Genomic DNA, 144,179 nt, shown 5'->3' with positions numbered 1-144,179 from the left:
TCAGAAAACGGTAAGGTGCACGAATAGCCTGCTTGTGTTTTCTGGAGTGGAGCTCCGGCCAGGCACTGAGCACCGAAATGCCGTGGTAGGGCCGGGGGGCGTGCTTGCGCTTTAGTGAAACGTGCGTGCGACTTGGACATAAGGAGGGTGTGAAACGAGGGGCTGTGTGCTGCACGTATTTGAATGCACTTTATGTCTGCACTCGTCTGTGATCTGCACTTTATGTCTGTGTATTTTTATGTGGCGGCCTTTACTTCCAAGATAAAATTCCCTCGAGACAAATAACGTAATCTTGAATGTTAAAAAGCATGTGTGATTTACTAAAACGCACGCGCGCTTTATAAAAGACATTACGTCCATGTCTATCCAAAAATGAGAACATTCACAGACATGTTACGTCCATGTCATGCCACGAGGAAATAAAAAGCAGTCACAGATTTACTAGATTGCTCCATTTCACTTCTTTCTGCATTATCTCACGTCAAAACTTACTGCTGTCCATGAAATACTGGGCTGGAAACCAGGGGCCTCATGTAGCCAGCGTTATATACTACGGCTAAGTGTGTGCGTACACACCCGTGGGATTTTTTAGCCCTGAAGTTTGGCTCAGAGATCATTATAGAAATAGAACCTGGGTAACCCCTGAATTTAGACACTGATTGGCTAACACTGATGTCTTTGCGGGCCTGGATGATTGCTCGTTAAAAGAGGTAGACAATAGATGTTGGGAGGAAGGAATTACAAATAACCATCATGCTTTGCTGCTGCTGTTAGACAAACTTGAGGGCTAAAAAAAAATTCCATGGGTGTGTATGCACAACTTTGCTCATAGGAACGATTGATACATGAGGCCCCCCAGTTCTCTACCAAACGCTTGAAAACTGGTAGGTCTTGGTCTTCACATTTCAATCGTTTGAATTTTAATCAACTGTTAGATTTGTGTTTTTATGTATGTACACACACTCTCATTGTCCTTTTCTCTGTCCTTTTCTGTTCTCATCTGTTCGCACTATTTCCGTGTACATGATAACGAAAAGGTGTTCCTCAGAGGAGCTCAAGTTACCTTTAACTAATGTGCATATATCAGCAGGGAAATGTTATATTATTGCCCAAAGGGTGATTTCTGCATAAACCTAAGGCCAATATTTAGGAGTTTTCATGGACAGTCGGGGAATTTGATCTCTCTGGTATTAGCTGTTCCCCTCAGCAAATCTAACAAGGCAAGCCCTTGAGAGAGAGGGAGTGAGAGAGAGAGAGAGAGAGAGAGAGAGAGAGAGAGAGAGAGAGAGAGAGAGAGAGAGAGAGAGAGAGAGAGAGAGAGAGAGAGAGAGAGAGAGAGAGAGAGAGAGAGAGAGAGAGAGAGAGAAAGAGAGAGAGAGAGATATGACGGAAAATTGAGTAAGAGAGAAAGTCAGCTCTGTTTTTGTTGTGTCTCTCTGGGACTTGATGATGTGGTCATCTCAAAAGCATATGTTGTAATGTCGGGAGAATGGGACGGGACTATTTGAGGGCAAGCAGTGCAATCGGTGTTGGAAGTATCGAATGTCTTTTTTTTAAATTTCGCCCTGACACGTGAGATAATAGTGAAACACCTTGTGACAGCTCTTTGCTGCATCCTTCATACACTCACAGACACCACACGTGCACACAAGAGAGAGTGGAGGAGAAGCATCACATCAGACACAGGCGGCTTTGTGTTTTGCATTATTAAATTAAGCATCAAAAGAGAGTTTTTTCCTGTTGACCATGACAACAGACAGCATGTTTGGTTCTGCATGACAATGACAATCAGCACATCTGTCTGGAGGCTAATAAAGTAATAATGTTTTGGAGCCAGAAGTGCTTAGCATATTATGTGTGTGTGTGTGTGTGTGTGTGTGTGTGTGTGTGTGTGTGTGTGTGTGTGTGTGTGTGTGTGTGTGTGTGTGTGTGTGTGTGTGTGTGATAAGTGAATAAGAAACACATGGAGCAATCAAATAAGAGTTAGGTTTTATTGTCATTCTTATTAGCTTTGGCCCTATTTCATTTTTACCGATATGTGATAGGATAGATGTTATTAAAAAACGTCGGGGATAGTGCAGATGTTGGAAAATATTCAGCACTACTTTCAAAAGGCCTTACCTTGACAATGCGTCCAGCGAGTAAAACTAATAACCCCCTGAGATAATATTTTCACTGTTCAACATTCAAAGACAGTAATAACAGCATACCATGTCAGTGCACAGCCAGTGTGCAGGCAGGCTGTGTTTTTACAGCCTCTCTTGAAGATAAAAGCGAAGGTTTGGGCCACATCTTCAGCTGTTGCAATATAAGATGTTGAACATACAGATGAGTTGCAAATTAAAGGGAAAAATCAACATAAAGTGTCTTAGTAAGGTATTGGGCCACCGAGAGCTTCCACAAGAGCTTCAGTGCTCCTTGTCATAGATTCTACAAGTCACTGAACTCCTCTGGAGAGATGGATCTCCATTCCCTAATTTGGTGTTTTGATGAGGGTGGTGGAGAGCTCTGTCTAACACGTCGGTCCAAAATCTCTCATTGGTGTTCAACTGGGTTGAGATCTGGTGACTGTGAAGGCCATAGCATATGATTTACATCATTTTCATTCATCAAACCATTCAATGACCCCTCATGCCCTGTGGATGGGGGCATCATCATCCTGGAAGAGACCACTATCATCAAGATAGAAATGTTTCATCTTTGGATGAAGGTGATCACTCAGAATAACTTTGTGTTGATTTGCAGTGACCCTTCTCTCCAAGGAGACAAGTCGGACCCAAACCATGCCAGGAAAATGCCCCCCACAGCATAACAGAGCCCCCAGATACCCTCACTGTAGGAGTCAAGCATTCAGGTTTTTCCTTTGTCACCCATCTCTACATCTAACGTGAAAATATTAGTTGCCTATGTAGTATACTTGATCAGCATGATGGAAAAGAGTTGCTGTAATGAACGACTCAAGACCGCATCCATGGAACGTTTCCAACCAGTGATGTTCACAGGCGAATTTAAAGGCAGCAAGGTGGTGTATCAGAAACCATCCTTCAATGGGAGAACCCAGTTTTAACATCTGTGTCATAAAGCACCTATACTGCTGAAGTGTCCATAGATAAGACAATGAAACCCTGCACTCTGACCACAATGTGGAGGGATGCAAGCAAAAGAAAAAAGAAAAAAGGAGGGGGGTCCGCGGTGGTGTAGCGGTCTAAGCATCGGCTTTGTGTCGATGCAGTTGCCCACTCGTCAGATCCGACTATGGCCGGACTCGACGAAGCAGCAACAATTGGCACCGTCTTCGGGAGGAGGGCGGGACCGGCTTGTGTTCGTCACATGAACGCGTCTCTGTGTGTGTCGGAAAAAGCACTGGCTCGGCCTGGATTCGCCTTGTCACGAAAGTGGCGAGGCGTCTCCTTCGAGACTGCCGGCCGGAGAGATACAGTTGGCGAACGCGTGCAGTACGAGGGTGGGTGTTTGAGCTAAAAAAAAAAAGGGATCGATTGGCCACTAAATTGGGAGAAAAAAGGGAAAAATCAGAAATAAATTTCGGGGGAAAAAGAAGTCACGTGCCGTGGTCGACGAGAATGGAGTGCGTGAGGAAGAGCTGTGTCCCACCCTGCAAATCATTAGCTTTGAAAACTGACAAAGAGCCAATTTTCTTTGACTTATTGAGCAAAAAGTTGGCAATATAGTGCAACGAGGCCAAACGCTACGAGAAATTCCGCGAATCCCTCAAGAACCGGCCCCTGAGGGGTGAAGGCTAACGAAGCGGCTAACGCTACCCAAGCTAACCAGAGGGCATCGCCACCTCGCAACACATCAAACACCGATGCACCCGTTGCTAGCGCCATCTCCGGTGAAGTGGCCAAAGAGTTTGCTAAACTCACTGCATTAATCTTGGAAAAGTCTGATGCCCACGACAAGAAGCTAGAGGCTATATGGGTGTCAACAAGAGCTACAGATAGCAAACTGGCTGAAATTACCAACCGCATTTCTCAAGTCGAGAGCCGACTATGCTTCCTGGAGGATGCTAACGAAAGGCAGCAAGCTAACCCCACAGCCACAGAAGTTGGAGGCTCTCCGACAAAAGCTGGACGACATTTGAGAACCGGGAGCGAAGGAATAATTTACGTTTCATCGGATTTCCAGAGGGCAACGAGGAAGGCGATGCCCTGTCATCCCTAGGCAAAATTGTGCCTGAGATTTTGAGCATCGACTTCCCAAGGGGACTGGAATTTGACAGAGCACACAGGATTGGGGCATTACGCAAAAGCCCATTTCCTAATCAACCCTCGCCAGCGAGACCCATCATCGCCAGGTTCCTGGGATTCCAGGATCGGAACCGCATCGCAGAGGCTGCACGCAAGTTGGGTGATGTTATCTGGAAGCACCGCATCATGGTCTTTGCCGACTACTCCAAGTTGGTTAATGAGGGGCGCATAAAGTTCAACGAGTGCAAGAAGATGCTCCATGAAAAAGACATGAGATTTTCTCCCGACTATCCAGCAGTACTCACCGTGGGATCAGCGCAGGGTCCTCGCCGATTTGATGACCATAAAAAGGCCCTGGCCTATGTTCGCTCCCTTGGATAACCTGGGGGTTCCTTTGCTTTGGGTTAACGGCGTTTTGCGCCTCACCGCTCCAGAAATGTGGACATTTTTTAAATTACCTGCTTTTCATGGACGTTGATTTTGCTTTCAGTACAGAGAAACCACGGTGAGGTCAGTAAAACCTTTATTGAATGACGTAAAACGCTACTGATTCCTATTATGTAATGTTAGATTTTGAAGGTGAACTAAGTTTTATCTATACAAATCTATCTTTATCTATACAAAGTATGTAAGTATACAAAGTATGTTAGTTCCTACTACTGGCGTCTTGGGTTAACGGTTTATTTTATTCATTCATTTATTTATTTTTTAGTATAGACTAGTTCGGTCTAATATTTAAATAACTGCCGAAGCTCAAAATGTCACGCTCTTTGTTACTAAGGCGGATGTATTACCCGCGCTCCCGGATGTCGGACAAGAGTGCAGAGGCGGGGCGGGCAGGGCGCTTTACGACCAAACTGACTGTAGTTAAGGCGTCTGGCTTTGCAGACGCATTTTCGTAGCTTTTATTATATGTATGTTTAGAGTTTCTTTGTTTTTTTTGTCTCTTATTTTTTGTGATGTCATGCATAAATAGGTCATTATGGAAGTTACAGCAAAACTTGTATAACACTTATTTTACATTCAATCAATCAATCAAATCTTACTTTATTCAGACACAAAGGTAGGTCCATGTTAAAGATAACAACAAAGAAATACAACACAAGACAAGAACACAAAAATACAGCAAAAAACAGCAGCTCACAAGTCCACAATGATTAAAAGCTATACAGACATTTGTTCCAATGTTTCCAGAAACAAGAGTACCTGGTGTCACTTTGTGTAGGCTCCGTTAACGGCATTATGATTACATTCTTAGAATCAATTAATTGACACATAAATTTGTACATAAAATTCCTCAACACAGCATGAAAAGTGGGAACATTACTAGTCACAATCATATGACTTACACTTGTCCATCTTGGAAGCTTGAGCAAGATTCTAAACGCATCATTATATGCTACCTGCAGCTTTTTCATTTTTGCTTGGCTATAATTGCACCACAAGTGGGCTGTATAGAGTGGAGTACAGTAGGCCCTAAAAAGAGCAGTTTTAACCTCATCTGTACACATATGAAATTTGCGTGCCAACATATTGGCTTGTGCATACAGTTTGGAGCACTGGCGCTGCACATCATTGTCATCCCATAGATCATCCCTGATGATGTGACCAAGATATCTTACATTGTTCACCACATTTAGTGCTTGGTCTGCCAAGAAGAATGAGGGAAAATTTTGCTTCTTAGACTCCTTGGTTTTACCAATCATGACAACACTCTTGTTAGAGTTAAATTTAATGTCATGCTGCACACCATAATTTGAGCAGACTCTGAGCAGTTGCCGTAAGCCAACAGTATAAGAGGACAGTATGACTAAGTCATCAGCGTACATCAGATGGTTAATAAGACAATCCCCCACCATGCAGCCAGTCTTACACTCTTAACTTTTTGGAGAGATCATCCATATACAAATCCCAATTCCAATGAAGTTGGGACGTTGTGTAAAACGTAAATAAAAACAGAATACAATGATTTGCAAATCCTTTTCGGCCTGTATTCAAGTGAATACGCTACAAAGACAAGATATTTAATGTTCAAACTGATAAACTCTGTTTTTTTGCAAATATTCACTCATTTTGAATTTGATGCCTGCAACATGTTCCAAAAAAGCTGGGACAGGGGCATATTTACCACTGTGTTACATCACCTTTCCATTTAACAACACTCAATAAGCGTTTGGGAACCGAGGACACTAATTGATGAAGCTTTGTAGGTGGAATTCTTTCCCATTCTTGCTTGATGTATGACTTCAGTTGCTCAACAGTCCGGGGTCTCCGTTGTCATATTTTGTGCTTCATAATGCACCACACATTTTCAATGGGAGACAGGTCTGGACTGCAGGCAGGCCAGTCTAGTACCCGCACTCTTTTACTACGAAGCCACGCTGTTGTAACATGTGCAGAATGTGGCTTGGCATTGTCTTGCTGAAATAAGCAGGGACGTCCCTGAAAAAGACGTCGCTTGGATGGCAGCATATGTTGCTCCAAAACCTGTATGTACCTTTCAGCATTAATGGTGCCTTCACAGATGTGCAAGTTACCCATGCCATGGGCACTAACACATCCCCATACCATCACAGATGCTGGCTTTTGAACTTTGCGCTGATAACAATCTGGATGGTCCTTTTCCTCTTTAGCCCAGAGGACACAACATCCATGATTTCCAAAAACAATTTGAAATGTGGACTCGTCAGACCACCGCACACTTTTCCACTTGGCGTCAGTCCATCTCAGATGAGCTCGGGCCCAGAGAAGCCGGCGGCATTTCTGGGTGTTGTTGATATATGGCTTTCGCTTTGCATGGTAGAGTTTTAACTTGCACTTGTAAATGTAGCGACGAACTGTGTTAACTGACGATGTGTCTGTGAATGTTCTCATTCATCCAGGTCATGGTTATCCAAAGGAGTTGAATCATTGTCGGGTTATAAGCGAAACTTTACCCTCGTTAGTTGACGATGGCCTGGTGCTTCATGCCAATTACCCTATTTTCCAAGCTGTCCCGGTCGCTGCTCTATCCCCTCTGCAGATCCGGGGAGGGCTGCAGACTACCACATGCTTGCTGTGATACACGTGGAGTCACCAGCCGCTTCTTTTTACCTGACAGTGAGGAGTTTTGTGAGGGAGACATAGCGCGTGGGAGGATCACGCTATTCCCGCCAGTTCCCCCCCCCCCGAGAAGGCACCCCGACCAACCAGAGGAGGCGCTAGTGCAGTGATCAGGACGCATACCCACATCCGGCTTCCCACCCGCAGACACGGTCACTTTTGTCTGCAGGGACGCCCGACCAAGCCGGAGGTAACACAGGGATTCGAACCTGCGATCCCCGTGTTGGTAGGCAATGGAATACACCGCTAAGCCACCCCGACGCTTACACTACTTTTTTGAGCTGAAAATATGTTTCCCTATGGTGGTGATTGCCCTGATGATAAACTCAGCAAAAAGTGGGACAACGTCACACGACCACTTTGAGGGAGAAGCCTCTTTTATTTCTTGCAGGATAACATGCATATTAACCCCACTAATTTGCCAGTGTCATTTGACGGCATCAAAGACACTGACACCTCTGACACGTATGGTGTCCAGCATGTTAGACCAATAAACTATGACCCCACTAGAAAGGCGACCTGATGGTGTTAGCCAACTTAACTCTTCCGAGAACCTTTGGTGTGGCAATCTACAACATCACTGCCACCTTCAGCACTCATCCACCCCGCCATCGCCAAAACCATCCTAACTTCCACCACCCTTTTTTTTTAGCCTTTTTAAAAAATTTAAGTGGGTGGAGACAAGTGTTTGACTCTTTACTGATAATAGCAATGGCATGTGCCAAAGGAAAATCTAAATTAAAGTGCATGCATATACCAACTTTCAAGGCTGGAGCTGCAACGTGACGAAGTTGTGCTTGTTTAAAGGTAGAATGAGTGGGATTTCCTAAAAATCACTGTAGACTCATACAAAAAGAATCCCTCTCAATCATCACTCATGACCCACTAGACATATGTGGCGTTGTCTGTATCTGCAGAGACCCTGTTCTCTGCCTGTGTTTTCTTAGTTTGCTGTGTACGGGACGTTTCTGAGCGTTAACCCTTGGGCAGCGGCACTCTAAAAATGTAGGGACCAGGTACCGGATCGTGATCGTAAGCATGCATCCAAGAAGAAGCTGCAACAATGGTGGACATAGCGCCGGAAAAAAAAAACAAACGCAAATCCAGCGAGGCAAAACACCAAGCGGAAAAAGCTCTATCCAAAACGAGTCAGTCTGGGGTTGGCATTTACCCGCTGGAGAGCACTGAAGGAAAGGATGGGAATGAAAAGCGTTGAGGTGCTAACACTGTGATGTGTAGTAACAGTGCTTAGCCACTAGGGACGCTGCTAATTTACTTAACTGCTGAACAACCTGTAACGTGGCAGAACAAGAATCACTCAGTAAAGAGTCAACATGTAAAGAGCTCTCCATCTCAGTTTGTATGCACTCATTAAGTAATTTATGACAAACCTGTACACAAGGATGTGTTCTAGCAACTACAGCCAGGGGGCGCGCACTTCTGGTGTTGTTGAACTGGGGAGGAGGGGCTAACTTTGAATGTTGTGTTTACAAACCGTAACCGACAAATCCTACTCATTGTACCTTTTAAAGTTGAATATCTTTCTGGCATGCATTGAGTGCCATGCTGGACCATCCATTGTTACTTTGTAAATGCCAGATTAGTGTCAGCACGCTTCATTCCCTTAAGTTTCAGCAAAATACGACTGGTGTTGTCTGAGAGATTGTGCATCCTTCTCATGCACATTGTCTCACAGGGAAGGAGAGAGACCAAGACAGACCATCTGGTGTTGAATGGTGTTGGTCTGGAGCAATCGATGAAACTTTCTGGAACAGTAAATGATTCATACTTTCAATTGCAGAAAAACACTTTGGTGGGTGGATTCTCTGAAGACGTAAATACTGATCCTAAAAAAATGCATTAAAACATACCAAGTGAAATAATGAGTATGGAATCTCATCTTACTTAACTCAAACTCGTTGAAAACTTAAAAACCATGCATAGGCTGGGCTGAAGCACTGGTAAATGTCAAACACAGACTTACACACAGACACATAAAATTGGCATTAAAACATGCATGGGCACACATACACACACACACATACACATCAGCAGCTGTGCTTTATAATGACTACATTTCAATGTGTTTTAACAAAAACATTCATCAAGCTTGATGTTCTAGTTGCAAACACACTAGTGATATAAATCATCAAATATTGCCTCCACCTCACCAGGGATTTATGCTATTTCATGTATGGTGAATAACAATTAAATACATGTTGCAATTCTACAAAAGCTAACTCATTTTTAAGGGTATCTGACAGCAAACCTTAAAGAAATAACATGTTTTGAAGTACTATTGGATTTTGGAAAAGCTTTAATATATTTGGCTCAAGTTTTGAAGTTTTGTCGTGATTGTTGTTCAAATGCTTTGTAGGATTTTTGTATGGTGTCGCACCACTGTCAAACTCAAATCCCAAATACATTTGTGTAATTTCAAACATCAAAGGTCATTCATCCATCGCATTCACTTCTTCCAGGAAAACGTCGACTCATTAATTCTCACTCATACACAGCTATGGCTGGCTTACCAGTTCATCTGTATGCCTTTGGATGGAGGGAAGTAACAGGAGGGGCAGTTTACCCAGAAGAAACCGACATTAAACCAGGGTGAATAAGCAAACTCCAAACAAAGGGTTATCAGGCTATTTTGTTTTTGTTGCTGATGCCATTTCGTTGTTTATTATCGAACTGTGTTGTAGCTCTTCATCATGTCAGATCTACCATATTGGATTAGGTTAAAACTGAGTATTTTGAATATAAATGAAATTCAAGATGGTCTTATATTTATTTTGCAAGTGGGAAACTTGTATTAACCATTTATAAAAGTTCAACAAATAAGTTAAAACTAACCTAAGATGTTAAGTCATATGTGTACAACTATGTTATCACAGTAAAGGAGGCCTGATGAAAATGTCTTGCTGCTGATTTCTCATGGGAGTCTGGCAGTAGATTAACAATGAAATGGCCGATCATGCTCTTCTAATTAGAAGAATTAAAGTTCCCCCAAACACAGATGTGGGTCAGTGGGTTGGATTTCTTAAAAGAAAGACTCACTTGTTTTGCTCTTACCCTGTTCCTCTTACTCCCTCTCCTCTTCCATTACTTATACCCCCTCTACCTTCTTCCAACCAACCAGGCCGGTTTCACGGAAGGAGAAATGTCATAATGGGACCTGAGACAAAGCATTACTTCTGCAGGCATTTCAAAGTAATAAGGTTCTGCTAATTAAGTTACATGATTAAATTTGAGATCATCCTGAGATAGTAGACATAGTCAAGCAGAGGTCAGAGGAGAATGGTGGGACGAAGACCACAATCCCATATCTCTGTGCTGGAGGAAGACTCCAACAGGACCATACTTGTTTGATGAAACCCTAGTTGGGTTACATGGTTCTTCCGCTTCCGCTGTGGGAAGATGGGGGCGCGAATTCACGTTTGCAGCAGCCTCACCCAGTACTGTCCATGCAGTGTCTTTGTCCATGTCTGCATTTAAGTTTTTGTCTTCATTTGATGGCTGGGAGAGCTGGCGCTGGATTGGCTGGGAGAGCTTGGTCTGCTGTGGGCCCAGGGTCCACAGCCCTGCCTGGAGCTTCACCCGGAGAGGAAACATCAAGGGTGGTCTGACAGGATGTAGAAATAGGGCAGGCTAAGCTAACTGCTAGCCCGTGCAGACCGGCAATTCCAATAACACCAAGGGCGGTCTGGCGGTGGCCTCACCTAGCATTGACTGTATTTTTGGTGTCATCGTGTGGAGTACGGGGAGGTGTGTCGAAGGTTTTGGCTGGGAGAGCTGCCATTGGATCGGCTGGGGGAGCCTGGTCTGCTGCGGGCCCAGGGACCACGGCCCTGCCTGGAGCTGCAACCATGGAGGAGACACCAAGGGTGGTCTGACAGGACGCGGAAGCGGGGCAGGCTAAACTAACTGCTAGCCCATGCAGACCAGCAGTTCTGACAGTCATCCTGGCATTTGTTCTCCTGTGGAGTACGGGGAGGTGTGTCGAAGGTTTTGGCTGGGAGAGCTGCCATTGGATCGGCTGGGGGAGCCTGGTCTGCTGCATCCAGTGGGCCCAGGGACCACGGCCCTGCCTGGAGCTACAACCATGGAGGAGACACCAAGGGTGGTCTGACAGGACGCGGAAGCGGGGCAGGCTAAACTAACTGCTAGCCCATGCAGACCAGCAGTTCTGACAGTCATCCTGGCATTTGTTCTCCTGGACAGTGATTTTTTTTTTTGTAGTTTGATATATATGCTCTTGTAGTTTTTAGGTATGTCTTTTTGTCTTTGTGTTGCACTGCTGTGGGCTGGGGGAAATTATATTTCATTTTATTTCATGTACGCAATTACATGAAATGACAAAGTGTTCCTGATTTCCTGATGATATTGGGGAGGGCAACTGCTAAATCACTCACATTACAGGAAAAAGCAACAAATCAAACAACCTAAGATGAAGGTTTGAGGATGGCCCCACAAGCACGATTGAGGAACATTTGAAAAAGATACCAACATGGGACTGGAGGGTATGCTGTTAATTATTGGGGCATCACACTGCTCAGCCTCCCTGGGAAAGTCTACTCTAGGGTGCTGGAAAGGAGGCTCCGACCGATCAGATCCAGGAGGAACAATGCAGATTCTGTCCTGGCCGTGGAACAACAGACCAACTCTTTAATCTTGCGGAAGTGCTGAGGAAGGCATGGGAGTTTGACCAGCCAGTGTTCATGTGTTTTGTGGACTTGGGGAAGGCTTACAACCGTGTACTGCGGGAGTATGGGGTACCGGGGCAGTTTCTACAAGCCATTTTGGTCCTTGTATAACCAAAGTGAGAGCTGTGTCTGCACTCTCCGCACAAAACACCTTTTTGGTGGGTGTCAGACTCCGCCAAGGTTGTCCCTTGACTCTGATTCTGTTTGTGATATTCATGGACAGGATTTCAAAGTGCAGCCAAGGCGAGGGTTGTGTCCATTTTGGGAACCTCAGAATTGCATCTCTGCTGTTTACAGATGATGTGGTTTTGTTGGCTTCATCAGAACGCGACCTCCAGCATGGACTGGGGCAGTTTGCAACTGAGTGTGAAATGGCAGGGATGAGAGTTAGCACCTCCAAGTCTGAGGCCATGGTTTTCTACCAGAAAATGGTGGATTGCTCCCTCTGGGTTGGGGATGAGCTGTTGCCTCAAGTGAAGGAGTTCAGGTATCTCGGGGTCTTGTTCACGAGTTAGAGAAGGATGGAGTGGAAGACTGACAGGTGGATTGGTGCAGCATCAGCAGTAATGCTGACGTTGTACCGGACCGTTGTGGTGAAGAGGGAGCTGAGCTGGAAGGCAAAGCTTTCAATTTACCAGTCAATCTTGGTTCAAACCTTCACCTATGGTCATGAGCTTTGGGTATTGACCGAAAGGGTGAAGTCGCGGATACAAGCGGCTGAAATATGTTTCCTCCGTAGGGTACCTGGGCTCAGCCTTAAAGATAGGGTGAGGAGCTCGGACATCCAGAGGGAACTCGGAGTATAGCCGCTGCTCCTTTGCGTCGAAAGGAGCCAGTTGAGGTGGTTCGGACATCTGATTAGGATGCCTTGTGGGCGCCTTCCTTTGGAGATTTTCTGGGCACACCCAGCTGGGAGGAGACCCCGGGGTTGACCCAGAACTCTCTGGAGGGACTACATGTCCAATCTGTCATGCAAACATTGACCTGACTTCACAAAATGTTCTCAGAAAACTTGTAAAACATACCTTGCACAAGGGCGGTGGTAAAAGCTATGGATTAGTGACAACAACTATTCAAGTCTCCAGTGACACAATTTTGACTCAAAGAAAATGGGGAGTATTTTACTATTGATAACTGAACAAATGAATTTTATGATAATGATCATTTTTAAATTGGACTGTATTTTAATATCAACTAATATGAGGAATCAGGTGCACACGCTATCAACACCAACAAGTTAAACCTATTGCAGTTTAAATACGTAAGTGAGTTTTAACTGATGAACCTGATTCCTTTTCGTCATACCTAAAGCTTTGCTTCAGGTGAGCACCGCTTCTATGAAGAACCAACACTATGCCACTGGCCTCCAGTGACAGTGAAAGATGGCCACAATTATTTTGTTCCTAACCTCGCTTTTGGATCAGTTTCATTTATATTGGCATGATAAAAGATTTTTTTTAAAAAGGGCTGACAATAGTATTATCCTCTCTAGTTTGATTCACTTATCTTGTTTTTCTTGCCTTGTTATGCTTTTATTTCTCTGTTCGAAAATATCTGTGATGTTGTATTCACACCAACAACTTTTATAACTCCCTCAGTGGGGCTGTAGCATGTGGATTCCTCGCTCACAACGAGAGAAAACTATTTCCCATCAAAACTCTGGAGATTGCTGTAAAAGAAGTATTCATGGTAGAAGTGGGTACAAGAGCACCCAGAGAGCTAGGAAGTTTTCCTCTGGTCGGAACCTGCTCTGCTGTGTCAGAAAGCTCGATGTTGTATACTCACTATGGATTAGTGACAACAACTATTCAATAACCAAACGTGAAGCAGGAGTAGGAGTGAATATGGGTTTCGTCTTTAGTAACACACTTCTGAACGGCTGGTTCCACATAGCAATTTACAGAGTGCCGTTAGGGACAAACTAATAGTCAATACACGACATATTCCTTCCCCTTTACTTTAATGCTCCTCCCTGGGCAAAAAACAAACTCTTTCAAATAAAACTCGGTAACCAGTGGTCTTTTCTTTTATAATAACATTATTGGTCTAGAACATAGCCTGTTATTTGAACAAAAGGAAAGAGGGTTGACTGCCTCTATTCCTGGACTTAACCTGGGGTTTTTTCTGCTCTATGTGAAGGGTTGGCTTCTAGACTAAACTAAAGAGTCAGTCTCTCTGGAGGTCGTCTTTCTCTAGTGGCATAGCGACAACCTGTGGGAACGTCAACAGTCGCAGTGTCTCTGCTTGGGGACTGTATTAGCCCCGGCTTGTGAGAATCAATGTCTGGAGTAGGCACTCTTATAGACACAAGTGAGCTTGGAGCAGTGTCTATCACTGAAGACTGCAGTGATGGTGCGGGATCCTGGTAGATCTCTGGTAACAAGTCTGGGTTCCTCGGCGGAGGGGTGTCATCACAGGAACGAGAAGTATGCAACAGCTGGTTGGCATGTCTTTTCCAGATGATACGATTGTTGGCTTTCACTGTATATGGCACAGGGCCAGTTTGTGCTACAACTGTTGCAGGTATCCATTTTGGTCCTTTGGCATAGTTGCGGGCGAGAACTGTCTCTCCAGCTGTGAAGTGCCTGTGTTTGGCTTAATATTTTATATAGAGGGAGTATAAGAGTATATATTTATATAACCTATATGATGTGCTGGCATAAAGCAAGTAGGCCATACACTTGCAGCTGTTGTATCTTTGTTAGTCATTGTAAGTCCTCTTTTTGAGGCACGCGCAAACGCCCCCCCCCCCATCGGTGAAAAAAAAATACAAACAGTGGGCTCCCCCGAAGGCCACGGTATAGTTCGAACACTGCGTAGACTGTATATGATGAGGTGAAAATAACCTCAGACTGTATAAGGTAAGGTAAAAACAGACTGTATATAAGAAAGTAAGAGTGAAAACCTCAGACTGTATATATAGAGGGAAAATAAAAACAACACTGTATGAAACAAGGACCTCAACCGGTCTATCTAGAAGCAAAAACAACGGCCACAGTCTGTAGAGGCAAAACAAGAAGCACAGCTTGCACATTAACAGGCAGAAATAAAAATCGCAGCCTATATATCAACAGGTAAAAACAAAGACCACAGCCTGTCTATTGGAAGCAAGAAGAGACCACAGTCCGTATATGAGGAAGACCACAGAATAGAAAAAAAAGAATGAAAATCAGACTGTAAAAGTAATACCCAGACTGTAGTTTATATAAAAAGGTAAAAAAAAGAAACAAAAACGCAAACTATATATGGAGTAATGAGTTAGTAATTGTCTACCTGAGTGGTAACGTTACATCATCAGCACTATATATTTTTCCTCAGTTCACTTTGCTTGCTCAGTGGCTTAATGAATGCGCTGGCGTCTTCGGGTGACTTAAATTCCTTCTCGGCACTGTTATATGTAACCCGGAGGTGCACCGGGTCTAGCGGACTAAAACGTATCCCCGGAATCTCACGGAGCTGACATCGGATGTCATTGAAGGCAGCCCGGGCGCGGGCAGTGTGATCGGGAAAGAGATCGACATGTCCCCAATCTTGATCCGTTGTTGGGCTCTGGCTCGCTGCAAAATATCAACACAGTCCATGTGATAATGTCGAGCGATTATGGGACGAGGGCGCTCACCTGGTTTCGGCTTCGACTGGAGAGTTCGATGAGCGTGGTCCAAGAGGGGCTCTTTTTCAAATTTGAGAGCATCTTTTAGCAGAGCGGAGAGAGCCGCTGCAGTGGATGACATGGGCGAGTCTTCTGGAATTCCCAATATCCTTTGCGCCGTGATCTCGCCTCAAGATCTTCGCACTCTTACCAGATCGGCTGACAGCTGCTCCATTTTGGCTTGAAGCGTGACGATTTCATCGGTGCAGGTGGACAGAGAGGTTTCCATTTCACCTACGGTATCTTTCAGATCTTGCACTTCAGACTGAATCTTCGTGATGCTACCAAATAACTCAGATTTCACTGCCTGTAGCTCTTGATGGATGTTAAATTCTCGGTTAAGGCGGCTTGAAGCTCAGTTTTAAAAATAATCGTCATCTCGTTGCGAAGGGAGTAGAGCAGCTCAGCCTTGAAACATGCAATATCACCTATTGGCACGGCAGCACCGTCCGAGCGGGGAGAACAGCCACTACGAGGCGGGGACGAGGTGTGCGGAGAAGGCCGCTGCTGTTGTGCCGCTGAAGCGTGCCCGGTTTTATTTTTCGAAGACATTTTAGTGGACCAGAAGACAAAAATTTTGAGTTTGGGGAATAAAACTGACACCGAAAAAATGCAAAACGTGTGCCTGAGATAGGATTTTTAAAAGCCCCAAGAGTCGCGACCTACTCCATTGATCGCTGCGCCGTCGGAATAATTTTTGACCGCAACCTTTCGTGTGTACACCACGTCAATCAAATCACCAGAACTGCCTTTTTTCCACCTAAAGACATAGCTCGTCTCTGCCCATCACTCTCCTTCTCAGCTGCCAAAACTTTGATCCATGCCCTCATTACATCCAGAATTGACCACTGCAACAGCATTCTAAAACATTTGTGTGGCTCAAGAGCTATTTGTGTGGGGGTTCGCGAAAGAGCAAAAAGAAAGTCTCAAAATTACATCATTGGAAGAAGGGATGGATGTGTGTGATTGGTCGATCCACAAATGCAGAGTCAACACTTCACATGTAGAATTGTATATTTACAAACGACATTTCATGAGAAATGCACACAATTTATGTTTGTGGATAGCAAAACACATTTGTAAATTGTGGAATATTTGGGAATTATGGTATGTGCATTTACAAATAATTTTGAGACATTTCTCTCTACATTTCTAACATTAAGCTGAGTCATTAAATGAGACGGTGGTCTATGGAGGATTCCCAGCTGAGTAATTAGCTGATTGTCAACTGCTCTGCTAAGGTCGCTAGGCCAACCGCGTAGCCACGGGTTTGCCCGGCTGTGCAGTCAAGTCACAAGTGGGCGTCCGGGTGGTGTGGAGGTCTATTCCATTGCCTACCAACACGTGGATCGCCGGATCGAATCCCCGTGTTACCTCCGGCTTGGTCGGGCGTCCCTATAGACACAATTGGCCGTGTCTGCAGGTGGTAAGCCGGATGTGGGTATGTGTCCTGGTCGTTGCATTAGCGCCTCCTCTGGTCGGTCGGGGCGCCTATTCTGGGGTGAGGGGGAATAGCTTGATCCTCCCATGTGCTATGTCCCCTTGGCGAAGAAAAAAATCCCCCCCCCCTAAAAAAAAGTCTCAAGTTTGCACACTCCGCATAATCATAAAAAAATGTATGTTAGCTGCAAATAAAAAAATATGATTATATAATTTGTGATATTGGGCTATACAAATACAATTGACTTGACTTATTACTTCTTACACTATTGAAATAAATTTAAAAAAAAAACAGAAACCTGAAAGAAAAAAACCCAGCGCGACCAATACAAATAAAACAATTCTTGTTTCTTACTTCTTGTTTACCATATGACAACGATAGGTCAGATTTTTTGAGTGGCAGTGCGTTTTACAAATGACAGGTTGTGAGCAGCCCCTCCTCTTTCACTCAGTGTATAGCCCATGCATTGCATAGAGAAAGCTTACTTTCCGCTAGCTAGCTGCTTTTAATGTAAGTTAAATCATGGCGAAACAAAGCAGTTTGCTTAAGTTTGTCACAAAAAGACGTTGTGAGTAGCAGGGGGGAGAATTCAGCTCAGATTCAGCCATCATTCTCAACCCAGACACCTATTCCTACTCAGTGACACAGTAACACAATATTTGTAATTTTGCCCCTGTACACCACCACAGTGGGTTTGAAATGAAGTAACCAATATGTGATTGAAGTGTGGACTTTCAGCTTTAATTTAAGGGGTTAGACAAAAATATTGCATTAACCAACCGTTCAGGAATTACAGCCAGTTTAATATATGGTCACCCCATTTTCAGAGGATCAAAAGTAATTGGACACTTGACTAACAAGTGGTTTCATGGGCAAGTAAGACCTTACCATCATTATTCCATGACAAATTAAGCAGATAAAAAGGCCTGGAATTAATTCCCAGTATTTACATTTGCCTTTGGTAGCTGTTCATCAGAACTCTTAACATGAAGTCCATAGAGGTGTCAATACAAGTGATGGAGGCCATTATTAGGTTGAAAAAGCAAAGGAAATCTATCAGATGGATAGTAAACACTTCAGGAGTGGCCAAATCAACATTTTGGTACATTCTTAAAAAGAAAGAATGCACTGGCAAACTCAGCAACACCAAAAGGCTTGGAAGACCACAGAACACATCTGCAGTGGATGATCGCAGAATTCTTTCCCTAGTGAAGACAAACGCATTCACAACATCTAGTGAAGTCAAAAACACTCTTGAGAGGTAGGGGTATCATTGTCCAAGTCTACAATCAAGAGACACCTGCATGAACCACTGGTGTCACTTAAGAACAGGAAGGCCAGATTAGACTGTGTTTAAAAACATCTAAAAACCTAACTGAACAAGGTTCTCTGGATAGATGAAGCAATTAACTTAATGAAGCAATGATTAACTTGTACCAGAAGGATGGGAAGAGGAAAAGTGTGGGGAACAAAAGGAACAGCTCATGATTCTCAGCATGCCATATCATCTGTCAAACATGGTGGAGGTAGTGTTATGAAATGGGCATGTATGGTTGCCAGTGGAACTTGGTCATTGGTGTGTATTGATGATGTGACTACTGACAGAAGTAGCAGGATGGATTGTGAGGTTTATAAGGATATACCATTTGTTCAGATTTAGCCAAATGTCACAAAACTGAGAGGACGACGCTTCACACTGCAGATGGATAATGACACAAAACAAGCTGAGAAAGCAGCCCAAGAGTCTCTCAAGGCAGTAAAGTGGAATGTTCATCAGTGACCAAGTCAGTCACCTCACCTCAACCCAATTGAGCATGCTTTTCACTTGCTGAAGATCAAACTAATGGCCAAAAGACCCACAAACTACCAGCAACTGAAGGCAGCTGCCGGTAAGTCTTGGCAGAGCATTTCAAAGGAGGAAACTGAGAACTTGAAGATGTCGATTGGTTCCAGACTTCAGGCACTCATTGACTGCAAAGGATTTTCCTCTAAACATTAAATGTAATTGTTATAATCATAGTTATATTTGTTTGTCCAATTACTTTTGAGCCTCTAAAAATTGGGTGACCCTTTATATCCATGGCTATAATTCCTGAACAGTTAATGCCATATCTTTATCCAACCCCTTAAATTAAAGCTGAAAGTCTACTCTTCAATCACATCTCAAATACTTCATGTCAAATCCACTGTGGTGGTGTAAAGGGGAAAATTACAAATATTATATAACTGTCCAAATACTTCTGGACCTAACTGTATGTGGCTGCTATTTCATCCCTTTCCCCATCAGCAACTGGACTGTTGACTCTTTTCAGTTGTCAGTTAGATAAAAACTGGTATCAGGGCATCAATGATGACATACATACTGAACTCTTTGTTCCTGCTCTCCTTTGAAAGACAGCTGACTGAATCATTGGACTATGATGAAAAATTTCAAGGTTCAACACCAAGCCCCATCACCGCCCTGCTGTAATCATCAAAATTCAGCTAATTTACGATTTTGGACTGTAGTAGCCTGTTGCCTATTTCAATATTGTTTAATTGGTATTGTTTTTGTTGGGTGTACAATTGAGGTTTTATGCTGATGTTGTTGTTGTTGTTGTTATGTGTGCGTGTGTGTGTATGTGTGTGTGCATGCATGCGTGCGCTGCACTGCATGTGTGTGGTTTATGTGCAGGGTATGTTCAAGTGCCATCTTTACTGTTACTGAACATGTTGGTGCCGGTGTACCTCTATCCATATGCTTTAATAATGGTATTGCTTTTGTCAGTTGTGTGTGTGTGTGTGTGTGTGTGTGTGTGTGTGTGTGTGTGTGTGTGTGTGTGTGTGTGTGTGTGTGTGGCCACCATGCCAGGCTATGTGATGCTGTTAGTGGTCGTCTTGTTGCCTGTAACATTACCTCTGATGATGTATAAGGATTGCATGATTAAACTGTGGTGCATTCAGGCAAGTATGGTTGTAATGACCTGTTTTGATTAACATATTTATTTCAGAACCTATTAAGTAAGATTGGTCTCAGATGGGCTAGGCTGATTTTCTCTGTGTCCACCCAAACTGTGATTTCTGTCTACAGTTGTGTTAGGCAACAGGCACTTTGTTATGCAAGGGTAAGTGCGGGAACTTCAACAAGACGCTTAAATTTGGTTTCATAAATATCAGATCACTGTCTACCCAAGCCTTACTAATAAATTATCTGATTCTTGAACATAGTTTTGATATGATTGGGTTATGTGAAACATGGCTGAAACCAAATGTTTCCCTTCCCTTAAATGAAGCTTCCCCACTTGACTATACTATGCCCATGTAGCTCGGGCAAATAAACAAGGTGGGGGGTGTCACCTCAATGTTTAAGTCTATTTTCAATTTAACTTCTAAACTTGTATCTAAATTCAAATCTTTTGAGGCTCTTATTCTAAGTCCATCTCCCTCAGCCACGAACAGAGTCTGCTTAGTCCACATTGTGATACTCTATTGACTTCCTGGTCTTTAGTCACTATTTCTTGAAGAATTTGGGGAATTTATCTCAGGTCTTGTTAAACATTCTGATGAGATTCTAATTCTTGGCGATTTCAGTATTCCTCTGAGTAAGGTTTGTGATCATCTAAGTAAAGGCTATCTGGCGCTTGTTGATACTTAAGGGGTTCACTCAGTTTGTTCAAGAGTCTACTCATTGCAGTGGTAACACCCTTGATTTGGTTTAATATAAAGGAACAGCTGTTTCTGATCTGACTGTCTTGCCAAACACATCTGCTGTGTTAGATAATTTTCTCATTAAATTTGATCCATCATTTGCCTGTCCTGTTAATGTCGGCACAGATGTAATTGCCACTCGCCACATTGGTTCATCCACTGTAGCTGCATTTGGCCAGCAGCTGCCTGAGTCTTGGCTCCTTTCACTGTAGAGACAGTCTGTCGAACATCTCGCTAGTGACTTAAATATTGCCCTCTCTTGTCTGCTCAATTCAGCTGCACCTCTTACTATCAGACCTAGGAGACTAAAGAGGCCTACACCCTGGTTTAACAATGAGACATGCTCTTAATTGGGCCTGCGGGACACTGCAACCTAAACAGCAAAAATCAAAATTGGAAGTTTTTTACCTATCTTGGCATGACTGCTTATTGAAATACGAGCATGCTTTATCTGCTGCAAAAGCAGCGTATTTCTCTCACTTAATCAATATTAATAAATATAATCCCAGATTTCTCTTTGACACTGTAGCTAAATTTACTAAAAAAGATAAGACAAGATAAGACTTTATTGTCATTATAAACATAGAACTAAACTTCATTTGGTGACTCTCAGACCAGCGGTACTAGACAAGGTAAATGATTAAAAAAACAAGATAAAAAATATAGCCACTAGCGGCGATTAACGCGGTCCAAGCAGTATTGCAGCTGCCTGCAAACTGCCCGCCAAACAGCCAACCAACTGGTTGATTGGCTGTTTGGCGGCCATTTTGGTAGTCCAGCCAATTGGCACTTTAGACAATGTAACCAAATGGGGCCAGATTTTTAGCTTAAGCGGTTTTTGAGATATTGACATATGTCAGTTGTAGCGCCCCCTATGGATGAAATTTCACAAAATGTGGTGTGCTTCCAAAGAATGTTGTGCTGAATGTGCTTAACAAGTTTCGTTAAGTTTGGACAATCATATCACAAGATATAGGCAATAGAATGACTATGGACCACACCTTAAATTTTGATTGATATTTAACTTCGAAATGGAAAGGCGTATCAAAATTATTTTAACAACATTCTACATTGTGAGGAGATGATGCAGACTAAGTTTCATGAGAATTGGATGAACAGCCTCAGACTAGTTCATATTACTTTCACTTTCGTTTTTTGAAAATGGCGGGAAATTTTTGCAGGCGGAAATTGGCGGGAATGGGTGTGTTAGATTCGGGAGCTTCCAATGAATTAGAGTAAAAAAGAACCCAAAAAACAACCCAGCGGCTGGGTAAAAAGAACCCAAAGACAACCCAGCGGCTGGGTAAAAACAACCCAAAAAACAACCCAGTGGCTGGGTAAAAACAACCCAAAGACAACCCAGCGGCTGGGTAAAAACAACCCAGCGGCTGAGTAAAAACCCCAAAAACAAACCTAGCGGCTGGGTAAGAACAACCCAGCAGCCGGGTAAAAAGAACCCAGAAACAACCCAGCGGCTGGGTAAAAACCCCCCCAAAAAAAACCTAGCGGCTGGGTAAAAACCCAAAAAAAACAACCCAGCAGCTAGGTAAAAACAACCCAAAAACAATCCAGCAGCTGGGTAAAAACCCCAAAAAAACAACCTAGCGGCTGGGTAAAAACCCCAAAAAAAAACAACCCAGCGGCTGAGTAAAAAGAACCCCAAAAAAATACTCAGTGGCTGGGTAAAAAGAACCCAAAAACAACCCAGCGGCTGGGTAAAAACAACCCAAAAACAATCCAGCGGCTGGGTAAAAACCCCCAAAAAAACAACCTAGCGGCTGGGTAAAAAGAACCCAAAAAAACAACCCAGCGGCTGAGTAAAAAGAACCCAAGAAACAACCCAGCGGCTGGGTAAAAAGAACCCAAAAACAACCCAGTGGCTGGGTAAAAACAACCCAGCGGCTGAGTAAAACCCCCAAAAACAAACCCAAAAAAACAACCCAGCGGCTGAGTAAAAAGAACCCAAAAAAAATACTCAGCGGCTGGGTAAAAAGAACCCAAAAACAACCCAGCGGCTGGGTAAAAACAACCCAAAAACAATCCAGCGGCTGGGTAAAACCCCCCAAAAAAACAACCTAGCGGCTGAGTAAAAAGAACCCAAAAAAACAACCCAGCGGTTGAGTAAAAAGAACCCAAAAACAACCCAGCGGCTGGGTAAAAAGAACCCAAAAACAACCCATGGGCTGGGTAAAAACAACCCAGCGGCTGAGTAAAAACCCCAAAAACAAACCTAGCGGCTGGGTAAGAACAACCCAGCGGCTGGGTAAAAACCCCAAGAAACAACCCAGCGGCTGAATAAAAAGAACCCAAAAGACAACCCAGCGGCTGAGTAAAAAGAACCCAAAAAACAATCCAGCGACTGGGTAAGAACAACCCAGCGGCTGAGTAAAAACCCTCAAAAACAAACCTAGTGGCTGGGTAAGAACAACCCAGCAGCTGAGTAAAAATAACCCAAAAAACAACTCAGCGGCTGGGTAAAAAGAACCCAAAAAAACAACCCAGCGGCTGAGTAAAAAGAACCCAAAAACAACCCATGGGCTGGGTAAAAACAACCCAGCGGCTGAGTAAAAACACCAAAAACAAACCTAGCGGCTGGGTAAGAACAACCCAGTGGCTGGGTAAAAACCTCAAAAAACAACCCAGCGGCTGAATAAAAAGAACCCAAAAGACAACCCAGCGGCTGAGTAAAAAGAACCCAAAAAACAACCCAGCGACTGGGTAAAAACAACCCAGCGGCTGAGTAAAAACCCTCAAAAACAAACCTAGTGGCTGGGTAAGAACAACCCAGCAGCTGAGTAAAAATAACCCAAGAAACAACCCAGCGGCTGGGTAAAAAGAACCCAAAAACAACCCAGCGGCTGGGTAAGAACAACCCAGTGGCTGGGTAAAAACAACCCAAAAACAACCCAGCGGCTGAGTAAAAACAACCCAGTAAGTGGGTTAAAAAAAAACAAACCCAAAAACAACCCAGCAGATGGGCTGTGCTGAGGTAGAGAGCTGTTCATGCTGCATCACTGGAGGCCACTGAGGTAGCAGTGTCTGCAGGTGGCCCAGGATTGAAATATTTCAGAAGTGCATCTGAAAAGAGAAGATGATAAGATATAACCATTGGGTGTTACATTATATTAATTAAATAGCTGTTGACGGTGAAACCCAGCCAATAATAGCACCTAAGCCACATTAAGCCTGCCCTATAGCATTCTAAACACAAACAGCGAGAGTAGGCCGAGGGAAATTGTAACGTCTCAAATTGCACCAATCTGAAAATTGAAAAACATAGGCTATTCAATGAGCAAATCTCTGACATGATGCATGCTGTTCTTGCTGTTTGCTATAGATATAAGACTAATCAATAATGCAAATGGCAAGGCTTACAATTATTAATTAAAAGAGGTGGAAAAGGAAAAGCATTTTAATTGACTATTACAAGTAGGGCTGGGCAATATATCAATATTATATTGATATCAGATATGAGACTAGATATAGTCTTATATTTTGAATACCATAATATTGTGATATGGCATAAGTGTTGTCTTTTCCTGGTTTTAAAGGCTACATTAGGCTAAAGTAAAGTGGTGTAATTTTCTGAACTTACCAGACTGGTCTAGCAGTTTTATGATTTGCCTTTATCCACCTTTATTCACATTACTGATTATTATTTATCAAAAATCTCATTGTGTAAATATGTTGTGAAATCACCAATAGTCAGGTAAGAAAACCCTGTCTTGGCATTTTATTTTGATTACGGTCTTGTTTCAGCAAAAGTGCTTGTGACATGATGACTTAGCCTACAACTGAACATTTAGCCTACTTCACAGAAAATACATATATACAGTGTAGATATAGTGTAACGTTATCGCCATTCAGCCTAAAGTGAGATATGATTTTTGGACCATATCGCCCAGCCTACTCAACCAGGTCTGGTCTAATGTTGGCTGTCTAACACTTGTCAATAAAAATGTAACGTTGTGCCTGGTTTCTTAGGCAGACAGTGGATGGTGGTTTGTGCAGGACACTTAGAAGGGGAAAAAAGGTGTATTTCTTCACCTGAATACTTAGTCTTTCCAACTTCCCCTGAGGTGGGAGTAACTGACGTTAACTCTAGCTGCTATTATTTATTGAATTAGCGAACGTTATCGTCCAAAGCTAGCATTAGCTGGTAACCCACTTGCTGCACGTAATGCAAGCTAGCACTCTCTGCTCCAATTAAGCTAGCAGCTGCTCCGACTTTAACTAAATGTTAACTATTTCATCACATCATTACCTCTGTCTTTTCCCCCCTCTTCTTTTCTTCTTTTTCTTCCCTGGGCACCAGAGAGCTTTGGCCGAGTCTGCTAGATAGATGGTTCGCCTGGGAACAGGAGAGTCCCGACTTGATCCAGATGGAACTCTCCAGGTGTTATGCCCCAGCGTCTGCGGACTCGCCAACATCAATCAAAGACCTTCACATATCTTGTGACGCTTCTGAGAGAGCATACGGGTGCTGGCTGGATCACGTGTAGCACCAAAGAAGCAACTCTCCATGCCTCGATTGGAACTGAGTGCTGCTCTCACTGGTGCTCAGCTAGCCAGTGTCCTTCAAACTGAAATCACCTTACCCATTGGAAAAGTCATCTTCTGGTCTGACTCCGCTACTGTTCTCCACTGGATCAAGTCAGAATCTTGCCGCTACAAAGTTTTTGTTGGCACTCGTGTCTGAGATTCAGAGCCTTGCTGATGTTAGTGACTGGAAATATGTGGAAACTGTGAATAACCCGGCGGATGATATCACACGGGGCAAGACTCAGAAGGAACTGTCTCGACCACATTGTTGGCACCAAGGCCCAGAGTGCCTGCATCACACCAGCCCTTCAGCCTATCTGGAACCAGAGGATAGTGAAATTAAGAAATCAGCTTTCATTGGACATGTGACTGTCAATCCCTGCCCTCAACTCCCTGATGGCAACACGTTCTCCACAAGAAAGGACCTCACGCAGGCAACAGCACGATCCCTACATGGGGCGGCCGATCTAAGCTCTAGCTCACCTAGTGAAGCAGCTGACTACATCAGAGCAGAGAACCTTCTTCTAAAGCAGGTGGAGTCGGAGTCAGTCCCAGATAAGGTCAAGGCGCTCATGTCTGATCGATCCCTACCAACCAACAGTCATTTGGGCTCCTTATTTCCTGCATACGAGAGGGAGACAGGATTCCTTAAGAGTTGGAGGAAGACTGCGAAGAGCTGAGCAGCTAAAGTCAAATTCTATCCACCAGATCATGCTAGATCCCAAACATCCTCTGACTAAGCTAATCATCCAGGACTTCGATGAGACCCTCCTTCATCCTGGACCAGAGGGAGTGCTAGCTGAACTGCGTCACCGGTTTTGGATCCTGTGGGTGAGGAAAGCAATAAAGGGGTATCAGAGCACCTGCATGCAGTGTCAAGCGTGACGCACCAATGCTTCTGTGCCTAAGATAGCAGATTTACCACCAGCTCATCTGCACCTGTATAAGCCACTCTTTTACTCGACCGGAGTGGATTGTTTCGAGCCCTTTACCATGAAGATTAGCTGTTGAACGGAAAAGCAATGGGGGGCCATTTATAAATGCATGACGACTCGATGTGTGCACCTAGACCTCCTAGAGATTCTCGACGCCGATGCCTTTTTGATGTCTCTGTGACGCTTCATCGCCAGAAGAGGCAAACCCTTTGAGCTCCTCTCTGACAACGGGACAAACTTCGTTGGAGGAGCCCGAGAGCTACATGAGGCCTTCGAGGCCATGGTTCCTCGCCTGAAAGAGCAGTTGGCAGAACAGCAGATCAAGTTTTGTTTCAGTCCACCGAGCGCTCCCCACTTCTGAGGTGTGTGGGAGAGAGAAGTGAAGTCTGTGAAGACTGCTCTCAAAGTCATACTTAAGGAGCAGACGGTGACTGAAACTGTGTTCCTGACTGTCCTTACGGAAGTGGAAGCCATCCTGAATGCTAAGCCCCTCGGCTACATCTATTCAGACGTAGCAGATCCAGATCCCATCACACCTAGCGTCCTACTGATGGGACGCCACGACGCATCACCCCCTCAGGTCGTTTACGACTCCAGTGACATTCTAGGAAATCGCCAATGGAGGCATAGCCAAGTCCTCGTCGACCATTTCTGGCCCAGGTTCATGAGCCACTACTTGGCCAAGTTTGCAAGAGAGACAGAAGTGGCGGACGGATCGGAAATACCTTAGTGTGAACCAAGTGGTGCTCATCGTTGATCCTCAGCTCCTGCGGGCTCTCTGGCTAGCTGGTAGGGTAACATGTACTTATCCTGGAGTAGACGGATGCATCCGGATTGCTGCCATTCAGGTCAGAGATCAAACCTACATCTGACCAATAGCTCGCTTGATCCAGCTCCTTATGCTCAAAGACGACGAAGCCGGGGATCCACCTACCTACGTAGCCTTTCTACCTTTCTACCTTCAATTCGACTGTCCATGCAGACACTGGGGGCGGCTGTGTTAGAAAGCCTACATAGTTGTGTAATAAGTTTGCCTCCGTCCACTGCCTTATAGGTTTAGTTTGCTTCGTTATGATAGCAATTTACTCCATCCCATCTAAGTGAACTCACCGGAGCTGTTATTTACAGACTGCCCCTGAACACACAGGCTGCCGTGTTACAATCCAGTGACGTGAAGTCTAGTTCAGTTTTCATATGTGTGGTTGATGTTAAGACGGCAATATTTTTCCCCTCCTGTTTTCACTATCCTCCTATACAACCCCTGTTTATTGCTGTGCGTAAATGCTCAAAGGTACGTACTGATATTTATAACTGCAAACCAGATATTGGCGCGATTATTTGGTAACTGGACATATATCTTTGCCGGTAATTTCTCTAGTTTATAAGCCTCGTGGGGGGCAATGCTAGTGGTGAATTTGTCGTTGATAAATGTAATTAATAATTACAGTCCTTATCTGCATACGAGTATGTACTGAATTGTATTGTTTGTTATACTGATAGCGTTCCCTTGTTTGTATCACTGTTACAGACCACAGCCTAAATCAGCATAACTAGGAAAGTCAGTTTCCATGTTCTTTAATCGGGACACACAACTTTACCTTGAGCCAACTCTAACCACCAGATTCCCTGGAGACCCCATCTCCTTTTTACTGTCTTCCTCTCAGGTCTACGCAGTGATGGTGGTCACGTGGCTGAGGTCAAAGGCTGTTCTGGTGGCACCTGGACATTGCTTGGCGTCCTCCTCATCATATTCTTTGTATATCTTATAATGTTTTTATCATTCTGTTACCCTCTGGCAATGTTGCATTCTGTAAATTGTGTTTTATTCTGTACACACAACATCCATTGCACGTCTGTCTGTCTTGGAAGAGAGAACTATTATGTTCCAGGGACGTGCGGTCAGGGGAGGCAGGTGAGGCAGAGCCTCACCTTTCATCATGAAAAGAAAAAACAAATGATGATCAAATAAAATAAATATTAATATTTGTCTACTGATCTGTGCTATAAATGTAATTTATGTACAATTCCAATAATTTAAATCATTTTTATTATCAAAATCGCTGAATTTGCATATTTCCTGTTCAATTAGAGGGGAGATACGCGAGTTGAGGCAGCGAGGACTGGAGCCTCACCTCGGATTGCGCAATCCCTCAGAAACTGGGTTGAGCGCATGCCTTTTGCTTTCTCACGGTTTGTCACCAATGTAATGTTTGTAGACACTTTTATTATATGTCCTCACTTTCCTTAAAATAGTTAATGTATTTCATGTATGTGTATAACATATTTAGTCTTGCTGATCTTACATAAAACCGCACTGAAAAAGCATGAGATGAGGCAGCCAGTACCTCTGCCTCACTGAAGGGGGCGTATGCGTGAGCCCACGGGTTTACAGGATGCTTTCTTCTTCTGCTGTTCCTCTTCTTTAACGCAGAGTCAAGTTCACTACAGCAGTTCGTTTATTTTGAAAAAAAATCTGTCTGCAAAAATGGTAGATTCTCTATCTAAGCTCAAAAGTTAATCAAAACTGGACTTTAAATCAAAAAGCGAAGAGATAGATGATGGAGGACCAATGCCGCCGGAGCAACTAAAAGGTTTGCTTCAAACAACGGGACAGAAGATAACTCGCTCTTTTCAAACGGAGTGGTGGTACACCCGAAAAGACTGGCTGTGTGACTGCGCTACAAGAAACCGCCTTTTCTGCTTTCCCTGTCTTTTGTCCTCAACATGCGATAATGTCTGGACTAACACAGGATTTTGTGACTTGAAAAATCTACCAAGAAGCCTCAGCAAATGAAAGATCAACTACTCATATTCAAAGCCAAATTGCTTTGAAAACTTTTGGATATTCAAGAATAGATTTGGCTTTGGATGAACAACGGAGACTAAATATTTCCGTCCACAGTGCTAAGGTAAAGGAAAACCGAGAGTTTTAAAAGACCTCATTAATGCAACCTGCTTCCTAGCCAAACAGGAATTGGCATTTCGTGGTAACGATGAGAGTACAAGCTCTTCTAATCGTGGCAACTATGTAGAACTATTACATGCTTTTGCTGAGAAATATATAACTGTACAAAGATAAACAAATACAAAAAGCAACAACAGATAAAAACTACACAATATAAAAATAGTAATTGTGGAATTACGATGGCAAATTAGGAAAACACGCACGGTGCAGAGCAAATGCGCTCTTTCTCTGAGCCGCTCCTTGTCCAAATATGTACCTTAATTATGTGTGTGTAAAGGATACTGATGAGATATGAAACACAAGCAGTAGTCAATGTGCACGCTGCCAAATGATTGGTGAATTGAAGCTGCTACATTGGGTTCATATATTTGTAAATCTGACTCTGAAAAAGTCAGTGCCTCACCAGCCACGAACCTCACCGCACGTCACTGTTATGTTCTGTCAATGACCACACCGGGAGCCACGTTTATATCTTTACTTAACCAACATCAACTCACGACACTTTCCACCTTGCCGTAATTCACACTGCCCCCTGCTTTTCTTAAAGGCACAGTAACTGCTAGTGCTTAACCATACAAGTCAGACTCGGGCATAATACTACCTAACCAGATATAACAAGAACCTTCCTCTGTTGCTCTCCGTGAGGTTTCTACCTATTTTCTCTCTCTATTAAATGTGTTATTTTAGGGAGTTGTTCCTTATCCGATGCGAGGTCCTTAGACCCTCGCATAGCAATGCTGTATTGCTGTAAAGCCCCCTGAGGAAAATGTATAATTTGTGATACTGGGCTATACAGATAAAATTGACTTGACTTGACGTGACTTGTGTCTGTATTGTGTCGTTGTCTGAATTTGCAGCGCGTTTTCTGAATGCGATGTATGTGTTGTCAATTTGATGAAGATGTTTTCTTAATTTGCTTGTGTTTTGTCTATTTGTATGTGTTTTCTTAAGTTTCGATGCGTTGTGCTGTCAGGGCCACCGTAATATCAGAATATGTAGTGTTATCTGGATATGAAATGACCTATATCGGGATATGAGATTTTGGTCATATCGCACAACCCTAATGTCAGGTGTCTTTGCGTCACCAGAAACGGCACTGGATATATATATATATATATATATATATATATATATATATATATATATATATATATATATATATATATATACATATTATCCCCCCCCTCCTTTTTCTTCTAATTGTACTTGGCCAATTACCCCACTTTTTCGAGCCGTCCCGGTCGCTGCTCCACCCCCTCTGCCGATCCGGGGAGGGCTGCAGACTACCACATGCCTCCTCCGATACATGTGGAGTCGCCAGCCGCTTCTTTTCACCTGACAGTGGGGAGTTTCACCAGGAGGACAAAGCGCGTGCGAGGATCACACTATTTCCCCCTTCCCCCCGGACAGGCGCCCTGGCCGACCAGAGGTGGCGCTAGTGCGGCGACAATGACACATAACCACATCCGGCTTCCCAACCGCAGACACGGCCAATTGTGTCTGTAGGTTACGCCCGACCAAGCCGGAGGTAACACGGGGATTCGAACTAGCCAATCCCCGTGTTGGTAGGCAACGGAATAGACCGCTACGTTACCCTGACCCCCGGTACCGCATATTTTGAATGACATCTTGAGGCAGAATCAAATCCTGAGAAGCTGTCAACAACTTGTACTTCACATATGGCCATTTCTCATAAACAGACACAGATGAAATGAGATACGTTGCCTTTGCAGCATTGACAATGCAACTTCCGCCATTCTGCACAACTGAGTCACTCGACTTCTTTCATAGTAGGCTACGAGAATGGAAGACGTTTTGCCCATAAATCGGAGGTCAATCTACTGATGCAACACCTTTACATCGGCATTTCTTTGCCGGTGGAGGTAGTTCGCTTTGATCTTTGGTCTTCAAAGACAGGAAACCACATCAATGCGGAGGTGACATGCATGCCTAAACCCGCAATTAAAAACACATGGCAGGCCCGTCACAACTGCTCATGTTTGCTTTATTTTGGCCCAGTATGTTTGAATTATTCAGACCATAAGCTTTACACACAATCCGTTCTTGCGAGAGGAAATGTTAAATTTTTCAACCACCCGTGAGTCATGCAGGTATTGATGAAACTTCAGTGTGTGTGTGTGTGTGTGTGTGCGTGTGTGTGTGGGTGTGTGTGTGGGGGGGGGGGGGTGCAGCAGTGGTCCTAAAATGAAGTGAATGGCTAACTGAGAGAATGTGAGAATAATAGAAAATGAATGTCTCTAGGACCGAGTGCCTGTGGTATGACTGGTGACTCAGACTACAGAGAGAGAGAGGAGAGGGAGAGAGAGAGAGAGTCGCCAGTTGAGCTCCAAAGGCTGCAGCATCAGCATCAGCGGAATGCCTTTCAGTGATCTGAAGAATTAAACTATACTGACGGGAAGCGTGTGTCCTGCTATAAGCAGTCTGTTTTTTTCTACTTTACTGAACTGTTGAACGTATTCATGAGGACGTAAAGGTGACAAACTATTCGGACACTTTTTTTTTCAATTTTACTAGGATCCATTCAAACGGAGCCATGGATTATGTAAAACATCACCGTAGTACTAGTTATTACATCATCGTCATCCTCATAAGTAAGTACAATAACTCCATTTAAATCTTCCGCTAAAAAAAATTGTTCTATTAAAGCAAGAGGAGACGTTCAACTTCTCTAAAGTTTTATTTTTCTACCTCCTCGGAGTCCTATTCACATGTTGTATTTGACGGCTAATGGATCAGCGAGCAAACTACGTGTGAAATGCATTGCACCAACAGCTGTGTTGTAGCACTGCTGTGCAATAGCGGTGCCAATCCACCTCCACGTAATTGGTTTCAGCAGCTCGGTATTAAAGCAATTAGTCTGGATCTATTACTTATTTATTCTCAAGTGGCTGCGAAAAGCGACTTCCATATTCGCTCACACACATGTACCTCCTGTTAAAAAGAGCGGCAGTGGTTTTTTTTGTGGGTTTTTTTTAATTCGCTTTCAAAATGTCAAGGATCACATGAGTAGGGGATTCATTAAGAAACTGCCCTGTAACCCCCCGCTTAGAAAATCTGCCACGAAGTGTTGAATATCCCCCGAGGCCCCCCCCCATACTTGTAGTGGGTCTGATGCAAACTTCGTTGGCTTGCAAATTATCCGGATGTGCCTTTGAATTTAACGAAGTTTTTTTTTTGCACAGGCGCGAAAAACACACGGACCATGTCACGTCCCGTTGGAGGTCTCTCGCGATCGCCAGTATAACGATCTCCGTCCATTACAGCATTGTTATATGTTCAGAAAAGTAGCCCATTGTTACATTCAGAAATGTAATATTTAGAGATAGGTGTTGTTGTTTTTTTGTGGGGCGGGGCTGTTTTAGAGTCTGGCTGTGTGACATTTTGAGAAATTTTCCAGACCACGTTTTAATCTGTAACATATTATGATATGGTTATGTTATTATTCACTATGTCCTATTCACGTCATAGTCTGTTGGTGGACCCCTTACTGCCATCACACTGCAGCACATACTCTTTTATAAAACAAAATAGCGAACTGTAATGCATGCTCCTCATTTGCATAAGTGATGAGGAACCCTGCTGTGCAGACTGTTGTTTTAAGGATCTGCGAAATAAACAGGCTGAGGTCTGGACACTGAAATTTGGAAGAGCGCACTCAGATTCATCTGGATTCACTTTCCGGATTCAAATATCCACATGGAATCCATTGGCTTATCTCCTGCATCTCCTGTCAATTTTAGATTTTCAAAGCCAGTTCTGATCATCGTTTGACTTTATGAGAAGTGTACAGCAGCCTTTAATAATGTGTGAGCAATTTTAGTGCTAGCTGCAGTAAGAGGTCAACACAAATCAGAGTACGTGTCCATGCTGGTCGTATTTCTAGCATTTATATCGCTTTGTATTTTTCCAAGAAAATATTGCGCCCCCTAGTGGCTCATCTCACCAAATGTACAAAGTCATCAAACTTCATCCTCGAAGACAGCAGACCGCTGAGCTGACATAACTGTCCTGTCACAAAATGCACATTAAGCGTTTCCTCCCCATTGGTTCCCTTGCCATCGTGAGGAAGGTATGAAATAGCAAAGCAATGAAATAAATCATCTTTAATCACATTACATGGTATGTACATGTCAACGGTAGTCTTGTTTTGTTAACTGAATAGTGACCCATACTTTGTACTCATACAAATGCTAAGAGGGAGCGCCAACATTTTTCTTTTATTTGAAGGGGGGGCGGATGACCACATTAAAACATTTGCTATCTGCTGTATTGGAAGGACTTTATCATGAAAGAAGATAAGCACATGTGATGTCATTGACTGTGCGTGTGTTTGTGTTGGCATTTGCGCATTTGTGTGTGTGTGTCTGTGTGTGTGTGTGTGTGTGTGTGTGTGTGTGTTTGCTTGTACTCTTCACACTGTGTTTTTAGTACACAGCTACATGAAACCGTGACAGGAATATCTTATCTCATTAAGTATCAGGAATATCTTATTTCATTCTCACAAGAATTACACCCATAGTAAATATCAGTCTGAAAATAGCATCAGATGTGTTTTTTTTTTACTTTTTTACTTTACTTTTAGTGTTATTGAAGAAGATATTGCCTGGTCCAGATAGACTCCAAAATGTTCTTCTTTCTTTTTTTTCAGTAAAGAGCAATAGTTTAAACAGAAACCAGTATAAGGCTCTTATTGAATGACTGATTGGTGCGACCAGCACGTGCACTAAAGAAGCACATAAGGAATCAATTGACCCTATTAATGCAAAAATGCATCAGTCCAGATGTAAAAGCAATCCTTGAAAAATCTGCAGTGACCTCCAAAGATGGTCGAATAGTGGAAATCTCATACATTTCTAATAGACATATATAGCAATTATACATAATTAGATATAAACTCCAACCGGGAAATTCATGCAAACTGTGACCAACATAGGGTAAAAAACAGCTGTTAGTATACTTATGGATGGGCAACAGTTGAAAACACACCGTATGTCTATTGCCTATACAAGGACAGAAATATGAGGAGAGGAAGTAATGCATGTTGCAATCCATGTTTTGACGAGAAGGCGAACAATTCCACGTTAAGAAGATGCCCCCCCTCTTCTTTTCCTCCCCAATTGTACCCGACCAATTACCCCACTCTTCCGAACCATCCGGTCGCTGCTCCACCACCTCTGCCGATCCGAGGAGGGCTGCCAGACTACCATATACCTCCTCCGATACATGTGGAGTTGCCAGCCGGTTCTTTTCACCTGGCCGTAAGGAGTTTCGCCAGAGGGACTTAGCGCGTGGCAGGATCACGCTATATCCCCCAGTTCCCCCTCCCTCCCGACCAGAGGAGGTGCTAGTGCAGCGACCAGGACACATGCCCACATCCTGCTTCCCACCCGCAGACACGCCAGTTGTGTCTGTAGGTGCGCCCGACAAAGCTGGAGGTAACACGGGGATTCGAACAGGCGAAGCCCGTGTTGGTAGGCAACGGAATAGGCTGTGCTACCCGGACGCCCAAGAGATGCATTTTAACATTAGGTTAAAATGTAATTCACCTAAATCATCATCATATCTGGGCTTGACTAGGATATGACGCGGGCGTTTATGTCAGTTGTAAAGAGGGCTCATGAACACGTGTTACAATTTATGGGAATAAATTTCCTGACCCATCCGTTCCTCGTAGATTATCCATTGTCTGCTTTGCACCTTCAAGTTCCCGTCTTATTCATCACTCCCCTGGAGTGATAAAGAGGGGACTCCTCCCATGTTTACGGCTTGAATCTTACTATTAGTAAAAACAGTGCACTGCCAGCCATATCCAACCAATGGATGGAGTTAGTTCACACAGTCAGTGATGAGGTTTCTTTTTCTAACGTGGGCTTTTAAGAGCTGATGCTGTAAAATATCTCAAGATAACAGGCACCAACCTAATATTTACTTTATCGAAATGGGATTTGGGTAATTACAATTCTGTTAGTTGTATTTGAGATCTGCTAAGAGAGTTGCTGCAAAACTAAATGATGTCTGCTCCCTTAGAATGGAGTCCAAATCTTGGACTTGGTTTGACCCCCATTTGGCCTAGCTCTCAGACGTGAGCTGATTAGTCCTATCCTCAAACTGAGCAGGAATTGCTTGTACGCCACGTCTCACTGGTCTTTTTCTTTTCATTCTAAGTTTTCCAGTTGTTTGTCTCGTTTAATTTCCGGTACAAACAGGGTTCTCCGTCTGCCATGTCTCCCTCACTATTGAGATTCGCGTTAATCCGCCAACCTCAGACAATCTCTACCATGTGGAGAGAGGGGAAACGGTCATGGTGTCACCTCGTGTGTCCTTGCGGTCCCGGATGCTGGATGAGAGAGAGAGAGGGAGAGAGAGCGAGAGAAAGGTGCGTTGTTGAGATGCGCGTGCGCTCGCTCTGTGATCAGAGAGAGAGGCCGCAGATCAAAGCCCTGCCGCTGGACAGGAGGGATGAACATGCAGCTGTGCATCTCTGGCGGATCCAAGGGCGACGGCGAGTTCGCACCAAACGTGCATTTGTTTAACCCCTTGTTCTCAACTTGAAACTATGACGTATACAGTCATATGCACGCTCAAGTCAATAAATTAAAAGAGCCACGTTTAGAAATAAAACACGCCGAGCTCGCCGTTGTCATTGAGGTATACTTTTTTTTTTCCTGAAACTTGTTTTAAGGACAAGGGTGAACAAGAATCTCATTCACAACACTTAGTTTTCCAACAGTTTTTGGGATAACGCTTTGCAGTCGAGGTGTTCAGCCAATTTTGCAGATGGCATGTTCATGGCTTAGGCATTTTTTTTCCTTTGTGATATTTTTTTCATCATAATAAGCAATTAATAATTCAAAAGCGAAATGCACTGTATCCAGATGCCATTGTTTCATATTGAATGGACGGACGGAGGGGAATGAAGGCCATTTTGAAACACAAGGCAATATATTGCACCACATATGGTGCCAGTGTGCCTATGCCCCATTGCTGGATTTGATTACACAAAAACGAAACAGCACGGTGAATGGGAGTGATACCGCACAAACAGAAGTCAATTTTCAGGGATTAATATAAGAAGAAGAAAAAAACCAATAGAACTGTTTTTTATTGCCCTGTGGATAATATTACTGATATATGATGATGAGCAATCATGTTCTCTATAATGAAGTGGTACAGAGCAATACTGAGAGTTATACTCTCCACTTGACCAGACATATATCCTCATTTGTTTTTCTAATGTGAATGACAGGAAGAAAGGCAACAAGGAGAGAGAAAGAGTCAAACACACACTCACGTGTACAGACACACACCTACGCATGCGTGTACACACACACACACACACACACACACACACACACACACACACACACACACACACACACACACACACACACACACACTGTTTTATCCCAGTGGTTGGTGTCTGTCTGTCTCTTGTAATTACAATTTTAAGACATCTGGTGCTGGTAATCAGTTTATACATTGGCTGTAAGCATGCTGTTGTTTGTGTAAGCCATCTTACTCCCCAGGAATACATTATTGTGAAAGCCCTTCAATATTTTGCCTAATACTTTAAACACAGGGCAAATAATTTTTATCATCTCTTGAGCCTTTGATGTGTAACTGGGGCAGGCAGCGCAACACAGTCAGTGATGATGAACACACAGTAGGCATGATCATAGGTGAGACAATGGGCCCCTGGGCATGGATGCGTAAAAGCCCCCCCCAACTAAATTCACCTGTACCTCAACAGGATTTACAGTGCACATACACACAATTAACACCAACAGCATATTAACTTAGACAAAAACAGTTTCCTTCAGTTTTTCAGTAGGACCTTTTACATGAATGACTAAGGCCTTTGACTCTGCGACAAGAAATGCAAAGCTAATAACAATGACTTCATGCTGAGGCTCTGGCACAAGGGGCCCCCCGAGCCTGGGCCCAGTAAGCCTGTTCAGTAATCCACCCATGGGCGTGATGCATTGTAATTAGCACAGTGTAGTTGAAAAATAAAAGATAGATTTGAATGATCCCACAACATTAAAGTGTTGTTTACGTGTGTGTGTGTGTGTGTGTGTGTGTGTGTGTGTGTGTGTGTGTGTGTGTGTGTGTGTGTGTGTGTGTTTCTGTGAGTGTGTTTTCATGCTGTGTGGAGCCCATGTATACTGTGGCACCCATGCGTACCTCCCAATTATAAAGACACGTAGACCTCTAATGCTGGGATACATAGGCAATCCTTGGGGATATACCTGAAGATTGTTGCATTGTAGCGTAGTATTCTTCATATATTTTATAATTTCATGATGATTCTGTTATCCTCTTTCAACGTTGTATTGTGTAAATTGTGTAAACACAACATCCATTGCACGTTGTCCGTCTTGGGAGAGAGATCCCTCCTCTGTTGCTCTCCCTGAGGTTTCTTCCTATTTTTCTCCCTGTTAAAATTTTTTTTTTAGGCAGTTGTTTCTTATCCGATACGAGGGTCTAAGGACAGGATGTTGTGTTGCTGTAAAGCCCCTTGAGGCAACTTTGTGATGTTGGGCTATACAAATAAAATAGACTTGACTTGCTATTCTATGTTAAGTAAACCGAGAGAGCCACGAAACCGTTGTCAAATTCCATGTAGTGCAAACCTACATGGCCAGTAAACATGATTTTGAACAGCGATGTGGCGTTTGGTACGCCCCACGACATCCCGGCGAAAAGTCTAGCATGACCAAACTTTTTGTATTTTGTTTTTCAAGTTTCCCCCTTTTTTCCCCCAATTGTATCTGGCCAATTACCCCGCTCTTTTGAGTCGTCCCAGTCGCTGCTCCATCCCCTCTGCCGATCCGGGAGGCGCCCCGACCGACCAGAGGAGGTGCTAGTGCAGCGACCAGGACAAAGACCCACATCCGACTTCCCACCCGCAGACACGGCCAATTGTGTCTGTAGAGACGCCCGACGAAGCCGGTGGTAACACGGGGATACCAACCGCCGACCACCGTATTGGTAGGCAACGGAATAGACCGCTACGCTACCCGGGCGCCCACTTTTTGTATTTTGCAGTCTAGTCTGACATCGCCTATGGCGTGTTCCTTGACGTTGACCAATAGGATGACAGCGTGCTCTCTGGCGCACATATGTAAACATGGCAGCGAGAAAGCGATGCTGCTGTTGCTGCTATCAGGTGGAACGACGAAACCGAGGAAAGGTTCGTTGAGCAGTGGCAACAATACCCCTGCCTTTTTGACGTTTCCTTGAGGGAGGACCATTACAGGGTCAAAAAAGATTAGCTATATGTTGGCGAGAAATAGAGGAGACACTTCAGCAACCTGGTGAGTAGCTGGTTAAGCGATGCTAGGTTATCATGACTCAGCACTAGCCGCAACAGCGTCCACAATCGTTCGTTCTTTTCCTTTTCATTTCGGAACGCAAGACCGCCAGCATCACACACACTGTTTCTGAAGCGTTTCAGAGTGAAGCACTTTGGGTGTCTAGAAAAGCAATGTAATGATGATTATTATTATTGACCCCCCCCCCCCCCCCAATTGTACTTGGCCAATTACCCTACTCTTCACATCCGGCCAAGCCGGAGGTAACACGGGGATTCGAACCGCCGACCCCCGTGTTGGTAGGCAATGGAATAGACCGCTACGCTTTCCCGGGCGCCCTTATTAACAATTTCGTGACCCTCCTCTCCGACGACCTATGAACTCACGCAAGATCGTGAAAGGCAGCATACGATTGGTGTGCGTCATGCTTCCAGTGTTGCCAGTCTACCGGCGAAAACACAGCAAGAATGTATGGCACACTATGATTATCTAAATCTGACATGGTGACCATCGTGAAAGACAAAAATATTGTGTAGTCTGATCCCGGCTTAAGTAAAATTTACCATTAGAAGTCTGTGGTGAGCAAGAGTTTCTGTGTTGTTGCCTGCTACCTGCAGAACCCTGGACTTTAGATTTTAACTGAAAGCTAACCTAAAAGCTTACATAATGATTATTATTTAGATTAGTGTTGCAAAAAGCTTCCCCCCAGCTTCTTCTTCTTTTTTTGTTGTTGCAGTAGCAGTAATAATTTATTTCAGTTCTTATTAACAACAAAAATCTTCCACAACAGTTTTCCAAAATGAATGCACATATAAATAAATAAATAAATAAATAAAAACAAGGCATTAAATTAAAAGGAAAGCAAAAAATTTTGATCGAAAAGGTGTGGGCTGAAGCTTTAGCTTATTATATATATCCTTTTTACATACCATATTCTAATTAGCAACCCTTTCACTACTAGGTTCAGGTTATACAAAAACAAAAAAAGTTCCAAACATTTCATACAAAATAATAATCATACCTCAGTTTTATATGTTTACATCCTTATTTCTAAGCATTTTTTTTTAAATTTGCAGTGAAGCACACATTCTTAATTCCTTGTCACATCTATTCCATAAGTTAACCCCTTTGACAGATGTACATCTATTTTTTATATTTGCCCTTACCCCCTTTTAAAAAGTTTTTTTACTTGATTATTGATTTGCCAATTGCCAAAAATTATAAACTTTGTTTTACTTCAATTCAATGAAAACTTGTTAATATCAAACCATTTCTTTAATACTTTTAATTCCCTTTCTGCTGTCTTCAGAAACCATTCCAAACTTTTCCTGGAGCTATATAAATTAGTGTCATCAGCAAATAAAACAAATTTTAACAATTTAGACACTTTAAAAATATAATTTAAATGCAGTATAAGCAGTTTAGGGCCTAGCACTGAACCTTGTGGAACCTCACAAGTAACCTACAACAAATCAGGTTTGACATTATTTATTTGTATTAACTGATATCTATCATCAAGGTAATTTCTTCACCATAGATAGATAGATAGATAGATAGATAGATAGATAGATAGATAGATAGATAGATTATTTTATTAGCCACATGACCAAGGCCGCTGGAATTTGTTTTTGGTACGCTTTAAACTCTGTAGCACAATACATACATAAACAACAACAGACACTCCACATATTATCACGAACAATACAGTTACACAATAACAGAAATAAACATATCAGACATAACAGGTGAATGGTGGTGTTTATGCCAATGTTGTGTGAGGAGGGGAATTCAGAGTCCTGATAGCTACGGTAAAAAAACTGTTTGCAAAGCATTTAGTTTTAGTTGACAGTGACCTGTAGTGCCTCCCTGAGGGAAGGAGCTGGAAGAGGTGATGAGCAGGATGTGAGGGGTCAGAGGTGATCTTCCCTGCTCGCTTTACAATCCGGTTAGTATGTAGAGATTCAACTGAGGGGAGTTGGTTGCCTATGATTTTGGATGCCTTGTTGACAATCCGCTGCAGTTTTTTCCGGGTGTGACTGTCCGTGCCGCCGTACCATACTGTAATAGAAGATATTACGATGGACTCGATAATGGCTGAATAAAACAGTACGAGAAGTTGATGTTTGATCCGGTATTTTTTAAGCTGCCTAAGAAAGTAAAGTCGTTGTTGAGCTTTTACAATGATGTGTTCAGTGTTAGTTTTCCACTTCAGGTTATTGCTGATGTATGTTCCAAGGAATTTAAAGGAGTCAGTGGTGGTGATGGGGTCTCCTTTCATTTGTATGGGTGTTTAAGGATTCGGCATGCATCGGAACTCAATAATGAGTTCTTGGGTTTTGGTTGTATTAAGCAGAAGATTGTTGTTTGCGCACCAATCTTCTCACAATGAGTATGCTATCCCTCTTGTACCATTTCTGCCCAGTTTCTTCATTAACAAACCATGATCAATAGTATTGAATGCTTTTTTTCCAAGTCTATAAACACCCCCACAGTATATTCCTTGTTGTCCATTACAGTAGATACTATCTCTTCTACTGAGTCCATCATTGCCATTGAGGTGGCCCTATTTGCTTTAAAGCCATACAGCTGGTCACTCAATAAATTGTTTTTCTATGAAATTATCAAGGCTTTGCACAAATAGTATTTCTATTTTTTTTGAGAAATGGGAAAGCAGTGAAATTGTTCTTGAATTGGAGAATAGATGTCTATATCCACTTTTATGGATAGGAAAAAAGAAATATTTACGTCACACACATTGTGAACTTTTAGAGAAGCCCAGACAGACATAACCAACTCAATAACTTGTTATACAATAATGAAAGGAAATCAGCTGAGAATACTGTTTGAATGGTGCCATTGGCACTGTCATTTAAGATGGGCTTGGGAGACATCACACAGTTTTCTGTGTTGATTATGAATCCTCACAGAACTGAGCATCCTGCCAGTGTCTCTTGCTCTCCCTTTGGATTTTCTAACATCTGTACATCTGGCCTCCACAATGTTTTTGTAAAGTAACAAGGGGTTGACTGAAGTCCAGATCTAGGCACGAAATGCCGTATATTTCACGGGGCCTCCTCTCCATTTGGTGAATAAAGACTTGGGAACTTGATATATATATATCTATACGTGTATCTGCAAACAAAATCCCTGCTCTGTTCTGTGAAATTATTTGGTACATACAGACATATATAGAAATGGTGAGCTACTTTCAGATTAATTTGTCCATTCCTTCTTTGGCTATGTATCAAAGCTTTTACTGGAAGACTTTTTAGATGGTAAGGCTTTTAATAGATTTGCCTCCATTTCTTGATGTTTCTGGTTGCAGTATGTAATGCTTATCTGCACTGTAAAAAAGAAAAAGAAGAATTAAAAACAAGATTAAAAAAAAGAAATGCATTTTTAAGTAACTGAGTAGGAATTATTTTGTGTCCGTCAAATAACAACCAACCGAGCATGAAAAACGGCTTTAGCTTGCATCAGTCCCACTAATATCCTGCGTTAATTTATTCCTCACTGCTGCTTTGAACGATGAGGTTTATGCCTGAGAGGCCTGGGGGAGTGAACTCTTCGCATATGGGGGGCAGGACTTTACATATTACACACTGTTGGTTGATCCACAAATGTGTCACCTGCTCATCTTCTTCAGTTTATTTTGAAGAAGACACTAAATCAGATTTCTAGAGGAAGGTCATCTTATCGAAGCACCAACCTAAGACTTGACTTACCAAATTGGACTTACCAAACTAAGCACCGGTTTGGGCCCATACATTTTAAGGATCCCCAGGAGCTGTTTGGAGAAATTCCAGCTACGCACTTATAGACCAGGGGGTAGCTGGAATTGATACATTGTACTTTGTGATAGATTGTAATGTTTATGTTTTCAGCACTGGGAAAAGTGCCCTTGAGCAGAGCACCAAATTCCCGTTTCACTGAAACTGCTGCTGTCCCTGCTCTGTTCTGTGAAATCCCTTGGTATATTCAGATTGATGAGCTATTTTCAGATTGATTTGTCATATGATTTGCAACGTTTACTCTACAACAATGGAAACTGCAAATATGTTGCTTCCACATTCAGCTGTTGATCCTTTATTTTCTTTGCATGTGTGTGTGTGTGTGTGTGTGTGTGTGTGTGTGTGTGTGTGTGTGTGTGTGTGTGTGTATTTTAGATGATTTAAAATGAAACACATTGAGCCATGGGGCAAAATGTCCATAACTTGACTGAATTTATGTTACGTTACATTGCGTCCTGTTATGTTGTGTTGTCGTTTTTCAGTGGTAGTAAAAGTGTGATTGAGCCTGAGCTTGACATTTACGTACAATGCGGTTTTTCATGGCAAGGATATTCTGCATGCACAAAGTTAAAAAGGCATCTTCAACCCAATGAAATAAAAAGCCTTTGATATTGCTCTACTCCATTAGTAACAAAGCCACTATCGAGTCATGTCACTACATGTCATAGGTAAATCTACACTGTTCTGTGTCACAGTCGATTGAAAATCAACTTTGCCAGTGCTGTTGCACATTTTATCTTCAGATCTATAACTGGTTGTTTGATAAAAGGGGAAACAAACAGGATGTCCAGAAGTAAAATCCTTCTGTGGGGCTTTTTTTTTTTTTTAAATTGAAGTTTGAGAAGCGCCTGCTTATGGTATACCAGCTAATCCAAGCCAAGCTGTAACCAATTAAATTATAAATTGAATTACGGGTCTTAATTCTTTTGGAAATGCCAGAAGCCTGATTTACTGCTCATGAATGGCTCTTCAGATGTGTGTCTGGAGGGGAAAAGACATTTTATGGTCACAGCAACAACGCACATATTTTGGCTCAAACACGAGTAGCTGTTGCTGAGTCTTCATCAAAAAAAGTAAGACATAATGGAGCTTCTGTCAAGGAGGGAATTAGCCGTTTACGCCAACCTAAACACAGATCTAAAGGGATGAAACCTGTGAGTGTGAAGCAGTTCTTCTAGTGTCCAGAATAACATATGATAGGGGGAGTGAAATCAGGATGGATTAGCTGAAGAATTTAGTGTCCATATTGATGAAGCAGAGGAGAAGGTACACACTTCCTTCAGTCAAATAAAATCTAAGCCAGTTTTAATCAATGACGCAATCTCTGAAGATTTGTGCCAGTGAGAAAACCCATCAAAGCAACCAGTGAGGTTGATCGTTATTTCAGCTGTGAATTGTATAGAAAACAAAGGGGATGGTAATTTTGCTGTGACTAAATCCTTAAATTGCTCCGTGCTTGCAAGTGGGTTTTCAAACCCAATCTAAGTTTAAACACACTTCTGTGTCTCCCTCCTTCCTTTTGCTATAATAACTCATGGATTGATTATGATACGCTGGTCTGTAGCTTGACCTGCAGACTCCATTGAGGACCCGAATGAATTAGTGAAGCTGGTCAACCCTAAGTCAATTTTGTGTTGACTGGGGGCATCTGGGTAGTGTAGCGGTCTATTCCATTGCCTACCAACACGGGGATTACCGGTTTGAATCCCTGTGTTACCTCCAGCTTGGTCGGGCATCCCTGCAGACACAATTGGTCGTGTCTGCGGGTTGGAAGCCGGATGTGGGTGTGTGTCCTGGTCGCTGCACTAGCGCCTCCTCTGGTTGGTCGGGGCACCTGTTCGGGGGGAGGGGGAACTGGGGGGAATAGCGTGATCATCTCACACGCTACGTCCCCCTGGCGAAACTCCTCACTGTCAGGTGAAAAGAAGCGGCTGGTGACTCCACATGTATCGGAGGAGACGTGGTAGTCTGCAGCCCTCCCCCCGGATCAGCAGAGGGGTGCGACTGCGATGGCTTGGAAGAGTGGAGTAATTGGCCAAGTACAACTGGGAAGAAATGGAAGGGGGGGGGGGAGTTTGTGTTGATTGATTATTCAAAAAGTTATGAATTGCTTGTTTCTGTCTGGAGCTGTGCATTACCATGAGTGGAATAAATAATAATGAAATGAAATGAAAGTGCGGCATAATCATCTAAACTGTACCATAGTCCTCAATAAAAGGGGTTTACCACATTAGCTCTGGCGTAAATAGAGACGTAGCCCTTTCAGCAGAGGAGTGTTGGTGGTTTAGGTGGTAGGAAGTTTGCCTGCCAGTAAGAATAATTGATAATTGTCTTAATAGCTGTAGTCTAACTCAAAACAAAGGCCAAAGCTTTGCTAGGATTACCAGTAGTAATGAGGGGTGTCATGTACCACAAAGGATATGAGTAATTCCTTCAATGTTTGCGTTTTGCCAGCGGCAATCCCCAGAACTTTATAGAAGACAAGTTTATAGCCAGTTTGAGGTCCTTCAGACTGTGGAGCATTTGGGATACCTGAGACTTATGTTATTTTATGAGTTTGTTCTTTCAACAATCTAATCACACCAGATGACTGCACTGCATTAAAAATGAATTTATAGTCAAGAAAAATGAATTTATGGTCGTGTCATGCAGGCATGCAGAGAATTTACAAATCGTGTGTGTGTGTGTGTGTGTGTGTGTGTGTGTGTGTGTGTGTGTGTGTGTGTGTGTGTGTTTTTGTGTGTGTTTTTGTGTGTGTTTTTGTGTGTTGTTGTTGTTGGCTGAATTTTTTTGTGGTAATGTGTGAGTTTGCTTCTTGTTGACAGAACCGTTAGGCCCTAAAATCAAAGTAAATGTGCTCATAGATGTGTTTCGTTGTATTTGATGGATGGGTAGGATAAAAACACACAAGCAATTGCATTTACTATGCAGGTTTAGGTGGCTTTGTCCAGCATTCCTTTGATAATTATTGGTGTGCAACATTAGACGTAAATACGCAGTATAGTTGGATGTGCTGAAGTCAATACCCCGTCAAATGAAAACAAACATTTATATGATAAACACAAACAGATGGTCCGACCACATTTCACTGCATTCTCGCGGGATGAGTTTCGGTATCTAATCATGGTGCTTAAATTTTGAAAGCACTTTTGCATTTTTGAAAGCAGGGCAAATCATATTTCTTTTGCTTATATACTAATGTCGTGAAAAAAAATGCTTAGCAGAATATATTGAATTCAATCCCTGATTAATAAATCATCTGTTTGCATGAGAACATAAAAGACAATGATTTTTACATTGACAGTGCAACTAACAAGGACGAAATGTTGTCCATGGGCCAGCGTCACCTTACAGACTATTTGGTTAATTCATTATATGAGTAATCAGAGTTGTTAGTGTGAAGTACAGCCAGGGTTGAGAAAGGGTCACATTTAGTGCATTGGGGGAGAAAAACTAAACAATTGAAACATCAAATTAAAAAGCAATATTACATCAGATGGCAAAAAAAATCTTTCCATGTGTTACTTACATGCACTTTTGGTTTAATTTATTTTGCAATAGTTGACTTCAGATGTTGACGACTCAGAAGTAATAAAGAATTGCCTTCACTGGCAGTTCTCGTTCATGAAAATAAAAGTCAATTTTATGAGCTGTAGCATTCTTTGCACTACTTTAATGAAAACACAGAGACAATGTGGCTATTTCATTTTCTACTTAAAATAGAGCCACTTTTCTTCTTTAAATGTGTTTTCCCCATTTCTTTTTACTACCAGGCTATGGTTGGTAATCCTTTCTCCAAGGGGTCTTTCACGAACATAAGTGTCTCATCGTTTTCTATCTGTTATCAATATATTGATTGGTAAGAGTTGTAAAGCTGAATTTGCCATATATCTGGAATGTGACAGTACAGATTTTCATGTTGGAAGGGCAGTTTTAAAGCTGTGTCTGGACATTTGTTTTCCCGCCAAATGATCTCGTAGGGAATGTATAAAATGCTTTCCACATAAATGCCTTTCGGAAGGCATTTTTTTTCAATCCACATGGGGTCTTGTTCACCACATGAGCGTGAGTGCAAGCCATCATGCAAGACACTGCAGAGCATGGCATACTTCAAAAGTCCCGGCCGCTGTGAGAGAAAACACAACACTGCTCTCATCCACTTTGAGTGACTGAACTCACAACCAGGGTGTTTTTTTTCCCGACGTAAAAATGCCTAAAGGCTGTTGTGTGGTGGGCTGTATTTTCACTGGGGAAATTATAGCATCATGACACTAATAGTGGGGGCAGCAACTAGACTACATAATGTTGCCCTCGCCATCGAGATAGCCTTCTTCTTATTCCAAACCAACATTGCTGCACAACCACTTTGCATTCATTTCGGTTCAGCTGTTATTAGGCTGTGTCTAATTATTGTGTCTTATTAGGCTGTTGCTGTGCTTGCTTTTCCATTGCCATGTTATATATCACATGGTCATCAGCTGTAGTGAACTTTGTGAAAATCCATCAAAACAGAAGATGTTGAAGGTGTGAACACATTTACATATGAATGGTTAAAGACATCACAGGGCTGTGTGCCCTGTGATGGCCTGGTGACCTGTCCAGGGTGTCTCCCCGCCTGCCACCCAATGACTGCTGGGATAGGCTCCAGCATCCCCGCGATCCTGAGAGCAGGATAAGCGGTTTTGGATAATGGATGGATGGATGGATGGATGGATGGTTAAAGACAAAGTTTGTTTTATGATCTGAAATCCAATCACCCATGACTTTTCTTTTTTCTAGGTATGAGTGAAGGTGCGCTTGTGTATGTCTGTGTCTGTCTGTGCCTGTGTCTGTCTGTGTCTTTGCCTGTGTCTGTGCCGATGTCAGTCTGTGTCTGTACCAGTGTCAGTCTTTGTCTATGCCTATGCCAGTGTCGGTCTGTGTGTGTGTCTCTGTCTGTCTCTGTGTGTCTCTGTCTGTGCCTGTGTCGGTACCAGTGTCAGTCTTTGCAGGTGGCTGTGCCTGTGTCTCTGCCAGTGTCAGTCTGTGCCTGTGCCAGTGTCAGTGTCGGTCTGTGTCGGTGTCGGTCTGTGTCTCTCTGTGTCTGTGCCTGTGTTGGTGTCGGTCTTTGTTTGTGTCCGTGTCTGTCTGTGTCTCTCTGTGTCTGTGCCTGTGTCAGTGTCGGTCTGTGTCTGAGTGTGTTCATCTTTGCACATTAATACAGGATTGTTTTGAGTGTCGGCATCAGCCAAAAGCTTGCCCGCAAAACTCTGCCACTCCCTGCCCAAATGTAGTTTAATCCAGCCGAATCCACTCTCAGAAACCAGTTCCTTTTCAAGGTTAAGCATAACCGATGACATGATCCCAAGTTTTTTTTATTCAAGTCAGTTGCAAGTCAAGTCATTACACAGATTTCTAAATTGCATTTGGTACATCTGGCTTAGTCTATGTGGAGCTGATGCATGAATTAGGTCCAGCTGTTTAGAAAAGCAAGTTTGCCAATTGACCCATGTTTCTAAAACCAGAAGCCCATTGTGTGTGAGTCGCTGCCTATTTCAAATAAACAGGACAATGCATTTTCTTAAGTAAAAGTGAGGCTCTCCCATGTGCAGTACTTCTCTATGCAAGATGGATCTCCAAAACATTCATCTGTCAGGACTCAGGACTGCTCATGCCGGCACTTATACCGTGAAGACACTCTGGCAAGTGTAGCACCTCTCTCAGAGCATGCATTAGAAAAGATGCTCTTGCCGAATTAAGGTCATGATATGGCCCTGGTTGTTGAATGGTGAAGAGACAAGAGAATAAGCAAATGTTAATTGATTCTATTGAGTTTTGTTCAAGAAAAACGATGTACAAAACAAACTCATAAGCTTCTACAGTTGTTAACAAGTGCCATATGTGGCAAAGAGAGGCCAAAGTATTTACGAGTATGGCATATACACCAAAGTTTTGGACCTTAAATTTGAGTATTTTTCTACCTGCCCAGTCAAATGTATCCCAGCTACTACCTTGCTATGATTTATTTTAATATTTAATTATTTATTCATGTTTTTTACTTTGCCAGAGTTAGCTATTGGCTATTTTGTACTGAGTTAACCCCCCCCTGCTAAAATGGATTCTGTGTTCTCTCCCTTAATTTCCTTTATTGTTGGTAAAAATGAGTCACAGTTGTACACTAAACACTGAACAATCAAATAATAGATGAAAAACAGAATAGTGTACAAAGTTTAATCACTTTTTGTTGGCTTAAAAGTTATATGATTTCCTGGCTGGAGGGTCCTCTCTCCAAACATCTCTTCATTATAACCTGAAGCCCTCTCTATGTTAATTGGTATGATATGACACATCCAACGTTTGTGTTTACAGAGTCTTTATATTCAGCGATGTTTCAATTTGATGCATTAAATGTCAAAATCTCAGACACACATGACACCCCCCAGCCCCCCCCCCCCCAAGAGCTCCTATACTGGAGGATGAGAGACCACATGAGATGGCATCTATGGCATGCCGCGATGTGACACATCTCATTTCAGGTTTCAAGTTTATATGTCATATATGAAAGTAGGTTTACACTTATTCTCATAATGAAATAGTTGTCAGAGAGAAACAGACGAGTGGGATGGGAATTATTGAGGGGCGGCCGGTTGATTTAACGTTCTCACATTTTACCGTGTACAATGACGGGACTGCCGTTTCCTTAAGAGAAAAACGTCTGACGAAGTCCATGACTAGTACATAGTTAATAAGTCAGTCCACACTCGGATGCCTCCCACCTTGAAAACCACACAGTTTGGGGGAAAGGAGAGTTTTTATGGATGCAAACAGGCGAAAATGCAAGTGCATGCATTAAGGTTTTTATAAGGTGGAGGAGCTGAGGAGAAACTCAAATCACATCATGACTGGACATTATTCTTGATGCCTGCCCACATATGCAAAGATGTATAGCTAGGAATTTGATGCCTTTTCCAGGAAGAGAAAACACGGGATTTTATAGACGCAAATATAAAGGGCAATGGTGTTTGTGGACTTTTTGGCACATAATGATGGACAAATGAGAACTTGGTGCAGATAAATGGGGTTAAATGGAGGAAAAGACGTTTTTCATTTCATGTGGTCTGTAATGCTGCAATTTTACATGCATTTATGTAATATCTACTACTCTCACATCCGTAGTATAGCCTGTCTCACCAGCCTTGTCACTACAGTACTGCTCCCATCCTCTTAAAGTGTATGTAACCAGTGGTGTTCAGATAGCAGTTTCCCAAACCAACGCACAGACATCCTTTCAATTACCATATACATCTACTATATGAGAACCTATAACTTCAGTTCTATCCCAAGGTCTCTGTAAAGTCGCAGGCAGAACATTACACCTCTAAAGTCCTTGTTTTACACACTCAAATATGCCAATAATACCAGTCCGCTGAGAGGACAATGCACCAAGAAGCCCTGTGTGTCTGTTATGTGTTTGTGATGGTGTTAGCTGAAAAGGACAGCAAATCCTTCAGCTAGCACTTGTGGAACAAGAGTTTTAGAGATTTATTTCAAAGATTTATTTTTTCGTGTTTTGTTATACTTGGTTCATTATAGAAGAGCCAGCAAGGTGTGAGTTGGGAATCGGACACATGTAGGCAATTAGGAGGGCTTGAACACTCTCCAAAGTGCCATTAACAAGGATAAACAATTTCCATTGTAACTCACCAATGGCTTTTATCATGTGAGCTTGAATACTGGAGGCGTTAACTATGAAGCTCGCCTGGATGTGGAGGAGTGCTTTTTGTGTGTGTGTGTGTGTGTGTGTGTGTGTGTGTGTGTGTGTGTGTGTATGTGTGTGTGTGCGCGCGCGCGCGCGCGCGTGTGTGTGTGTGTGCGCGCGCGCGTGTGTGTGCACAAATATGATGATGTAGTAATCTGTCAGCTTGGTTCTCTACATCTCCCTTTCTCTTTCTTTCTCATTTCCATGTCAGTGAACACTATTTAAAGCAACTATTTGCCATCATACCTAATGTTGCGGAGTTGTCACCAGCTGTTTTAGATCGTGACTCTATTGTCAACTCAGCTGTCATTCGTCTCCCCAGCGGGAATAAAGACTAAGAGCTAGGAGGGGATCCAGACTTTATCTGGCAGTCAGGCAGATGGGTACATTACTTTCTCCTCCCAATGGATGATGATGACTCAACACCAAGGGTATGGCCGATTCTGGGATTGCGTTCATCAGGATGTTTGGCGTGCAAATGGATTTGCACATTTTTAAGAGATTTGTTTCAGAAATGTTTTAATTTGGTGTTTGTTTGTTTTTTTGTTTTTGTTTTTTCTATTTTCTCTTATGAATCCACTGAATCTCTCTGAGATGGCAGATGTAAAATGCACATCAGAATTCTCCATGGATGGTTTCGAGGGAAGCAAAATGGATGTTGGAAAAACTTATATGGCGACTTTTATTCAGGGCCTGAGAGTTCAAGAACGGATGTAAGACTATGTAAGAATCATAGTTTTTGACTATTATGTGACCTAAACCAAAAATACAGGACTTCTGGATCGGTTTTCTCTGAAGTGAATAGGGATCCAGCTCTCTTTTATTTAACATGTCATTTTGTGTGTTTCACATGAGATATTATTTGACAGCTAGAAGGAAAGAGGAAGTAGAAGTGGAGTAGAGGTTTATATTAAGTCTGATATGTGTGTAGCTGGTGGATAGAAGAGTTGAGGAAAATAAAAGATGGATAGCAGAGAGAAGTATAGGGAGGGAAGGTAGAGAGGCAAGGAAAGGAGAGCAGAGGAGTGAAACCATTTTGTTGGCAGCCAAGACGCCCATGGCAAAGCTGCGTCAGCAATGTTAGCTCTATTTTTGCCAGAATGTGCTGTTTCCTGAGCTGCACGGCAGCTTTCATTCAGCCTTGCAACACCCAGTGCTGTTCAGCCACTACAGTATCACCTCAGCCCAAGATACAACTCTATATTATAATTAATTGTAAAATGAATGGGACCTGACAGGAACCAGTCCAGAATATACTTTAGCCAGCAGTTGCCCTCTGCTGAGGATATGACCCAAGTTCTTTAGTCAATCCAGAATATAGCCAGTACCAATCTTTATCATAGGATAAAATCGTAGCCCTAAGCTAATGTAAGTTAGGATATGGCCAGCATCATCCCTCAGCCTAGGACACAGCTCTAATAGTCAACCTCAGCTCCCTCCAAGCAAGTACAAACTAAATTCAAAGTCAAGTTCTACTCAAAGCTCCCAGGGCACTGCCAGCACAGCTGGCAATCTGGACGAGCTGCTGCACTAGCAGATGATGAGCCAAATCATTCTTTCTATTTTTTCTTTCCACCCCCTTTTACACAGCAGAATATCATTACAACCCCCCCCCCCCGTTTTTTAATTCTAAATGGGCAGAATTGGGGGCAGAGAAACTGCAAGGGGGAAATTGTGTAAAGAAATGCATTCACTAAGACTTTTTTGGGGGTTTCCAAAGAAACTTTGTGATCTCTTATGCTACTAAAAGCCTAAATTAAACTTGTCTTTTGTCTCAATTTCTTTTTCTTTGTCCATTACATTTTCTGGTGTCCATATTATAGACTCTAAAAATAGCTGCTTTTATTCTATAATTACCAGTGAATAGCATGGCTGTCATTCGTCCATATAATGTTCCATTATTCCTACTGCCTGCTTTTAATAACTGTTTAATAATCTAATTTGTCCTGCTTGACCAGTGTAGCCCTGTCTCACAGGCGACTGCCAACAGCAATCTCATTGTTCCAGGGGCTTTGGAGGGGTTAAGTTACCCCGACCCCGTTGTGATATCATAATTTCTGTTCTTGTCTGTTGATCATGCTGGTTAATGCTGTAGATGCAGTGTCACATGTAAGGTTCCCTCCCCCTCTATCTAGTTCCCATTCATTGTCCCTCAGGGTGTTGATGCGATCCATGTGTTCAGTGCCCTAAACTCTGAAGTATCCAAAATAGGGCTGGTTCCGTTGCAGCAATGTTATGATTATTTTGGTGTGGCTGAAAGTGTGATCAACTCCCAAAAACTTTTCTTTGTAACTGGTTTTAAGATTGTGTGCTGATTGGGTCATACCCTGACGAAAGGTGGCTGTTAAAAATTGTAAAATCAAGCTTAGGTCTGCACTGGTACAACCCCTAAATCTGTGATGTGATAAGTGCAATTATATGGGCAGTAATGTACACAGGCTACCGAAAAACACTTATTCCAGAGGTTGCAAATGTACCATGGTGAATGGCTGATTAATTGGCTGGTATTCCCACATTCAAAACCAAATAGTGAAACTTAATGTGGTTGCACAAGTGCACTAGCTAACTTAAGCAGTAAAGTAGCATATCTGGCATAAATATTTATAATTTGTAGCAGTTTAAGCAGACTGTTTGCTGGCAATCGCACTCAACAATAGTCTCCCATGTATAAAAGTTCCAACCAGGGGTATGATTTACTAAGGCTGAGAATAGTTGTGAGCAGTGCTAGCAGTTTTACTGTTCTGTTATTTTGTCTATTTTTAAAAAAATGTGTTGTCTCATCTGAATGTAATCCCACTTGATCAATGATTTAGTTTGATGGGATGTACAGCACCCACAATGTACTGTGATAACTCAATTACCTGTACTTTCCAGCTGACTCATACACTTGAGGGATGTCCATGGCCCTTTCATTTGCAGTGAATGACTCAGTGCGCCACTTGAGATTCATCAAAGCCATGACACGCACTCCTAAACCAAACTAATCATCCTTTCTCCCCTTTGCACTCTGTTATTCTCTCTCTGTCTTGCCCTGCAGTTGGCAGCACCAGCCATGCTCTTTTGGACCGATTCCTTCAGGAGAACACTGCAGATGATTTGTTTCCTCGTTATTTGGATTCAGATGATGATGGCCAATGTAAGAATTGCACGCTTGTCTGTTTGAACGTGCACCATACGATCAGCATTACACACACACACACACACACACACACACACACACACACACACACACACACACACACACACACACACACACACACACACACACACACACACACAGTGAATGTTATTGTCACTTTGATTATTGTCATCTGTGATTGATCATGAATTAGCTGCATTTGTATAAATATGCAGGGATAAACTTGAGATTTTCCAAATACTGTAGGCCTCGTAAATGATCTGATGAGTTAATGGCATAGAACCATGTTGAAAAGGACAAACTGAAGTCGCATTTGAACATTTGAAATTTAATAATGAAGGGTTGGATATGAGTAATACTTTTATAGCATTTTTACTTTTATGAAGCACAAGCACTTGGCTTTTAATAATTTGAAAAACACATCTTGTGGTAGATTTGCGCGAGCAAACACTGATTTATTTGTTTTAAGTCTTGAATGGAGGACCTTCATGATTTTAGGTCCCTTCTTAATTGGGCAAAACATGTGCTGCATAACTATAATTCAATCACCCTGATCTCACAGAAATACATGAAATGAGCATGGCCTCTTAAAGAGAGACTGACATGCCCTTTCTGAACACATTTTTTAACTGGGAGTTTCAATCATAACCCGAAAATAGGTGTGGTTTTATGAATTCAGAGCTATTGGCTTCTGTCTCCCTGGGTGTTCGCGTGGGTGGGGCTTGGTACCGCTCATCACTTGCCATAGAAAAAAATGGTGGTAGGCGTACAGCACGGCAGTGCAATACAACTTGGCGAATAATATGTTCGATGATACAAATATCTGTTAGATAGATAGATGATATATATTTAGATAAATAGGTAGATAGATAGATAGCTATATAGATAGATAGCAATATGTCATAGCAAGATCGATAATAAAGTCTCAGCAAAATAGCACAAACTCGAGCCAAGTAGCTAGCAGGAGGGGGGAAAATCGGCTTCTCCGTGGTTTTATAGCATCTCGCTACGGACACACCCTATATGCAAATTGACTGGTGTCTACGTATCCACCGGCACAATTTGTCATTGGACACCATCTACAATCAATCACAGAACTCTCTCAAGTGGCCACAGATGCGCTGTTTTGGCCACTGAATTTCTCCGTGGTCACATTCCAACTCAGAACATAGCCTATCAATAGGAATTTTCAGATTTTGATGTCAGTATCACTCTATCATCGCATTATGTAGTTGTGGCATCACGGAAACAATGCCAATGGAAAGTCAATTAGGATCCTTTGTCATATTGGGCACACAAATTCCCTGGTTCAACAACGTTATGCAATGGGCAGTAGTTAATGTTGTCTTGATTAGAAAACGTTATTGTTATTTTTATTGCCATTTGACTGAATTTAATATAGAGCCTTAGTTATGATTTTTTGTTCTCTAAAAACACTGAATTGTGTGTGATATACATAACTGTAATTTTGATGTAATGAGGGAGTTTTGACGGAAGGGAGCTGTGTCAAACAGATTTTTCCCTTTATGTTATCGAAAAGGCAATTATATTCCTCTTGTATCATTTGCCCCCTAATAATAATAATAATAATTAATAAGATGAAGACCACTCCCCACATTGGAATGAATGAATGAATCTATCTAACTAAAATGGAAGGAGTTTCTTTCCTTTCTGTATGTAGGTATGTCTGTCTGTCAGTCTGTCCTTTGATTTTCTCAACAACTGTACATTCAATTGACTTCACACATGTTGGGTGTGTTGCTGAAGACCCAAGGAAGTGCAGTGTCAAGTGTAAAGTTGTTTGGATAAGTGATTGTCAAGAAAATCAAAGGACAGTCATACATACATACATACATACATACATACATACATACATACATACATACATACATACATACATACACACAAAAGTTCTTCCCGTAGCGACCGGATGAAGAGCGCCACTCTGCCATTGAAACCCACATTGTGGTCAGAGGGGGGATTACACCCAAATTGGCACTGCACTAGTTTGTTAAATATGATATGATGACACTGCTCACCTGTGGTTAATGTGACTTTTTGCTTTATTGTGAATTTGCATATAAAAATGTTGCTATGGTGATTGCAATGGACTCTGCTGTCGCTGAAACCACGTAGCTTGCATGTTTTTTGAATCGTTGTCTTTACATTGTGTAGTTATCTGAGCTCATTTGTGTTATTTATGTAACTGTTTGATGGTGTTCGTTCAATAAAAAATCGTAGATTTTAAAGTGTCCCGGGGAGGACAAATTCCTTCTTCTTTGGATTTCTAAGCACACAGGGGCAGTTTAGTAAAGCCATGAGGGGGGCGAACAAACATTTCGAAAGCATAATTAAAAAGAAATGGATATAGTCGTAAAGCTCCTTAGATATACTCTGAAGTGTTACATAACTCCTGCTGACATTGAACATAACCCCAAAACGTGTTTCTACAATACTCGCTAAAATATCCTAAATAAATCAAAATGTTTATGCGTTTTTTTTTTTTTCAAATAAACTACCTAAATGCAGTGTAATTTATGTTTCAGCTGCAGTAAATATTTGAAAAATTCCGTTAGATACATCTTTTCATAAGCTGAACTACAATCCTAGTTTGCAAACCAGAAGAACTACAAGTATGGTGCTAATTTAAGAGAGCCCTTGGGAGGCCCAACACATGAAATGAAAGTTATTTTGTTTTTTTTGCGGGTCTCCCCCCCCCCCCCCCCCTTTTTGTATCCGGTCAATTAACCCACTCTTTTGAGCGATCTCTGCTCCACCTCACCTGCCAATTAAACATTACATCAAAATGACAGTTACATCGCACACAATTCAATGTTTTTAGAGAACAAAAAAAATCATAACTAAGGCACTATAATAAATTCATTCAAATGACGATAAAAATAATAAAGTTTTTGTTTTGTTTTTTGTTTTTTTGGAAATTTCCCCTTTTTTTTCCTCCCCAATTGTATCCGGCCAATTACCCCACTCTGTCCCAGTTGCTGCTCCACCCCCTCTGCCGATTCGGGGAGGGCTGCAGACTACCACATGCCTCCTCTGATACATGTGGAGTTGCCAACTGCTTCTTTTCACCTGACAGTGAGGAGTTTCACCAGGGGGAAATAGTAGATTACCAATATCCAAATGAATGCAAATTAATGAAAGATTATTGCATAATTATGTTTATATTGTACAGAAAATACGAGGAAAATAGGTGTCTTTAAGTTGAAGTAAACAACATAGTTAATTTTTATGTAGGTGCGCCGCAGATGCGATGTGCAACAATGGGACAGTCAGATCACATTTTGACCCCAGATTAGATTTTGACCCAAGCGAAATAGTTTATTTTAGAACAGAAACAAAGTTTTCTTCAATGAAATAATGTTGAATTAGGTCTGTGTTTAGGCACAGCCTGGAGTATTTCTATTCAGTATGCCCTTAAGGGTTTCCTGTGGCATTTGGCCTTATTATTGGTAGTTTCCTTTCCAACCATCACATGATGTCTCACAAGCATCCTGCCTCTCCTTTGTCTTTCCTTTCTTCTCTTACAGCCTCAACCCCCTCTGTTCCCAACCGTTTTCTTTTCTCATTCTTTAACCCCCCCCCCCCCATAAAACAGTATCACGTATTTTCCTCCCTCAAAGGTCTTGTTTTCTTGTTTAGAGGGGAAGTCACCCCAAAAATCAAAAATGCGTGTTTTTCCTCTTACCTGTAGTGCTATTTGTCCATCTAGATAATTTTGGTGCGAGTTGCCGAGTTTTGGCCATATCGGCCGTAGAGATGTCTGCCTTCTCTCAAATACAATGGAACTGGATGGCACTCGGCTTGTGTTGCTCAAAGTGCCAAAAAATGCATTTGGAAGAACTCAACAGCAATGTCTGTTTCCAGAGATCATGACCCGGTTACTCCATAGACCTGGTTGTGTAGGAACTATTTTCTTAGACCGAACTACACCTACATGAAACTGCTCACAACAAGGTCTGTGGATTATCTTGAGTAATCAGGTCATGAGCTCTGGAAAGAGATATTGCTGTTGAGTTTTTCAAATCTATTTTTTGGCACTTTGAGCAACACAAGCCGAGTGCCATCCAGTTCCATTGTATTTGAGAGAAGGCAGACATGTCTACAACCGATATCTCCAATACTCAGCAACTCACACCAAAACAATCTAGATGGATAAATAGCACTACAGATAAGCGGAAAAACTTGCGTTTTTGATTTTGGAGTGAACTGATTAAGTTTAACAAAAACATTTTCTACCTTATCTCGCTTAAATCATTACATCTTAAGGGTGACCGCTTTACCACACGTCAAAACTATCATGAAGACAGGCAGAATTTGAAAATTACGTCTTTTTTCAGCAATGGTTTAACAGATAACGTTGTTTGTGAGGATTTCTCTTTTTTTTCTCCCCTTGAGACCACAAAGCAGTTCATTCTGGTTGGCTGGAAGACAAAAAATGACTGTCATTCCCACAGCCTCTTCTGACTGCATTTGCATTTAATTGGGGTGTTTAATATTTGGGAAAACACCAGATTTTGCGGTGCATTTGGTTCAAACAAATGAGAAACATCGCCCTGCACAGCCGGAGAGCGCCCACAGATCTAGACCAACAGCCATTTTAGCCGTACGCATACGCCACCAGTTTTACCATCATTTTAGACATACGCATGTGGGGAGAACCAGTCCACTTTCTAGTCTTTTACTAAGTGAAATTTGTGTATTCAGTGAAGGATTTTTATCAGTATAAACATTTGTTAATCTAAAACAGCTGTATGCCTACATACACATAGATGGATGGATAGATGGATGGATGGATAGATAGATAGATAGATAGATAGATAGATAGATAGATAGATAGATAGATAGATAGATAGATAGATAGATAGATAGATGGATCTGGAATTCATGAAGCACCATTTCTTTGACCTGTGTTTGGGCACACAGTCATGGAAATCTGAGTGGAGAAATAGAGTGCTGCTTAAAGCTGTTCACTGTTATGGCCACTGATGTATTTATTTGTTTATAATTCACAAGTGTGGAAACTAATGTTCAGCCTAGATGATGTTAATAGGAATACTAGTTGATGTTGTTCATCTATCCATCTGTCCATCCATTATCCAAGACGCTTATCCCAATCGGCCCTGTGATGGACAGGCTGCCAGTCCATCACAGGGCCCACACACACACACGCACCTAGGGACAATTTAGTAATATACTAAAATATAAAAAAAAAAAACGTTGCTAAAATAGTTTACTAAAATAAAAATGCTCAAATAGAATTGGAACAGAAAGTCATTCTGAAGAAAAGTCTCCCTCAATTAGTGGCAGGGGGTCGCAGTACTCATTAACTTCATAAGCATGTATTAGTTCAGTTTAATTTAGTTTATTGGTTTGAGTGTGTATTAGGAAATGCATATGGGAGTTGCAAAGATTATTTTTGCATTCAATGGTTGTTTATGGTTATGCATGTTTTTTCAGTGACACCTTGCATATAGAGAAATAGATAGATAAAGGCAACAGCACCTCAAAGCCAACCTTCTGATAAGCGTGTCTGTGAATGTTCTCATTCATCCAGGTCATGGTTATCCAAAGGAGTTGAATCAAGTGCAATTGCACTTGATTCAACTCCTTTGGATACTTCTGATAATCCTCTTAGTGGACACTACAGGTGAGTAGCTGCAGCAAACACACTATACCTAATAACAACAGACGTCTGATTTATGTGAGCAACAACTAACAGTGATTATTGTTTTGCTCATTTGCATAGCCTGCTATAACACATCTGTGAATAACGTCTATCACTTAATAATTATACAAGATTGCCACTAAATAAGCACATTAGAATAAGTGAAATGGGCCATTAGGGCCAACACTTCCTGTGGGGAAAAATTGGCTTAATTTGATAGTGTGGTCAAGAGGTGTGCAATTCATCTTCCAGCACAGTGGTTTTCAAACTCTGGGTTGTGACACACCAGTGGCGTGCAGCGTCGGGACAGGTGTATCGTGAGAAGGCTGTAATGGCTATAATGCGAGAAGATGGAATCACGCACAGCACTAATGAATACAACTGGACTGAATTTTGGGAAATTATTTATTTTATTACATTTCTCATGCTGCCACTATAGGACCTCCATCTTCCGGCGCTTCCTTACAGGCTGGTACCCTTCTATTTAATATTCTTTCCATCGTGTGTAGAAAGTGTTATGTTTCACTGATAAGGAAAAAAAATAAAAACAGTGACCAGGATAACACACATAATATTAACCCTAACCTTACATTAAGAAAAAGAGAAACCGTATGTAAGAGAAATGTAAATGCAATATCGTAAAAACAGGTTGTGCAGGCACCACAGTTATTAAATTTAATGCCTTTTAAGACAATTTTTAACAAGAAATTAAGCCTTGTTTTTGGACAAATAATCCCATTCTAAATATAAATACTACAGGTCAGTATAAGGCAAAGTCAAATTAGGGCTGTCTCAATCATGAAATTTTATCTGTTGTACATGTAATTTTGATTAACAATTTAATTATCTTGTTTGGCTCATTTTCGTTCATTTCATTACAGAAAGGACAATGAAACAATTTTCCAGCTTTCTGTACAGTTAGTGACACTTCAGTGCGTCACTGAATAGTAATGTGGCTCTAAAACGAAAGAGCATAACATAGTGCCATTAAAGCATTTAAACATTAAAGGGGCCGTCCAGTTAGTGTAGCAATCTATTCCGTTGCCTACCAACACGGGGATCGCCGGTTCTAATCCCTGTGTTACTTCCAGCTTGGTCGGGTGTCCCTACAGACACAATCGGCTGTGTCTGCGGGTGGGAAGCTGGATGTGGGTATGTGTCCTGGTCACTGCATTAGCGCCTTCTCTGGTCGGTCGGGGTGCCTGTTTGGGTGGGAGGGGGGACTGGGGGGAATAGCGTGATCCTCCTACGCACTATGTCCCCCTGGTGAAACTCTTCACTGTCAGGTGATGTATCAGAGGAGGCATGTGGTAGTCTGCAGCCCTCCCCAGATCGGCAGAGGGGGTGGAGCAGCGACCGGGATGGCTCGGAAGAGTGGGGTAATTGGCCGAATACAAATGGGGAAAAGGGGGGGAAGGAGGGAATGTATATTGTAGCGAATTCGGGGGGCAGTCCGGGAACCGTCGCCACAACCGGGACGCGAACCCATGTCTCCCACTCCGCAAGCGACAACGTTAACCAGTTGACTAAAGGCCCCGACCCGTTAGTCAAGGACCAACGTGTCTACTTATCCATGTACGTTACAATATGTATATATATAATTTTAGCTGTTTTTCAAAATATCGTTCGCTGTACCGCCATTATTATCTGTCGCACATCTACTTCTAAAACGGCTTTTGGTCTAGAACTGCAGGGGCTCTCTGGCTCTGCAGGATGATGACATTGGAAAAAACACTGAGTCGCTTAAACTCAGCTCCTGATTGTAGAGGTTTTGATGGAGGACAGTAATTTTATTGGTTTCACACTGAATTTGCCACAGAATGTGTTGCTGTGATGCAACCTCACCTTGCTTTACTCCTGCTATCATTCACTACAAGAAACTAGAAGCGGAGGCATCATTTTGCAGTGAAATTATATATGTATTATGGTTAATACGAACAGTTTACCCAAATGCATCCTGAGATTAGAAAAATTATGATTTTTTTTTTATAGAAGACTGTGGGTAAATTGAATCTATCAATACAATTTAAAGGAAAAGATTGTAGCAGAAATAAACTTAAAAATCCTATGAGGCCATCATAACACAGAAAGCTATGTTGACTTTCCTCAAATTTTGACTTTGTAAATCTAGATTTTAATGTCAAAACATCTGTTTGTATGTCCTGCAGATACATCCTGTGATTTTGAATCTTTCTGCCACTGGACGTTGTCAAACTACAGCGGCCAAAGTGACTGGTGGGTCACATCTCCACAGCAGCCACGAAAAAACACACCAGCTGGCGTGATGTTGCCTTTCACTGACCATTCAGTGGGAAGCTCTAACGGTAAGAGCCAAAGCTTCACTGAGAACATGCTAAACTAGCTAAATTGCTGTTTGAAAACACTGCTCATGCTCTGCACACTTCGCTGAGATTAATTTAGAGTTGGACAGTCCGTTGTGAATTTTCCCAAAGTTTAGAGAAGGATCATCCGCTCTCAACAACATGTCGTTTCTGCTAATCTCATGTTTGACTCCTTCTAAATTCTCAATCCTATTACCACTGTCAACTGAACAGGAGTGTGAATCGGGGCACTGCTGTAACTAAAGCCCTGTCCTAGATGGTACAGTTGAGATTGCACAGTCCTCATGTGCGCATGTCCATGAGGACTTCAAGGCCTGTGGGGCTGTCTCAGTTCTCATTTTGTGGTTCGAAAAAGGGGTCACAAGTGCCCCCAATGAGCCATTGATGTGCCCTTTGGCAAAGCTTGCATCAGTGCAGACTTCACAGTGGTCTACTACCCAAAAATCCTTGCAATGACCAGTTACAGCAGGTACATACAAAATTAAACTAATTTTACAGCGAGTAGATTGGGATTTTTCCAATGGTGGAATGTAACTAAGTACATTTACTCAAGTACTGTACTTAAGTACAAATTCAAGGTACTTGTACTTTACTTGAGAGTTTTCATTTTATGCAGCTTTATACTTGCTACTCCATATGGAGTAGCATATGGAGCTGAATATGGAGCTGCCAGGAAAGAGGGAAAGAGGAAGGCCAAGGAGGAGGTTTGTGGATGTGGTGAGGGAAGACATGCAGGTGGCTGGTGTGACAGAGGAAGACGCAGAAGACAGGAAGAAATGGAAACGGATGATCCGCTGTGGCGACCCCTAACGGGAGCAGCCGAAAGTAGTCGTAGTAGTAGATACTTGCTACTCCACTACATTTGTGTGACAGCTTTAGTTACCAGTTACTTTTCAGATTACAATTTTTCATACTCTAGTGAAAATTATTTATCTCCAAATTTGGCGATTTCGAATTTGATTTTTTTCTGATACACTGAAGGATTAAGTGTTCCTTTATGGGTTGAGCAGAGTCTCCTACTTCTCAAGCTAAATAAACTGTCTAAAAACCCTCTTGGAGTCACTGGAAAATGCATTGTCACAAAGCTGAAAACAGGGCTGTTTTTCAGAGCTCATGACAAGTTGACTTTTTAGAGACATGTGGTTCTCACAGGACAGTGACACTACAAGCACATGATAATATAATAGAATATGATGCATTGCTGTAGATTAAACTACCCAACAGTATATAAAGTAGTTAAAAGTAGCTCAACATCTACAGCAGTAAAATGCAACATACACATTAATGCAGCAGTAATAATAATCCATATAATAGTACAGGGACAGGGACAGGGACCATTTTTCTGCAGAATGAGTACTTTTACTTTTCATGCTTTAAGTACATTTTGCTGATAATAATATCATACTTTTACTTAAGTAAGGCTTTGAATGCAGAGAGTGCAATGCAAATGGAGTAAAAATACTCCACTTGTAGTGGAGTATTTTTTGTAGTGTGGTATTAGTACATTCACTTAAGTAAAGGATCCAAATACTTCTTCCACCACTGGATTTTTCTGAAAATATTTCTTGATAAGTAAACAGACAAGGGCACAATTATCCATCCATCCATCCATCAATTATCCAAACCGCTTATCCTACTCTCATGGTTGCGAGAATTCTGGAGCCTATCCCAGCAGTCATTGGCCGGCAGGCAGGGAGACACCCTGGACAGGCCGCCAGACCATCGCAAGGCCTCTTAAGTCATGTCAATTTTAGTTTTATAGCCCAATATCACAAATTACAAATTTGCCTCAGGGGGCTTTACAGCAGCACAACATCCTGTCCTTAGACCCTCACATTGGATAAGGAACAACTCCCTAAAAAAAAAAAACTTTAACAGGGAGAAAAACCTCAGGGAGAGCAACAGAGGAGGGATCTCTCTCCCAAGACGGACAGACGTGCAATGGCTGTTGTGTTTACACAATTTACAGAATACAACATTGAAAGACAATAACAGAGTTATAATGGAATTATAAAATATATGAAGAATATGATGAGGAGGATGACAAGCAGTGTCCTGATGCCACCAGAACAACCCAGGACCTGAGCCATGCGACCACCATCACCATGTAGACAAAAAATTAGTCACACGTCTAAGTGAGAGAAGGATACAACAATAATTAATAACACAATATTTCTAAATTAATGTTAAAAAAAATATCACAATGTGAACTACTGCAATTACCAAATCACAAAGGCTGCAGTATTTTTTTTTTCCAATCAGAGGGAGAGGGTCCTTTATGGGCTTGTGAGGGTTTCCCGATTCCTGTTTTTATACCCATACGCATTTGAGGACCCCCCCCCCACCCCACCCCAAATTTAAATAAAAAGCTTTATTCAACTCCTGTTCAGGAACTGAAGTATATAATTAAAGCACACACCCTCTGATAAATTTTCCAAGTATATATTTTAAACTCATTTGTGCGCCTTTACCAACCAATGGCTTTCTAAATCAGTCTTTCTTATCACTTTATTTTGAACACTATCAAAACATGTTGCATCATTTTAGCCTGCTAGCAATAATCACACCTCCCATTAGGATTTTTTTTTTAATTGAAAACGCGTTACTTAATATATTATGAGCACAGACTCTGAGTGCTTTGCTCAGATGTTCAATGGACACCTATTGTGGCTGCAGTACCTTGTTCTATGAAAACACCCCCAGGTCACAAACAGACCAGAATACATGGCAGTAAATGGCACTAAATGGTAGAAAATTATCGTCACTCTTGATTTCTAATATTCACAAGACACTGGGCTATTATTGCATTTATAACATGATATGCCGGCATTTGTGAGCACATGTATTTTTTGACATACGGTCCTTGGTCCTGATATGATCTCACTTTCAAAGCAAAGTGAGGAAAAGCAGACCTCGTGAATAGTCATAAATGTTTGACATATTTTGAGAAAATAAGCTATTCGTAATGAAATGGTACACAAATTCAGTTAATCACATGCGTGGAAAAACATCTTTTTTCACCAGTTGTTGATTGAGTGCTATCAAATTTCTAATAGAAAAAAACAAGAATAAATCCTTCATAGCTGATTTTGTGGTACTGTCTCGTAGACTGTCGTTCATTTCAGTCTGTTTCATGCCCTCAATAGCCATCTGTTGGTATAACAACATACTGCCAATATGACCCATCTCTGCTAGGTACAGGACCTCTGGGATGACCCATTCTCATCCTTATTCTTATTTTCTCCTCCCTTCTGTACCCCTAGGTCACTTCCTGTTCCTAAGCCCTTCCCCTACTGCTGAGACTCCTGGGAAATGTGAGTACCACTTAGTTAGCCCAGTGTTGGCAGGCAGTGGTGGGATGTGCCTCTTGCAGCTGGCTTTTTATGAAGCTGGTCCATTGGTGGGGAATGTGACTCTGCTGGTCAAACCAGCTCATTCACGTTCAGCTACAACCTCAAAGGTTCTCAACCACAGAAGACGAGATGGCAGCAGGTCAGCAGATGCATCCTTTTTTTGTTGGTGGTGTTTTTGTTGTTTATTTTACCAAAGAAAAAAAAACACTGACACTGTCATTTGCAGAAACTTTCCATTTGTAGTGCTTGATTTAAATGCTTGTCAAGCAGAGTTTTTGAAAGTGAAGGGATCTTAGCTTGACTGAGGTGACTGAATGAAAATTGACACAGGCCTTTGAGGACATAGCTAGGGTCAAGTCAATTCTGATACCTTTTATGTTAACAAGTACTGATGTTTTGGCAAGAAAATTTATGTTTCTCCAGCATGTGGGACAGAATTGTAGGAATGTGATCCCTTGGAAACAGCTCTCTGTTCAGTACCTGTTGTCTGGGACATGTATTTCCATTTGATCTAATGTTGAATCACAATCATTTGTGGACCAGCTAAAAGCATTTTATACCCAGAATCAGGTTCCTGAAATGAATTTATATATAATTGCTATGGACAGAGAGGGATGGATAGGCATATACAACAAGGCGGTACATACTGTTTTAGAGACTGTGCAGTAATGGATTGTGCAATCCCATTATGTGAAAGGTTTAAGTATAGCCACATATAGTGCAGATAGGCTGACTTCATTAATTTTGAATCCTATTAATCCCAGACTAACCTGATCGTGTACCTTTAGAACAGACCCTCTCTCATTGAAAGCTTTCTTTTTCCATCCACAAGGCTTGGTCATTTATTACAGCCCTGTGTGTGTTGAGAAGGTTGATATTTCAGTTGGACAGTCTGTTGATGGAAGTCTACAACTGCTTGAAAACCATTTTTATCCACTATACTGCAAGGTTTATTGCTTCTAGAAATAGTTCAAAATGAACTGACTGGCCTCTGTAGGCTGTTAGCATTGGGGCTACCTGCTTATTAGACCTCATAGAGTAACCGCATTGCTTGCTCTGTGCCATCCACTTATTTATCCCCCTATAGGTACAGCTAATGGAATGTATGGACAACAATATGAGTTATTCTAAGAACAGGACGGAGACATTGTGGAGTATGGGAGCCAGGATGTGTGTGATTCAAGGGGACTTTCTAGGACAAAAATGGAAATGTGAAATTACGTGATTTGACATTGAGGACGCTGCATCACTTTCACTTTTTTACAGTCACACAGTCGTGTCGAGTTTAGCACTGTATGTGTATACTCATACTGTACACAGACTATATTGAGAACAGAATTATGGCATAGCTGTCCGCAGGCATGTTGTCTGTTTTAGGCAGAACATATAAAGGATACAAATCTGCTGTGACAGGTGGGATATAGTTTAAGAGACATTAATCTCTGACTTTGGAAGAAGAATATTGGGATGCCGGTATACAGTACTACCTTTTTATTTCTCACTAGATTCAAATAGACTAAATGGGTTTAGGGAATAATAGTAACCTCAAAAAGAGCTTAAAAATTGAACTTTAGATTTTCACAGGGAGATTTCTTTATTGCTATTTTTCCTTACAGGCTTCTAAAGGGATTGAGTGAGAGTTATGGTTAGGAGGATTCATGTGTCTGAAATTTGAAATGGCTTTAGAATACAAAACATTTTAGCTAGAATTTCAAAGCTGGATTTTGCATATTTATCCAGCTACTAATGTGTGTTTGTGTGGTATTTGTGCAAGTGTGTACATGCATGCCTGCGTGTTGTGTGCATGAGTGTTTGTATTCTGTATATTTGAGGTTGGAAAACAAGTTTCTAGGAAATTGCCTTTGGGTGCAGCTAGAGGATTTTGTCTTCTACGTGTTTCCTATGAGTAAAGAATTTAAAACATCTATAAAAAGATGAACAACTAATTAGGTCATAAGCTATATCAGTATGACAGGTGACTCTGAAAAGCTTTGTGTTATTGCTTAATGAAGGGCTGAGTGGGAAGTTCTGGAGACTGTAATTGGTCGAGTAGATGAGCCCTTCCAGGTGACCCTGCTCTACAACGGTTGTCTGGGGAAGGATGGAGCCATTCTGGCTTTGGACTCCATTGAGCTCAGAGACTGTAAGCAGGGTAAGTTCAGCTCCACGCTTTGAGGCTACAGTCTGGGCCATGCTTGCTAACTTACAATATTCTTCTGTCTGAGAATGGCTGGTATTTTAAATATTTGGTACATTGGTTATAGAAAGGGTGTCATGGTGGCCCAGTGGTTAACACTGTCGCCTCATAGCAAGAAGGTCCTGGGTTCAAATCCCGGGGTTGTCCAACCTTGGGGGTCATCCCAGGTCGTCCTCTGTGTAGAGTTTGTGTGTTCTCCCCGTGTCTGCGGTGGGTTTTCTCCGGGTGCTCCAATTTCCCCCACCATCAAAAGAAACATGCATGTTAGGGTCTATGAAAAGAACTGGAGTTGGTCCTCGGGCGCAGCATGAAGGCGGCAGAACACTGCTCCTAGCTACACAGATCACAGCTAGGATGGGTTAATTTGCAGTAACTGAATTTCCCCAAGGGGATTAAGAAAGGAATCGTAAACATACAAGAGCTGAAGAATCTCCATGGATGTTGCTAATATTTTAGATAATTTTGACATTATACTTTCTGCTTGGCAAATGATAACTTTGTTTGTCATGTATATATGCACAACTTTACAATGCTGTACTAAGCATCATAAAATTTTACATGTGCTAATTGATTAATTAAAGTCTGCACACTACATGCAGCATATACTGTAGCATCACTGGGAGTGTTTATTTTCCTGATGGCCTCTCTATAAAAAAATTGAAAGCCTGCCTAATAAAGTTACAGCACTTAAACTGAATGTTTTCAACCATGTGGAGAGGTCTCATAGGCAGCATTGGTGTGATACAAAAAAAGTTGTACAATTTAACTTTATATCTAAAGCTGTACAGTCACAATATCACTTTACTGTAAAACTGAAAAAAATGCTGTCTTTTCTCTTGGATGCAGAACAACATGACTTGGAGTTTGAGGAGGATTGTGAGACGTCTTTCCAGTGCGACACTACAGGCTGCATCGCCCAGAGTCAAGTATGTGACTTCCACCCCGATTGTCCTCTAGGGGAGGATGAGGGATTTATCTGTGGTGAGTTTTTTTTTCAACAAATCAAACTCCTCCATTCCCTAACAGACTGTAGAGTCGGGTATAATCTGCAGCAAGTTCACGTCATTCCCCTATATTTACATACACAAACCTCTTCTGAAAAATTTATTTTTGAAGCTGCTTGAAGTTGTTTATCTAAGGTTTACCTCACACAGCGAGTTATTCAAATCCCTTGAGCTTAAATGCTGTGCATTATTACAAATTCACTTCCTTTGATTGATTCTGAGAGCAAGAGCGTACAAATATGATGAAAAGCAATAAGAAATCTACGTATGAGTGATTGTGTTTGTGTCAGTGAAAGTAGGATGTGGGGCACTGTGTGATGCAGGAGCATTGCAGGCCAAAATAAGAGTGTAGTGGTACTGGCAGGCTGTATGCTACTTGCATTAGCTGTATTAAACTTTAAGGCCATGATGAATTGCTAATCCCTTGATTTGAGACACTGCATTAGCCAGCCAGCTGCCACCACAATGTGTCTGTCACTACATCAGATTTTCCTTCACAATGGGTTTGAAGAAAAGAGAGTAATGTAAACAAATGTGGTGGAGTCTGATGTGTACAACCTTTGTCCCTAATTAATTTATGCTGATATCTTTTTATCAGTGACAGAAACTTTTCAGTTACCAAGAGATGATCAGAGTATAATTTATAGAATGTTATATCCTCTTTTTAGGGTCTTTCTTTATGATTATTTATTCAAATTGTTTGACAGTGAGATATTTAACAAGTATAATACATTTGTGATGCCATTATTAATGTTCTACACTCTCAGCCTTGAAAATATAAAGTAGCAGAATGTCGTTTTTGCATCACAAATTAGATTCTACCCCTCTTTACTCTCCTTCCTCCTTCCCTTTCTCCCTCAATCAAAACATCAATCATCCCACGCAAAGGGAAGGGCTCCCTCCGAGAGAGAGGCAAATAGCCCTGCTTCAGTCTGTAATGGAATCAGAGGACTGAGAGCTATTGAGAGGCCTTGAATGGTTGAACCCCAGGGGAAAAGAGGAGGGTCACAGTGGTGGTGTAATTTCTTGAATGGCCCAGCAGCACATTCTGTTGCCTGCAGAATGCCAAATGTAGTTTGTGGCACAATTAAATTCTGGGTGGGCTGTTTTGATCTTGAGTGAACAGCAGCGGCTCTGACTTGAAGTTCCTCAGAAATGTATATACAGCACAACCAGGGGAGCAGAGGTCAATTTAAATCATTTGCCTTTGTCAGTCCACACTTCTGATAACTGCTGTTTTAAAATAAAAGTGTTGAGCAACACCTGACGTTCATCCTTTTGCGTCATCTCCATGGTAACAGGACACGGTGTGATGTGGCAACAATTTCAGCAATCCAAATTTCCAAGCCGATCATATTGTGCGGCAAGGTATGATGGCGTCCGCAACATTGTGAAATTCACGATACTAACAAAGTGTTGAGCAACTATTTTCTGTCAAAATCTCTTCCGTTAAGCTCAACGGTTGAAAGTTTCAAGCGACTAAACATAACCTTAACGTGTGATATGATGCAGATGCAGATTTATGCTTTTTGAGGGCACATTTGAAAGCTAATTCTATGAACAATGACCTTTGACACATACGTCGATCAGCCAAAACATTAAAACCACCTGCCTGATATTGTGTAAGTCCCCCTCGTGCAACCGAAACAGCTCTGACCTGTCAAGGTATGAACTCCAAAAGACCTCTGAAGGTGTCCTGTGATATCTGGCACCAAAAAGTTAGCAGCAGATCCTTTAAGTCCTGTAAGTTGCAAGGTGGGGCCTCCATGGATCGGACTTGTTTCTCCAGCACATCCCACAGATGCTCAATCAGATTGAGTTCTGGGGAATTGGAGGCCAAGGCAACACTTTGAACTCTTCGTAATGTTCCTCAAGCCATTCCTGAACAGTTTTTGCAGTGTGGCAGGGTGCATTAACCTGCTGAAAGAGACCACTGCCATCAAGGAATACCGTTGTAATGAAGGTGTGTATCTGGTCTGCAATGATGTTTAGGTAGGTGGTACATGTCAAAGTAACAGCCACATGAATGCCAGGACCCAAAGTTTCCCAGCAGAACATTGCCCAGAGTGTCCTGCTTCACCGCTGGCTTGCCTTCTTCCCATAGTGAATCCTGGTGCCATCACTTCCCTGGGTAAATAACGCACACGCATCCGGCCATCCACATGATGGAAAAGAAAATGTGATTCATCAGACCAGGCCACCTTCTTCCATTGCTCCATGGTCCAGTTCTGATGCTCATATGCCCATTGTAGGCGCTTTCAGCAGTGGACGGGTCATCATGGGCACTCTGATTGATCTGCGGCTACACAGCCCCATACGCAGCAAGCTGCAATGCACTGTGTGGTCTGACACTTGTCTATCATAGCCAGCATTAACTTTTTCAGCAATTTCAGCTACAGTAGCTCTTCTGTGGGTTCGGACCAGATGGGCAAGCAGTCACTTCCCATGTGCATCAATGAGACTTGGGTGCTCTTCTGTGGGATATAACGTGATAATCAATGTTATTCACTTCACCTGTCAGTGGTTTTATTGTTTTGGCTGATGGGTGTATGCAGACTGTGCAAACACAGTGACAAACATGTATAGGATAACAGAAATACAGAGATGGTGACTAAGAAGAGGGACTGACATGATCAAAACACAGAGAAGGAATTAAACAGAAGCAGACAGATGTATTGATAAACATGTACACATATTTTCACTACTAAAAATAGGAAACCTCCTGGTGCATATACACATTATAACTACAATGGCTACTCTACATGCAGACCAATACCAACCAAACAGGTGGATGCTTTTCTCATTATGTTTATCCATTGCTGAATCCACTCTCCACATTTGAGGTGGTATTTTAAAAAAACCTTTATTCGGTCCTTGTAAATTTTAGAAGAAGGCAATCAAAGGAAAAGATGGAATCAACAACAGAAACGGGCTTAGATGTCAGATGTACTACTGACGTAGTATGACTATAAATTGATTTTCCTCTTCCACAGATGCCCTGCCATTTGGCTCTTACTGTTCCTTTGAGCAGGACCAATGTGGTTGGTCTGTTTCCAAACAGCATTCAGCATGGAGAAGGGTAGCAGGAGAAGACTTGATGGAGCGAGAAGACATGCGGGGGATTGCATTGCAGAGTACACCAGGTGTGCAAGAGGCTGTTTGTGTGTGTGTGTGTGTGTGTGTGTGTGTGTGTGTGTGTGTATGTATGTATATATCTATATATATATATATGTGTGTGTGTGTGTGTGTGTGTGTGTGTGTGTGTGTGTGTGTGTGCGCGCGCGTGTGTGTGCGTGTGTGAGTGTGTAAATACTCTGATTTCTTTACTGGACTTGTTTTGTTCAGAAGGGGTATGGGGAGATGGATGTAAAATAACCTGACATGATCTTCGGCCTTCCTTTCCACGATTCTCACATTACTTGGTGCTGAAAGTACTAATTTTTTATGACTCAATAAAGGATTTTCATTTGTAATTATATTTTCTGAACATTAAGGATAGCCTCGGGGATTAGAACAAGAATTTCTTGCAATATATATAACCATATGAAATTACATAACTGGAGAGTTTAGAGTTGGTTTGAGAATCCAGCTGTTGAACATCTGAGTAGAGTCCAGGATATCAGGAGCTTTTATATTGAACCCAGTTTTGTTCAACTGATTTCCATAAATTTAGCCCACAGATATATGTGATAGGCTCCGGTCCAGCTCAGCTTGGGCATTAAACCAACATCACTGGCTATTTATTGTTTTAGTGATAAGGCCTGAAAGTCTTTACAGCCTCCATATTTCTAAATATCTAGTGTTATGTTGACAGCAACTGTATATCCTTGTCAGCTTTCTGCTGTGTCACATTTGCTATGCTACCACAGGCTACTTCCTGTTTCTACGGGTAAGAGGCAGTAATTCCCCTCAGGAAGCATCCATCCAGAGCGCTTCGTTTCCTCCGCCAGTCTCTACCAGCATCTGCCAGGTCAGTTAGTCAGCTTATTGATACATTACAAGTTACACAAAGTCAAAGTTGTTCTTCATTTGCACCACAGAGCTATATAAGACATCTCTTCATGAGGCGTCCAGGTAGCATAACGGTTTATTCCATTGCCTACCAACACTGGGGTTGCCGTTTCGAATCCCCATGTTACCTCCGGCTTGGTTGGGTATCCCTACAGACACAATTGGCCGTGTCTGCAGGTGGGAAGCCAGATGTGGGTATGTGTCCTGGTCGCTAAACTAGCATCTCCTCTGGCTGTTCGGGGCGCCTGTTCAGAGGGGAGGGGGAACTGGGGGGAATAGCGTGATCCTCCCATGTGCTATGTCCCCCTGGCGAAACTCCTCACTGTCGGATGAAAAGAAGCGGCTGGCAACTCCACATGTATCAGAGGAGGCATGTGGTAGTCTGCAGCCCTCCCTGGATCGGCAGAGGGGGTGGAGCAGCGACCGGGACGGCTCGGAGGAGTAGGGTAATTGGCTGGATAAAATTGGGAAGAATAAGAAAAGAAAAAAAAAGACATCTCTTCACATGTCTTTTTGGGTAGTTGTGGATGATCCAGTCAATGAATGAGTGAATCTGTGAATGGATGAATCAATTAATCAGTAAATGAAACAGATGTTTCTGTTAAATCATTTCTGATCTTGCACTGTATTGCCTTATGCAGCTGCATTTTTCTCTGTACCTGTTTGGAGAGTATAATGGTACCATCTTAGTGGCTATAGAGGAAAACAGAACAGCTGCTTCACCTCTGGTCTGGAAAAGAAATGGTCAATGGACAGATGACTGGCAAGACATCACCCTGCAGCTGACAGGCCTTCATCATGGGTAAGCAAAAGAGGGAGATGAGACTAAAAGAGGAGAAGAGGAAAGGTGAAAATTACAATAATAAGAAGGAGGATCAGGAGGAAAAAACAAGGTTGACAGATAAAAACAAAAGCAATAACCAAATTTGGTGATTTTTCTTTCTCTCTAAGCTGTATTTCAACCTGTATTATGTGGGATTGGGTTACTTTCATGTACAAAAAGAAAAAAAAATGCTCTGCTGTCTATATATGTCATACAGTTACAAGCAGGTTGTGCAATGTCTGCATCTAGAGTGTTTTGTGTCAGTTTCCATGTCAAGGTGACAGCTCTATGGGGAGAAGGCTCCAGTGCTGACATTGCCCTCGATGACATTGCTGTTGGAGCAGCGTGCTTCAACACAGGTAATGAATTTCATCAACAGAATTTTCATGTATTTTTTAAGAGAAACAGTAAGTGTGAATGCTGTTTAATAGAGAAACATTGGTGTATTCGATTTGGAATAAGAAGTACGCCAAGAACTGTGTAGTAGGCTTTTTTGAGTTATTTTTTTGTAGCTCTGTCTTGATCAGCTGCCCCTATTAAAACCAAAATAATCTCATTCACACACTCAGCTCCCTGATATACTCATGAACTCCATCAAATGAAATCCTATAAACCCCAGCTCGAAATACTCCACAAGAAAACTGGTTTAACAGTGCATCTCCAAACCTACAGAGACTACCTTCAACAATACAGATACTCTCCTCACTGTCCATTCCACCTACTCCTTATACCTCCACCAACCTCAAGGCTGTCTTTTACACAATAAATAAACTTCTCAAACTCAGTGACAATACCTCCAATTCCTTCATATCCTCAAGTGCAACTCTTTCCTTTCATTTTTCCAAGCTAAAATTGGCACCATCGTGGCTTGCATATGACTCAAAGTTTAAGCCAGGGGTGTATGATCCAACATTCAAAGAATGGGCACAAAAAGGCATTACAGCAATGTGTACAGTTCTAGAAAATGGTGAATTTATGAGCTTCCAGGATTTAAAGGCAAAATATGGCCTCGAAAACAACGATATTTTTTTTTAAATACATGCAGTTAAGAGACTACTTTACAAAACAGATAAGGTCAGAACCAGATGAAACTTCAAATAAAGTGATTGGGGTGATTGTGGATGCATACAAACAGAAGGGGCTTAGGGTGATCTCTGCTTTGTACCAAGCTTTGGGGAGAAGCAGGGGTGATTCAACGCTCTACATAAAAGCAAATTGGGAAGCAGAGTTAAAGATTCAGATAACAGAGAAAGAATGGTATCAAATGTGTGAGACACAATGTACACCCACAAACTCACAAATATGGAGAGAATTCTGCTGGAAGAATTTAACTCGCTCAACAATACAAAGATACTCCTCACTGCCCATTCCACCTACTACTTATACCTCCACCAACCTCAAGGCTGTCTTTTACACAATAAACTTCTCAAACTCAGTGACAATACCTCCAATTCCTTCATATAGTTAACAAGTGCAACTCTTTCCTTTCATTTTTCCAAGCTAAAATTGGCGCCATCGTGGCTTGCATATGACTCAAAGTTTAAGCCAGGGGTGTATGATCCAACATTCAAAGAATGGGCACAAAAAGGCATTACAGCAATGTGTACAGTTCTAGAAAATGGTGAATTTATGAGCTTCCAGGATTTAAAGGCAAAATATGGCCTCGAAAACAACAATTTTTTTTTAAATACATGCAGTTAAGAGACTACTTTACAGAACAGATAAGGTCGGAACCAGATGAAACTTCAAATAATGTGGTTGGAGTGATTGTGGATGCATACAAACAGAAGGGGCTTAGGGTAATCTCTGCTTTGTACCAAGCTTTGGGGAGAAGCAGGGGTGATTCAACGCTCTACATAAAAGCAAATTGGGAAGCAGAGTTAAAGATTCAGATAACAGAGAAAGAATGGTATCAAATGTGTGAGACATAATGTACACCCACAAACTCACAAATATGGAGAGAATTCTGCTGGAAGAATTTAACTCGCTTTTTCATAACACTCAAAATAAAAAGCAGGCAACTTGCTGCACAACAACAGTGTTGGAGGCTGTGTGGGAGCATGGAGGCTGACCACTCACATATTTTCTGGAAATGCACAAAGATAAGGTTATATTGGGAGAATGTAACCGTAGGTATCAACAATATTTTGGGATATGAAATCCCAAACACCTGCCCTGTGATGTATTGTGGTAACATTGATGATGTTGTGATGAGAGAAGATCTCTACTTGATTAAAGTTTTACTTGCAGCAAATTAGAAAGCCATTACCAAAAACTGGCTTAATGTTAACACTCCAAAACAGGAACAGTGGCTGGAAATTGTCCAAGACATTTTTGTTATGGAAAAGTGGACATACATTTTGAGAGTACAAGAGAATATATTTTTAAAGAATGGAGAAAATTTTAACATTTATATGGGAATTGACACTGACTAAATGAATGCCTAATTAAAATATTTGTGTGAATATTGAAATATTTCCAGACAACTATTTATTGTTACTTTTTTAATTATTTTTATTTATTTGTATATCTTACTGTATTCTTCTGTGTTGATGTTGTACTGTTCTTTTTGAAAACTTAATAAAAACTTAAGTGAGAAAAAGACTGGCACCATCCACAGCAACCTGACCACCTCCCTCACCCCCCCCCCCTTTACCAGTCAGCCCCTGCCAAAGTTCTCCCCTGTGTCCCCAATGGAGCTGTCCAACCTTGCAGTGCAGTAGGAATGAGAAGTTCCACTTGTCTTCTGGATCCCATCCCATCCAATCTTGTTAAGGACTGTCTCCCAGCTATCTCTTTATTCAACACAGCAATCATTAATGTCTCTTTCAGCTTTGGTTCAGTCCCCCCACGCACTTAAACTGGCTGCTGTCACCCCCATCCTCAAAAAAGCTGGACTCAATCCTGATATCATGAGCAGTTTCCAGCCCATCTCCAATCTTTCCTTTCTTGGCAAAAATACTGCAATGTGTTGTCGCCTTCCAACTCAAAGCTCACCTTATCTTCAGCGACCTGTTTGAACCATTTCAATCTGGTTTCCACTCACAACACAGCACAGAAACAGCCCTCCTTAAAGTCACCAACAACCTCTTCCTCTCCTCAGACTTTGGCCACCTCAGCATTCTCTTCCTCCTCGACATCACTGCAGCTTTCACTGCAGCTTCTCTCCCGCCTTGAATCCTCTCTCAATATCACTGGTGCTTCCTTCTCCTGGCTGAAGTCATATCTCACAAACAGAGAACAGTTCATCAGCATCAATAACTGCACCTCCTTCACCGCTTCTCTGTCCCAAGGTATCCCCCAGGGTTCAGTGATTGGTCCTCTCCTGTTCATCCTTTACATGCTCCCCCTTGGTAACATACGTCATCATGGTCTCCACTTCCACTGCCTAGGCGATGATGTCCAGCTCTACAGTTCCACTAAATCCATCACCATTACAACTTACACGTCTGACCAACTGCCTCACTGAAATTAAATCATGGATGTAAGCCAACTTCCTCAAACTAAATTGTGATAAATCCGACATGTTCATGATTATGACCAGATCCCTTACCAAAACCACTCACAACTTCTGCCTCACCATCGATAACTCTACTCTGCCCCCCCACACACACACATACATATCCGCAACCTCGAAATTATTTTCGACGGCAACCTCTCTAAGGGCAGGATGTTGTATTGATGTAAAGCCCCCTTAAGCAAATTTGTAATTTGTGATATTGGGCTATACAAATAAAATTGACTTGACTTGACTCTCCTTTGAACATCACCATCAGTCAAATCACCAGAACTGCCTTTTTCCACCTAAAAATCATAGCTTGTCTCCACCCATCACTCTTCTTCTCTGCTGCCAAAACTTCGATCAATGCCTTCATCACATCCAGAATTGACTACTGCAACAGCATTCTCTATGGCTCCTCATCCAAAGTCCTAAAAAAAAAAACTCCAATACATCCAGAACTCTGCTGCTTGCCTGCTCACCCGCTCCCTCAACCACATCACTCTTGTCCTCCACAACCTCCACTGGCTTCCTGTCTCACAATGGATCCAGTACAAAGCCCTCCATAACCAGGCCCTGTCCTACCTCACCGACCTGCTCCACTACCATACTCCTTCCCGCAGCCTTCGCTCCTCCGATGCCAATCTCCTGTCTCCACCACATAGGACCAAGCACCACAGGTGACAGAGCCTTCTCCATAGCTGCCCCCTCCCTCTAGAACTCTTTCCCCAAACATATCCAAGACTGCCCCGATCTGTCCATGTTCAAATCATTAAATCAAAACTCACCTTTTCAGAATTGCTTTTAATGTGTGAGTAATGTTGTGTATTATGTTTTTGGTGTTTTGCTTCTGTGTTTATTTTAACCTATGTAAAGCATTTTTGAGTAACTTGAAAGGTGCTCTATAAATAAAATTTATTTTTGTTATTATTAGATATATGTCACAGCCTCTCGCCCTTGACATCAAAGCGATCGCCCTTGACACCTGCTACACCAGCTGACACCTGTTACACCAGCTGACACCTGCTGACCCCCCCTTCACCCCGGCAATCCCCCGTCACCCTTAAAAGGCCTCCACTATGGACCAGTCTTCGCTGGAACGTCGCCATTCATGGACTTCTGCCTGCCTGCCTACCTGCCACAGAGCCACCTCCTGCTCTACCCCCCGAGATCGGTCACTTCAATAAAGACTGGATTCTTCCCTTACCTGGTTGTCCCGTCTGCTTTTGGGTTCCTTCCCGATACGTGACAGTACGTTCCAGCCACTATGGACCCAGCAGACCATTCCACCACAGACCTGGCCACAGTCTGCCAGGCTGTAGCCAACCAGGAATCTGTCCTCGGCCAGCACAGCCAGGTACTACAGGGGATGGCTGACGCCCTCCGTGGGCTCAGCTCAAAGATCTCCGGAATCCAGACCCAACTTAGTGCCTCCACTAGCCCGGGATCCGCCCCTCCAGCTCCGCCACCCCCAGCGCCATCAACTTCGGCTAAGGAACCATGGGTTGCCCCGCCCGATAAGTATGATGGAGATTTTGGACTTTGTCGCCCTTTTTTGATGCAGTGTGAGATTGTGTTTAACCAGCAGCCCCAGTCATATTCCACGGATGGAACCAAAGTCGCTTACATCATGGGTCTTCTCCGGGGAAGCGCCCTGGATTGGGCTACAGCGGTGTGGGAGATGCGGGCCTCCACTTCCTCATCCTACGCTGAGTTCACCACTGCTTTTTGCCAGGTTTTTGATCATCCCGTGCGGGGAAAGGATGCGTCAAAAAGACTGATCTCTCTCCGCCAGGGTTCCCGCAGAGTTGCTGACTACTCAGTTGAGTTCCGTACGCTATCAGCGGAGAGCGGATGGAGCAACGAGTCCCTCCAGGCCGGCTTTTCCAACGGGCTAAGCGAATCCATAAAGGACGAATTGGTTTCCTACCCCGAGCCTGGAGGGTTGGAGGAATTGGTTACCCTGGCCATTCGTGTGGACAACCGTCTCCAGGAGCGGAGGTGAGAGAGGACGTGCCACTTTCCTGGTCACAACAACTTACCACGGGCCACACCTCCAAACTCTGGGGGCCGAGCTCGCTCGACTGAGGTTGCCGTCCTCCGAGAAAGCCCGAGGCGTGACTCTTCCCCAGCTTTGGAGCCGATGCAACTCGGCCGCTTCCGGCTCAACCCGGAGGAGCGTCAACGTCGCATCACTGAGAACAGCTGCTTGTATTGTGGTCAGCCTGGTCACTTTCTCGCCTCCTGCCCTCACCGTTCCGTCAAACTAGCAGGCTCACGAGGGAGGGGGAGGATCCTCGTGAGCCCAACTGTCTGCCCTCTGTCTCCTCGTCCACGTACCCAGTTGCAAGCTACCATCAGTTTTAAAGTCAGTCCACTAAACTTTTGGCTTTAATTGACTCTGGAGCTGATGAAAGCTTTTTGGATTCAAGTGTTGTGAAGCAGGTAGGTCTTGCCACTGTGAGTCTTGACCAGCCTCTTGAAGCTAATGCCCTGGATGGACGTCTCCTGGCCCGGATAACCTCTAAGACCGAGCCTGTGCGCCTCCTGTTGTCGGGAAACCATCAAGAGGAGTTAAGTTTTTTCGTTATCAATTCTCCCTTTGTTCCCATTATTCTTGGTCATCCCTGGCTGGTTAAGCATAGTCCCCATATTGATTGGTCATCGGCCAGAATTTCAAGTTGGAGTCCCGTCTGTCATGCCATATGCCTCCAGTCTGCTCTGCCTCAGTCTGTCCCCTGTCAGGTGTCAAGCTCTGAGACCTCTGACCTGTCACCGGTGCCTCCAGAGTACCATGACCTCCAAGCCGTGTTCAACAAGCAGCAAGCTCTCTCCCTGCCTCCTCATCGCCCCTATGATTGCGCTATTGACCTGCTGCCGGGCGCTCCCCTCCCCAGCAGCCGCCTATATAGCCTCTCCAAGCCTGAGCGGGAGTCCATGGAGAGGTACATCAAGGACTCCTTGGCTGCTGGTCTTATTCGCCCGTCATCATCACCCCTTGGTGCGGGGTTCTTTTTTGTGGCCAAGAAGGACAAGACCCTCCGGCCGTGTATTGACTATAGAGGCCTCAATAACATCACAGTCAAGAATAAGTACCCTCTGCCCCTCATGACTTCTGCTTTTGATTCTCTCCAGGGAGCCACAGTGTTCACTAAACTAGACCTCCGCAATGCTTATCACATGGTCCGGGTTCGAGACGGAGATGAATGGAAGACTGCCCTCAACACCCCCCTGGGGCATTTTGAATATCTGGTGATGCCGTTTGGTCTCACTAATGCCCCAGCTGTCTTCCAGAGTCTGGTCAATGACGTCCTACGTGACATGTTGGATTGTTTCGTTTTTGTTTACCTGGATGACATCCTGATTTTTTCCAGAGACCTGTCAGAGCATAACATGCACGTCCGCCAAGTCCTTCAACGGCTTCTGGAGAACCGCCTTTTCGTAAAAGCAGAGAAGTGCGAACTCCATGCCCCTTCAGTCACCTTCCTGGGCTACATCGTGGCCGATGGGCAGGTGAGAATGGACCCCGCCAAGGTCAGAGCGGTTCTTGAGTGGCCAAGCCCGACCAGCCGTAAGCAGCTTCAGAGGTTCCTCGGGTTTGCCAATTTCTACAGACGGTTCATCCGCAACTACAGCCGCGTTGCAGCCCCACTAACCGCTCTTACCTCCACCTCCAGACCGTTCCTGTGGACCCCTGTAGCAGAGGCAGCTTTCCAAGCCCTCAAGCACCGCTTCACCACAGCTCCTATCCTCATCCAGCCAGACCCAACCAAGCAGTTCGTTGTAGAAGTGGATGCCTCTGAGATTGGGGTGGGGGCGGTCCTTTCTCAGTGCTCCAGTGAGGATGGCAAGACACACCCCTGTGCCTTCCTGTCTCGCCGTCTCTCCCCAGCTGAAAGGAACTATGATGTGGGGAATCATGAGCTCCTGGCGGTGAAATTGGCACTGGAGGAATGGCGACATTTTCTGGAGGGGTCTGAGCTTCCTTTCATAGTGTGGACTGACCATAAGAACCTGGAATACATCCAGTCAGCAAAGCGACTCACCACGCGCCAAGCCAGGTGGGCGCTCTTTTTTGGTCATTTTAATTTTTCTTTGACGTACAGACCTGGCTCCAGGAATGCCAAGCCCAATGCTCTGTCTCGTGTGCATGGGGAGGAGTCTGAGCCCAAGCTCCAACCTGACACCATCGTTCCCTCTACCTGTATGGTTGCGGCTACAGCTGTCACCTGGAACATTAAAAGGGAGGTCATGGCAGCACAACAGACTCAGCCTGACCCAGGTAACGGTCCCCCCGGGCGCTTGTTTGTTCCAGACGCTGTTAGACCTAGCGTGTTGCAGTGGGCTCACTCTTCCAAACTTACCTGCCATCCTGGAGTAACCCGTACCCTAGCCTTCCTCCGCAGGCGGTTCTGGTGGCCTTCCATGACGGAGGATACTGGGTCTTTTGTTTCTGCCTGTCCTGTTTGTGCCCAGAATAAGCCCTCCACTCGGGCCAGTGCCGGTCTGCTGCACCCCCTGCCTGTTCCACACCGTCCCTGGTCGCATCTGTCCTTGGATTTCGTCTCTGGTCTGCCCGCCTCCGACGGTAACACTGTTGTACTGACTGTCGTTGATCGCTTCAGTAAATTTGCTCACTTTTTGCCCTTGTCTAAACTGCCTTCGGCCCGAGAGACTGCGGATCTGCTGGTCAGGGAGGTTTTCCGGGTCCACGGTCTTCCCCGTGATATAGTGTCTGACCGTGGCCCCCAGTTCACTTCTGCTGTCTGGAAGGCTTTCTGCTCTGCCATCGGTGCTACTGTCAGCCTGGCATCAGGGTTCCATCCTCAGACCAACGGCCCGGCTGAGAGGGCCAACCAGGCATTGGAGACTGTCCTCCGCTGTCTGGTGTCTGCCAACCCATCCTCTTGGTCCTCACAACTTCCCTGGGTAGAATATGCCCATAACACCTTGCCATCGTCTGCTACTGGGTTGTCCCCTTTTCAATGCCTTTACGGCTATCAGCCCCCCCTTTTTCCTTCTCAAGAGGTAGACATTCCGGTTCCGTCTGTCCAGGCCCATGTCCGTCGGTGCCGTCGGACCTGGCGGCGAGCCCGTGCTGCACTGCTCAGGGCCTCCGGCCGTTACCAGCGCTTGGCAGATCGTCATCGCACCCCTGCTCCGGACTACTCCCCGGTGACCAGGTATGGCTCTCTACCAAGGATCTACCCTTGAGATCGGACGCTAAAAAACTGTCCCCCAGGTATATTGGTCCCTTTCCCATTGTCAAAGTCATTAACTCCTCTGTGGTCCGTCTGAAGCTGCCCCGCACTCTCCGGGTTCACCCTTCCTTCCATGTGTCCTGCCTCAAACCTGTCTCTACCAGCCCTCTAGTTCCTCCGGCCCCCCCGCCCCTACCTCCTCGTATGATCAACGATCATCCGGCTTACACCGTTCATCGTCTCCTGGACTCTCGTCGCCGCGGTCGCGGCCTGCAGTATCTCGTGGACTGGGAGGGATATGGCCCGGAGGAGAGGTGTTGGGTCCCTCGTCGCCTTGTCCTGGACGCGAACCTCATCCGGGACTTCCACAGGACGCACCCTGACGGCCTGGTAGGTCGCCCGGTGGCGCCCCTCGGAGGGGGGGGTACTGTCACAGCCTCTCGCCCTTCACATCAAAGCGATCGCCCTTGACACCTGCTACACCAGCTGACACCTGCTATGCCAGCTGACACCAGCTGACCCCCCCCCCAAAGGCCTCCACTATGGACCAGTCTTCGCTGGAACATCGCCATTCATGGACTTCTGCCTGCCTGCCTACCTGCCACAGAGCCACCTCCTGCTCTACCCCCGAGATCGGTCACTTCAATAAAGACTGGATTCTTCCCTTACCTGGTTGTCCCGTCTGCTTTTGGGTTCCTTCCCGATACGTGACAATATAAGCCTCTAAAGTAGCATTTAGACTATGTCACTATAACCACTTTTAGAAAATATTTTAAGCAAGCTGCAACACCTTTAGTCAGGTGGCCTACACTCTCCATTTAATAGGGACCAGCGGTAAGGAAATTAGTTTTAGCCGTCAACTGCATAGTCATCACTGGTTTTATAGCAATTGAACTCATGACATAGATTTTGCAATTTGGAAATAATAAAATTCCCTATGGAATTATTTAACCCCTTTCTATGTTTAAAGAAAGTAGAAGGAGAAGTTTGACTTGATGTGACTGATGCTGACTGCTAACTGATTTTATTTAATCTGATTGGTTCTTGGTATTTTTTTACTGTTTCTGAGTGGAAAAGTACCCAGCTTAGAGTGGTTCATTGCAGAGGCAGTGCAGGCATATTGTAAGATTGCGGTAAGTTCCCATTAAAGTGTGTGGCATGCAGCCAATTCACAGTGCCAGCATCCCCACAATGTGAATTTTCAGTTTCCAGTGAAAACAATGACACGTTGTTGAGTCCCACTGGATTGTTTTGTGATACTGTGAAGAAGGATAGACATTACCACATGTGCAATAGTGGTTTAGTTCATGAGTAGGACACAGTACCTTTGTGTTTTTGTACGGTTGTGGGACATTTGTGGTAAGAGATTGCTAATGCTCTGATGAGGCTCTCATTGATGACATTCTTTGTATTTTAATGCAGTTGTGGGAGAGTTGTGGTAAGAGATTGTTAATGCTCTGATGAGATGTACATTGATGACATCTGTGATGAGACGGCATTGTTGACAATCTTCGTGCATATGTGCAATTGTGGGACAGTTGTGTTAAGATATGGCAAAGGCTCTGATTAGACAGGCATTGATTACAGTCATTACATTACAGTAATTTAGGCGATGCTTTTATCCAAAGCGACTTACAATAAGTGCATCATTTAACATAGGAAATCAGGAGAACAACTAGTCATCAGAGGTTACAAGTGCATCTTCTCTCTAAACAAGCATCTAAGAGCAAAACGAGTGCTAAAGTAAAAGCGCGAGAAAGATTTTTTTGAAATGAGTGAATACAATAAGTGCTACGAGCAAGTAACAGGGTAGTAGTTCTTGAAGAGGTGAGTTTTCAACCTGCACCGAAAATGGGCAGTGACTCCGTTGTCCTGACATCAGTGGGGAGTTCATTCCATCACTGTGGGGCCAGGACAGAAAAGAGCCGTGACCGAGTCAATGGGCAGCAGGGGCCTCTGAGAGACGGGGCAACCAGGCGTCCCGAGGCAGCAGAGCGAAATGGTCAGACGGGGGTGTAGGGCTTGACCATGGCCTGGAGATAGGAAGGAGCTGTTCCTTTCATTGCCCTGTAGGCTGGCACCAGAGTGTTAAACTGGATACGAGCAGCTACTGGGAGCCAGTGTAGGGACATGAGAAGGGGAGTTGTGTGGGAGAACTTAGGGCGGTTGAATACCAGACGAGCTGCAGCTTTCTGAACAAGCTCCAGAGGTCTGATGGCCGATGCCGGGGCAACAGCAAGGAGGGAGTTGCCGTAGTCCAGCCGGGAGATGACCAGAGCCTGGATGAGCACCTGTGCTGTCTCGTCAGTGAGGAATGGGCAAATCCTCCTGATGTTATAGAGGAGAAATCTGCAGGAGCGAGCAACCGATGCAACGTTTGCAGCAAACGATAGTTGGTCATCCAGAATCACACCCAGATTCCTTGCAGTCTGAGTTGGTGTCACCACGGTGTTGTCAATGATGATGGCCAGGTCTCAGTGCGGGCAACCTTTCCCTGGGAGGAACATCAGCTCTGTCTTGTCCAGATTGAGCTTCAGGTGGTGTGTTGCCATCCACTCCGAGATGCCAGTCAAACATGCAGCAATGTGTGTCTCTACTTGTGTGTCAGAGGGAGGGAAGGACAAAATCAGCTGGGTGTCATCGGCATAACAATGGTAAGAGAAGTCATGCGAGTGAATAACAGAACCCAGGGATGTCGTGTACAGGGAGAACAGGAGAGGACCCAGAACTGAACCTTGTGGAATGCCTGTAGTCAGTCTGCAAGGCTCCGACACATATCCCCTCCATGTCACCTGGTAGGAGCAACCCGTCAGTAGGATGCAAACATTGAGAGTGCAGAGCCTGTGACACCCAGCCCCTCGAGGGTAGAGAGGAGGATCTGGTGGTTCACTGTGTCGAACGCAGCTGACAGGTCCAGGAGTATCAGGACAGAGGAGAGAGAGTTTGCTCTCGCAGAGTGCAGCGATTCTGTCACTGCAAGGAGGGCCGTCTCTGTTGAGTGACTCACCTTGATCCAGACTGGTTGGGGTCCAGGAGGTTGTTCTGGTGGAGGTACGAAGAAAGTTGGTTAAAGACAGCACGTTCGAGAGTTTTGGATAGAAAGGGTAGAAGGGAAACCAGTCTGTAGTTTTTGACGTCAGAGGGGTCAAGTGATGGTTTCTTGAAAAGTGGGGTGACTCTAGCAGTCTTGAAGGCAGATGGAAAGCATCCTGCCTGGAGGGAGGTTTTGATGAGGTGGGTTAGAAAGGGAAGGAATTCAGGTGCTATAGACTGAAGAAGAGGGGAGGGGACCGGGTCAAGGGAGCATGTGGTGGGGTGACTGGATGTGATGAGGTTGAGGACCTCATCGGTGGAGAGGGGAGTGAGGTTGGATAGGATGGGATGTGGAGAGGCGAGGGAGGGTGCAGAGGGTGGGCTAGTGCAAGGAGCGCTAACTGGGTGGTGAGAAAAGGAGGATCTGATGTCGTTTACCTTCTTGTCAAAGAAGTTAGCGAAGTCATCAGGGAGGAGGGAGGAAGTAGGAGGAGGAGGTGGGGGTTGAAGAAGTGTAGAGAAGGTTTCAAAGAGTTTCTTAGGATTAGAGGCAGAGGATTGGATTTTAGAGCGATAGAAGGCAGCTTTAGCAGCAGAAAGGGAGGAGGAGAAAGTGGAAAGAAGAGATTGGAATTTGAGAAGGTCCCCTGGGAGTTTGCCTTTTCTCCACTTGCTCTCTGCCACTCTTAGGCTCCGTCGTGTCAGTATGTGTGGAGTTGGACAGCCAAGGGGCAGGTGGAGTTGGGCGTGCAGGCCTGGAGGTGAGGGGACAGAGGTTGTCCAGAGAAGAGGAGAGCGTAGAGAGAAGAAGATCAGTAGCAGTGTCGGGGTAGGAGAGAGAAAGATTCAGGTGTAGGGAGGATAGAGGTAACAGAGGACGAAAGATCAGTGGCAGAGAGAGAGCGGAGGTGTCTACGGGTGGAAACCATGTGGGTAGGGGGAGGGGCTGAGGGGGGATAAGAGAGGGCGAGAGAGTAAGACATGAAATAGTGGTCAGAGAGCTAGAGGGTAGTAACAGAGATTGGAAATAGGACAGTGTCTAGTAAAGATAAGGTCCAGCTGGTTGCTGGTCTTGTGGGTAGGAGGAGAGGGTGAGAGGTGAAGGTCAAAGGAGGATATAAAAGAGGATTTAGCTTTTCAGTGTGGATGTTGAAGTCACCGAGAAGGATAAGTGCAGAGTCATAATCAGGGAAGTGTGAGACAAGTGTGTCAAGCTCTTCCAGAAACTCACCAAGGGGGCCTGGTGGACGGTACACAACCACAATGGTGAGTTTGACTGGATAAGAGACAGTAACAGCATGAAATTCAAGAGGGCAGAGAAAATTGTGGAATGGAAACAGAGTATTTCCATTTCGGGGAGATTAGCAGGCCAGTACCACCACCTTGCCTCCCAGCTCTGGGAGTGTGAGAAAAAGAGTACACATCTGACAGAGCTGCAGGCGTGGTAGTGTTTTCTGATGTGATCCAGGTCTCAGTTAGAGCAAGAAAGTTGAGGGAGAGCAAGGATGCATAGCCTGAGATAAACTCAGCTTTCGGCACTGCGGACTGGCAATTCCAGAGCCCTCCTGTAACCACTTGCTCAATGTGAGTAGAGAGAGTGGGATAGATGAGATTGGCAGGGTCGCAGCACCTAGGAGTGACCCAACATCTATGCCAGCCCTGGGAAGAGGAAAGGACAGGAATGTTAAGGAAACACATAGTCTATACTAGGTACACTAAATACAGATGACTGATTGGATCTAAAAAGAGCAGTCCTTGCTTGACTTAAGTCTTGGCTTGAAAAAGTTAGGCTTGCCTTTGTTCACACTAGCCTTTGTTCAGCCTAGACCTGTTTTCCCTTGGCTTGTTTGCCTGACGCTTCCAAGTAGCAGCAGTGATTTAAAGAACACTGATTGCTAATTGTCTGCCAGGAGTGCAGGTCACACCCTGGCCACTTAACACCCGATTGGCCAAAGAGCTAAGATGAAAGCAGGCCTATTGCCCAGAAACTGGTCACTTATGTAAAACGCTATCAGACCTCACACAAGACTATTAAAGCTGCAAACAGCAAGTTACCAAGGAATATATTTATAAGCTAAAGGGATAACTAAGTCAAAACAGCTAGGCAACAAGAAATATTTAAGGACAAACTAGGTGAAAAACAGCTACAGCTAAAATAAGACAGCTACAGCTAGAATAAGATCCCACTAGGAACCAGCAGCAGATCTATAGAGAAAAGGACTAATACTCAAGCAGCTGGAATAAGACTAATAGCCTCTTGTTAAGCAAGAAAGATGATACGTACTCTATTCTAGATGAGCCAGCAATCCAGAATCACTCCAGAAGTTAAAATGCACACTCCACACATTGATGAAGGCTGTTAGTAGATGGATATTGATAACTAGCTTTACATTTTTGTTAGGCTGTGGGACAGCTGTGGTAAGATATGGCAAAGGCTCTGATGAGATTTTGCATTGATGACATTCCATGGGCCTATTTCCATGGTCGGACACCAGTTCGTCATGATTTGGAACATGAAGAGCTAGCCAATATCAGGGTCATTTCAGGATTGCAAAGCTGTTTTTGTGTTTAATTTCAAAAAGTATAACCTAAAATATTGCTTAAGCTTATCTCTAATCAGCACATTAACAGTACCCTCTTTCTCATAAATCAGTCTATATCCATCATTCTTCCTTAGTACTTTATTTTTTATCCCACTGCCTTTTTAAAAAAATTTCATTACCTTTTATCAGCAATGTTTGTGGCCCAAATTTACTTCAGGTCCCTGTAAATGTGCTCTGTGACCAGGTCTCTGTGTTCTTTATCTCATAAGTAGGGATGCACGATATTGGATTTTTGCCGATATCTGATATGCCAATATTTTCCAACTAATTTTGGCCAATCGCCAATGCCAATACCGATGTATGCACATATTTTTTTCCACCTAATTGCAGAGAACATTAGTCTTTTCCTGTAGTGGGCTGAACTTAAGCTGCTACACTGACTGCGGAAGCTGCGCGCACTCATGGGAGTGCCCGCGTTGCTGGTCTCTGGCTGGTTTATTTTATTTTTTTCTCTACGTGAGGCTATGAGGCCTTTCAACAGGTAAAAACTACATAGGACTGTGTAAAACATGCGTGCAATCTGTTTAAAAATGATTAAAATAATGCGACACAGCAATGCAACCTTGCGGGGTTCTTTTAATTTTTGATTGCACATTAACATAAATTGGTCAAATCGATGTGTGTTCATGATCTTGTAGTTAAAATGAATTTGTTGACTAATTCAGTACCAGTAAAGCATTTGCCACTTAACCATTTTCCAAAGTAGCCTACTTGAAATCCCCTCAGAAAACTCCTCAAAAAACATGGCTAGCTATGCAGTTGCAGTTGGTGTAGCAGTTAAAAAAAAAAACACTCCACCCCTCTATAGGTGCTGATTCTGTGGGTGCGCCGATGTTTGAGCACCCACCGAAAAGGTTGAGCACCCACAGGGCAGGCCAATCAAAAAATAAATTAACAAGACTGTGCTGATATGGTGTAGCCTGTTATAATTTGTAGCAGAGCAGTGTTGCATTTTGTTGAGGTTTGTGTCTACGTCTGACGGATGACAGTAGCCTAGTAAGCCTACATCAGGGTAATTACTAAAGCAAGTGCTATAAAAGTGATTTTTCAACAATCTTCACCTTGGTGGTATTCACTTGGGCACCCATGGGCAAAAACATAAATCAGTGCCTATGCGCCCCACCTACATGACGTGCCACGTCTGTGCATGGTTAAAGATTCACGTCGTGTGGGCATAATTAAAGCATCATCTCATTGGCCTGTCATATCGGCATTTTGGACCGAAGCCAATATTTCATTTTAAAGGCTTTATCTGCTGATATTGATGACGTGCCAATATTATTGTGCACCCCTACTCACATATTCTTTAAGGAAAACATAAGAGAGTCTTTGTTCTGATGAAAATGAGTCTTGTTCAATTCTTTGTAATATTTCTCCTTGCTCTTTTTCTGTCACTTGTTCTCAGACGTCAACTCCCTGCTCCTCAGTCACAGATTTTTCCACGATATGGGCTCCATGGAGGAACTGGATGATCTCTTCAGCCCACTTCCAGAGCCTTCTGCCTCAGGTAAAGTGCATCTTAAACTGTAACGTTGGATATATTTAAATTTTTCAAAGCATCCTCTACATCCCATGTAACTTTAAAGATACTTTCAATGCGTTCTCTACTCAGCATTTTTATACCAGGTGGTGTTTAATGTATTAATGTTATGCACGCTTAGATACTAGCTGCCTCCCAAGATAGGCGTCACAGCTCTTTAAAGTACAACATAAAGCGGCATTTTGTCAAAGAACAACACTCATTTGCTCCTCGGTTCATAGATCTGAACTTTGGCTCCTGCAAAAGACCATTTCTCTGTCTTTACAGAAAAAAAATCACTACGTTCAACATTATCTTTCTCTCATATCTCAAAAATGATGGGGTCATTGTAGCCACCTCACCTAACAGAGTTGTCCCCTGTGCCTTCTGTGAGATGGCTGGCACATAATTGCTCCTTCGAGTGGACTCTACCTTTTGGCTCTCCTCCCAGGACAGAGCCTTGTGGCTCAGATCATCGCGGCTTCCCACGGTTACCAAATGGGCACCCCCCTTCCTGAACCATGGGGGGGGGGCTAAGAGTACATCTGTCACCATCTTGCAATGCTGTGATTGCAACTATTCCCCAATTCTCTTTGAATAGTACACATAGCCATTGAAACTCTAGTTAATGACATGCCAATTTGCATATGAAACCAATCATTGATTTTTCTGTCATTATGCAGCTGCCCTGTTTATAAGGTTGGGGGTTACCTGCAGTCACTTGAGACTGAAGAAGTCACTTGGATGAGTGATGAAACGTTTCTCCCACTAAACAGTGTGTCCAAATGAACTGCTTCACCTTTTTGTGACAAAAAGGGTGAAATCAGGTATCCTTGTCTAATACCTCGGCCGATGTTAAATCTTGAGGTTCCATGAGTTGGCTTCACTAAACTGTTACATCCAGTATATGATGTCTGCATTGCTTTTAGAAAAAAAATGCCAAAAGCAAATAACTTCAAAAATAAAGACATTTGACTGTATCGAAAGCCTTGTAGAAATCAATAAATAAACTAAAATTATCATCAGTGATGAGGTAACTATAATCAATGAAATCTAGCACTAATCTTACATTATTGCTGATATTTCTCTCCTGCATGAATCCAGATTAATCAATTATCTTTTGTAGCCCTTTTTTCAGTCTTTTTGCAAAGATTAGTGGAATTTCTTTGGCATCATTATTTAATAAAGTCATTTGTCTCCAGTTATTGAAATATCAATTCCCTTTATTGGATTTTGGATTAAGTGTAATTACTCCTTGCTTTAATGATGCTAGGATTTAAGTCAAGTCAAATCAAGCCTTTTTTTTTTTAGCCCATTATCACAAATTACAAATTTGCCTCAGTGGGATTAACAGCAATACAACATCCTGTCCTTAGACCCTCGCATCGGTTAAAAAAAACCAACCTTTTAACAGGGAGAAAAACTAGGAAGAAACCTTAGGGAGAGCAACAGAGGAGGGATCTCTCTTCCGAGACAGACAGACATGTAATGGATGTTTTGTGTACACAATTTACAGAATACAACATTGAAAGAGTATAGCAGAATTATAATGGAATTATAAGATATACAAAGAATATGACAAAGGTGAAGGAAACGGTGTATGGTGAGTTGTTCGAGAGGTTGGACACTTAAGGAAGGAGAAAAGGACTTGTACCAATTGACTAGACAGAGGGACCGAGCTGGGAGGGATATGCAGCAGGCTAGGGCGATCAAGAAATGGAAATGTGCTGACTAAAGCTTTCAAATCATATCAGTTGTCCGTGTCATCTTTAGAAGACTCTGAACGTCATTATTCTACAACAACCAGCTTGTGTGGTACTGTGCCATAAGCATTGGTCAGGTCAAGCCACAGAACAACCAGGTCTCTGTGATTCTGCTTCATATCCTCAATGATCTTTAAGATGACGCCAATGCGTGAAATGCAGCTGGGCACCCCTGGCACTCTGCCTTTCTGAACGGAGGGGTCACTGTATTTGTTGTTTGGCAGAAAATCATATACCCTCTTGACCATTAAGATCTGCAGATCGAGTCCTGCTGACTATTCCTAGGTCTCGGTTTGTTACAAAGGGTGATCGGGCTTTTGCTGTTAGAGCCCCCACACTATGAAACTCTCTTCCTACTGAAATAAGACAAACCAAGTCTCTAGCTTCTTTTAAATCTAGTCTTGAAACTTTTCTTTTTATAAAAGCTTTTACTTATTTGTACGGTTTTTATTTTTACTCTTACTTATTCAACAAAATTAAAAAAAAAAATCCCAATGCCCCAGTACAGTGATGGGGACATTGTGCTCTAGGAGATGCCGTCCTTCGGATGAGACATTAAACCAAGGTCCTGACTCACTGTGGTCATTAAAGATCCCATAGCACTTATTGCAAAGAGTAAGGGGTTCCCCAGTGTCCTGGCAAAATTCCCAACCTGGCTCTCTCCATCTGGCCACCTAATCATCCCCCCATGTAATTGGCTCAATGATTCCTCCCTCTCCACCTCAAGCTGATGTGAGGTGAGCATTCTGGCGCAAAATGGCTGCCATGCATCACCCAGGTGGGTGCTACACGTTGGTGGGGGTTGAAGTGAGGTACCCCCTTCAATGTGAAGCATGGTGGGTGTCTAGAAAAGCGCTATATAAATGTAATTATTATTATTATTATTTGGTCTTATTCTTATTTTTGCCTTGTCTGGTTTTATTTCTTTGTAAAGCACTTTGTAACCTTGTTTTAGAAAAGTGCTATATAAATAAAAGTTATTATTATTATTTTTGAGTGGCTTTTGCAGCTAGAAAAGTGTTATATAAATGCAATACATCCGTCCATTATTATTATTAATGTGTGTATGTGCGTGCACGCGCACGCGCGCGTGTGTGTGTATGTGTGTGTGTTGTAGGGATAACACGTCATTACCACCATAGAACTGAGCATTCTCCTGTCTCTGAAATGCCACCAAAATTGTGCAGAAAAGTGTCTGGACAGTCCGTGAATGGGAAGACTTACTCCCTGGTTTGCCAAGAGGCTGTATTGTGTGAGAAAATGTCAACTCTACATACAGCTGTATGATAAATTGCAAATAACAATAATACACTATACAGTTGTATGAAGGATTGATGTTGTTATTTGCATTATCAGCAAACTAGGAAAGTAAGTTTTCACACTTGTGGACTGTCCGCCATTGATATTGCAAGACACAAATCAGCAGTGTTTCAGAGACACACTGGAGACTCTTGAGTATTGTGGCTGACATCCCTACTAGGGATGCACCGAAAATTCTGCCACCGAAAAATTTCGGCCGAAAATGGCCCAAAAGTGCATTTTCGGTTTTCGGCCGAAAGACCTAAATCACCGAAACAACAAGGCCGAAACAGAATTGTGATGACACAAGCAAAATCGCAGCCAGCGCACGGTTATCTGGATAAGAGCCAACATGTCTGCGGTGTGGACGTATTTCAATATCTCGGAGAAAGACCCACGGATAGTGATTTGCAAAACATGCAATGCTGAAATTTCAAGAGGGGGTGTGTCTGCAAAGAGTTTCTCCACGTCGGGTTTAATTTATCACCTGAAATCCAAACATCCCGATTGCCATTCTGAATATGAGAAGAATGCGGCGCAGAAAAGAAAAGTCAATCCGAGCACGCCCACTCCGTCTGTAGCGGACTTATTTGAAAAGGCAAGAAAGTTTTCCAGTGATGGTGCTAAGGCAAAGGGCATAACACAAAAAATTATGGAGTTTATTGCCTTAGATGATCAGCCATTCTCTGTCATAGAAGATGTGGGATTTCGTAGGCTGATTGATCACATTGAGCCCCGTTATGCCATGCCAAGCAGACAGCATTTCTCAGACTTGTGTTTACCTGAGCTGTTTAATGTTGTTGCAACTCATGTCCATGAGCTTATAGCATCAGATATTACAGCTATCAGTTTCACGACCGACATATGGAGCTCAGACGTCAGCCTCACCAGTATGCTCAGTCTAACCGCACAGTGGATCGATACAGATTTCAAGCTGCAAAAGATTCTGCTCCATTCACAAGAGTTTAGAGGGTCATATACAGCAGCAGCCATTTCTGCTGCAGTCGCCAATATGTTCGACACCTGGCATATCGACTGATCTAAAGTGCATGCCATAGTCAGTGACAATGCAAGAAATATGGCAAAAGCGATAGAAGACAATACGGTGCATGGCCCACACAATACATCTGGCTGTGAAGAAGGGAGTGTTGTCTCAGTGCAGCGTAAAAGACGTATTGGCTATAGGCAGAAGAATTGTTGGCCACTTTAAACATTCTCAGCTGGCCTATTCCCGCTTACAGTCTATGCAAGATCAGTTTGGAACACCAATAAAACAGTTTCAACAAGACGTGAGTACACGCTGGAACAGCACTTTTTACATGCTGGAAAGCCTCTTTGCGCAAAAGTGAGTCTTGGCTGCATACAGCGCAGATCACAAGCTCCCCACGACATTCACTTCACACCAGTGGGTCTTAATAGAGAACATTCTCTCTCTTCTTGCCCCCTTTGAGCAGTTAACTAAAGAGATCAGCTCCGCTGATGTATCTGTAGCAGACGTTATTCCGTTAATTGCGGCACTAAAGCGTCTTCTAAGCAAAGAGGTTGAGATGGACCACGGAGTGAAAACAATGAAAAGCACACTCTTAGAGTCTGTCAACACACGTTTCACTAAGATCTATTCGGATCCTCTGCACTTCATCGCGACTGTACTTGATCCGCGTTATAAGGATCATTACTTGGATGTGGGATTAAAGCAGCGCGCACGTGAAATGATCCAGGCCGCGATGGATGCAGACAACCCGCTTGGAGACGGACCAGCACACAGCGCGGGAGGAGAGCAGAGCGCAGCAGGAGAGCAGAGCGCAGAAAAAAGGACTCGTCTCTCTGCACCAGATGAGGAGCATGCACCTTCCTTGTCTGATATGTTCAATGAGATCCTGCAAGAGAGTGCCCCAAATAATAGGTAGGCTATTCTGTTCTGACTTACTATACGTGACTATCAGATGATTTTATTTTTCTGTTAGACAGTTTTTATTTTATTTGATAAAAATGTTTATGCACTGGCCCTTTATCTTTCTCAAATATCAGGCAGACAACAAGCTCAACCGCTCAACAGTTGGATGGTTATCTGTCTGAAGTCCCCATCTCCAGAAGTGATAACCCTCTTGCCTACTGGAGAAATAACCATGGCCGCTTTCCTGACCTGGCAAAGATGGCACGCAAGTACTTGTCTGCTCCGTGCACAAGCACTGACAGCGAGAGACTGTTCAGTGCTGCAGCTCATGTTCTCGATGAGAAGAGGAACAGACTTAACTGTGATAAAGCAGAGAAGCATGTTAACATATTTGTTTTCCTCTTTGCACAGCCACAATTCTTGGTGCATTTGTTGTTGTTAAATGCCTACAGGCTATGGCAGTCTTTGTTTTGATACACTGTTATGTTGTAGGTCTACAGAGAAAATATTGTTATATCTTTCAGCAGTTGCACTTGTTCTGAATGCACTTTGTTGTAGTAGTCCTACAGAGAAAAATTTAAAAGGCACTTGACTTAAATGCACTTTGTGTTTTTATGAGAGAACATATTTAATTTTATAATCTTTCAGCAGGCCAGTCAGTTATAGGCCTGTACATTATTATTTAATGTATACATGAGTGGGGTCAAGTTAAACATTTTGTTTTGAATTTTAATTTATATTGTGCGTTGTTGTAATGTCAGTGCTAAATAAATATTTTCATACTTTTGTAATTGATTTATTCTTTGAATTGCAATGCCTTGATTTTAGTGAGGTTAGTACACAGTCATAGCCATGAATGCAATGGTTCTAATAATTGACATAATCATTTCTTTCGGTGTTTCGGTTTTCGGTTTTCGGCCTTGGTTTCCTCATTTTTGGTTTTCGGTTTCGGCCAAGAATTTTCATTTCGGTGCATCCCTAATCCCTACAACATACAATATATGTAGAGAGAGATAATTATGAAAACTGTGAAGCCCTTAATTTGTTTTACATGGTAATACACTCCCAATTCCACCTCCTGCCATGCCACTCCCACCCCTCACCTCCCGCCTCCAACCCATTGCCCTTGTTTTCTTCTTCTCTGCCTTTTCAGAAGTTTCTTTGATGACGTGGTGGTTTACATCATGCGGTGCCAGCGGCCCTCGGGGCCCAACCCAAGCCCAGTGTGACAGCGCCTACCGGAACACCAATGTCAGTGTCACCGTGTGGAAGGACGGCCCCCTTAAGGGAGTCCAAATGTGGAGAGTCCCCGCTACCAACAGATACATGTAAGTGCAGATTGATTTAACTATTAGTCACTCTGATCTTGTTTCAAAGAGCAGACATTTTGAAACACACTACCAAGGGATGTTTTTGCTGTTGCTGACTGTAGAAATCCCATACTATATGTAGGTGGCTGCAGGCCTCAGTCTACTGTGAAAGATAAAAAAAGTTCCACTGATTTAGTCTTTTTTACTTATTTATTTTATTATTTACCACTGATATATGTATGTATCTCACAAGTCCAAGGAACGCAGTAATTGAGGAAGCAGTATGTGCGATCCAGAGAGCAGTGAGAAGAGTAACAACAAGTAAGAACAGAGAAGTGTGACCTGATGCCTGAGAACTAAATTATCTTATCCATTCTTAGTAAAACTGATTGTCTTCAAGGTGTTGAATTGTTTCATCGTGTTGCAAGAGTCAGTCGTGGGATCTCATTATCAGGCAGGGCTCGTGAGTTGGTAAAGTAGGAGACTAAATAAACCATAAAAATTATTGCTAATGGTATTCAACTGTCACTGGTTCATTATCACAGAGCAGGTCTCCTCATATAATGAAAATAGGGTTTGTAAGAACAAATCTATATATATAATAGTATGTGACTGATGAGCCATCTATTGGGCTGGGGGGGGTGCTTTGACAGAAATCTCTTGCTTTCTGGCTAACTGTATTACAGTCAAGATATACAATATACGATACAATATAATAAGCTGTGCAGAAAAGAATGAACCAGTGCGCTGTTTCCTTTGGGCACCATACTTAATCCCCTTGTGAGATGATGCTGCAGCTCAGATGGCTCAGGCTGACAGAAACTGACCTGTGTTTCTCCCACAGGATCTCTGCCTATGGGGCTGCAGGAGGGAAAGGAGCTAAAAACCATAACAAGCGCTCACATGGCGTCTTTATCTCTGCAATCTTTCCTCTGGAGAAGGGAGATCTCCTTTACATACTGGTGGGCCATCAGGGAGAAGACGCATGTCCAGGGGTGAGTTGGGTGAGGAGGGCTGAAAAGGAGACGGGACGGCCTGGTGTGAGGTGGGAGGGAAAGTTGGAAGTATTGAGAGAGTTTGTCATGCCTACGATGTCATTGAGGGATATCAGTGGATGGATATCTGCCCAGAACAATGAGGAGAGATGTGGGGATGTGAAGACGTAGATGTTTCCTCATTTCTTTTACACGTACATATACCAGATGTTTTGAAGGCTGTTCCTGTTTCCCACTAAGACTTGCTTCTCCCTCTCTCGCTCTCTCTCTCTCTCTTTGTATCTCTGTGTCTCTCTCTCTTGCTGTCATTTCTCTTTACTGCTATGTAGAGAAACCCCCTCACACAAAAGATCTGCCTGGGAGAGTCGTCAGTGATCGAAGACGACCGCGGAGGGGAGGGCTCTGCAGAATGGGCCGGTGGAGGAGGCGGGGGTGGGGGAGCCACCTACATCTTTAAGGTGACAAATGGAATATGCAAGAGCTTCTTTCACACTTCCAGTGCCCCACATAAAGCTAGTTCAAAAAAATTTCACGTTTCTTAGGGTCCACATGATACAGATATGCTGGCAGCCGTGGCTCGAGCTGACTATGTGAACGTAGTGATAAGTATCAAATTCTACGGGCATTTAACCACGGTCTGCGAGTCTAATGCATGGGTGTAAACAGATGGATTATACACGAGAGGTCAGAGGGGAATCACGTGATTATTATGAAAAGAATAACACTGGACAATGAAGAGTTTGCTTCCTGAACCCTTTTGGGTGTATTTTATGAATTTTGTGCTGCTGATCACGAAAATCACCTTAAAATGTTCCTATCACATACCGTTTTGTAGACATAAGCTATTTTTGTGATTTCCCATCATATTTTAAGTCTATTAGTATATTGCCCACATACCAAGCTGTTTTGGTCAGTCCAAGCATGCCTGGGCATGCACTCAGTGTAGGTGCTATGCAAATGTTGTCTTGGGCATGCCTGGGCATGCTTAGTCAGGTTAGAGGCTGGCAGACAGGCTATAAAAGCTGCTCACACTTACAGATGCTGTTTGAACGCATGTTGATGCACATGTTCTTCAGGCAATAGCATAGTGAGTATACTTAACAATAGGATTTATTGTCTTCAGGAAGATTTAATAGAGCAGAAATGTCTCGTCAATGTTGCAACAGCTGCGATACATTCTGTTACATCTGTGGTGAGTATACGCTTAAGGCTCAAAGATGCACCATGACTGCACTTATTAAGAAAGCCTATGAGCTGTACGTCGGATGTCAAATTGGTGACCAAAAGAAACCCTGGGCTCCTCACATTTGTTGTGCAACATGTGCAGTCAACCTGAGAGCTTGGCTCAGAGGTACTTGGAAGTCAGTGCCATTTGCAGTCCCAATGATATGGCGAGAACAGAAGGATCACATGACAGACTGTTATTTCTGTCTGACCAATGTATCTGGCTTCTCTACTAAAAATAAGAAATCTATTGAATACTCCGATATTAGGGTATTCAATAGAGTATATATATATAAAAAAAAATCTACCTTCAACCATGAGACCAGTGCCACATAATGACAGTTTGCCAGTACCGAAGCCATCAGAGACATGGAGCCTAGATGAGGCAGATGAAGATGCCAGATGTGTGAACCAGATGTGGAAAACAACACTGATCCAGATGTTGACATCCATTGTCCATCTTGGGAGGAGTTATCCTCATCTGATGACACAGCCAGAATTAAGTGACCTTGTCAGGGACTTAGATTTGTCAAAAGCTAACCTAGAACTACTTCGTTCAAGATTGCAAGGATGGGGTTTGTTGTCACCAGGTACAAAAATGTCTACCTTTCAGAACCATCAAGAACATTTGACAAACTTCTTTATGCAGGTTGACAACCTCCATTTCTGCACTGGTGTTGATGGATTGTTCATGGCTTTGGGTTGTGTGCATGACCCACAACAATGGCTTTTTTTTATAGATTTCGTCAAAAGTTAGCCTGAAAGCTGTCCTGTTACACAATGGCAATGTCCACCCTTCAGTATCAATTGGCTATGCAGTACACATAAAAGAAACCTACAATAACATGGAACTGTTGTTGAAACACATACAGTACAACAATTATGACTGGAACATCTGTGGTGATCTAAAAGTATTGGCACTGCTTCTAGGAATGCAGCTTGGATATACAAAGTACTGTTGTTTCTTTTGTGAATGGGATGGCCGTGCTAAAGGGTCACATTACATTAAAAAGAACTGGCCGCTCCATTAGTATTTCATTCCAGGGCAGAAAAGTGTGGCACATAAACCACTTGTCGACCCAACAAAGCTATTTCTACCTCCTCTTCATATAAAACTCGGGTTGATGAAAATTTTTGTGAAAACAATGAACAAAGAAGGTGATGGATTTTGCTATTTGAGACAGATGTTTCCAGGAATAACTGATGCCAAGATTAAGGAAGGCATTTTTGTTGGCCCAAAAATCAGACAGGTCATCAATGACAGGGAGTTAGAAGAGTTGCTAGTGGGGCCAGAGAAAGTAACATGGAAGGCATTTAAGGATGTTGTTGAGAATTTTCTTGGCAACTACAGAGCACCAAACTACACTGAGCTGCTTGACAACATGGTTAAAGCATTCAAAACCATGAAGTGCAACATGTCATTGAAAATTCATTTTTTGCATTCACACTTGGACTTCTCCCCTGCTGATCTTGGTGCAGTCAGTGACAAACATGGTGAAAGGTTTCACCAGGACATTGCGACCATGGAAAACCGGTATCAGGGCAAATGGAATTCATCAGTGCTGGTCGACTATTGTTGGACACTGACACGAGAGGCACCAGATGCTGAGTACAAACGAAAATCAGCTGCAAAACATTTTAAGCCCAGTTGAACTAACACAATGTGTCAGAATTATTATGCGATTAAAGTGTTAAATTCAACAAAAGTTATTTTAATGTTTCTCCAAAATGCTATGTGATACAGCAAATCTGAAATTATTTTTGTGTTCAGCTTGACATTGTCTATCATAATCTCTAATTTTTTTTCAGGAAGCAAAACATTTGAAGAAAATTGTTGTCCAGTGAATTAGTCCTCATAGTAGCCAAACAGTAACATGACACATTATATTTCATTTATATTTTATTTCTATATTAACAGTATACTACCTTAGAGCCCTATGATTTCTGCAATACGGAACACACAGAATCACAGAATTGAGATAAAAGAACGGATTCAGATATGAATCCAGAAGTACAATGGAACTTGAGAATTTGGGGGATATTATTAGAACACTCGCCAACATATTAGGAATGAAAATAATTTGTCCTTAGACCATCCCTCACAGAAACTCTCACACGTTTTTGTCTGTGCATGTGAATATACAACACAGTGTGCGCACATCAGTAAATGCATATAGGGTTTTTTGTATATAATAGTGAAAAAAATGTTGAACCAACCAGCATCACAGAAGACAAAGTCAAACTAGAAGAGTGCACTCAGTAGAGTGCAGGTCCCCACCTGGTGTATCTGCCCTTCTCCGGTGCTCACACTTGGTGACAAACCACCCCTTTTTTCGCCTACCAGGAGAAGGGAAAATACAGGCACTGCTTGCATATCTCCCCTTGTCTGGTGCTCGGACTTGAGTGAAAAACCAGCTGAGTGAGGAGTTAGCACTCAAATGTGGTATAAAACAGGTTTTTCAAAGGTTTTGAATCACTGCAACCACAAGAGCCCTTGATCATACAGTTATAACTGTGCACAAAAATGATTAGGCTGACAGGCCTAGTAGTATATGAGATTGGCAGCGGTCAGATACACATACACAAGGACAGAATAACCAGTGTTTTTCCTTATAAGACTTTTGTGCAGTGCCCAAGTCGATTGAATGGAAAATATGGGGAAAAAAAGTTTTCAATATGTAGTGCTCAAGCTAAAAAATCTACCTAATAAAAACGTTTTGCCTGTCAATTTGTGGATGCACAGCCTCCTAGGAGGACACTCGAACTAATGTGATCAAGTCTAATATGAACTAGCACTTTCCAAAAAGAAAAGGCTTGCTATGCGACAATTTTGGTCTAACCCATATCCTGTCTTTTTTTTCATACTATAATAAAGCTTGGTAACCCGTTTATGCTTGCACATGCGCAACTCACATCTACGGTTGACTCAGATTGGGCAGCAACAAGAATATGCAACACTTCCTATTTTGACTGCAACCTAGAGGAAATTGTTCCTTTATAACTCGCATTTTTTGGAATATCAAAATTCATTTAATAACTTTTGATCATGTCGCTGCCCAATCTTAGAAAACAATAGATATGAGTTGAGCATACATGATCGTAAATGGTTTACCCAGCTTTATTATATTGTGAAAATAAAGAGTTCCTCCAGTTCTCCTGTGCTGAGATCAGCAGTGAATGATTTGCTGACTTATGAAATATGATAAATTTCTGGTTTACTTTGAAGACTTGTACTCCGTCGCTGCCCTATCGAAGTCAACATCTATGGCTCACATCTACATTTGTCAGATTGGGCAGCGACAGAGACCAGCGTTGGTCAAGCGAGCTAGACAATGAATGCAGAGAGGGAGCAGCGGTAGCGAGAACAAACATTTTTCAAAGGTTTTGAATCACATCAAACATGAGAGGTTCTTGATCATACAGTCATAACTGTGCACGAAAGTTTTTTTAGGCTGATAGGTCCAGTAATATGTGAGATTATCTGCAGACAGATATACGCACACATGCGCGCGTACACACACACACACGGACACACATGACCAAACACATTTGTACACTATGTACACGTTATCACCTTTTATTGTCTTGAAATCCCTTCTACCTTGTTTTTAATGCCCATTTCTGTTTTTTTTCTATTTTAATTTTTATCTCTATTTCTAATTACATTTTATCTGCTGCTGCAACAACTTGCTTTCCCAAATGGTCTCAAAAAATCCATCTAATTTTATGTAATTCATGCATCTAATCCAACGTAATATAATGTAATTTAATCTAATCTAATTTAATCTGTTATAATCTAATATGATATAATCAAATATATAATCAAATATGATATCATTTTAATTTAATTTAATCTCATCCCATTACAGCTCAGGTTTTATTCAATTTTAAGAGTTAATTTGTCTTGTTAAACCATCAAATTGTTTTTTTTTCTCTGAGTGACTCATTTACATGTAAATGCTGATGTGGCATGTTGACATGCTCCACCAAGCACATAGTGAGTGCCGTTGTTATACCCTCTTGTCAGATGGATGGTGCTGAGCTAGTTCCTCTGCTAATAGCGGCTGGTGGGGGAGGAAAGGCCTACCTAGAGGACCCAGAGTCCAGTCTGGACCAGATGCCACTGGAGCAGTATGAGAATGATACCGGAGCACCCAGCAACAATGGTCGAACAGGTGCTGCAGGTACTGTTAAGATCATAGCAATATAAAATACAATACTATCAATGTAGCATGTATGGGCAATGGTTTAAACAGGTGCATCTCAACATTTTTGATACACATTTCCTTGATCAATTATTGGAACAAGCTCACAGTCTGCAAATATTATCTCACCTGAAAAATGCATTCATTGCTGGTTTATTAGATTTATCAGATTAGAAATATTTTGAAAACTTACACATTTAAAATGATTTTTCAGATTTCATTAATTCAGCAGTAGTGCCCTAAAATCATTTTGTGACCCTATTGGAGATAAGTTGAAGTGCAAACATAAATGTAGAATTTTTCCAGCACATGGTTGTGACTGTGATGGCTCAGCATGACTCTCAACCCCTGTTGCATGTTCTGCAATCAAATTATGAGATGAGTGTTATAGAATAGAATAAGCATACAATACGGCACAAGTTGTCGGTATGATAAAATTGTTTCCTTTATCCCTAAGAATGCAGGGATTAAAGTTCTTCATTGCTACGACGGATTTCCAATAATTGATTCCAGAGAGGCCACATATGAGATCAATGCAGTGGTTCCTTTTTAGACTTGGCGCAGTGCCTAAGCATTTTTGCGCTGTGCTTAATGGTCTTTTCAGACGGTAAGTGACACTCTGCCTACCTACCCACTTGGATCCGCGGGGTTTCAGTGCGCTCCTAAATCGCTCCATGAGCAAATGCTAGGTGCTGTACGCTTGGTAACCATGGAAACTGCTTCTGTGCACTACTGTATCCCTGCTGGTACAACTTTATTTTCTTTATAGGCTATAGTAACACATATCTTCTCGAAATATTGAAAGAAAGAGTCTATGATTAAATAACGTAACTAACTCCCATATGGCAAGGATCAGTCTATCATCCATTTTGTAAGGTGACACTGTGCGTCTTGTAGGAAAAAGTTCAAGACAAATAAACTCTGGCAGCAGGCAGGCATGTACATGAGACAAGCATGACCACTACAGTTTAACAGGATTGCACCTGCTTGTCAATCCGCCTGACAGATTGCCCGCGCCTCCCGACCTGCCCGCTCACCACTCATCGAAAATAAATTACTCAAAGGTGCATCAATCGCACTCCGTCTGAAAAGACCATAAACCAAATGAACTGGGAAAACTATGCTGAGAGTTTTCTATCGCTCTGGAGAGAAAGGATACCATATTGGCCCTAATATGAAACAATATTTTTTTCTTAAACTTAGATTTTAAAAAGTGAGGGTTGTCAAGACTAGACAATTACATGTTCATTCAGTAAAACAGATACTTTTTAAATGGAGAGAGTACCAGAGTAACTACATTATTTTACAGAGTGATGCATTATGGTCTAAGCCTTAATGTTGCAAGGCTAGCGAGTGTTTGTTTATAGTGAGTCTTTCAGAGTCAGTCAGCACTGAAAGTGTTTCATCAGTCTAGTTTAACCCACATGAGTTTCTGAAGGCTGCTGTAATGTGTTTTGCTGCCACAGACGAAATAAATTCATGGTGAGTTCTTATCGTCTCCCGACATCTTTACTGTAGAAATTAACCAGGGAGAAAATCTGTCAAACAGCCAAGAATTACGTCTATCACATATGATGAGCTCAAAAAGACAGGCTGAAAAATGTTATCTGTCAGAGAAAATAATTATGAGTGAGAGGAATCGACTCGCAACAGTAATTCTGTCAGCTAGTAGTCATTTGATGGGTTAACTTGTCATGTACCAGCTTTTTCAAAATCAATGAAAAAAATTTGAATTACAAAAAAAAAAGAACATGACTTGGCCTGAAAAATTTTTTTCCTTTTTTTTTTTGCTTTAATCCCTGGGAATGTTTTTTCTCCTTGTGACTGGTGTTGATCTGGGCATCTTGAAAGATAAAATTTAGGCCCTTTAGAACATATGCTGCAGACTCAGGCATTCACGCTATGATTACAGGGTGCCTAAATGTCTGCTCTTAATGCTCAAAAGCCAATAACTCTAAGCATCTGTTGACAACTTAGGTTGTATTAAGCAATTTACAGATAAGAGTGAGACTGCTATCCTCCCTCCAACCAACCATTTGTATCTTTCTCCTTAAAACTGTAAAGTCCAGAACTGTTTTCCTCCCTGTTATACAGGACTCATTTCACTAACAGGTATGATTTGTAGTCTCCACATTGAGGATGTTAGATTAAAGCCAGGAGAGGATTAGCAAATACACACATATACAATTACACACACCCTTGTGTGTGTGTACACTGTCACACACACTCACACACACAGCTGCACTCAAATTCAGGAAGCTGTGTTTGGCCTTTGGATGCTGAGGTTCTACCAGGAATGTGGTTTTAGCTTCTTGAGAGACCTCGACCTTTCAGAGGAGGACATATATGGCTGAAAGGTCTCTCTTTGCCCATGAGATTGGCTCTTGAAATATTCTCAGTAAATCCTCCTTGACCAACACTGTCCCAATATAAACCATCTATCGGTACATCTTTTTGTAACCACCGAGGGATTGTTTAGATTAAGATCTCAGTGTATTTGTGGGAGAGATATGTGGCTCTAAGAAGTAGAGGTGTCTGTGTTTTGTGCAGGAGTGTGTGTTCATGTATATGTTTACACATTTGTGTGTTGAATTGTAGCTTTGAACCATGAAGAAGAAGCAGACTCCCTCTGGTTAACCATCATGGGAAAAGAAAAATCGTGGAATGTTATTATACAATGTCATGGAATGAAATTTAATTTAAATTAGATTGAGTACAATACCAAAAAGACTTAAGGAAACCTGCTGTATAGATGAACCACTAAGAGTTTGCTTGTTTTCCATCACCTGAATTGGCTTGGAAATCTTTTTTTTTTTTATAAATTTATTTCTGATTTTTCCGTTTCTCCCAATTTAGTAGCCAATTGATCCCTATTTTAATTCAAACACTGACCCTCGTACTGCGTGCGTTCGCCAACTGCATCTCTCCGGCCGGCAGTCTCGAAGGAGTCGCCTCGCCACTTTCGTGACAAGGTGACTCCAGGCCGAACCACTGCTTTTTTCCGACACACCCAGAGACGCATTCATGTGACGAACACAAGCCGACTCCGCCCCCCACCCGAAGACAGCGCTGCCAATATTGCCGCTTCATCGAGTCCGGCCATAGTCGGATCTGACGAGACCGGGGTGCGAACCCCGGTCCCCAGTGGGCAACTGCATCGACACAAAGCCGATGCTTAGACCGCTACACCACCGCGGACTAGAAATCTTCTTTGAATTGTACTGGAGTTTATTTGTGCTTAGAATTGCACTTTACTGTTGTTTGTATCTGCAAAGAACACACATTTAGGGACCTTGTCACCCTTACTAATCCAGAAATTTCTTGGCCTGAACTCTTATGTTTGGTCCCTACCTGTCAGACTAAACTTAAGAGTATGTCCCCGCAAAATCTACCTTCTTCTTGTACCCTCTATATATAGAGTTCCTAAGGGCTCAATCCTAGGCCTCCTCCTCTTTTTCTCTACAATAGATGACTTCGACTTATCTTGATATACTACTTCTTATGCAGTTGCTATTTCAACAATGTTAAACTGTGCTTTTCCTTTCTATCCAATGAGCTGCACTTTTGCATTTTCTACACTGACATCTCCAGTTGCAGATCAGCTTGTCACCTCAGAGTGAACTTTAATAAAAGTGAGTTAAGTGTTTCCCTGTAAACTCCTGCCCTCTTGAAGACCACTCCTTTGCAATTAACTAGTAGACCATACTGGTTCCTGCCCAGACCCCCAATACACAGGTTGTTGTTATAGAGTCAATAAAAATATTCCATATTTAAGTGCGAGCAAAATACTGAAATGTAAAAGATAAATGTAAAATGTGTATAATGTTGAGTTTATGTCTGTCTCTCTGCAAGGTGGAGGTGGGGGTTGGAAAGATAGTCCTAGTCCTTATCAAAGGGCTGGCAAGTCCCTCTTGGAGGGGGCCGACGGTGGCTCATCGTGTCTTCTGGCTTTGTCCAAGCTCAGCTGGGCCACCTTTGGTGGCTTTGGAGGTGGAGGAGGAGCATGTACAGCTGGAGGAGGTGGAGGAGGCTACAGAGGTAATGAACAACAATTTTTGTCAAAGTATAGCGTCATCATCCCTTGAAATGTGTATATTCCCTTAGCTTTTACACTGCTACTAACCCCTCACCATGCACTGTTCACTGACTATCTATTCTTCTCTTTCTGTCATTCTTTCTCTCTTCCATTCCACTAACCCTATTCATCTTTGTAAAAAGGAATATTTATTGCCTCATGTTTCAGTGCCATACTGCCTTTCACACAAGAATAAGCAGTCTCTGTCTTAGTCTCTCTCTGTAGCCTCTTAAGTCTTACCTCTGATCGTTTCATGGTGTCTCTAACAGGGGGTTTATATCAAGTTTGGAGTTGGGGTTTTGTGTCTTTATTGTTAGGGATAAAGTCATGTTCATAACATTCATAGTTGTCATAGGATTGGCTTGAATATGTAGTGTGACGGTAACGGTAAATAGTGTTGGACTGATTAAGTGCGTTTAACCAATTATCACTTTGACACTGACATCCACTCCTAGAATAAGATGAAATGAGTAACAAAGGGGGGAAAAATAGTAAAGAATCATATAGAATTGATGTGATGCCTTACCTTAGGCTCAACCAGCAAATTCTTCCTTTTGAAATCTGCTTAGCTTTTATACATTTTTAGAAAATTAAATTACTTATTCCCCTAAAAGTAAACTGTGTCATTGTTTCAAAGACATACATGCCTTCTCCAGCAAAGACATATGTAATTTTTTAAATCTGAAATTCAAGGGGGTGATGCGGCACTGACTGATGACATCACGGCAGATGGTCAGGATGGAATCTCCTTCGTCCACCCGATGGGAGAGATATTCCTGCAGCCTTTGGCAGGTAAGACTGGTACCCCAAACAATAATAAGTGACAATAATGTGTTTATTAAAGCAGTTTGTGGTTAACTGTATCCTGAGATCTTTCTGCAATCAGTTCACGGGGAACTTCAACAGATAGTAATAACTTTAACAAATAATGCTTTTGGAATATATTTCAGGTGTCATTACTAACACTGACCTTTAGATTACTTTGAAATGTGAACTCCCCTCCCCTCTTAGTCCTCCTATTTTCAAATATACAAAATAACTGATGCATCTGCACACCATATGTAAGACATTCCGATTCCTTTTCTACATCACAAACTAACTAATAAGCTAGTAATGAAACACATTGTTAGGATTTTAACTGTGTGTAAAATGTACTTGGGCTTCCAGGAGAAACACAGGCCATTCAACTTTTGTTGGCTTCTCTGAGTGACTTGTTTGTGTAATGCAATATAACATTTTTTAGGGTTTTTTGAAGGGCAATACTGCCATTCCTGCTAATACAAATATAAGTCCAAGTACTGCTAGTACTACAAATACTATAATATAGAATATTATATAGCAACACTATAATAGTAGCAATAATATCACTGCTGCCAATAAAAATAGCAATAGCAGTTACAGTTAAGGTCAAAATTATTAGCCCCCAAGGAACTATGGAACATTTCCCTAACATTCTGCCCAATGTTTCCATCATTCATAAATCTTTACATAGTAAAACATTCATCAATGTTAAGGCCCCTATTTGGTACATTTTGGAATGTAAAATAAATCTTCAGGTTTGCTTTACACTAAATGTAGTGAAAATTGAGGTGGTCAAAATTATTAGCCACCATGTGATTTTTTTGCTTTTAAAACACACTTGACCAATCAATCACCTTTCAAACCACACCTGACCAATCAATCAGCTTTCAAACTACACTTGAGCAATCAATCAGCATTGAACTTTACTTAAGGGACTCCAATGAACAGGGCTAGTGGCACTTGAACACTTGATTGAGAGGGACTACTCTTAAATTCTTGGTAAGAAGTAATTTCATCATGCCAAAAAGTAAAGAAATCAGTCTGGAACTCAGAAAGAAGCACCTCTGCCAACCTCTACACATTCTGCGTAGTCACTCCGCATTTTGAGACCAAAATGCACGACTACGAGTTGATAGTCCAAAATACGCAAAAGAGCTGCCTTTAAAATAAATGCTTGGCCGCTCTGATGGCCGAACGGAATAAACCGCCGTTCTTGCAATCCCCTCGTCATGTGGCTGGGAGGTTTCGTACCCCAGACTCACCGTAACCGGTCACGGCCAGAGCATCCACGGGGTAAGGCATTCATTAGGCCACCCTTACCCGAGGGATAGCGGGTGTAGATCGGTGTAGTGTTCGGAGACTCGTCGTTCTCCAGTGACCCCTCTGGCCCATCTGGGCGCCTGCAGCCAAGCAACCGAAAGCATTCTCCCTACGCCTGAAGGTAATGCAATCCATGCGAGGCTTCAGCGTGTAAAATAGTGAGAGCAGCCGACACAAGTTTGAAGGAAGCTGGTGTTAAGACTATCTCCTTCCTGTGGAAACGTGATCCAGGGGAGTTATTCGACAAGAGTTCAAGCCATATTGCCATTCGGTTAATCGGGTGGGATAAGGGGAAAAACTCGAAATAAATTTATGCAAAAAAAAAATGCTTGAGTGATTTTAAGCCTCCATAAAACGTTTTAGTTTATTTTGGGCTTCAAACTGATTTTTTTTTTTTTTTTACCTGATGCAAGCCTACTAACATGGTGGAACAGTCATGAATCCCAATGACAGGTGGTTTTGTTTTTTGATTTCAATATTCAATAAATAAGTGTTTTCACAATGTACTGTGTGATGTCTTTTTTTCAGCGTGTACTTTCGGTACGCATGCAAACACATAAAAAAAATTGTATGCATGCACGCAAAATGGACTACTCATTTTTATTCTTTACGGTTGGCAGGTCTGAAGAAGATAGTGGATGCTCATCTTAAGGGGGAAGGCTATACTGCCATTTGCAAGCGTTTCACAGTGTCTAGAACAGCTGTACGTTGCATCATTGCAAAGCACAAGGAGACAAATACACCCAGCTCTTCCTGGTGACACACAGTTTGACACTTTTCTTACCCCCCCCCACTCTAAAAAGTACCCTGACAATAGTCTAGAGACAAATTTGTTCTTTACAGGATACCTCATTAAATGATATTAAATCTTCATGGGAGACGGAACTGGGTGAGGAAATATCTGATGAATTATGGGTAGAAGCAATCAAAAGGGTACACACCTCCTCTATTTGTGCCCGACATGGCTTCATCCTATGCAAACTCATTCACAGGGTTCATATGTTTTGACAGGTAATGAGAATTTATTGGCTATCTCAATGCACAAAATATGTGGTGTGTCCCTGGCCAAAAAAATGTCTACACAGGTTGGTCACATAATGAAAAAGTTTGAGAACCTGTGGTATACATTGTGTTCCTCAGGCAATCAAACCAGTATGAGCCTCAGGTTGTTCTTTTTCAGTGTGTGCATCTGGGTGAATGTGTGTGAGTGCCCAAACTTTACCATGCACACTCATGCCCATGTATATATTGAGGCAGATTTGTTTGTGAGAGTGCCTGCCATCTGATTCTCATTACTTAAACAGTGGATGCAATACAAAGCCTGAATTTACATTGCTGGCAGCTGCCACCAGTCAACTAATTCCCTGCCCTACAGAACCTGTTGTCTTGGCGCCACCGTGTCTATCCATCCGCTGACATAGGACAACCGATATTTAATCAGTCTTTTCTTGCAAGTCACTGGGTTGTAGTATGTGCTGTTAGTGATCCATTATAAACACAACTCAATACCAACAGCTATATTTGATGTGACATAAGGGGAAAAAATAATGTAAATACAAACAGTGATGACAGTTGAGTTTTAGGGCCCAGCAGATTGTCAGTCCTGTTACCTTGCCATCTATTTGTTAAGTCTCTTAACTGTGTTGATGACAACAGTAACAATGCCTGTTTGGATGAGCTTTCTACCCGTTCATTTCAGATGTTATATCAAGGCATAATAGAGTAATGGGGTAGAAATGTCTTGATAACTATAGGGCCCCCCCCCTTTTCTCCCCAATTGTATCCGACCAATTACCCCACTCTTCCGAGCCATCCTGGTCTCTGCTCCACTCCCTCTGCTGATCCGGGCAGGGCTGCTGACTACCACATGCCTCCTCTGATACATGTGGAGTCTCCAGCCACTTCTTTTCACCTGACAGTGAGGAGTTTCGCCAGGGGGACATATAGCACGTGGGAGGATCGCGCTATTCCCCCCAGTTCCCCCTCCCCCCCAAACAGGCGCCCCGACCAACCAGAGGAGGCGCTAGTGCAGCGACCAGGACACACACCCACATCCGGCTTCCCACCTGCAGACATGGCCAGTTGTGTCTGTAGGGACGCCTGACCAAGCCGGAGGTAACACGGGGATTCGAACCGGGATCCCCGTGTTGGTAGGCAACAGAATAGACCGCTACTCTACCCGGACGCGATAACTATGTTTTTATGATGTCTGAAGCATATTGTCATACAGATTAGGGGCCTCAGAGGTATACACCATTGACTTATTTCCAAATGCAAAGTCTGTCGCTTGATTTTAATAATTTTTCTCTTCAAGGAAAAAAAAAATTATATGTGCGCATTTGCCTGTCTCAGTGTGTCATCTGTTCTCTTTTCTTTATTAATGGCCGATGTCCCTCCCAGCCATGGAGAGCCACGGTGAGTGTGAGATCAAGGTGCAGCTGAACTGCAGCCACTGCCAGACCCAGAGCTGTACACGAGATGAAGAAACCCACATCATCCTCTGCCTCTGCCACAATGAGGACGTTTTGGCCAGCGACAACGTGACATGTACAGGTAGCGATTTAAGTACCAGAGAAACACTAAGAATTTATGACGCACTCTTTTTTTTTTATCCTGTTAGTTTTGGATATTAGCCAGTCAATAAAATCCCAAATCCTTTTCCCAAACAGATTTCAGCATTCCAATTCAATTGGTACTCAAAGACCTTTTTCCAACTGTCTTTATCCAACACCTCCCTGCCACCCCCGTCTCCTCTCACCCTAGCAGCTCCTCAACTTGCAGCCTTAGAGGGCCAGCTGTCGCTATCGTTGATCCTGGCGGTGGTGGCGTCCACAATCGTAATCGGCATCATCCTGACCTGCGCCAGCCTGACGCTCAGTAAGAGACTCCTCCAGCTCTGTGTCCAGTCTGTGCCCTCCACCTTCCATCGGCTGTGACCTCAGCCGCACTCGCAGACATTATCAGATGACACTGACTACAGTAATGATGAACACCTTTGAGAAGTGTCGGTTTTAAAATGCCCCCGCCCCCCCATGACTGAATCACATGATCACGGCATACAAGAGAAATTAAGTGTTGCTCTTGAGTTGGACAATACCGACAGATTTAGTGAGCTCAGTACGAACAGTTTAACCGCGAGCGCTTCTTTCAGGCGGGGTTCACTTGCCACCGGCTGTACAAAAAGACTACAACTCCGACTCAGTCTTCACCTGGTTTTTGCCAGAGTGAAACACAATGGCAGATTTATAATGTGGAATTTGATAAAGAAAAGGAGAAAAAAGAAATCACAGCTAAACATCATATTGTTTACATTTTGGTTTTTGATATGTTAAAAAAAAAAGGTGAGGTCATTTTCTCATGGCATTTGCAAGGTAGGGTCTTCATAACTGCCCATCTGAATGAGAGTTGTGTGGACATTTGAAATGGCAGCAGATAAATATTCTGACTATGTATCCGACATATTTTATCAAGCATTATAAATAGGACAGGCAGAAGGAGATAGTCCAGTTTGCTCCCTCGCGTGGAAAATATATTGTTCCATAGGACGAGATGAGTGAATGAAGAAGGTTGTTTCATGAGTCAGCTCTTCTGCTCGTTTAGAAATGACTTCCATGAGAGAAACATGTTTATGACTACGTGGGAGGGGAAATCTTAACAATACGGAAAGACAGCGAGCCAAGGAAGAATATTAAGGATTGGCCTTTAATTCTATATTTATCTCAGAAAATGGACAGACAGGTTCTGTAAACCCACGGGCATTGATGTTCTAAGATGACAATCTTAGATTACAGACTTCATCGGCCATACAGAAAAGTTTTTGTGTGACGGAGAAATTATGTGACTGAATGACTTTCCCTTCACATGCTACAGATCCTAGATAAAGACACTGTGATATCATTGTGAGAGTGAGGGAGTGACAGAATCACAGAATCTCTATAGTTAGACACTCTTGATAAGAAGTCAAAGCTATTTAGCGCTTTGGGAAAACTCCCAGTTCCTATAAGGAGTCAGTAGTGACCACTTTCTGCCCTTTGTCGTATTATTCCAGGGTGTTACTGAAAACACTCTATATAACGCTTTACAACTGATTTTTGCACAAACCTAACTTGCTTAGAAAGGAATAATTAGGGAATTAACTTTTGCTGTCTTTTGTCACATTTTATTTGCTTTACTAGGCAATGGTAATGTGCTCTAGGAAACAAGGACAAGGTAGGGATAAATTAGGGCAATAGTCTATCACATGATAATATAATGATGACAGTTATACTAATGATGGTACTTTTCAACTTAGTCTTGCCAGTAAAGGAAAGTTCAGTATTATATAAAAGCTGCTATGTAATATACTGTGTTTCAAGGTGACTTAAATACTAAACATATCCTCATTAATGGCCTTATTAACCACAGACATTTTATAAAATGTGTATGTAGTATTAATGACTACGTATGGCTTTGCAGCAATTTAGGATGGTGAGGGATTATTCCACTAGTGTTACTGTTTTTGCACCTTTTGACAACCATCTGCTGCAGAAAAAGAGGAAGGGAACCTGTGATTTCAACCTTCCCACTAATCCTCCACCCAGTGCTTGTTGAGGAGTTTAAGCATGGCAGATTCTCTTCCTCCCTCTCTTGCTCTCTCTTCTGTCTCTTTCTCGTTCTTACCCTCGCTCGCTCGCTCTGTCTCTCTCTCCCTCTCATTATCTCCTGTCGCTATCTCATCCTTACTCACTCACACCCTCTCTCTCTCTCCCTCGTATTCTCTCTTCTCTCTCCCAATCTTACTCACACCCCCTCTCTCTCTTTCTCTTCTCTCTCTCATTCTAACTCACACCCCCCTCTCTTCTTCTCTCATTCTTACTCACCCCCTCTGTCTCGCTTTCATTCTCTCTTCTTCTCTCATTCTTACTCACACCCTCTCTCTCTCTCTCTCTCTCTCTCTCTCTCTCTCTCTCTCTCTCTCTCTCTCTCTCTCTCTCTCTCTCTCTCTCTCTCTCTCTCTCTCTGCCACCCACTTTCTCTTCAAATTCCCCTCAACCTCACTTCCTTTAACTCCCTGAGGTTGACAGCGCTGAATATCAAGTGGAATTCAATCATGGCCGACTCCCTTTCCCACAGTTTTCGGGATCTGTACAGCACTGCCTTTCTATGAAATATCAATTATGTTTTCTGGGCTTGTGTATTGTCATGAAGATTACATATAGCAAAAGCAGCTCTAGGTATTTTGATACCCAATACACACGCTGGACTGACGATATTGCATTTAATATACAGCAGACCAGAAAAGGGTTCAAAGCACCACTCGCTGTGGTAATTTAATTGACGGTTTATTTTGTTAAACCAGACAAGCAGTTTCTAACCGTATATCAGCTAGGTTTTTTTTTTTTTTGGTAAATGTATGCTAATAGTAGGCACCATATGATATAATAGTAATATCTGTTGTGTTTGCTAATATTAGTGTACAAAATGCATTATTGCACAGCCGAGGTTCCTTCGTAACTGTTTAAGCAAAGCAATATGTTAAAAAACTGTTATAATTTGATATTTTCTACTCAGTGACCATGTATATCTTGCAATCTAAACAAGACTCCCATTTGGTCATTTTCCCATTTGAGGGAGAAGATACGTAGGTTGTTAAGTGAGATTATGGAGCAACATTGTTTTTATTACAGTGATGAGTGTGCCAGGCTTTGAAACGGACAACTACTCACAGTGGAGAAGGCGTATAGTGTTAGTACGATCTTATATAGAACAAATGTCTTACCAAATAGTTTGGTGCTCAATAAGCAAGTGGGATTTTTTTTTTTTTGCAAAAGCGCAGATACATTTTTCAAAAAGCCAAGTGGAACAACATTCCAGAAAATTGTAAGTCAGCCTACATAAAATTTGAGATAGATAGTCGTTTTCTTTTATCAGCAGTTTTGTAATTGCATTTGTTAAGGATAAGTCAGCTGTTCACAACAACTCATAAGCAAACAACTGCTGGTTTTAACTGTCTGAAATGATAGTCTGTCCATGAATAATAGTCCATGGATAATAGTCTGGAGCCTTTAACAAACATGTATCAGTCATTACAGGATACTGGTTGCCACCTCCGTTTACAGTTGATCACTGATGCGCTTTTAAGTTTGACCTGTGTGCACTAACTGTATTCAGTGTATCTCTTGTGTGGATTTGCCAGTATTGAATAAATCCATTAGTAACAAAAGGATGGTTTGCTGAATACCATAACTGTGTAGCTGCGTGCACGAAACTCTCCTCACACTCAGACAAAGGCGTTAGAGCTCTTGTGTTCATGCACAGCTATCTAGGGCTGATAATGCCAGTGCAAATATGCATACAACATATACACATAGGCTGGCACAGTTTCATTTCTTAGGATGCTGGAACACACACAAACACAAGACACACACACACACACACACACACACACACACACACACACACACACACACACACACACACACACACACACACACACACAGAATTAAAAGAAATCGCGGAGAGTTTGCTATCCAAAGGCTATTCATCTTGTGACAGCAGTAGCCTGCAGAGTCAAACTTAAATGTCAGCTCATATGATTTTACATGCCAAAGTGACTTTATTTTATGCACACTGTAGCAACATGGTGTAGCCACCCAGTCCTTGTTTACATGCAATTCCACCATATATTCATGCACATATGTGCAAAAAAAACTGCATACAGGCACCAACAACCACACACACACACACACACACACACACACACACACACGCACGCACGCACACGCAGCCTACAGGTTAACAGTGTTTCTCCACCTGAGCTCTCCCCCATGCAGGGAGGTAGTCTGTTCCCTGGGCGCCCCCATTTCCTCCTCCTTCCCCCTCCTTCTCCTCCTCCTCCCCCAATTCCTCCTCCACTTCCTCCTCCTCTGTCTCACCTGGCCTGCCCACCCTAGTCCCTAGCGTCTGCACCGGGCGATGGCTCGACGGCACCTCTTACCTGCACGCAGTGCCCCTCCCTGGCAGACTACCAACCTGCATCGGGGATGTGGGCCGCCTCCACGGAGGGTGAGTCCGAACCCACCAGCACAGATAGTATAGGAGCAGTAACCAAGGAGAGGACTGCAGTTGCTCTGTATCAGACATATCTTTGCGTTTGCGTGCAGAAGGATTCCTCCCCATGCGTCCAGAAATCACGGTCAGATTGAACGTGTATCAATCTACACATCTGGAATGAATGTCAGGGAGCTAGTGGGCAAAAAGATGGTTCAAACAAAAGTTCAAACCCAGTTTAACTTTTGATTTCTCAATTGCTGGTAAAGAATTCCAACATGTAAACTCACATACTAGAGCATCATAATGGCAACATGATTTTCTTATTGTACATTCAAAAGTAATTACCATTGTGCTCCTGATTGACCCCTCCTTGGGTTACCGCTCCTACAGTGGCAGATTGTCAGGATGTTTCCCTCTGAGCTTACGTGCAGGTCCAGGGTCTTAGTTGCAGTTAGAAGGTTAATGTTTTTTATAAACATTAAAAAAAAAGTTTCGAAGACTACAAAGTGAATTGAGATGTGTTTCTCTTTTTTTCTCTTTCTCTCTAGTTTACTATCGTAAGAAGAACCAACTCCATGCTGTGAGGGTACGTCTACAGAGTCCAGAGTACAAACTTAGCAAAATCCGTTCCTCCACCATCATGACCGACTACAATCCTAACTACTGCTTTGCGGGGAAGGCTGTGTCACTCAGTGACCTCAAGGAAGTGCCGCGTAAGAACATCACGCTTCTTAGGTATGGCAAACTCTGGCAAGAAAACCCCCGTGCACAGGCAGGGTTTAGGTTGTGGGCTCTGTTGGTTTTCTGTGCCAGTTCTATTTCAGTCTGTATGAGTGGTGGAAGGGGGGGCATGCAAACACGCGGGACAAACTTAAAAGCATAAATACACTTAGGCATGCTGTTATGTAACCCCTGCTCAGAACGAAATTAAGCATTGATTTAAAAAAAATTTTTTTTGCCGTTTTGTTTCAGGGCTCTTGGCCACGGTGCATTTGGTGAGGTTTACGAGGGACAGATTCTAGGGATGTGTGGGGACAACACAGCCATGCAGGTGGCCATAAAGGTCAGCTCACACACTCATACACACAGGGTGACAACTTACACCTACACGCCAGAACCGAGCACCTCGTCCCGGACTTATATTCATCACATCTTATCCAATAAACAAAATCCCGAGGGGGAGATCTCATTGCCGTGATGAAAAGGTCACGCTCTCAGCTTGCATTTCACATGACAAGCTGTTCTAATGCTTTTAGTTGGACCCATGATTGCACTGATCTGATTTTCCAAGAAGAAAATATAACGTGGTGGTGTATTGTGAAATAAGCATAATGCCGCACATTACAAAATTTTCATAGTTATACAAAATCCTTTATGACAGCATGTGGCAAATGATTATGCCACTGGAAGGGTTTGACGGAAGGAGGACAGAGGTTTAGGTGGGTTACATGGGCTTTTTTATTTAACAATGTCTCTCACTCACTCACGGACGTTCTGGTGCTGGAGCCGAAGCCACGCTCTCTCCTTTCAGAGTGTTCAAAGCGGTTGTGTGACTCCCTTTCTGTGTCTCTTGTGCTGTGTTCACCTGTGTCCACATCAGTGTCAGTCAGTCCAGGACCCAGCTTCACTGCAGTATATGAGGCAGACTGTCACTTAGGCACATCTGAGGCCTGCTATCAGAAACGTCTGCTCTCCCACAAACCGCGCTCCGTCTCTCCACTTCCAGCCAATGCCAAACCACACCCTACCACACAGCAAAATGGAGCGCTGGGCTCAAATTATTCATTGTTTCACTCATTTAATCAGTCATTTACCCTTAGAGAACTTTGCACAATTCTACTGCAAAGTCTAATGTTAGGTAAAAAGTGAAATCTGTTGAAAATCAGCAGAGGACTCCAGTGCACATTTATCTCCACATGGGTCTGCTGGCTTTACAATAGACTGCTGATTAGCCCTGACCTCTGTCTTACATCTGTAAACTCTCTGTCTCTCACTCACTCACACACACACACACACACATGCACCTCCCTTACTGCCTGTCGGTTTCTCTCTGCTCCACAGACACTCCCGGAAATCTGCTCTGAGCAGGATGAGATGGATTTCCTGATGGAGGCGCTGATTATGAGGTGCATGGAGCTGGCACACACTAGACACCAGGGCACATGCTTCAGCCATGCACTTCCTCTGTACCTTGCATTGCCTCTCAGGCATCGTATTATACGCTTACATCAAACCCCACACATAATTTCTCACGGTGCATACATGGTGTGCTCTTGACGACACCATTATCGTGGTGTAAACCTCAGGCCAGCATTTCCCATGTGTGCGAGGCTGGCGACACACCAGACAATACATAAACAAACATGTTCATACCGTCAGTCAGTTCATTCCGCTTGCTAATCAGCAAGACATATTCTTCTCATTGGGTGGCTTTTTTTTGCCAACAATCATCACCATCCATATCACGCACACCACCACACACACACACACACACACACAAGCTCTCATAAATGCACACCACACACACAAACACACCATCACTACCACAAACACAACCACGCACACAGCTGTCTTTTGTAATGGTAATGGTTCGCTAATCCACCCTGCTGATGTGAACGTGCTGCTATGTGTTCATGTGCAAGCGTGTGCATGTCTGATGACTGCCGGTTTCAAGCAGACTCAGAACCATCAGCATACCGCTCCAATACGTGGCAGGTAACTCAAAGGCCATGAGCGGGCCCACCTTATTATACTAGTGTCTTGATTATTAAGAGCGTCCAGGCACATCCGTGAGCGTGCAGCCTTTTTCAAGCTTGTGATGCTAATTTAAGCATAGGATTGTAATCCAAAAATTTTTTTGTTTATGAATGAAGTGATGAGTACTTAGAACATTTCTCACACACACTAACATCTCTCATCCCCACACATCTGTTAAGGGTTTGTGTGATAAATTTTGGAGAATCTTTTCGGAAGATAACGTTTAATCCTTGCCCAGGTAACAGGCCTACCACACATCAAAACTGAGTCCTGTGTTGGGTTAATGTCTGGTTTACTGTTCCCTCATCTTTTGTTTTGTTTTTTTGTTTTTTTTACCACATCTGCTCCAAACCATTGTCTGTCAGTGCTAGTTGTATCAGTAGCATCGAGAATGCAAGAATCCAGACACATACCAGGAACATGCAAAGACTTTGCTGATGTTTTGTCTGCCATTCAAACATTGCGTGCATGTGTTTCATGTGAGCAGCTGACCTGGTTTCTAGTTTGTGTAAACGTATCTGCCTCATAAAAGGAGATACCGACTCTGAAACAAATACACACATACTATACACTTACACACACACACTCTCTAACACACAAACCACTGTATGACAAGCAGCGTGAAAGACATAAATAATGTGGGCCCGCGCTACTTCACCAAGCACACAGACATAAACACAACTGCATGTTGTGCTCCCAAAGGTGTAGGTAGATCTGTCAATCAATGTATTGTTCTCTTTTTTTATTTCCACAGTAAGTTCAGCCATCAGAACATAGTGCGCTGCATCGGAGTCAGTCTGCACATTCTGCCCCGCTTCATCCTGCTGGAGCTAATGACTGGAGGAGATATGAAGACCTTCCTCAGACAAAACAGGCCTCGAGCTGTATGTCTGCCTTGTGTTGTGTGTGTATCTGTGCACGAGTGAGAGTGTGTGTGTGTGTGTGTGCGTGCGTGCGTGCGTGTGTGCGTGCCTATACATGTGAATTTTCTTCTGGCATTATTTTGGCACCAGATAACTGTAATGAGTTCACGAGCTCTTTATTTGAAAAAGGTTAAAAAGTTAGTGCACGGAGTCCGCGGTGGCGTAGCGGTCTAAGCATCGGCTTGGTGTCGATGCAGTTGCCCACTGGGGACTGGGGTTCGCGCCCCGGTCTCGTCAGATCCGACTATGGCCGGACTCGATGAAGCAGCAATCATTGGCAACGCTGTCTTCGGGAGGGGGGCGGAGTCGGCTTGTGTTCGTCATGTGAATGCGTCTCTGTGTGTGTCGGAAAAACAGTGGTTCGGCTTGGATTCGCCTTGTCACGAAAGTGGGGAGGCGCTTTCCTTCGAGACTGCCGGCCGGAGAGATGCAGTTGGCGAACGCATGCAATACGAGGGTGGGTGTTTGAATTAAAATAGGGATCAATTGGCCACTAAATTGGGAGAAAAAAGGGAAAAATCAGAAATAAATTTATTTTAAAAAAAAAGTTAGTGCACTGAATAAGTTTTTTTTCTGCCCCCCCCCCATTTTCTCCCTTTGAATAGCATGAATAACAGTTCTCATATTCAATAATCTATTCTTGTGTTAGTCCAGGATTTATTCAGTATTGACAAATGTATGTAGAGTTATACTGCTTGTATTGTGTGCCTGTATGAACTGCATTTCCGTATGCTGCACTGTACCCAGGGCCAGACCTCCTCTCTCACCATGCTGGAGCTGCTGCACATGGCCAGAGACATTGCTTTTGGCTGTCGCTATCTGGAAGAGAACCACTTCATACATAGGTTCAGAGTCACACCTTGCTTTTTACAGCTCAAAACAACATTTATTGCCAGTGCTACAATGGAGGCAGTTTGCCTGCCAGCCACGGCACTACAGTCTCCATTTTGTATTTGTATTGGGAGAATGGCCAGAATGGTTCATAAAGTGCTCTACAGCAAAGCCATCTATATTTAGTTGATAGAAGCATTACCAAGTGCGCTTTTTTCTGGCTGAAAGGATGTTTGACGTGAGAGCAGAGAGATACTGTTGATGCAATGACCAAAGCACTTTTTATTATCATGCAGCGAATTTATTGATGTTTCTGAAAACTGTGCCTCCATAGTTGAGCTACATGACACGTTGTGTATTTCAGAGACATTGCTGCCAGGAATTGCCTGCTGACCTGCCCTGGACCAGACAGAGTTGCCAAAATAGGAGATTTTGGCATGGCCCGGGACATATATAGGTGTGCATACTTAATCTCCAAATGTCATACTGTGACAAAATTGAGAATGATTTATGTGTTTGGAGTCTCAACGGGACAGGAGTCTAGGCAGCATCGTATCGATTTATAGTAATGGAGTGCCAGTCAAAAAGCTATCTAGTTTACCTCAGCAGGCCTAGACTCTAAATTTACTTACAGAGTTCATGGCCTTCTGATATGTCTGTCCTCTTCTTCTCCTCTGATAAGAAATACTCGTTCCTTCTACTAATAGCACTGCTTTACCTCCCCAGAGCCAGCTATTACAGGAAAGGTGGTCGTGCAATGCTGCCGGTGAAGTGGATGCCACCTGAAGCCTTCATGGAGGGCATCTTCACCTGCAAGACTGATACATGGTGTGTACAAAAAAAAAAATACGGCTCTAAAAATCTGCTATGTGGAGCATGTATGTGATAGAGGTTGGGAAAATGAGACTCAGTGACAAGACTGCATAACAAACGTTTATCTAATAACAGAACAAGGTCAAGACTATTGGTTAAGGCAAGTAATTCGATATATAGAAATTGAATTAGATGTCTTACTCCCCCTAACTCAGCATCTCTTCACAAAGTCAAAATGAAAGCTCTACAGTTAAAGGTACAATACGTAAATTTATCTACTTAAATAAACAAATAAAAATAACACATCCATGGGAATCGTACAGATATTCAAATTAAAGTATTGGTTTTGATTACCCCAATCCTTTTTATGTTTTCAAATATCCGATGGCCCTATAAAATCTCTTTTGTTGTGGTTTGAATTCAAACACAATGCCGAGTCCCACGTGGGAATGTACGCCTTAGCAGCCAATTAAATTTCTTAGTTTGGATGGATCCAAATTAAATTGGCTGCTGACGCATACATTCCCATGTGGACCACAAAGTAACAACTTTTGTAGGGCTGCCAAAATGTTGAAAACATAAAAACAGATAGGTAATGTTATTGTTTTTGGTGAGAAGCAATACTTTGATTTGCATATTTGTACAGTTCTGTGGATGTGTTCTTTTTAATTAATTGTTTAAGTAGATAAACTTACACATTGTGCCTTTTAATACAACAGAAAATGTCATTTACTGATTGCACCTCTGCTACGAAAACAATTTTACAAACTTGGATAACACATGACATCTGTTTTGCAATCACTTTGGATATATAACCTCCTGAAAATAGTAAATCTTGAAGGTGCAACAGTAAACACAGTGGCCCAGTGGTTAGCATTGTTGCCTCACAGCAAGAAGGTCCTGGGTTTGAACCCCTGGCCGTCCCAGGTCCTTTCTGTGTAGAGTTTGCATGTTCTCCCCGTGTCTGCGTGGGTTTCCTCGGGGTTCTCCAGTTTCCTCCCACCAACTAAAAGACATGCATGGTAGGGTTAATACTCCAGTCTGTGCCCCTGACCAAGGCAATGGAACGAAGAACTGGAGTTGGTCCCCGGGCGCTGCAGCTGCCCACTACTCCTATACAATAAGATGGGTTAATGCAGAGAACAAATTTAATTGTAACCTACAATTTCATTGTAACCTATAAGGACAAAATAAAGTGGCTTTTTTCTAAAAGTCAACAAAGCTCAATCCTTAGCTTTTGCGGCCTACAAATCCTTCTTCAGCCAAAGGTGATTTTACTGATTAGCAATGCTTCAGCCAAAGAGGAGGAATGTACCAGTGAAATCCCTTGTGGAGTCCATAATAGGTTTTTATATGGCATAAGAATTGAAATGCAATGAAGCAGTCAAAAGGCGATTAATTTACTTATGACCTACTTGAGATTTGAATGCAACATTGTTTCTGCTGTGTGTTGTCTGTTGGTTTAATTGTCTGTTGCCTTATTTTCCTACTGTGGTGTTTGTTATAAAATGAAAACTTTTGATCACATAAGTCAAAATGATAATGAAGTGAAAACAGACCTGTATCCAGAGACTCAGGCATTCATACTATCAAGAGGCTGAGAGCAGTCTGTCGCCCGTTTCCCTGAACGGCGTTTCCCCCTGCAGGTCATTTGGAGTACTGCTGTGGGAGATCCTCTCCCTGGGCTACATGCCATACCCCTGTAAGACAAACCAGGAGGTGCTAGAGTTTGTCACCAGCGGGGGCAGGATGGACCCCCCCAAAGGCTGCCCTGGGCCTGTGTGAGTACCCACATCTATTACTAATGACATGGGCTGTGATAGATTCATATAAAGTCGAGATGTCTTTTCCGATCTCAACGGAGTTGTCTGAGTGTCTCGTAATCAGTGTTGGGGAACTTAATAAAACCACAAAGGGCACCAAAAAAAACCATATATGATATACTACATTATAGTATATGCTTATGACAATGTCGTTTTCTTAGAATATTATTTTTACTGTGTGGTTTAAACAGCACAGCCTTGGTTTTGTGTCACACTGTCTTTTACGACTGTGTAGCTATCGCATCATGACTCAGTGTTGGCAGCATTGTCCAGAGCACAGACCCAACTTCTCTACTATCCTGGAGAGGATCAACTACTGTACTCAGGTACACTGACTGTTATACTTGTTTATACCCACAGTTTGCCTTCTGTACATTGTCATTATTAACCTTCACTTATAAGAATTGTCATCGTATTGTTATTCTTTCCCTCCTTCTCTCATCCATTCCTTCCTTCTGTCTTGCCTTCATTTCTTACTTTTTATATTGTGTCCATCCATCCTACCTGTTTTTCAACCATCTCCTGTTTTGCGTCCTTCTATTTTCTTTTCATTTATCACCCTCCTCTTCACCCTCCTCTTTCTTTATCAGGACCCAGATGTGATTAACACACCTCTACCTATGGAGTACAGCCCCACCATGGAGGAGGAGGGTGGCACAGTCATCCGTCCTTCTGACCACACCTCCAGCAGTCTCACTCCACTATTGGTATCACACTCGTGTTCCCAGGACCTGTCATCCCAGTTAGCCCCCTCTTCTGTCAGCCTCAGTCCCTCCCTACTTTCCCCACAGCCAACCAAACCCCGCCTACTCCTCCAGAGGAACCAACACATACACCAGGAAGTGACTTCATACCACGAGGCTCTGGAGCCATCTTGGGCCGAGACTGTTCCTGCCTCCAGTTTGCCATTGTCAGCAGCAGGGGTGTGTACAACCAGCTCCTGGCTCCATCCGGAGACTCTCCACCACCAACCCTGCTCCAGGAACAGTTCCTCTTCAGGAAGCCAGAGGCTGAAGAACAAGACCAAGAACCTGTGGAACCCCACTTATGGCTCCTGGGTCTTAGAAAACTTCAGCAGGGGGAAAAAAACCCTCGCTCACACCCAATCCATGCCTCTCTCGAGTTCTGCGTCTTCCATCAGCACCACCATCAACGCCCAGGTCTCTCAGTCGTCCAGCCCAACATCAGAGTGCACCGAGTCAGGGTGCGACGGTGCCAACAGCACCCAGCTCAGCACCTCAAGTCTCTGCTCACCTTCTTCTGTGTTGGCTTCAACACAACCTGCCTCAAACATGTCAAACCGTAAGAACCCAACGGGAACTGCCGCAACAGGGGGTCCAACAGCCCCAGTGGACCTGGCTAAGCTCCAGAGTTTCCCATGTGGCAATGTCAATTATGCCTATGATGAGCCAAACTACGAGGCAGAGAGTCTTCCCCTAGTGATGCCCAAAACCCCAGAAGCCAGCACAAATACCAGCTCTGCCTCTAGCTTCTCCTCAGGGTCTGGCCTTGGGCTTGCCATGGGATTGGGCCTCCATACCTCCTCTTCCTGTATGCCAAAGCTGATGCTGAAGCGCCACGCCAGCTATGGCCATGAGGATGTTAGGAGGCACACCAAGGCTGAGAAACCCACACGTGACCGAGACTCTGGATTTTCTCTGTCTGAAGACCTCAGTGTCACCCCTGTCTGAGGAACAACTTACCTTAACTAGATACTAATTCGTATTAGACCTCTGAATTATTCTTCGGAGCTCCTCTCAATGGAGAGGTTCTGCAACTATAACACAAAGTGAAACTGGAGCTGCACTGTGGGGACCACAGAGGTTAAACCATGCAGGAGGAGCAGCAACACAAACAATTTGAGTTCTTTGAATGCTGGAACGCACACAAATATAGATACAAACGAACACACATACACACACAAACACATACAAACAAACACAAAAATATACACATGCATTCATGCACCAAATGCAAACTCTGACCCAAATACTCCTTAACACTGTGATTGCAAATCAACACTGGAACTGAAGCCTCAGTTTGTCTGGAATTCGGGAACACTGGTAGCAGGACACTGACATTGACACTAATGTTGACATTGACATGGACACTGACATCGACACAAACACTGGAACATGACCAGCCCTCTACACGTCTGCACTACTGAAAATGGCTGTCATGAACAACTGCATTAGCTTGACCCCTTGTATACCTATTTTTTTTCTGTAATTTTTCATGTTTTAGCAGTTATGTTGAACTGTTGTGAATATTCAGTTGAACGAATGTGTTGTACCCATGTACAGTGTGAGCAAACAAAACCACAAATATTGAGACAGGGAGGGTCCATCACAATGTGTGTTCTTTCCTATGCCATAAAATATGACGTAGATGCTGATGCGTGACTTACACTGGAAATGAGTATTTGCCAACAAAGAATGCAGCATTCTGTTCATTAATTGTTTTAAGCATAATTTTGAAGCTTATTAGTTAGGTTTAGTTGTATACTCCTAATTACCTAATTATCTGTAATATTTTACATCTGTTTCCCCTTTAATCCACTCTGAACACTTTTCAAACCAGATAGTGTAAACACATTCACAAACAACAGCACTTCTAACACACTTTCTGGAAATTAATTAGTTGCAATATATACTTTTGTTTTTCAGAAATACCATTACCAGCTTCCTTGTATTCGCTTTCTTTGCGCTCACATTTATTCAGTTACTAACATGTCAATTTTGCATGTCACACTATTAACTTTTGACAGCAGATCTCTTAAAAGAAGCCTCTAGAGGACTGTGTGATCTGACTATGCAGCTCTGAAAACAGTTGTTTAGATATACACTTCCGTACACTGGAATAACCTATTTCTTTTTTTCTTTTTGCTATTTTGCTTTGTCTCATTTATTGCATATTTATGTCTATATGTTTGTTATAATATATTTGTTTGTAGTTGATCACTGCCATTTGGTACGGTTACACTGCACCTGAGATGTGGTGCTGACAGTACTCATATTTACTCAGCAGGGGGAGACATTGACTCTCTGAATACCAAATACAATACAGCAGGTATCGTAACCCTTTAATTAAAGATTTAAGTTGAAAGAGCTCTGCTCTGTATTTTTTGTGAATGGAGACTATTCTAATTCAAGATGTCTTTGAAGTTGTAATCGTAATTATTTTATTTGTCTTTATTTTAAATCAAAATACACTACCGTTCAAAAGTTTGGGATCACCCAAACAATTTCGTGTTTTCCATGAAAAGTCACACTTATTCACCACCATATGTTGTGAAATGAATAGAAAATAGAGTCAAGACATTGAAAAGGTTAGAAATAATGATTTTTATTTGAAATAAGATTTTTTTACATCAAACTTTGCTTTCGTTAAAGAATCCTCCATTTGCAGCAATTACAGCATTGCAGACCTTTGGCATTCTAGCTGTTAATTTGTTGAGGTAATCTGGAGAAATTGCACCCCACGCTTCCAGAAGCAGCTCCCACAAGTTGGATTGGTTGGATGGGCACTTCTTTGAGCAGATTGAGTTTCTGGAGCATCACATTTGTGGGGTCAATTAAACGCTCAAAATGGCCAGAAAAAGAGAACTTTCATCTGAAACTCGACAGTCTATTCTTGTTCTTAGAAATGAAGGCTATTCCATGCGAGAAATTGCTAAGAAATTGAAGATTTCCTACACCGGTGTGTACTACTCCCTTCAGAGGACAGCACAAACAGGCTCTAACAGGTACTATTTAATGAAGATGCCAGTTGGGGACCTGTGAGGCATCTGTTTCTCAAACTAGAGACTCTAATGTACTTATCTTCTTGCTCAGTTGTGCAACGCGGCCTCCCACTTCTTTTTCTACTCTGGTTAGAGCCTGTTTGTGCTGTCCTCTGAAGGGAGTAGTACACACCGGTGTAGGAAATCTTCAATTTCTTAGCAATTTCTCGCATGGAATAGCCTTCATTTCTAAGAACAAGAATAGACTGTCGAGTTTCAGATGAAAGTTCTCTTTTTCTGGCCATTTTGAGCGTTTAATTGACCCCACAAATGTGATGCTCCAGAAACTCAATCTGCTCAAAGAAGTGCCCATCCAACCAATCCAACTTGTGGGAGCTGCTTCTGGAAGCGTGGGGTGCAATTTCTCCAGATTACCTCAACAAATTAACAGCTAGAATGCCAAAGGTCTGCAATGCTGTAATTGCTGCAAATGGAGGATTCTTTGACGAAAGCAAAGTTTGATGTAAAAAAAATCTTATTTCAAACACAAATCATTATTTCTAACCTTGTCAATGTCTTGACTCTATTTTCTATTCATTTCACAACATATGGTGGTGAATAAGTATGACTTTTCATGGAAAACACAAAATTGTTTGGGTGATCCCAAACTTTTGAACGGTAGTGTATGTCAACAGTTTGTGAATTTTAGGGACTCGGTAGCCTTAACGAGACCTGGTTGATTTTACAGGCAGTTAGGTTGTTAAATAATAATTCATTTGAAACTCATCCATGTTCATCTTTTAGAAAAATATATCTCTCCAAAGGTTCTTATAGCGTAGTTAAAAGGCCCTAGTATTGCAAAAAGCTCATGTCATCTAGAGCTAGAGGAGTGCACTCCAGCGGTGGCTCCTGGCAAATCTCTCCGAGGGGCAATTGTTGTGATGATGGCTGAGGTGACCTGTTCAAAGGGTAAATAACCTGAGTCAGCTACCTAATTTAACATTGTCACATTGCATTATGGGCGGCACGGTGGCGCAGTGGTTAGCGCGGTCGCCTCACAGCAAGAAGGTCCTGGGTTCAAGCCCCGGGGTAGTCCAACCCTGAGGGTCGACCCGAGTCATCCTCTGTGTGGAGTTTGCGTGTTCTTTCCGTGTCTGTGTGGGTTTCCTCCGGGTGCTTCGGTGTCCTCCCACAGTCCAAAGACATGCAAGTTAGGTGAATCATCTGTACTAAATTGCCCCTAGGTATAGATGTGTGTGTGTGTGTGTGTGTGTGTGTGTGTGTGTGTGGGCGGGCGGGCGGGCGGGCGGGCGGGCGGGCGGGCGGGCGGGCGGGCCCTGTGTGATTGCCTGGCGGCCTGTCCAGGGTGTCTCCCCGCCTGCTGCCCAATGACTGCTGGGATAGGTTCCAGCATCCCCGCGACCCTGAGAACAGGATAAGCGGTTCGGATGGATGGATGGATGGATGGATGGATGGATGGATGGATGGGCAGTGCATTATATATCGTCACCTTCTTAAAATAATGGCCTAAGTCATATTTTCAGGTTTTTCAAAAAACAGAATAAACTAACAAATTCTGTTTCAGTTTCAGTTTATTCTATGTCTAGTTGGTATCGCTCCACCTCTCGCACCAGCTCAGGCTCCTTCCCTGCCAGAATAAACTGACAAATTTTGTTTGTTTCAGTTTATTCTGTTTTTTGAAAAACTTGAAAATATGACTTAGGCCATTATTTTAAGAAGGTGATGATATATTTCATTATTTTTCAGGCACCTTACGTATCAATACCGTAAGTAACCACTAGATGGCAACATAAGACAAGGATTGTTCCTTAGGCTACAATACTGAAGTGTACAGTATTTGTGGACAGCACATCAGTTATTGTAAATGTCTTGAATAAAATCATTTTGGCTCTACAATAACTGAGCAATCCACTGAGGTCATCGCCAGATACATTGTCATCTATCAGTTTGCCCACACATACCTTTTAATGTGAAGAGAGAGAGAAGCTTTCTTAATCAAATAAAATTGAGTAAGGTCTTCACTCAGAATTATCTGATTCAGTCTGCATCAGATAGCCTTGCTTTCATCAGACAGCCTTCAAACACCCCACAAAACGTCATACAGTTGATTAGACGGGCTACATGTGGCGGTTCTAGCTCATCTCACTGTTGTAACGAAGCACAGTGATCCTGTAGCTCTTGTCCAGCTGTGTGGCAATGTTGACCCTTCCAAAATCCAAAAGTTTCAGGCAACTGTCCATATGCGTCTTCAATTTTTAATGCTTTTTCACCTTCCTTGAGAGATGATGTATGTCAGTGACACCCATAGTTGTCCAAGCTACCATTCGGTTTTATAACAATATAATAGATATAGAAATCTACAATTTTTGAGAAATTCACAAAAGCTGACATTCTAAATAATTTACACTTGATGTTGCCTATTCTTAAATCGGAGCCTGCATGTCCCAGAGGAAGTTGTGGCTATTCAAAAAGTTAATGTTTTGGCATGGAGCTGATTAGATCTGCCCCCAGTAACTGAATTTAATTCCAATAGGTAACCAGAGTTCAATTTCTCACATTTATAACAAACCAAATTTCATGAAAATCGGTTCAGAATTAAGTGAGTTAAATTCGACTTTGCTGTCAGTCGTTTCTTAACAGGCATACTAACATATGCAATGGATTAATATCGCAATTGTGTATTTATCTTGACAGAATATTGAGTTTAAAAACCGTGGGCACTCATTTTGACCACCCATGGTCGTTCTACTATTTTTCAAAAAAATTAAAATCGCCGCTGTCCAACGCCTGCAAATACTGCAACGCGTTGGTGGTAGTCATTGTGCGTCTGAAACGGCGTCTGTATCCAGACATGGTGACAATAATAAAAAATCAAGTTTCGAATATTTCTCTGCACTGGAGAGCGCTAGTTTGTTTCTAGGACAGAGCAATGAACTTCGCGAAGGAAATTATGCGACCAACATACGTCATAAATAGTGAAATGACGCGCACAATCACACGCAAATTACGTGCGGTCATCTTGACTGGTCATGGTCGTTTTAGGTAGATCTTATAACTTTTTTGTGCAATTGATCTAAAACTCATTTTAATGCAAATATATGCAATTTTAGGACCATTCAGTGAGCAGCAGGTCTGTATCTTTTTCTTCCACAAACAATGTTCTGCAAACATCTGAAATTCCCGGCAGCTATACTGGGGGCCACTGTCACTCTGCACTGAGGAATTCCGTGTCTGGCAAAGATGCTTTTCAGGTGAGTAATAACGCTGCTTGCAGATGTGCTGTTTAACTGCGATTTCAGGATAGTTTGCGTAATGGTATGGGTTCCAGCACACCACATCAAGCCCTCTCCATCCACAAGCAAATGGGAAGGCAGAGAAAGGAGTGGAAATTGTCAAAAGACTCCTGAAAAAGGCCACTGAAACCAACTCAGACCCTTACCTGGCATTGCTGACCTATCGATCCTCACCTCTGGCATGTGGAGCATCGCTCCTCATGAACCGTAAACTGAGCAACACACTGTCATTCATGTATGCCTGTGAAAAAGGGAAACAGGGAACTGACACAGAAACACATGCAGTTCAAGTGGGAACAGAAAAAGAATCAGCTTTTCATCTTTGATTTGGTAGACTCTCTTGACCAGCTCAAGTCCTCACATGCTTTGTCTCCTTGCAGTGACTCGTGATCATTAGGAACAACCACGAACATCAGGTTTTGTTGCTTCCCTTTCACATTCACATTCAGCCTGCACACCCCTTTGGTTTCTAGTCCGTTATACGCCTTCAGTAGGACTATCCATTTATGTATTTGTGGCTTCTCTTTAAGTGCTTTAATGTCTTTTACACTAATCAGTTTGGCTTTTGCCCCTGTGTCTAATTTATAGAACACCCTTGTCCCATTAACTAACAGAGGTGCCGTCCATTTGTCTGTTCCCACTGCACTGAATTGATGTCCAGTGTGCATACTCTTAGTTGGCTGCACACGTTTTTCAGAGTCATAGGAAACCATGTTCACTAAAAACGAATCACTCAGTGAATCACTGTCCTCATCAGTTTCATCCACTACATGCACCTTGCGTTCTTTCCTTTCTCTTGAAAAACAAATTTTTGCATAGTGGTTTTGTCCCTTACACCTGGAGCACATTTTACCAAATGCTGGGCATTGCCTGGTTTTGTGATTATCTCCACAATGTATGCAGCTGAATGTGTCACTTTGCTTGCTTCGAGCGCCTCGGTATTTCCCGCGCCCAATTTCCTTGAGTGAAACGGCGTCTACATTCGCACTTGGCAGAGCTAAAGCTAGTCCCTTAGTGGCATCTTCAAACGTTGTCACATGCTGTTTTGGTAACTCGCTGGCCTGGCATATTTTCACAGCATCGTCCAAACTGAGTTCCGCTTGTTATATTTTTTGGTAGAATAACCGCACGGCGTATTGCTTAATAAACTTTACTAAAAGAATTGCAAGGCAGACCGTTAGCTCCCAACATACTCCGACAGGTTCTCAGCAGCAACTCCCAACAACATTCAGAGTCAACCTAACCTACTGCTACTAGTGACCTAAGAATACAGCGCCCTCTAGCGGTTGGCGGTATATAACTCAATGTAATATAGGGTAACTAGATTACTGAACACAACACCGCTTCTCTTAACAATATTTCTCTGACTTTCTTGTCACATGAGCCGAACACAATCTGATCACGAATCATTGACTCGTTCAGTGCATTGAAGTTACGGGTACTCGGCTTTAGCTTTTAAGGTCTGTGAGAAAACTATCAAAAGCCTCTCCTTCGCGTTGCATTCGCGATCTAAACACATACCTCTCGTAAGTCTCGTTCTTTCTTGACAGGCAGTGTTCGTCGAATTTCTCGATGACTTCGTCGAGCTTGTTTTCGTCTCCCTCGTTTGCAAACGTGAATGTGTTGTACACCTCCAGCGCATCAGCTCCAGCGATGGTGAGAAGCATGGCGGTCTTTCGCTCATTTGACGCCCCTGTCACCCCTTTAGCCGCGACATACAGCTTGAACTACTGCTTGAAATTTCTCCAGTTCGCGTCTACATTTCCAGTTAACGTTAAAGCCCCCGGTGGTTTTATCGCATCCATTTTCTGTTTGGTTCACTCCTGGTACCATGTAATGTTCTATTATGTAATAAATCAAGTTGGAAAAGCAGTATTTAATCACGTCTTGTCTGCCTCATGGCTGTCACATGTTCTGATCCTAGAATAAACAAGCTAAACCAATACTGACATCCAAGACCCGTAACACATCATTACAGACCTGGTATGGAAATCCGATTTATGATCCGCATATTTGATTTCTCCCCGTGTATGTGTGGGTTTCCTCCGGGTGCTCCGGTTTCCTCCCACAGTACAAAGACATGTAGGTCAGGTGAATCGGCCATACTAAATTGTCCCTAGGTTTTGTGTGTGTGTGTGTGTGTGTGTGTGTGTGTGCGTGCGTGCGTGCGTGCGTGCGTGTGTGTGTCGGCCCTGTGTGATGGCCTGGCGGCCTATCCAGGGTGTCTCCCCCGCCTGTCGCCCAATGGCTGCGGGGATAGGCTCCAGTATCCCCGCGACCCTGAGAGCAAGATAAGCGGTTCGGATAATGGATGGAATGGATGGATATTTGATTTGGAAAAGATTTTACGCCGGACGCCCTTCCTGACGCAACCCTCCCCATTTATCCGGGCTTGGGACCGGCACTAAGAATGCACTGGCTTGTGCATCCTCAGTGGCTGGGTTGCATTGTATTGCATCGCATTGCAGTGTCTGCAGTCCGAAAAAAAAACTGCCTGTATGCACATTCTCTTCTGCATTCCGACTCGGTCATTCGATCATTTCCGGGCAGCGACGGAAGTGATACGGACCAATGACAACAACAGCGAGGCAACGGCGTTTTTCACTCGGTCTCCTCAAGATCTAACCAAACTCACGGTTAACGACGATAGTCGCATTATCCAAGAAACATGGCATACGTCAGTTACCAAAAACGAGAAGGCCTTCAAACTTAACTTTTCAAGCTACATCCACAATTAAGAAGGTAAGATCCGGACGTGTAATGTTAGCACCTGTAGCATGTTTTTGTACAAGCCACTGCTAGCGTAGTGATAAATTACTGCTAATGTTATGTTTCTATGTGTCAATCACTGTTAAAATTTTCCTAACGTCATTATCAATCCGTGTTTCAAACAAGGATTCAACAGAACTATCCATTAGGGCTGAGTGCTATAGATCTATGAGGAAAAGCCAAAAGCCTCACAGTTTGAGCGTAAGGGAAAGTTATACTGCAGGTTCAGTTCATGAACTGGTTCATGAGACAGGTTCCTGTTCGTCAAATCAATAAAGTTTTTGTGAATCATATCACTGCTATGACTCTAATACTGTTAAAGGCTACGATAAATATATATTTCGTATCATACCCCACACATAATCGTAGTGTGTAAAAGTAATGGGATTCACAGAAACTATATTGCGTTCTGAGTTGTGTCACTTCTTTTACCCACGGTCTGTGTTCCTATTATTCTAATTGAGTAAAGTGAGATTAGTAATGATTTGGCTACAAGTTTTGTTTTACACATTAGTGCATATCGACTGTGTTTTTTTTCTTTCATTTTTTTCTCATTCATATAATCCACGGATTCTTGAGATAAGGGACAAATCATGTTTTTAGGTCTTCTATTTCTCTCCATGGTGTCGCCATTTGAAAAAATTTATATGAACAGTATGGATAGCGGAAGCGGAGCGGAATTGAGTGAGCTGGCAGAGATTTTACTGGAACTACGTCAACACCACTGTGTGCACATAGTCCATTGCCTTACCATGTATCAGAGCGATCTGGGTGATTTTCAACCGAACTGAAGTCACCCGAAAGGTGCGGTAGTCCACAGAACACGACTTGCCGCTGATTGGACTATGATATTCAGACGCAGGACAAACTGTCTAGAACAGTCACAGCTAGCGTAACACTGTGGTAAAATGTGATAGAAAAATTATCTCCCTTTTCCCTTTGGTAGTGTGTCACTTGATCGCCCTAAGGAACAAACTGCCCCTGGTACACTCAGTAGACTGCAGATCTCCGCCAGGCGTACATATCTCACCTTCTCTGTACACGGACAGACTTTTGCGCGGCGCCCAAGTCGATTGAACGGGAATTATGAAGAAAAAAATGTAATATGCAGCACTCAAACTAAAAAAATCTACCTAATAATCAAGCTAAAAAAATCGACCTTATAAAAGCGTTTTGCCTGTTAGCCTGTGGATGTGCAGCCTCCTTGGTGGACCCTCCCCAGATAGCATCTGAATGTGGGCCACTTCAGGCAATGATGCGGCACTAATGGCCTTCTTCTGGCCCTGACAAAATGGATGTGAGCCTGAAGTGGCCCACATGTATAATAGCAAATATGGCTCAAATATGCCAAATCAAATGTGGGCCTTTTTCGCAAAGATGCGGTGCTCTCGGCAACATGTAATCTGGATGTGACCCTGAAGTGGCCCGTGTGGTAAATGGTGACTATGACCCAAATATCACGAAACAAATATGGGCCATCTTTGGCAAATTGCTATGGCTTGGTTCTGGCTCAGATCTGGCAAACAGTAGCAGACCGCCCAAATGCCATCATTCCACGCGGTATGGTCAAGAGGCTGGGTGTCACAGGCTCTGCACTTGCATCCTACCTGACGGGTCGCTCCTACCTGGTGACATTGAGGGGATCTATGTCGGAGCCTCGCAGACTGACTACAGGTGTTCCACAAGGTTCAGCTCTGGGTCCTCTCCTGTTCTCCATGTACACGACATCCCTGGGTTCTGTTATTCACTCGCATGACTTCTCTTACCATTGTTATGCCGATGACACCCAGCTGATCTTGTCCTTCCCTCCCTCTGACACATAAGTAAAGTAGAGACACGCATTGCTGCGTGCTTGACTGGTATCTCAGAGTGGCTTGCGACACACCACCTGCAGCTCAGTCTGGACAAGACAGAGCTGATGTTCCTCCCGGGGAAAGGTCGCCCTCACCGAGACCTGACCATCACCATTGACAACACTGTAGTGACGCCAACTCGGACTGCGAGGAATCTGGGTGTGATTCTGGATGACCAACTGTCATTTGCTGCAAACGTTGCATCAGTTGCACGCTCCAGCAGATTTCTCCTCTATAACGTCAGGAGGATTTGCCCATTCCTCACCGACGAGATGGCACAGGTGCTCATCCAGACTCTGGTCATCTCCTGGCTGGACTACGGCAACTCCCTCCTTGCTGGCGCCCCAGCATCGGCCATCAGACCCCTGGAGCTTGTTCAGAAAGCTGCAGCTTGTCTGTTGTTCAACCACCCTAAGTTCTCCCACACAACTCCCCTTCTCATGTTCCTACACTGGCTCCCAGTAGATGCTCGCATCCAGTTTAAGACTGTGGTGCTAGCCTACAGGGCAGTGAAAGGAACAGCTCCTTCCTATCTCTAGCCCATGGTCAAGCCCTACACCCCCGTCTGACCACTTAACTCTGCTGCCTTGGGATGCCTGGTTGCCCCGTCGCTCAGAGGCCCTTGCTGCCGATCGACCCGGTCACGGCTCTTTTCTGTCCTGGCCCCACAGTGGTGGAATGAACTCCCCACTGATGTCAGGACAGCGGAGTCACTGCCCATCTTTCGGCGCAGGTTGAAAACTCACCTCTTCAAGAACTACTACCCTGTGACTTCCGGGTGTCGCTCGACTGTGATGCACACGTAGCTCAGTAGCTCATCCTCAACAACTGCTAAACTCCTTTTTTCAGTTAATCTTTCGACCAACATTGATAACACATCACAGCATAATATCTCAAGTAAAGCCTGGAGGCAAACGGGAAGGCGAGAGTATGTTGCCATTAAAGAAAAAACCTATGGTTACGATGCCAAAGGAAGAGCTCGACAACACCATAGCTAACGCTGTTAAGACCGCGTTGCTAGAACAGACCTCAACATGTTAATCCAGTCGGCAGTGAAAGAAGCGATCAACAGTGTCCTCATCCCACAGTTAACAAAACTAACGCATCAAATTCAACATATGTGTGAAATGGCCAAAGACCTCGAGTCCTCTCACAAAGCTATCCGGAGCAACACGGCTAAGTTTGACGCGCTGCAGGCTACGGTGAGAACTAGCAAGCAACAAGCTAATGATCTTCAGCATCAAGTGGGGGAACTCACCTCAAAGATCACTCAGATGGAGGACCATAGCCGGAGGTCCAACCTGAGACTGTTCGGGCTGAAGGAAGGTGAGGAAGGGTCGGACGTCATTGGTTTTCTGAGCAAAAACTTGCCGAAGTGGATACCTTCATTGGGAGAATGGGTTATCCACATAGAGAGGGCCCATAGACTTTACAGCAGAATTAGCACAGATGCTAACTGGCCTTGCACACTGATCTTCAAACTGCTGGACTTCTCTGATCGTCAAGCCATGTTGAATGGAGCTAGAGTTTAGCCCGTTAAGCATAACAAGCAAACCTTGCTGTTCTTCCCGGATTACAGCAGAGAAATGACAAGCAAACGGAAGGAGTTCGCCCCGGTCCACAAGAGGATGGTTTCGCTTGGGCTCCAGCCATTCCTGCTTCACCTGGCTCAGCTGAAAATCACCTATCGTGGGCACACTGTCAACTTTGGGACAGCACATGAAGCCGAGAAGTTTCTCCAAAACACCTTTCAACCTCCACCAGCCATGCAAAACTAAGAAATGGCCGTTTTGCTCTGGGAGCCGAACAACGGCAACAAGATGGACACCTCGTCACCACCACCGTGAGTTATTGCCCACGGCTAAACGATTTTTGTATGCTTTACACTGTGACTACCTGCTAATTTAGCTATTCAACAGTGACTCTTTCTACAACTACTACTATTTTATAGCTCTGTAGTTGCTACAGTTCTGCACATCGCACATATTCTGCACATATTGTTCACTCTTTAGGCTGTTTATTCCTCACATTGCTTAACAAAGCTTGTTGAAGTTAATGATGTCCTGCTGTGTGGGTTATCTGATAGTTTGTGTCATAGGGATTGAATCGTTCACATCACACATTGTTCACTCTTGAGCAATTTTCCTATTGTATAGATAAGTTGGTTGATATTTATGATGTTTTATTGTGTGTTTTATTTCGCGTTCTATATCATGGACTGAACAGCCCATAGTGCTGAAGCTCCTTATGTACTTTGTGTATTATGCCAATTTCAACATCTATTCTGTGGGGTTTTTTTTCTGTTTGTTTCTGTTTGTTGAACATCATGAGACACAGGAGGGGAGAAGGGTTGTGAGTAGTGGCCTTGCAGTACTTGCGCCACCGGAATGACTAGTGTATGTTCCATGCAAACCTTAGGTGTAATAAGGACCTGGCGGTTTGCCTGTTTAGTTCTGTTGTCAGACTTTCAATTTGTCTGTTAAATGTATTGTGTGGCCATTAGCTATTAGGAGACATATTCTCAGTTTAAGTCTTTTCTTTACTACTCATATAAAGTCAACTGTTTACATGTTATTTTGCTACACATCTACACCACCATTTAAATGGCCAACTTAAATATCTTGAGCTGGAACGTTCGAGGTCTGAACTCACCCATTAAGCGCACTCGTTGCCTAGAATTTTTACACCGCAAACATGTTTCTATAGCTCTGATTCAAGAGACACACCTGACAGCGAAGGACGTACAGCAGTTCCAAAACAAGCACTACAAAATTATAGCTCATTCATATGCATCAACTAAAGCTAGAGCTGTCCTTATTATAGTGGAAAGGAAATTACAGCTTGTGATTATGGATAATGGTAATGACAACGATGGTAGATTTGTCTATGTGCTGCTCTCTATTAATTATATAAAACTTCTATTAGCGTGTATCTACGCACCTAATGTTTTTGATGAAAACTTTTTGCCCTCCATCAATGCGACTTTGTTACGTTATCGAGACCCTCATTGCATTGTCTCTGGTGATTACAATACCACAGTCTCCCCAGAGCTTGACAGATCTACAGGCGCACTTAATGCAGCTGCTCCCTCATCCTTAGCTCTAAGATCCTTCCTGGTTGACTTGAACTTAGTGGATCGCTGGCGCATTCGTAATGACAAAGTTAAAGCCTATTCCTTTCATTCTAGTCGTCATGGCACCTCCTCCAGGATTGATTATATATTTGTCAGCCCTTCTCTTATAAATAATATACCCCATATTAACATGCTCCCTATCTTAATCTCTGATCATGCCCCTGTGTCATGCACTTTAACACCATTAATTGATTATCCCAAAGCACACAGATGGAGATTTAATGACTCTCTGCTTAGCAATGCTGATTTTCTATTACAAATGAAAACACAACTTGGTGAATTTATTAAACAGGGTAATACATACATAATGTTCGGGTCATGTGACAATCCCCAAACATTATGGGAAGCAGCGAAATGTTTTATAAGAGGCACGTGTATTAGTTTTTCTTCTAGGTTAAACGCTGAGCACAATAAGCGGTTTTCTGAAATTGAGCAGGAGATAGACAGATTGGAGAAGGCACAGAGAGAAACACCCTGTGAAGCCAACACCAATATTCCCGAGGCATTAAGGGGAGAATATAGAAATTTATCCATACGCAAGGCCGAGTTTATTCTACATAGAACCAAACGGCGATATTATTATGATGGCGACCGCCCGAGTAGACTATTAGCCCTCTGGTTAAAACAAAATGAATCCAAAGCAGTGATTAATGCAATTCGTACAACAGAAGGTGACGTTTTTACAGATCCCAGAGCAATCAACAATGTTTTCAAAAATTGCTACAGCAGTCTCTACACATCAGACTGCCGTGTAGATATGGAGAAGTGCACCATGTTTCTTCAAAATTTAGCTTTTCCTTGTCTGGACCACTTAGAGAGCTTAAAATTAGAAAGCCCCATCTCTTTAGAAGAGCTTGAAACAGCAGTAAAAACTCTCCAAAACGGCAAGAGTCCTGGTTTGGACAGTCTACCTTCAGAACTGTATCTAGCCTTTTTGGGATCAGGTAGTACCTCTTATATTGGGCTCTATAAACTTTGCCATTGAACAGGGATCCTTTCATAGGGACCAGAGAAATGCACTCATCACCATCTTACTCAAGAAAGGTTAAGATCCACTCGAATGCTCAAGTTATTGCTCAATTTCACTGATTTGTGGAGATGTGAAGCTTTGTGCCAAAGTACTGGTTACTCGCATGGAGACGGTAATTGGGAAGTTAATTCACTTTGATCAGACGGGATTCATGAAAGGGAGAGTAGCATCAGATAATGTTAGGAGGCTCCTACATGTTATTGAGGTTGCAGATACCATTCCAGAGGACTGTGCTGTTCTCTCTCTTGATGCTGATAAAGCTTTTGACAGACAGGAATGGAGTTACCTATGGCTGGTCATGGAGAGATTCGGATTTGGGCCTAACTTCATCTCCATGACACAAATGCTATACGTTCATGCTACAGCATCGGTTCTCACAGGAACATATCAATCACAACCCTTTCCTTTGCATCGTGGAACCAGACAGGGTTGTCCACTTTCCCCTCTGCTCTTTGCCTTGTCCCTAGAACCCCTGGCTCAGTCCATCAGAGAGAGTGACACAATATCTCCTATAACCATAGACCAATCTAGACATTATATTTTAAGATATGCAGATGATTGTCTTCTTTTCATATCTAATATTCGGACATCATTACTGCAATTCCTAAAGCTCTTTGATCTATTTAAAGGGATGGCAGGATATAAATCACCTGGACTAACTCTGCTCTTCTTCCGTTGAATACTGCTGCAGTAAATACCAGTTTGATTGCTGACATCCCTAACTGTACATCCTTTCCATACCTTGGCATAAAGATTTACCCCAGTCTTAGTAGAATAGTTCAGGAAAACTTTTTGGCTGTGAAAAAGAAGATTACAGATCTGAAGAGGTGGGGCTCTCTTTATGTGTCTTTACAAGGCAGAGTTACAACTATCAAAATTAACATTTTGCCTCGGATTAATGATTTGTTTTTTATGATCCCCCTGGCACCACCACCTAAATTTATCACGGAAATGCACTCCCTCATATCACAGTTTCTTTGGGGAGGAAAGCGTGCACGAATCAAACTTACAACCTTACAAAGAACCAAACTCACTGGAGGCTTAGCTGTCCCAAACCTTAATTTTTATTATTATGCTTTTCACATTAGACCACTGCATGTTTGGAGAAACCAGGAATCTGATGTCCCTTGGCGGGCTATTGAGGCAGCACGCGTGAAGCCACACTGTCTGGAAGACTTGTTATATACAGGCAGGGGGCGCAAAAACATTAATCTACAATACGGGAGCATTGTAACCAATTCTACTGATGTATGGAAAAAAGTAGAACTGATGATGGGCAAAATAGATTTATTTCATCAAACATCTCCACTATGGAATAACTATCACCTTCAATCAGGTGGGCAGCCTTTTACATTTCCCTCATGGTCACAAAAAGGTGTCTTCACTCTCAGTGATATTTTTAACAATGCTGGGCTCCGTTCATTCCAAGATATTAGGGAGGAATATGATTTACTAGGCACCTCTTTCTTTTTTTACTTGAGACTGAGATCCGCAATGAACACATATGGGGTGCCCTGGAATGGGCCTTTGCCGGAGCACACTATGGAGGAGTGGATCGGTCCTGGGCAGGGTACTCGCGGGACAGTGACATGTATATGTAACTCTCTGCTTGATCACTCTACTAAGACACTGGCAGTTGAAGGGGTGTGGGCCAGGGAACTCCGCATTGTCAGTCTGGAACCAAATTGGGAAACGATATGGTCTAACATAAGCAGTACCTCTAAAAATCTTGCGCATCAGCTTATACACTATAAGATGATTCACAGAGCATATGCTACACCAATCAAATGTTTTAAAATGAAACTAATTAGCGGCCCTAACTGTACTCACTGCTGGGCTCAGGTGCTGGGCACAACAATGCATATATTTTGGGACTGCTCCCTGACTAGAGATTTTTGGACACAGGTTATGTCAACGTTGTAAGAGTTATTAGGATCAACAATGTTGCCTCATCCCTGCCTTTGTCTGCTCAATGACGATTCATCTTTGTCTCTCAATTTAAATCAGCGAAGACTAATGCTGGCAGGCTTTACTGCAGCAAAAAAAGACCACACTGACACTGTGATTTAATCCCAAACTTCCTTTAATTAAGTGCTGGATGGCGTCCTACCAGAGCATAGTGTCTCTTGAGAGTACAACAGCACGACTCAATAGAGCCAAGCCTGCCACTGTCAAGGGATGGTCAGGCATACCTGTGTCCATTAGAGACTACCTTAAAAGAAGGGATCTCCCCCTCCCTGCACCCCTCTACACCCAGTAACATCAGACCTGGAGCAGGCCAGCTTTGGAAGTTAGTAGAAATGGATGGTTGTGTATACAATGTATAGTTTTGTTTTATTGGGTTTTTTTTCCTTTCTTTTCAGTCCACTATTATTTGTTTTTCCTTGGGAATGTCTGTCTCTTACTCTCAGCTACTATGGATACGATTTTTTATTCTGTCAATTTTTTTCCCTTTATTTCGGTCCTTAAACATTTTTACTAATGTGCTGCCCTGTTGTTGTTGTTGTGTGTTGTGTCCTGTTTTTTAAAAACAAAAATTGTTGATCACAAAAAAAAGAACTACTACACTGTTACTTGCTCTTAGCACTTATTGTATACACTCATTAAAAAAAATCTTTCTTGCGCTTTTACTTTAGCACTGATTTTGCTCTTAGATGCTTGCTTAGAGAGGAGATGCACTTATGACCTCTGATGACTAGTAGTTCTCCTGATTTCCTATGTTAAATGCACTTATTGTAAGTCACTTTGGATAAAAGCGTCGGCTAAATGACTGTAATGTAATGTAATGTAATGGTATGTGGGCTGGATGAAAGTGTCGGTGTGGGACGGGTCCGGGCCACAGCAATTTTGCTCTCTGGGTCGCATGAAAGCGACCAAGTCCAATATGAAATGACAGAGATCAGGCTATCATAATTTCAAAGCCCTTATCAAAAGTTCTTCAAATGTATTTAACCGTCATGGTTTTCATGATATAAACGAATGAAGGCGAATAGCTGTTCTGCTGATTGACTTTCATTCATGAAACCACGGTAAGAAAACCTAGCTCAGCCATGGGAAATGTTTTATTGTAGCTACTAAAATTATTTCCAGCTGTGACTTCTTAGTCGTACTCTTGAAATTGTAGCGGAGTTTTAACATTGGAGACTGTGGCACTTCTGCGTGTCGGTGAGGCGAATAAAGCAAATTATTTTTGGTTATCTAGTGTTCCTCCAGTTCTCCTCTGCTGAGATCAGCAGTGAATGATTTGCTGACTTGCAAAGTATGATCGACTTAATCGACCTTTACTTTCAAGACTCATATCCGAATATATAATGTTTTGGTTTTGACACTATTGCTGCCCAGTCTGACTCAACCTTACATGTGAGGCGCACGTGCACGGTTAACTCAGAGCGGGAAAAGTAGCGATGGAAAGCAGTGTTGGTCGAGTGAACTAGAGTGAATGAGGAGCGGGAGCATCGATAGCGAGAACAAACGTTTTTCGAAGGTTTTTAAACACCACAACCCCAAGAGGTTGTTCATTATACCGTCTTAAATGTGCACAAAAAAAAATTAGACTAATTTAGACACACGCACACACACACATAACAAATTTTTTACACTCTATGCAATATTTCAACATTTTAATTTACCCCAAATGTACGCAGAATAAATTAAGATATTGTAGTGACCCTGTGCTGTTGGGATTGCTGATTAGCAGAGTTAGTGTATCATCCCCCTGCTCTCTGCCAGTCACAGAAATGCGTGTTATGTCGGTCAGTGTGCGTACCTGTGGTTGATGGAGTGTGTGTGTGTGTGGGGGGGGGGGGGCTGGCTAGGCCCACTGGTTAATTATTGTTCTTCGTTGTTTTTTTTGCATGAGTGGATTGTTGATTTCATGGCAATCTGTACAGCGTGGCTGAGGCCAAGAACAGCCGAGAATAAAGACGTTGTTTGGTTGTAAGTCCTACAAGTGTGATCTCTATAGTGATGGACGCTATAATATCCAATTTGTTGAGGTGTGATTGATCAAGTTCAGCTTTATTGGAGTGACTGCATTTCTGGATGTCTCATGTCTATGTGTAATGTTTGATGGACACGACATAATGGACAGTTAGAGCGATAAACCTCAAGATGTACATGGAAACAAATGTCCTTATTGTTACTTTCCATTGTTAGCATATTCAAGACAATAGGTAAAACATCCAGACCATGAATGCTTTGTAGTTACTGATATTTAATGGTTGGAAAAACAATATGGCACATGGTGTTTCATGTCTTAAACACGGCAGCCAAATGCAGAGGAAGAAAGACGGGTAGTGTCGAGTTTGAAAAGAGAGCAAACTTGTGGCGAGCAAGCAGATATGGCAGAACAAACTCCTAAAGGGCCTTTGCCAACAGATAGTACAAGATCCATTGGTAACCATGTTTTATGTGTTCAGCGATATTGAAGGCATTGAAATAACTTGGCGATGGTGTAATTTCGAATTGATCTATAGTCTGGGAACTGCATAGCCTGGGAACCAGATGACTCTGCGAGCTCATGTTTTACATTTGCTCCGGCAGATACGTATGTCTGGCCACTCTACCATTCAGACAGATTTCCAGCCGACCTGGCCTGGGTCGGGCCAATCATAACGGTTTATCTAACATGGGGCGGGTTTGATAAGATGACGTACACCCTTATTTTTTCCACCCACATTCCGGGAACTCTGCCTCTGATTCTCGTTGCCTCCGTTGGTTAGGCTGGTTAAGGTTAGAGTTAGGGTTGGGTTAGCCAGTCAGAGGCAGAGTAGAGGCGGGTCTTCCCGGAATGCGGGTGGGAAAGAGGAGCGCCGTTAGCTGCCACTGATATGGAACGGTCTGTTGAATCCGCTATCGCGACAGTATTATATGAACTGGATGGTATATTTTCTCTAAAAGAATAACAAAGAACTACACTTAAGCTTTTGTTGATCAGAAAGATTTGTTTGCCGCACTTCCGACACGATTTGGTAAAAGTTTAAGCGATATGTCACATGTTTCGTTGCTCTGATTGGTTGTAGGTCTATCCACTTGTGTCCAGAGGCATTTTAGTCTTCGCCCGTTGGTAACGCCCCTTGGAAATCGGAAAATGAGAGGTGCCAGGTTTGCTTATATACACTACTACGATCACCATTGTGTACACTGGTGTCAGTAAGTTAAAGAAAAAAAGTGATGATCTTCGGGATTGTAGCTTTAAGATGTCAGGTAAATATTTAAAAGCCATCTATTAGCAATTCAAATTGAATGATATACTTTTATAACATAATTGAGTCCTGCTAAAAGAAAATAATAGGAATAATCATAGTTGTTTATATATTTTTATTTTTTGATAACCCAGCGTAAAATCCCAGCCATTACCAATGTATTGGTATACTGCAATAGTGTTTTACTATTTAAAATCAGCATCAGTCCCTTTAATTACATGCACCTTGGTAAAAAAAAAAATTCCATTTACATGAAAAGTCTTCATAGTTTGAGAAATGGTATAACCCAGAGAAAAAGAAAAACGTGCTTATAACAATTGTACAGTGCTATAATCAAGACGTAAATGTCCAACAAATTTAGGAATACAAGGCAAGAAATAAATGTAATTACAAAGTTGAATAACATAATACAATGTCAATCAGTGTGATTAAAATATACATTGAATTACAATGAGTGTTGAACTCAGGAACAACATCTCTAAAGGATGCATTCTGGTCATTGTATACAGTATTGTACTGGTGTTGTGTTGCAGTCCTGTGATTTGTGGATATGTGACACAAAGTCAAACCTCACATGCTGTACAATCAATATTTCAGAAGTAAACCGTTTACACCATTTGGGAAAAGAAGATAAGATTTGGTCCTGTAACCATTGCATGAGCTCAGTTTCTTTTACTGTCTTGGGCATTTCCTCCAGGTATGAATCCCTGAAATATAAGTGGTTAATTCTCACAATTTCACTCCTTTTCATTCCATATAAAGGGACATCGTTGCCAAGGGATTTAATTTGTATATTCCCACTGTTCAATGCGAGAGTGTAGGTTTGGTTTCAACATTGGGAGGGACATTTTTGAATCATTTGTTGGCCTAACAATGTGCATTCCCACCGCCACCCGACAGCAAAGCCATGATAGGTGGAGCATTAAAAATAACACAGGATCCCCCTCATGCCCTTATCCCATTCTTCACATTGCTTCCATCTGGTTGCAGGTACAGGTCCCTCATCTGGAGACAGACCCACTTTAAAAGGAGCTTTGTTCTTTCTGCCATTAACGATCTAAACTCACTGAACTTCCAAACCGTTGTGGTAAGGTATTATTGTCCCCCTGTTCTCGATGTATGTCCTGTGGTATGTGTAGTATATGTACATGTATTTACTGTGTGTGAGGCTCTGTACAAAAGGTGAAAACAAATATTCTGTTGTAGGACAATAAAATATCTATCTCTCTATTTTGTATGTATGTGTGTGTTTGTGTGTATGTGTGTGTGTGTGTGTGTGTGTGTGTGTGTGTGTGTGTGTGAGACACCAAGCCACACACACACAAAGTGTAAATGCTACAGACACACAATCTGCAAAAATGATGGTGTCCTTAATGTTATTCTGCAAGTGCTGCTCCAGTTAGTTTTCCATGGCTGGTTACACTTGTGAACTGAATTTCTGCCTCCATATGATTAACTTTTTATTATATTGTTTATCCTTTAATTTATTTTTTAATTCATTATCTTATTCTTTTTAATATTCTTGCAATTTAATCTCTGTATCTTGTTTTGTACCTCTCATTAGAGTTTTTTTAGCCCTTTATG

The 144,179-nt window shown here is 42.8% G+C and overlaps 1 protein-coding gene across 1 annotated transcript; it reads left to right on the top strand.

Moving 5' to 3' along the window:
* The first annotated feature begins 26,043 nt into the window (after nt 1-26,043).
* ltk (leukocyte receptor tyrosine kinase) lies at nt 26,044-123,262 on the top strand. Its single transcript, XM_056295386.1, has 32 exons — nt 26,044-26,183; nt 26,463-26,602; nt 26,732-26,951; nt 52,104-52,165; nt 53,134-53,232; nt 61,090-61,245; nt 64,527-64,755; nt 66,629-66,768; nt 67,660-67,794; nt 70,811-70,960; nt 71,687-71,787; nt 72,470-72,630; nt 72,916-73,010; nt 88,393-88,494; nt 94,616-94,790; nt 95,617-95,767; nt 96,097-96,225; nt 101,019-101,175; nt 105,049-105,234; nt 105,965-106,063; nt 109,793-109,945; nt 110,156-110,269; nt 114,973-115,159; nt 115,397-115,487; nt 116,486-116,550; nt 117,936-118,065; nt 118,852-118,949; nt 119,300-119,392; nt 119,662-119,763; nt 121,395-121,529; nt 121,807-121,897; nt 122,162-123,262. Exons 1-32 carry the CDS (start codon nt 26,044-26,046, stop codon nt 123,260-123,262), a joined length of 5,187 nt encoding a protein of 1,728 aa, XP_056151361.1.
* The last annotated feature ends 20,917 nt before the right edge of the window (nt 123,263-144,179 follow it).

Source organism: Lampris incognitus, chromosome 16, assembly GCF_029633865.1.
Source record: "Lampris incognitus isolate fLamInc1 chromosome 16, fLamInc1.hap2, whole genome shotgun sequence".
NCBI classification, from domain to species: Eukaryota; Metazoa; Chordata; class Actinopteri; order Lampriformes; family Lampridae; genus Lampris; species Lampris incognitus.
The sequence above is the reverse complement of the archived record's forward strand: the minus strand, read 5'-3'. Positions and strand labels throughout refer to the sequence as shown.

Excerpts from the sequence above, each read along its gene's own strand:
- ltk (XM_056295386.1), top strand. The coding sequence starts at position 26,044 with ATGCTAGATCCCAAACATCCTCTGACTAAGCTAATCATCCAGGACTTC. Across the intron at positions 106,064-109,792 it reads ATTCCTGCAGCCTTTGGCAG|CCATGGAGAGCCACGGTGAG; the intron begins GTAAGACTGGTA and ends TGTCCCTCCCAG. Across the intron at positions 119,393-119,661 it reads ATGGCCCGGGACATATATAG|AGCCAGCTATTACAGGAAAG; the intron begins GTGTGCATACTT and ends TTACCTCCCCAG.